This window comes from Carassius auratus, unplaced genomic scaffold (genome assembly GCF_003368295.1).
Source record: "Carassius auratus strain Wakin unplaced genomic scaffold, ASM336829v1 scaf_tig00022246, whole genome shotgun sequence".
Classification (NCBI taxonomy): domain Eukaryota; kingdom Metazoa; phylum Chordata; class Actinopteri; order Cypriniformes; family Cyprinidae; genus Carassius; species Carassius auratus.
This window is the reverse complement of record NW_020525172.1, coordinates 945-103,773: the sequence shown is the minus strand read 5'-3', so window position 1 is coordinate 103,773 and position 102,829 is coordinate 945. Positions and strand designations below refer to the sequence as shown.

At 38.9% G+C, this 102,829-nt stretch overlaps 4 protein-coding genes across 5 annotated transcripts; all 4 read right to left on the bottom strand.

Annotated features, from left to right (window-relative positions):
• Positions 1-27,710: 27,710 nt before the first annotated feature.
• LOC113077317 (carcinoembryonic antigen-related cell adhesion molecule 1-like) lies at positions 27,711-46,618 on the bottom strand. The gene is made up of 9 exons (XM_026249740.1): positions 46,489-46,618; positions 43,031-43,354; positions 42,587-42,913; positions 42,101-42,424; positions 41,653-41,982; positions 36,108-36,221; positions 35,969-36,006; positions 28,801-28,859; positions 27,711-28,593 (listed from the first exon to the last, which is right to left on the bottom strand). The coding sequence occupies exons 1-8, from the start codon at positions 46,538-46,540 to the stop codon at positions 28,824-28,826; spliced, it is 1,545 nt and encodes a 514-aa protein (XP_026105525.1). The 5' UTR covers positions 46,541-46,618; the 3' UTR covers positions 27,711-28,593; positions 28,801-28,823.
• Positions 46,619-63,291: 16,673 nt separating this feature from the next.
• On the bottom strand, positions 63,292-66,346 carry LOC113077309 (glycerol-3-phosphate dehydrogenase [NAD(+)], cytoplasmic). 2 transcript variants are annotated; one of them, XM_026249727.1, is made up of 8 exons: positions 66,200-66,346; positions 65,148-65,325; positions 64,795-64,935; positions 64,575-64,713; positions 64,347-64,459; positions 64,036-64,272; positions 63,846-63,952; positions 63,292-63,650 (listed from the first exon to the last, which is right to left on the bottom strand). In XM_026249727.1, the coding sequence occupies exons 1-8, from the start codon at positions 66,238-66,240 to the stop codon at positions 63,554-63,556; spliced, it is 1,053 nt and encodes a 350-aa protein (XP_026105512.1). In that variant the 5' UTR covers positions 66,241-66,346; the 3' UTR covers positions 63,292-63,553. The 2 variants fall into 2 exon arrangements, with proteins under 2 accessions (XP_026105512.1, XP_026105513.1); XM_026249728.1 differs by having other exon boundaries at positions 63,455-63,650; positions 63,811-63,952.
• Positions 66,347-68,211: 1,865 nt separating this feature from the next.
• Positions 68,212-76,088, bottom strand: LOC113077307 (SWI/SNF-related matrix-associated actin-dependent regulator of chromatin subfamily D member 1-like). The gene is made up of 13 exons (XM_026249726.1): positions 75,848-76,088; positions 74,234-74,406; positions 74,081-74,123; positions 73,556-73,678; positions 73,298-73,420; positions 73,087-73,203; positions 72,884-72,985; positions 72,637-72,798; positions 71,433-71,530; positions 71,213-71,348; positions 70,195-70,317; positions 69,557-69,658; positions 68,212-69,461 (listed from the first exon to the last, which is right to left on the bottom strand). Exons 1-13 carry the CDS (start codon positions 76,028-76,030, stop codon positions 69,408-69,410), a joined length of 1,539 nt encoding a protein of 512 aa, XP_026105511.1. The 5' UTR covers positions 76,031-76,088; the 3' UTR covers positions 68,212-69,407.
• A 5,403-nt stretch (positions 76,089-81,491) lies between these two features.
• Positions 81,492-97,911, bottom strand: LOC113077316 (acid-sensing ion channel 1B-like). The gene is made up of 10 exons (XM_026249739.1): positions 97,836-97,911; positions 96,037-96,222; positions 93,641-93,768; positions 90,753-90,903; positions 88,831-88,887; positions 88,458-88,611; positions 86,790-86,881; positions 86,430-86,509; positions 84,037-84,138; positions 81,492-83,574 (listed from the first exon to the last, which is right to left on the bottom strand). Exons 1-10 carry the CDS (start codon positions 97,909-97,911, stop codon positions 83,479-83,481), a joined length of 1,122 nt encoding a protein of 373 aa, XP_026105524.1. The 3' UTR covers positions 81,492-83,478.
• Positions 97,912-102,829: the final 4,918 nt, after the last annotated feature.

Sequence of the window (102,829 nt, the reverse complement as noted above, 5' to 3'; positions counted from 1 at the left end):
AAAACTCACAATGGGGTTCTTACCTGGCTGGCATAACTCAGAATTATGGTTTTGGCCTCCAAAATCACATGGTAGCACCGCAAGGAATGATAACGACACTTATTCATTTAATATTCGATTATAGCATCCTTTGTATCCATTTTATTTAGGTGTTAAAACAATGAAGGCCTTATCTTTATATACAAATAAAAAGTTTAAACGTCATTAGGACAATACCAAAATACAACCAGGCCAAATCTTCTGTGAAACTCAGCACATGAACAGATCGTACAAGTTATTTCTTTTATGGACTAAAGGTTTTTAAGCAGGTTTTTTTTTTTTTTTTTTTTTTTTTTGGTTGAGAGCAAAAGAAAACAAAAAAGGGACAAATGTATCAAAAAATATTGCACTAAGTGTGAAAAGCACATGGTTTTTGTCATCTGGGGTTTGGCATTAAAGAACTTTCTGCTTAATCTTACAACTCCGAATCTCAGCACCAAAGAGATTTCCAGGACTCCATCTTCCTTACAATGCAAGAACTTGTCAGACGGCCATAAAAATAAAAAAGTTAAAAACCTTCATAGAAGCAGAATTTTACAAGTTTGCAACACTTTTTGTTTTGTTAACAAAGGTAGCAATTTTAACAATGAAAACATTCAGCAAACATCTGAACATTATAATGCAAAGTGCATATTTTTGTCATATCTGTTAATAAACTTTGGTGAATTGTGAATAAAGGAGGTTCATACAGCCCCAAGTAACAGATACAAAATATACTGTAATATGACAAAATATGGACATTTTTATTTTAAGGATCAGAGATGATTTTTCTTGGATTATGCTTTAAAAATATCCATATTTGATACCATTTTCAATTCCATGAAACTTTACTGTAGTAAATGTATAATATGTATGTATTTATATCATATAATATGATTGTCACACCCTCAGCTCGTTCCCTCAGCCCCAGTCACCATTGCCAGTCACCATCCACTCGATCTCCCATGCACCGCCCACGTGAACCGTCACCTGAATACTAATTACCTGCACCTGCACCAGCAATCACCACACCTTTTAAATACTCACCTCACTCACTCACTCACCGGCTGGAATCAAGATTGCATGGACATTCTTTGTGGATCTTCTGCCTGCTCCTTGTGGACCGTAGTTGTGACTCTGTGGAGATTCAGACACATCGATTAAGGGAAGTGACTCTTTGTTGTACTGGCTTAGCTCTGTACTTGAACTCACCAGTTGATCAGTGCTTGAAGATTCACCGTCTGTGACCACACTTACCTGCTCTGTTATAGTGCTATGCTAATAAAGCTTCACGAAAATACTTACCCGTCTTCTCCTCTCCTTGTGTGGATGTGACAATGATATTATAGTAGGCTATGTATGTCTTCATCGACCAGTTAAACCCTCAAGCATGGCTTAATAACAATTTAGACGTTACAGAAAAAAACTTGCACATATGCACATTGACGGATCTTCTTCCGTCTGTTATGCAAAATGTAAACAACTGTATATTTCTGCAAGCGTAAATTTGATGGAAATATCAAGATTAACTGTGTCTATGTAAAAGGTATTCCTCCTGGAACTAAGCTAATGCGGGTTTAGAGGGTATTTATTTCATACTCTGAGACAGCGTAGAATGTAAAAACTATACATTGTATTAAATTTATAAGTTACACATACAACAAACTGGTAATCTCATAGTGGTATCGTGTACTGTAATCTAATGTAGACTATTTAAGTTATACCTGTTATACCGTGAAAGATGTATTTGAAATCTGAATAAAAATTTGATATTATATAATTTGGTAGAAAAACAGTGTGCAAAGATGAGTAGTGGAGATATTTATTTTTCAAAATTTTAAAACTTTTAATTTTTATCACTTGATAACAAGCACCACACATAAAACTTATGTTATAGGGAATACTGAACCAAAATTTAGAATTAAAAATGTAATTAAATTTAGAAATAAAGCTTTGCACTTGCATTTTTACTCGCAATTAGACACACACTTGTGGTCTTCATGCTCGCATGAACACTTGGGCCAAATACGGGAAATACGTCATAGATGTCAAGTAGTCAAGTGCAAAGACCACAAGTATGGGTATTTGGACAAGGCATTTGCACACTGAAGCTATGCAGGACATCCTTACCTTATCTTTGTCCAGAAAAGTCACTCACCCAGAGCTGGATGGAGTTGTACAGCTGCAGCTCACGTGATAAATGTTGATGTTGTGTGGAGGGGTGTGTCTGAACTGAATTAGCACCCTGATAAAGAGGTTGACTGGCAAAGTTTTTTAATATGAAGATGCAAAAATACTAATATTAAATGCATTTAACTACAAATTACAATTGATTGTTGCCAAAGACTTTAAATGTTATTTCAAATATGTATTTTAAATACATGTATCTGAAATACAGCCCATTTATAGGCAACATAAAACAACACAACTGATTTTACACAAATTAAACCGAATTTAATACCGTGTATGGAAAACAAGCTCCTTGTTATCTTCTGCTGAGGTTTTTGTGAGGAGTTTGGCACATTACAGTGTTTTAGTTCTGACAGTACAGTCTTTCCTGAGAACTTTACAAAAATAAGCACGATACACTTCTAACTTCTGTAGCAAAATCTTAAGATTATAATGCACATTATAATAATAAATGCATATTGTTGTTTTACCAATAAAAGTCACGTCAAAGGAAAAATTCACCCAAGAATGAAAATCGCCCTCAAGCCATCCAAGATGTAGACAAGTTTGTTTCTTCACAGGAACATATTTTGGAGGTTATTATGCATTATTATGGATTAGTAACTTATATTTTGTCCAGAAGCTAAAAGGTTTTAATAAAATAAAACAAATTGTAATGATTTTACCTGGTTCTGTCCCTGGACTTTTATATTTAAGTTGTATTCCTGTTTCCTGTCACATGTTTGTGGTCCTTTGTAGTTTTTCTTGTTCGATCAGTCCCTGATTATGTTCAGTATATACTCCCAGCATTGTTAGTTCCTGCTGTCTGTTTCCAGTGTTTATCCTTGGCTTATGTCCTTCTGGTAGTTTTATTTCTATTCACTGGTGCTCTAATGCTAGATTTTTTCCAAAGCTGTTCTGATGAAGAAACAAACTATGGAAGGATGAGTTTTAATTTTCATGTGAACTATTCCTTTAAGTGTGCTTAAACACCCTTCAGTTGCTTTATATACCAGAGAAAAGCTTATTTAGCATCCAGTAACAGTTATGAAAATATATAACAAGATAGCACATATTTGGCATTTGATAGCTGCGTCTCTCCACTGTGTCTTTCAGTGACAGTTGTTGCAGGTTCAAATCCTGATATTAAGACTTTGATCAAGGACACAATGGTGAAATGTCATGGATCAACCCTGGCAGTATTTGAACCTTTAACAACAAAGTTATGACACCACAAACAGACAAAAGCACAAAACTTAACTTGAATATAACAGGATTTCTGCTGAAAACACCTGTTTTTATTCAAGTAAAGTGAATATTGGGAACAACAGCATGCTGGTGTTTTCATCAGGGATCTTCCTGTGTAGAACTGTAAAGTTGGTAATACGAAAATTCTAAAGATAACTTTAGCACCTTTAATAAACCTGGACAAACTGAAAGAAACCTCAAGCACTCTTTGTACTATTGTAATTAATATTTTTCTCTGTTTCTTACTGAGGAACCAACATGTTGTTTGATTCTGTCTGTCTGTTTGTTTGTTTGTTTGTTTTCTGATAGACTGTATGGCCTTCAAACCTTTCAACATTATGCTTTTAAAACTTCTTGAAACTTGCTGGTCAGACTTTCTCAAACTTTAATCAATTAATTGCTAATTTACGTTTTTTCTTTCTGAAGCAATGTTACATAATAAAAAATAATGAAAAAAAAAAATCAGGCTACATTTTTTATTATTATTTGAATTTATAAAATTATAGCAAATTAGTTTGAATTTTAATTAGCAGAATTTTGCATCACTGGTTCAGTATTGAAGACTGAAATCTTGGTGTTGTGACACTATTGGTTTCCCAACTTTTCTTTATGTTCCTTTTAAATTAAAGTATCAAAATAATAAAGTTTCTGTGATGTCTCACGGGCAGCTCCAGGTTCAGTCAGATTCATTGGCAGGAGTCATCATCTTTTTCCATCTTCAAGAAAACAGATTCACTGACACACAAACACAAAATGCTTAATGAGTGCTATCAAGTGTTTCTCTTCACATTGATTAAAATAAACTATTCCAGAAGAATTTGAATATTTCTACAATATATAGCTGACAAATAATAATAATAATAATAATAATAATAATAATAATAATAATAATAAAGATTTATTATGACTTCTAATTTTGCTTTTGAAAATCTGTATGAATCTTTCCTAAACAGCCTGCACATTTAAAATGCTTAAAGCAGTGGCCGGCAACAAGCGACAGTTACTCACAATCAGAGTATGTGAGTGGAGCAGTGTGATTTTAACTGTAGCAAGGAGAGGATTTTTTTAAAGTCAGAGCGTGGTTTTCATTCGCTCGCTCCATCATGAGTACAATTCATGCCAACAGAACGTAATATAACTGCATATTTAGCAAGAATTCACGTCCTTCTAGATACTGAATATTTTCATTGGTAAACATGGTTTAAACAAGTATTACAACACTTATTTACACACTTATTTAAAATAGCCTAACTAATGGCAATGTAATAACTTTCATAAATAATTAAATAACTAAAGGATAATATAATAATTACATAAATCTATTTCATGTTAAGCATAGATTAATCCTTTTCAAGTAATTAATTTTACTCGAGACAAAATATTACCTGGGTGTTTTTGTCACAGCCACACCTTCTACACTCCCGGAATCGGACACTTACGCCACACCCACTCGTCCCCAATCACCTGAATTCTGAACACCTGTGCATCATCACCAGTGCCACATATAAAGCCATCAGTCACCATCACCCAGTGTCTGGTCTAGCACCGATCTCCTCACTTACCTGAACGCCATTCGTGTAACCTACCTGATCTACTGAACCCTCTTCATCCTCACCTGTATTCCTGTTCCCATCGTCTTCGTCTGAGTCGCCACCTGTATCACCATTCACCTGAAGGAAAGTTGTGTTATTCTCTGTGTCATCTACGTGTCAAGATTCACCAGTGTCTGAAACCTCTGATTCACATTAAACACTATATCACTGAATCCTCTGTGTCCTCGTCTGTGTCTGACAGAAGACCAGACCTCATGCAGAGCTCTTCAGATACAGGCGAGGACCGCACCGCGGATCCCTTCACTGAACTGGTTCACGCTGTACGGTCCTCACTAATGCAACAAACTCAACTTTCCTCACCGGCTGTCAACCGTTCAAACACCGCTACAACTCCGGTCACTTCTTCAGTTGCCCCTGTGAGTCCCATGGCCAAACCAGCGACATACAGCGGCACGGCGGAGGATTGCAGCGGGTTCCTGCTACAGTGTTCCCTCTACATGGAATCCAACGCTCATTTATTCACCACTGAACGCAGTCGAGTCGCATTCATCATCAACCTGCTCTCAGGTAAAGCTCTCCAATGGGCTCAATCCCTCTGGGATTCGAACTCATCTGCCCTTGGATCAGTCACTAACTTCTGTTCTCAGTTAAAATCCGTCTTTGGTCAACAAACTTCTGCATTGTCTGTCCATGAACAATTATTTACAATTCGCCAACAGAAAGATGAATCCGTGAGTGATTATGCCATACGCTTCCGTACACTCGCTTACATAAGCGGCTGGAATGAAACTGCCTTAATTACAGCATATCGCCACAGATTGTGTGACAAAATACAAGGTTTGATTGTGGTGTACGAAGACTCACTGGGACTTGAGTGTCTCATCCAGAAATCCATTAGAGTTGCCCAGAGACTCACTGCCTGTCATCTGCTCACTCCCGCTGTACTTCCTCCGCCCGCTATACCATCTGTCGCTCCTCCAGCACCTGAGCCCATGCAAGTGGATTCTAACCATCTGTCCACATCGGAACGTCAGCGGAGGATTAACACCGGGCTGTGTCTCTATTGTGGGGGAGATGGACACCTCTCACCATCCTGTCCAGTTCGGCCCCCACGCCCAGCGGTGAGTACCATCCATATACCTCCTCTAACTGCTCCTCTAACTAAAACCTGGGTTACTCTAAGACATCTCCATTCTTCTGTTTCAGTACAAGCCCTCATCGACTCCGGTTCGGTGGGGAACTTCATCAATCGGCAAACATTAACTCGTCTAAGTGCCAAGCCTCATCGAAGCCCCGTCGAACTCAAAGTAACAACGATACAGGGAAAGCCGCTGGGCAAGGGTCGTGTCCACTATTTCTCCCCTACAATCATCCTCCGCGTGGGACTCCTGCACGAGGAAGACATCACGTTTATGGTGCTGGAGGAATCCACCGCAGACATCATCCTGGGACGCCCCTGGCTTAACCAACACCAACCTCACATCCATTGTCCCACCGGTGAGATCCTGAAATGGGGAAGGTCCTGTCATCATACCTGCATCACTCCATAAAGAAGTCATCCCTACCGGTCCAGTCCACATCAGTGGAAAGCCCCGACACTAAGGTGGATCATATCATCCCTCCTGAATATCGGGCGTTCCAGGATGTGTTCAGTAAGCGGTTGGCAACGAAACTTCCACCTCATAGGCCATGGGACTGCGCCATTGACCTCCTGCCTGGAGCAACCCTTCCAAAAGGACGAGTCTATCCACTGTCCATCCCGGAGCAGAAGGCCATGGAGGAGTACATACAGGAAGCCCTCACTCAGGAGTTCATCCGACCATCGACTTCCCCTGCCGCTTCCAGCTTTTTCTTCGTGGCCAAGAAGGACGGAGGCTTGAGGCCGTGCATCGACTATCGCCATCTCAACTCTCAGACCGTCAAATTCAGTTATCCTCTTCCCCTGGTCCCAGCGGCGTTAGAACAACTACGCGGAGCCAAAATCTTCACTAAACTGGACTTGAGGAGCGCCTACAACCTGATCCGCATCCGGAAGGGGGACGAATGGAAGACTGCTTTCATCACTCCTTCCGGGCACTATGAATACAGGGTCATGCCGTATGGGTTATCCAACAGTCCATCCGTCTTCCAAAACTATATGAATGAAGTCTTCAGAGAATACCTTAACCAGTTCGTAATTGTCTACATTGACGACATCCTCATTTACTCCACATCCAAGCAGGAACACATCCAACATGTCATACTCGTACTCCGAAAACTCCGGGAACACCACCTATACCTCAAATCTGAAAAGTGTGAGTTCCACACGCCCTCAGTCCAGTTCCTGGGATACATCATCGACCCACGTGGCGTGAAGATGGACCAGGGGAAGGTGGACGCCATCACACACTGGCCTCAACCTGGTTCCATTAAAGAACTCCAACGCTTCCTGGGCTTTGCCAACTTTTATAGAAGATTCATCAAGGATTACAGTTTACTCAGTTCCCCCCTAACTTCTCTCCTCCGGAACCGGCCCAAGTCTCTGTCTCTGTCTGGAACCCCGAGGCCACTGAGGCTTTCCACCTACTTAAACAAGCCTTCAAGACCGCTCCGATCCTGGTCCACCCTGATCCCAACCAACAGTTCATTGTGGAAGTGGACGCCTCATCAACCGGGGTCGGAGCAGTACTCTCCCAGCGGCAGGGGGATCCTCCAAGACTCCATCCATGTGCCTTCTTCTCGAAGAAGCTATCCCCGGCGGAGCAGAATTATGACATTGGTAACCATGAACTACTGGCCATCAAGCTGGCTCTGGAAGAATGGCATCACTGGCTGGAGGGAGCCCAGTTCCCGTTCGAGGTAGTTACAGACCACCGGAACCTGGAATACCTCCGTTAAGCTAAGAGACTGAATCATCGCCAAGCTAGATGGGCCTTGTTCTTCACGAGATTCAACTTTAAGGTCACTTATCGCCCTGGCTCCCAGAACAATCGAGCCGATGCCCTCTCCTGTCTTTATCAAGCAGATCCTGAACCCGAATCTCCTGAACCAATCCTCCCTCCATCCAATGGAATATTGATCATCTGATTGAACAAGAAAACCTTCAACACCCTGCTCTGCCGGGAGGTCCAGAAGGGAAACTCTTCGTCCCTCCTCAACATCGGATTACCCTCCTGGACTTAGCTCATACCTCTCCGGGATCTGGACATCCAGGCAGGAGGCGGACCCTCTCGCTCCTTCAACAACGTTACTGGTGGCCATCGATGGCTCTGGATACTGTCCGCTACCTCAAAGGATGCTCCGTCTGCGCCATAGCAGACACCCCTAGAAGACTCCCGGAAGGTAAACTGGTGCCTCTGCCCATTCCTGAACGTCCATGGACCCATATAGGCATTGATTTCATGACTGACCTCCCTCTTTCTCAAGGCTACACCTGTGTGCTGGTAGTGGTCGACAGGTTTTCGAAGTCATGTAAACTCATCCCTCTCAAGGGACTTCCCACTGCGTTTGAAGCGGCAGAGGCACTATTCCACAATGTATTCCGTCACTTTGGCATTCCAGAGGACATCGTCTCCGACAGAGGTCCCCAATTCATCTCCCGAGTCTGGTCAGCTTTCTTCCGTCTTCTAGGGGTGTCCGTCAGTCTCTCTTCAGGATACCATCCACAGACCAACGGCCAGATGGAGCGTAAGATACAGGAGCTTGGAAGGTTCCTGAGGATATACTATATATACATTAAACACTATATCACTGAATCCTCTGTGTCCTCGTCTGTGTCTGACAGTTTTACAAAAACCGCAAGCATTTTCATTCACAGAAGCACAGCTCGTGAAGCGGTCACGGAAAATAACACTTAAGCATTAGAACTTCTTTATTCCTATTTAAAGCACGCTTTAAGTTTTTTCTTTTTTTTATTGTAAACTTTTTCTGAAGACTAACTAGCTCATCATAATAACTGTAACTGTAACGTGTAACTGTAGCTGGTTTCTGACAGCCGGGCACTGAAAAACGAGTCCCGCAAATTGTATTTAAACTAACGTTAGAGAGACGACGGACAGATCTTCCTCATCTCTAACCTCATCTCTGAAGCCAGGTAAAGCAAACACACATTCCCTGTTTATTTGTTATTTAATAGCTGCTTTGCCAGTTTGATCTAGAATATCCAGGTGATGCTGATCAAGTTTACTTTATCCTGTGATCCAATTAAAAAAACAGTGAACAAAGGGGCTGAGGCGCGTTTATAATGGCTGTTTTGTTAATCTTAATATTTTAGACAATTATTTGCTCATTACATTGTCTTATTTAAAATTCATACTAACAAATTGTTCTCATGCTTTTGAAATCAATCTTTTCAGTGTAAACAAGGCATCGAGGGGTGATATGTCATTTGCAACACGGGTGATGCAATATGAATATGAGCCTAAAATGAAGTAGCATTAACACTAAACACATTGATGGGCTTTAGTGTTGCATCAGATGTAATTTTTCATTGTGGTGGGGGAGGCGTGGTTCAGCGAGGTCTGCGACGTGAGAGCGAGTGAAGAGTGGTTAAGTGGTTCAAGTGAGAAAGAAGTAGCACCTGATTCTCGTTATAGTGATTGGCATGGGGAAGCGCTATTTAAGCCGCCCGAGGATCGGCAGAGAGTGAAAGACCGAGGGCCGCACCACCCTTGAGGATGGGGCCGGAGCCGGGGCCCGGGTCGCGGGGTCCAGCCAGGGGAATGGGCTTCCCGCGCTGGGAAGGGACGACCCGCAGGCTGCCCCCGATCAAGCTGGGTTGTACCAGATACCAGTGAGTATAAAGGGGGTAGCTATCGGGGTTTGGTGGATTCAAGTTGTAACCAGACCTCCATTCATCAAAGCCTGATACAGTCGGGGGCATTGGATATGGGCCGCATGGTTAAAGTGAGTTGTGTGCAAGGGGATATCGTGGAATACCCTGTAAAGGCCATAGCTATCAAATTTAGGGGTCAAAACCATTATGCAGATGTGCCCGTTAGTCCGCGCCTCTGGCACCCGCTAATTTTGGGGACCAATTGGCCAGGATTCGAACAATTACTGGGGTGTTTGACAGTGGGTGCCTCTGGGAATAAGAATCGGCAGGACAGGGGAGCGTGCGCTCAGGTGGGAGAATCTGTGCCAGGACCCAGTGGGACAGTCCCAGGGGAACTGAGCGGCTTGGCGAGGCTGAACCTTTCCAGATGCGATGATTTTTCCCTGGAACAGTCCCAGGATGAAACCCTCAAACATGCGTTTGAACAGGTCCGGGCCATCGATGGACAGGTCCTCCACCCTGACCGCGCACTCTGTTATCTGTATTTTGCCATTATTAAAGACCGGTTGTATTGAGTGACCAATGACACTCAAACAAAGGAGGTTACAACCCAGTTGTTAGTACATCGGAGCCGTAGGGAAATGCTTTTCCAGGCGGCGCATTGTAATCCTATGGCAGGGTATTTTGGGAATGACAGCGACACTTTTTTTTTTGGCCGGGCATTCACGTTGTGTCGTGAATGTCAGTTGTTAAACCCACCGGCCACCCCAAAAGCGCCGTTGCGCCTTCTTCCTCTAGTGCAGGTCCTCTTCGAACGAATTGGTATGGACCTCATCGGGCCATTAGAGCGATCGGCACACGGACATCGGTTTGTGCTAGTCATAGTCGTTATGCAACCCGATATCCCGAGGCAGTGGCGCTCTGCAACATCTCGGCAAAGAGTGTGGCGGACGCCCTGTTTCGTTTAATCTCCCGCGTGGGAATCCCAAAAGAGATTCTCACGGAACAGGGCACCGCATTTATGTCACGCAAGTTACGCAAATTGTATGAATTATTGGGCATTAAAGCGGTACATACCAGCGTCTATCGCCGACAAACTGACGGACTGGTATAATGATTTAATCGCACCTTGAAAACGATGATTCGTATATTCGTACAAGAGGACGCGAAAAATTGACAGATGGCTGAAACCTCTCTTGTCCGTTGTGCGCGAGGTCCCCCAAGCCTCCACGGGGTTTTCACCCTTCGAGCTTCTTTACGGACACCAGCCCCGGAGGGTGTTGGACATCCTGAAAGAAACTTGGGAGGACGGATGATCGGAGAGTAAAAAATGAAATTCAATATGTCATGGACCTGAGGGCAAAACTCCATACACTGGCCCAGGACAGACAGAGCCACTCGTATAACAGGGGAACTAAGCTATGAGAATTTGCACCGGGAGATAAAGTGCTCGTGTTACTGCCCACCTCTAGCTCCAAATTATTAGCAAAATGACAAGGATCCTTTGAGGTCACACAGCGGATAGGAGATCTCAATTATGAAGTAGTACGAACGGATAGCGGCAACGCACGGCAAATTTACCACCTCAACCTCCTCAAAAAATGGAGTGCGGAGGCATCAGTGCTCTTAGCGACAGCAGTGAGCGGAGAGGAAGATCTCGGGCCAGAAGCGATTATCAAAGGAAAATCCCACACCTTGGCCCCGTTGAATGTTTATGCGCATGTGGCGCAACTTTGTTTTCTGTTTCTTTTCTTTTGAAGTAATAAAATCTTCCTCGAGCCTCAGTACGCTGACCCTTGTCTCCTTCCTTCAAAAAACGTGAACCTGATTACATTCATGTTATAAACAGTTATTTAAATACTAAGTTCTTCAGTTTTTATTTTTTTGATGAATTTGGTGGTAATGCAAATTTTATGTTGAGCAGCAGCACAAATGTTATAGTCTTCTGAAGCAATACTATACTTTTTGTAAATATTACATTGAAATTTAAACCTTGATCAAATAATGAAAACAGTGCAGATGAAAATAACAAACCTCAACTAATATCCCACAAGAATGATATCATGACATTATGTGTGATATAATAGTGTGCCACCATTTTGATTCAGAATGAATTGTCAGAGTGAATAACTTCTTAAATTTCAGTTTGTCTATCATTCTTTCAAAGACTTTTTGCATTTTGTGTTGGTTCAGAAGAATACTAGTTAAGTATTTTAAGTTCTGAGTATTAACGTTAGTTATATACTTAACTAATATAGATGGAAAAAAAATTATCTTTTATATTTCTACTTGCACTTTGTCTTAAATGAATAGTCCACTAAATTTTTTTTAATTATGTCATGGTTTACTCACCCGGATATTGTTCCAAACCCATTTTGAATTAATTTTATTCTTCTTCAAACAAAAGTATATATGTTGATATTCTTTCATCGTTTTTGTCTATCCGTTGGAAGTCTTTATTTTCAAGCTTCAAAAAGTTTTTAGTTTAGGGTTTGACACATAATAAAAAAAACCTTAGCTCAAGATTATCAGTTAACGTGTCACGAATCCGGTCTGTGAACTTCCGTTAATTCACCACCAGAGGTCATCGAAGACCCACGCTTGCCCTAGGATTATTCTTTTGTCTTGCCCCCTATGTACCTGTTTGCCAGTGTTTGACCCATGCCTGTTATGACCACATCTCTGTCGAATAAAAGATTGCATATGGATCCCCATGTCTCACATCTGTCACTCCGTTACAGAATACTAGGCCTCACAAGGATCCAGCAGTTTCCAGAGGAAAAATTTTCAGGTATGGACACAACAAGAATATTGTTTGCCCTTAAGCAAGGCCAGGAATCACTGGAAAACCATATAATAGAGTTTTTAGCCATCACTGACTATTTGAGATTTTCTGTGATGGCATAAATCAACCCCTTTGGTCGAGTCGGGTCAAGTCACAGTTGATCCTCACAAGTCAGGTAAAGTCGCAGCTGGTCTTCCTGAGTTGAGTCAGGTCACGGTCAATTTTCATGAGTCAAGGCAAGCCACAGCTGCCGATCTAGAGTCTCATCACACCTCAGCTGAATGTCCAGAGCCTCGCCGTGTCACAGCTGATTTGCCAGATCCTTGCCGCCTGACATCCAATCATCCAGAGTCTTATCTCTTCCTGTCTGTTGCACCCAGATATTCAAGGTCAGTCCTTCAGTATCCCAGTCTTGTGTGTCCAGTGTGAAGGATACACCGCTGGCATCTGCATGCAGAGCTGGTATTCCCAAACCCACTTACATTAACCATCCTGTTCCTGAACTGACCCCCCTGTCTGAGGTGCTTCCCATTATAGGGGATTGCTTTTTGGTCTGTTTGGACTGCATACACCACCACAGAACCTCCTGATGTAGTGGCGCTCGCTGCTGTGTTCCCCGATAAGATGGTTCCCGCTGCAGTTTCTCAGTTTCTTGGGGATCGCTTCAGCTCCTTGCGTAGTGGTGGTGCCCAGCAATTAAGTTTTAGCTGGTTTTATAGCGGGTGAAGTAATCGTTGTTGAACTCCCCCTGCTCCCGGATGGTACTGTGAATGAACTCTCTGTGTTCCCTGCCTCAATCCCTGAGACCATGAATGTGCATTGTGCTCCTGTGTTACCTGTCTCTGCCTTTTTTAGGTACCAGTCTCTGCCATGGGTCCAGGCCCCATCTGCTCCACCCTGGTGGGTTCCTACTCTGCCGTGGAAGTCTTCTGCTCCACCCTGGTGGGCTCCAGTTCCATCTGCTCTGCCCTGGTGGAACAACACTCAATCTCCTATGTAGTGGTGGTCATCAGCTACACTCTGCTGGCCTGTTGCTTTGGCCTGGTGGTATTCTTCTCCTCTGTGGTGGTTGTCTGCTCCCCCTGGAGGGCTTCTGCTCTGTCTGTTCTGCTGTGGAGGTCTTCTGCTCTGTCTGCTCCACACTGGTGGGCTTCTGCTTTACTGTGGTGTGGTGGTCTGTTGCTGCATCTGCTCCACTGTAGTGGTCTTCTGTCCTGCTCTGGTGATCATCAGCTCTGTTCGGGGATCATTGGACTTGTCTGCTCTGCTGTGGTGGTCCTCAACTCCATCCTTTCTAATGGCTCCATCATGGTCCCCTGTTTTGCTGGTCCTGCCTCATTCCCAGGGTCTCAGAACTTTACATCGACCTGGCCCTCTGTCCCTCCCTCTGTTCCACCTCCGCTTCACTGCCCTCCTGGATTGATTAAAAGGTATTTTTCAATGCATGTAATGTGTAGAGCATCTGGAAGCTGCTCCTTGGGGAAGGGCTCTGTCACAAATCCGGTCTATAAACATCCACCACACAGACTCTCACACGTCACATTATACCCTGGACTACATTTTCCCAGCTAGCCTTTCAATAAACACACCATGAACCTGAGACCAGTCACTCACACACTCACACACACACACAGAGCTACAATCGATCCAACACGCTTCTAAGCACTGGACTTCCTCTCTCATACTGCCAAGTATTGTTCTATGTTTATCCCTTTCTAGAGATGCAGTGTTATATGTAGCTGCAATATGTAAGCTTTTCTGTGTTAGTTCTCTTGTTTCTAGTTTTCATAGTTTAGTCCTCCTTGCCCTGTTACTTGTGTTTTGACCCTTTCGCTCTGGATACTGGATTACCCCTCTTGCTTGGCCCTCTGGATATTGTTAGCTCATTGAAGACCCACACTTGCCCTAGGATTGTTCTTGTGTCTTGACCCTATATACCTGTTTGCCAGTGTTTGGCCAATGCCTGTTATGACCACATCTTTTTCCAATAAAAGCTTGCATATGGATCCGCACATCTCATGTCTCTGTCAAAGATAATGTTTGTGCCTTCTTTAGGAGACTTGATTGAAAACACTATTCATATGGGTAAAAATGTATTTAAGCTTAATATTGATTGCCTAGAATTTCAATGGACTGACAGAATGGTGAGTAGCTATATAGGTGTTAAGACTTAGTTAGAATTAGTTACCTGAATTAAACCTGATTTGAGTGAAATAAACTTTAAAAGTTTAAATTGAGTTTACTCTGATAATAATCATCTATGCCACAAAGTTTTCCCAGATTGCATGTTTGATGGCAGATGGAGTTTTCTGACAACAACTTTAATACCTTTTATGGACCTTGACAATGTTATTTACTTGGTAGTATATGGGACAATCACAGGCCTCCTTGATTTCATCCAAAATATCTGAGAATGTGTTCCAAAGATGAACGAAGCTTTTATGGATTTGGAACAACATGGGGGTAAGTGATTAATGATAAAATTTTCATTTTGGGGTGGATTATCCCTGTAAGGCAATCTGTTTCCTCAAATGGTTTATCTAAAGCCATGTTTCCACCCCTGGAATTTTACCCAGGAACTAAGGACTTTGGGCTGGTACTCAGTGTGTTTCCACCGCAGGAACCAGGAACTAAATAAAGTTCTGGGTAAAAAATATGCCCCTGCTGGCGAGGTAGTATTTTTTGGAACTTTTTTTTGAACTTTTGGGGGTGGGACTTGGGCGCTAAACGTGCTGATTGGTTGAGTTCATGCAGCATTGTGATTTCAACCACAATTTATTAGGATCATTTTCAAAATATGTCTATTATTGTGTCATGAAATGTAATTTTAAAAGTATTTAAGGTGAGAATGTATTTGTTTTAAACTCAAGTATGTGGTTTATTTATAAAGACAACGCCTATTTAAAAATGTGTTTGGCTGATTTCGGGAGCTCAGTGCTCATGAATCCGCCTAGAGCACTCTCAACTCGGCTAGTCCTTCTGAAATGTGATGCTGGCTCTGATGTCTCTTTAGTGGTTAAACATAAAATATAATTCGTTTTGGGTAAATCTAACAGGTTAAAAAGAAGCAATTTATATAATATTTAGATTAATTGTAATGGCTGTATACAGTACACATTTCCCTGAACTAAGTAAATTTCTACTGCTATTATTATTTTTAAATGAAAAATGAAAGGAGGCAGTGGTATTTGATATCCTATTTTGTTGTATTGTAAATATACAGAGCGGAAAATAGCAGTAGCCAAGGTGAGCTGACTGAAATTATCAATTACGTTGCTGTTGCCGAATTACCGGAATTGCGTCGTCGCGGACATCACACTCCAGAGTCGAATGTACAAAGTCCGAACTACCGAGGATGCACGTCCAAAATTTGCATACTTTGTATTGAGAAACGTGCGCAGACCTAAGTCACCTGACTATTTGCCTAATCTTCCCGGTACTTTAGACCGCAGTGGAAACGCAGAACGCAAAATTCCGGGTGGGGGGTAGGGGGTGGGGGGGGGGTAGGGGAGTTGGTAATCTTGGTGAAAACGCAGCATAACTTGTCGGGTTTTACAGTGTAGTATCTTACCTGATTACTGAACTGCATCACCATGTCTGTAACATTGTCTGTAAATAATAACAAACTCAATTAAACAGATACATTAATTTGGTCAATTAAGTATTTTCACTTTTCAATCTTTTCAATCTGTATGTCATACTCACTATGTTGTCCTGCATGACGTTTGCAATAGTAAATCACACCAGCAGCAACGAGCAGCAGAACAACTGCAGCTACACCAATACATAGGACTACTATTCCTGCTACAGCGGCTGAAGACAGAGCTGAATCTGAAACCGTGAAAGACTGATAGTTATAATTTTTTGAGTCACTAATCAATTTTAACACTGTGTCTACACCAAAACATTGTCACGTCAAAGCTCACACTAGACGAAACAAAACGATCATTGCAAATCCATCCAATCTTCATCTTAGAAGAAGTGCAAGTGCTTGCATCATTACAAGTGCATCAATACATCACAAATAGAATGTAACATCAGTTTATTGTCTGAGATTTAACATCGAACCGCACCATGCAATGCAAAAATCCATTGTGGACAGAATCGCTTCTGATTTAGACACCATGAGACAATTTTGTCTGATGTTTTCTCTTTTTCTTTTTTGGTCATCAGCAGTTAAAACAGCGTCAGAGAACTGTAAGCTCAGCACAGAATAATTGCAAAGCAAAGCAAAGCAAAGATGTCCATACTTTGTGCTTATAAACATACTTTGGAATTTGAATCACTCAGCAATGATTGAACAATGATCGGATTTAAAAATACAAGACTTGCTACAGTATATTAAGCAATGGCTCACCATAGACGGTAACACTGAAGATGCCGTCATTGATGTTGCTGACGCTGATGACTTGTTTATGATAAAGTCCAGAGTCTGTGTTTGTGATGTTCCTGATGGTCAGAGATCCAGTCTGATGATCCAGCTTCAGTCTGTCTCTGAATCTCTCAGTACCTTTATTACACTCAACATCTGTACAGATATAACTGAGATCTCCAGTGATTGCAGCGATGTGAATGTCATCGAAATATCATCTGATCTCTTCTTGTTTGATTGTTTCAACATCAGTGTATAGAGTGACTGAATCTCCCTCTGTCACAGACACTGACACTATTTCTGTATCAACACCGAAAAATAAAGAAATACACAAGTTATTAATAAAGCCAGCAAATTTAATTTAATTTTCACCACATTAATTTAATACATTTAGTACAAATATGTGGTCTTGTTTCATGATTACACTGTGTAAATTGGAAATAACAAGTTGGAGATTAAAAAATTCTTCCAAAGATCCAAATGCACATTATTTTCTCCATTCTTTTAATTCATGGCAGACTAGAAATTAGGCAATAAGGTGGTGGAACTAAAATAAAAAAAAAAAGGAAAAAAAGGAATGAAGTGAAATTTCAACGATGCATAGTGCTTAAAAATGTAAACGTTTACCCACCCTAACAAAGTTGAAATGTGGTACTTTATTTATTAAAAGTTTAATCCTAACATATCCAAAACTCACTCAAACTGCTATTAGATTAAATGCACTAGAATTGTATCGAATAGGCTAATTAAAATATTCATATTAATCAAGTATTTGTTGACTTTTGATGCCCCTTATTTCAAAATGTACAGAAATACGTATGTAATTCGGTTATGATTATTTCATTTATTTACTATAGGCTACTATTTATGTAAATGTATTAATGTAAATGTATCACATTATTTTTTAGTCTCATTTCAGTTTTACTTTGGCTCTAGTTTTGTATTTTTTTCCAGTTTATATGAAAAGGTTCAAGTAGCGTGGATTAAAGTTCATATACAGAGTACATCCGTTTTACTGAACACGTTAAAATAAGTTTGAAAAAGTGGGAAGCTTGGTGGTGGTGATGGGTGAAGGCGTGCGACTGTGGTGCTGTAGTTCGTAAGTTTAGCTTCCAACTTTGGGCACTTTTATAAAATTCTTCAGTTATATTATTTTGTAAAGAGTTTATTGATGGACAAAAAGTATCATGAACTATGGTTGATTACAGAGCTTTTTTTTTCTTTCTTTTTTTTGTCTTACAATGGTCGAGCAAAATACGAGCAAATTAATTTCTTCAGAATAAAGTTATTAAGGGTGAGATTAGGCAAAAGAGATTTCCTACCGTGCCCACGAACACACAGCAGCAAAAATATAAAAATAAAGACGTGCTTCATTTTCAGTTTCTGGTGACAGACGATGCAGATGCAGTGAAGCAAAAACGCTCTGATGCTGGAAATGAAAGTAATCTGAAGACTGTCCAGTTTACAATGACCTGGCAGTCTGCCAACGTTTTGGGATTCATAGATTCAGCGGCTTGACTTGACAAGGTCGGACCCCGAGGGCAAACCGACAAGTCTAAAAATACTGTCTGCGTTATCATTTCAGCGTTTGGGGGGGGGGGGGGGGGGGGATGTCAAATGGTGACAGAAAACACGTATATTAAGGTGAAAAATAGACCTTTCATATTTTTTTTTAAGTCTGAAAAGTTAATTCATGAAAACAGGAAAAGCAGTCGTTAATCAAAATGGCTGAAATATAAAAGTAACCCAGCACTGGGTAAATATTGTACAGAACACATGCTGGGTTAAAGTAACCCATCCTGCTGGTTTACACAATTTAACCCAGCAGGATGGGTTGTTGAGAAATCCCAAGTTATAGTCATGTTTACCATTTATAAGTTTCATTTTTTGTGTTTCTGTGTTGTATTCACGTTGGGTTATTCTCATAATTTTACATATGCTTAACAAGACAATCATGGATTAACAAATAAAGAATAATACAGGTTATTTAAACTGTATATATTATGTATGTATATATATATATATATATATATATATATATATATATATATATATATATATATATATATATATATATATATATATATATATATATATTCTTTTTTAATGCCATCTGACATTCACAAATGTGTTAAAATTTGTACCAATGACAAACGACATGCAATCACATAAATATTGTTGCAGTAAATAAGAAAATTAGTTCTGAAAGACAGGTGTCTGACTAACTGTTTAACTATTACATTTTGACATGTTAAACTATTTAAATAAATGACATTGACAAATTAAAATTTAAAGACAGAGATTGCAAAATCATTTAAAGATGTCCTAAAATTTATATCAAGTAAAGACTCCTAAGTAGATGTGCACTGAGCACTTGGTAGTTGAAGGTATAGTTCACCCACAAATTTAAATTCTGTCATTTATTACTCACCCTCATGTCTTTACAAACCCTGTCTATGGGTTGTCTATGGAAGGATATTCCACAAATTTTTCAAAGGGAATGGCAAATTGTGACGATCCAAACACAATTGCTAACTTTGCATTACTGTTTGCGTTTTCAAGAGTTCAAGGTGACTGCCAAATTTCAAATGGAAAAGCAAAGTCCATTTGCAGCTGTATTTTCCATGTATTACGAGTAATGAGCCTGTCATATTTAAAAAAAAAAATACAGCGTCAAAGCAGCTTTACAGTATTAAATAGGAAACTATTGTGTAATAATGCAAAAGGACAACAGCAAACACTCAATTTTCAGAGAAAGTCAGTTCATCATTGATTCAGTGATGTCATCATCCAGCTCAGTTCAGTTTAAATAGTATCTGTGTAATCAAGTCGACGAAATCGCTGGAAATGAAGTGTCCCCAAATAAAGCAAGCCAGAGGCAACAGCGGCAAGGAACCAAAACTCCATCGGTGACAGAATGGAGAAAAAACCTTGGGAGAAACCAGGCTCAGATGGAGGGCCAGTTCTCCTCTGACCAGATGAAACCGTCAGATTGTGCAGAAGAATCATCTGTTTCCTGTGGTCTTGTCCTGGTGGTCCTCTGAGACAAGGTCTTTACAGGGGATCTGTATCTGGGTCTCTAGTTGTCCTGGTCTCCGCTGTCTTTCAGGGATGTAGAGCCATGCCATGACAAATGGATGGGGTTTTGTGGACTCTGCTTGGTTAAGGAATTCCACATTTGTTCTAAACTATAAAATTAAGTAAACAAAATACAGATATGTTTGAGGATCAAACTTACCCTATTTTTTTTTTATTTTTTATACAGTTCACCAAAAATCACACTGAAAATTAGTAAAACATCATTAAACATGATTTATAATTATGGTATTATAACAAAAGTATGGCTTTACAAAAACATATTAAAATAAAACAATAAGTATAATAACACATGATAAATAAAACAACAGATACAGTATGTGTATTTAACATTTTTAACAACTGTGTATAGGCTACATACCTACTACCTATCAAACTTTTTAAAATAAAAATATGTTTCTGGAAATTGATCTTTTCTTTCCCTAATCATGGTTAATATTTTGCATTTTAGGCTCATATTGACAACAAGGTATGTGCTTTCTGTAAATGTAATTGTGCATGGGTAATTGATAAGTTTTTTTTTTTTTATATATCATTCATACCAGAGACTTCAGAGAGTTGTGACGCTGACTTTTAGGAAAGTTTAATAGGACTGTTGTGTGCAAAACAATCTTAAATGTCTTGTCATACACTGCACACAAACATTATTACTTTGTTATAATATGCATATAATGCTGTCTCTTTTGATAACTGATGATAATAGTGCTCAGCTCTCATCCACGCTTTTCATGGCTACAGTAACCGCTTGGGAGTTCCGTCGGAAGTCGATGCCATTTTTGTAAGCATAAAGCCATCAAGGTTTTCATCCACACTGAATGTCTGAAGGCATTTTGTTTATGCAGGCATAATTTAAAATTATAAATGGTTGATATTAAATGTTAAGCGTGAAATTTCTGAGCCTTAACCACCAACAAACAAAAGTAGTAACTGCAATTGGTCAGTTAAACACATCCCACATCCCATTGGTTGAGCTATCTTTGTTGTTGTTGTCAGGGTGCTTAAACGTTTAATAATGACACAAATAAACAAACCTTTACAATTTTGGGGAAATATGCCATCCTGTGATGAACTGAACTGAACAATGCTGTTTTATTATGATTTAGAAATCATAATACACTGCCATTCAAAATCTTGGGGGAAAGAAATGATACTTTTATTCATCAATGACGCATTCAATTTATTAAAAAGTGAGCAGCACCTTGTATTGTCAACTTCCTCTGTATTAATGAACTGTAATTTATAATTTCTGTAATTCCTATCAAATCAAATAAAGCCAGAAAATCTGAGAATAACAATGTGACTGTTCATCTGATTTGTCATCAGTGGCCCCTACGAAAACAGGAAGTTTGTAAAGGTCCTTTCATCACCTTTTCTCCACATGTTCAGTGAGATAGAGCTTTGTTCATCTACCCTGAAAACACTCTCATCTATTTACAACCAACAGTACACCTTCTATCCTCCATAACACATTCCCATCAAAATTACAGAGCAGCAAACCATCCTTAAAATGACCAAGTGATATCCCAAGCTGACCCTGTGGTTACAAATCATCCCTTTTTAAGACATGAGATGCAGACTCTGGATTGCAGAGAGGAGTATGATGAGGATTATTTAGTGCCTTTCACCATGGACACAGTATCCTGCTTCAGACCTAGTATGTACCAGTCACATCTGATGCCCCCAGAAAATAAACCTTTTGAGACCATAATACTGAAAAAAGTGAAGGGCATCCTGTTGATATACAGCCAATGGCAATGCATATTACCAAAGTTGACTGCATGGTAAATTTGATTATATAAATTATGAATGTTTGGAGATTAAGTTACTTTTCTCCTTACTTTTCTGCTTACTTAGAGTTGCACAATTAATAGAAACTAACCCGAAATCACAGTATGGCTTAGTGCATGCATATGCTGCATGTTTTAGAGTGAAGGAGGACTGATGAAAGCATTTCTCTTGCAATATGATGAATAGGTTTAGCAGTAAGTTTTTTTATGAACTACTACTAAAAATCTACTTTTTAGATTGCTTGCTTGAATTAGACATGGACAGTTTTACATTAGAAGTACAAAGAAAGTACTGTTCTTTATAAGAAACCCCTTAGACCCTCAATGAGGATGATGAACGGTGGAGAAGGTATTTATTCACACATTCTAATTTATTCATGTTCTGTCTGTTACACAAAGTTGCTTTAAAGATTCTGTTTGCTAACCATTTCAAATTCTCGTGACAACTTCAAACTCTCTTTCAGAGATAAGTAGATCCCCAGAGACACATTTCCCCTTTGTGCTCCCTCTGCTGTCCCTTGAGGTGACAGAGACATGGGACAGTTCAGACACTGGAGTAGCCTTGATCTTGAGCCATCCGGATGCTCCATGTATGATTGCATGCAATGGGAGGATCTTCAGTGCAAATGCTGATATCAAACTACAGGGTAATGGCTTCATAGCATAAACAGTTATATTATATATAGTATATTATGTTACTAATTACATTTATTTATTTTTTCATCTGCAGGATTTCAGGAGGAAGCAGATGCTCGGGAGGACTTTCTCACAGAGGTTCAGATGCGTTTCCTGTGGGGACGCCCTGGAGTGGAAAAAAATAACTATGAACGTTATTCAAAATTTCGTAAGTGCTAACAGCTCTATCCAACAGGCTTGAGCTTACTAACTCACCAAAATGACAGAAGGGAAGACCGCTAGTCACAGAATATCCACTATTTTTTATTAATTTATTTACAGTTACATTATTATTATTTTTCCTTTTTTCATAGGTTTATAGAGGGGATGGATGTCTGCCACTCTATATAAACTAAACAAATCCTGCAATTTTAACTTATTTGATTTTCAGTGTTATTTTTATGATATTTTTGATTTCTATAATGTGATAGGAAATAACTTTAACTCTGCTAATATTGTTAACTCTGAACTCTGAAGTAGCCTATGTGTTTAATTGCACATTGGTTGTTATTGGTTCATAAAATCAATGACCAAATAATGGGTAATATTTACACATTGGTGCACATATTATATAAGTAATAAGTAAATTTAAATAATTGCACACCTCAGAACATTCGTCAGCCAATCAGATTTAAGCATTCAATGGCTCAGTAGTATAACTATATATTTAACTCTACTATTTCCTACTTGCATCATTTATAAATAAATTCAGAGTTGGTTTATACTTTGACATTCTTCTGTAGAATTTACTGTGATTTACTGTTTCCAAGTGAAATGTTTGTTTATCTGATTTATTGCCAACTGACAAGTTATTGCCATGAGAAAAAAACATTTTTAGAGTCAGAAGTTTATCAGACGCTGATTCAGAATGCAGAATTGGGCGAGAGATAGCTCGCAAGCGTTTCTTCAACCCACGGAATCCCTGAATACCCCCGCGACTTCGCATCCACGGTAGTTGAAAAAGTCAACGTCGAGGGCACAAAGATTTGGGAAGTATACGGTTTGCTCTATGACTTCGATAGCTCATCATGGAGCTCCTCGAAAAAGGGGAGAGACTGATGTTGTGGTCGCTCTCTCCTACCACCCGACAGAAAACTATCCTCCAGCTTACTACGTTTGGGGGTCTCTTGTTCGTGTGGCCAGTCAAGCTGCAACCTGTCCACCGCGCGAGTAACCACCTCAAGCAGTTCCTCAAGTGATTTCCTCTCGCGAGAGGAACACTCAGAGGCGGGCTGCTCATGGTCTGAAGACCCAAGAGATATATCATCCTCCTCGTGAACCGAAGAAGCACCGGAGCGCGTTTCGAGATCACGAGAGAGGATGCGTGGATCCAGTGACACCGCAAGCGAAAGGGACAAGCCCGTCGCTCGCTCATCACGCAGGTCCGAACGAGAGCCCTCAGATGAAAAGGTGAGTGCAGTCTGAAAATGGTTCAGATGAGCACGAAGCATCTTCACTGAGAGCAGTACGCAATGCTCGCACTCGCCCGTCTCTAAAGCCAGAACTCTTCCCCCAAACAAACAAAACAGTAATCATGTGTATACAGCTCATACATAGGACGAGAGAATGGAGGAACACAACATTTACCATTTCGTTGACTCATCCTACGAAGATCTGTAGCTGACGAGAAGAATCTTCCTGACGCACACATGCACAGAAATATCTGGAGACAAAAGACCTGTTGATGCACCTGTGGTGGATCTATTTATAGACCTCGGTTGCGGGCGCGCCCCGATGACGTCATCAACCGAGACTATATTACCACTATTGACGTTTTACACACATTCACAGCTGGTCACAAATAAGATGTTTCCCAATGCGCTGAGCAGCGCAGCATTGACTGAAGCTTTCGAAAGGGAACTGTAAAGGGTCTACTTTTATTTTTGTTCACTCACAATATCAACAAAACTAAGTTATTTTAAAGGGGGGGTGAAATGCTCGTTTTCACTCAATATCATGTTAATCTTGAGTACCTATAGAGTAGTACTGCATCCTTCATAACTCCAAAAAGTATTTAGTTTTATTATATTCATAAGAGAAAGATAGTCTGTACCAATTTTTCCCGGAAAAACACGAGCACCTGGAGGCGTGACGTGTGGGCGGAGCTAAAGAATCACGAGCGCCAGTTGCGTTGACAGCGTTTGGAAGCTGTGACAGCTGTGAAGGCTGAAACTGAACGAGAGCAGCAGCAGCAAGGACTCGTTCGAGCGGGGCTCGAACCCGTGTCTCCGATGGGAGGCGGATGCACTAACAAGGAGGCAGAGATATTTTAAGCAGTTTTTCCAACACACAATCGTGACCCTTTTTCGTTGGGATTGCATCATCCTTAAGAAATAAACGTTACGCAAATCCGTCGTCAAACTGGGCTTTGTTTTTAAAACAAGCATTTTAGAAATGCAGGGAACAAACACAAACACTTGCACAACTCCGTTGATGCTCTGTAAAAATAAACTCCATCCACTGGTCCCTTAATGCTGTTTTTTCTTTGGTAATCTGTGCAGGGTTGTCTTGCCCTGGCAACCAAAAACACACTCCTTTTGTGACATTTCGCGATGCTCTCGCTCTGATCAGTGATTGTCTGTGCACAGCCTTTCTCTGCTCTGCTATACGGGAGCGCACGCTCTTCCGGCAAACGTGCCCTCAGGACCCATATAAGGAAATTCCGCTCCATCTAACGTCACACAGAGCCATACTCGAAAAAATCTTTCCGAAACTTGTGACAAACCGGAAGGAGTATTTTTGGAACAGAAATACTCTTTCAAACGTACAACTTAATTTTTGAAACTTTTTCCATGTTTAGCATGGGAATCCAACTCTTTAACAGTGTAAAAAACTCAGTATGCATGAAATAGCATTTCACCCCCCCTTTAAGACTCGCTCAAAGTGTTCTGCGTAATGAAAATGTGCGCATTTGATTTGATTCAGTCGTGTTCAAATGATCACTAAACATTTGTCATACTCATGACATCTCTTTGCTTGCATGATACATTTTATTTTAGAAATTAATAATTATTTTAGTTTAACATGACAAACTTGTTCAGTGATAACTACGAAAAAAAAGATAAAAAGTCATAACGGTCTTATCAAGTAACTGTACGATGTATCCGAATGCAGATAGGAAAAATTCTGTGATTGTTACAGATACAAATACTGGCTGTTACATGAAAATTTAAATATGTAATGTCATAATTATAAAGTTTTTAAAATTTACATATGTAATTGTTGCATAAGGCTATACATTAATACGCGTTTATTGATTAAAAAAACTATTTAATGTGTTTTCATTTACAATAGCATGAACCACGAGTAGTCGAGTAACTCAAACTTTTTTTATTTAAAAAACCGACTAGAAGAAATCAGTAGTCTTGCAACCCCTATACTGTACAACAATAATTAGTATTTCATTATTGTAAAGGGGACGTTTTAGGCGATCTAGGTGTAGACGTAAAACACAATCTAACAGGTAGAAATTAAATTAGAAACATCTAAACTTTTCAGGTCGCAGCAAGTCCACCGCTGGTCATGCACATCCTTTCCCGGAACAATACTGAAAGCTAAGATGGAGAAACAGATGATAATAGCTGTACAAGGATAGCCATTTTTTAAATGAATCTATTAGCAGAGCTACTGCAAGGGATGTTTAGTGCTGGAAATCCATTTATTCTTTGCTGAAACTTCTGCGTCTTCACAGAGAGCGGGTCATGGTTGCCCAGCAACAGCAGACGCCACTGGAGCGCGAGCGCAGGCCACAGACTCATTTGGAAATAAGGAGAGCGGCGCGCCTAGCATTTCCCACACGTTTTCAGTCGCGACATCATGCAAATTTGGTTTTGTTTTTAAGGATAAATTTTTTTTTTTTTTTTTTTGCCGGATTCGGTCGAGACCAACTAAAAGACTTGGCGAGTCCAATGGCCAAGTCCGAGTGCAAATGCAACGAGTCCGAGACAAGTCCGAGACGACAGAAAAATGTCTCGAGTCCGGACTCGAGTACTACAGCCCTAATCGCACAGTCCCAGGGACGGCGAGGATATAATTGAGGCTGAGTGTGTATCGCGAGTGAGCACTGAAGAAGAAACAGTGCTGTTTTTTCAAAAAGATGTTTGTGGTATAACGCCCTAAATAACACCTCAAAGGAACTTCAGTTTTTTTTTTTCATATCAACTTTACATTTGGAGCATAACTTTTTTAGACATAAGGCTTTAAGTTTATACCAATTTTAGATTAAAACCTGTTATGTACAATATTTATAATAAATAAAATCATGTAAAATTAAAGTGCATATTATTTACAGTACATTTAAACTTGAATCACTTTTTTATTTATTCTACTTTTGCAATAATCTGCTGATTTTCTTCTTTAAAAAGAGACCAACCTCTATCTAAGGCTATATTCCAAAGTGTTCATAAATTACAAAAATAAATAAATAAAGTTTGGATAGTGCTCTTTCATGCCTGTTTAAAAAAAATGGGGGGTGACAGTTAAAGAGTTAAGTTGTATTCCTGTTTCCTGTCACATGTTTGTGGTAGTTTTTCTTGTTCAGTCCCTGATTGTTATTTACTGTATCTTTTCCCAACATTGTTAGTTTCTACTATGTGTTTCCTGTGTTTATTCTTGGCTCATATCCTTCTGGCTGTTTTACTCTTATTCACTGGTGCTCTAATGCTAGATTTTCTCCAAAGTTGTTCTGATGAAGAAACAAACTGTGGATAGATGAGTTTTAATTTCCATGTGAAATATTCCTTTAAGCGTGCTTAAACACCCTTCAGTTGCTTAATTTACCAGTAAAAAGTTTATTTAGCATCCAGTAACAGTTATGAAAATATATAACAAGATAACACATATTTGGCATTTGATAGCTGCGTCTCTCCACTGTGTCTTTCAGTGACAGTTGTTGCAGGTTCAAATCCTGATATTAAGACTTTGATCAAGGACACAATGGTGAAATGTCATGGATCAACCTTGGCAGGATTTGAACCTTTAACAATAAATTTATGACACCACAAAAAGACAAAAGCACAAAGCTTAACTTTATATAAAAGGATTTTTGCTGAAAACAGCTGTTTTAATTAAAGTACAGTGAATCTTGGGAACAACAGCATGCTGGCGTTTTCATCGGGGATCTTCCTGTTTGTCAAGTTTTTTAAAGGTGCTAAAGTTATCTTTAGAATTTTCGTATTAGCAACTTTACAATTCTATCTGAACTGTAGAACTGTAAAGTTGCTAATACGAAAATTCTAAAGATAACTTTAGCACCTTTAAAAAACTTGACAAACTGAAAGAAAACTCAGGTACTCTTTGTACTATTGGAATTAATATTTTTCTCTGTTTCTTAACAAGAAACCAACATGTTGTTTGATTCTGTCTGTTTTTGTTCTTTTTCTGATAGACTGTATGGCCTTCAAACCTTTAAACATTATGCTTTTAAAACTACTTGAACTTTTCTCACATTTTAATCAATTAGTTTGTTGTGTTTTTAGTCTAGGTAAATCCTTATATTGTCTAATGTACCTTCCTCAATCCCAACAGAAGTATAATAATAATAATTGCAGGTGTGGTCAACCAAACATCTCTGTTACAAAAATCATCTATAGCATCTTGCAAGCATAGCTATTGGGCTGCCCTGTGTTAACCACACAGGCCACACCCCCATGTTAATATAGCAAAACAGCACAGCTAGTTAGATGTTCCATTTTGCAACCTTGTTGAAAAATGCATCACCTTCCTTTTTCCATCTTCTGCACAGTATAGCACATAACAACTTATAGCTATGGAGGTATACTAGGTGTGAACAAAAACATACATTTGAAACTCTTATCTTCTCTTTTGCTGGAGCTTTAATTCATAGCTGATCATTTGTAATGATTCAAGTAATCTGTTAATGATTGAAGCTCCAGACTGATCCTGTTATAGTCAGACATCTCTTTTATCAGTTTCATTATTCTTTTATTCAATGTTTCCTGTTTCCGCATCAATTTTATTACAGTTCTCAATTTGAAGTCCATATGGTGCTGATGTTCCAGTTTTCTTCTTTGTTCGGCGACACTTCTCCACTTTTGCTTGCTTTATGGTTTTTCTGATTTCTTCCACTTGTAGCCCTTGAGTGATGTGATCACCAAAGCCAACATTTAATTTACCTCCTTCACAATTTAAAAAAAAAAAAGAAAAGAAATCAGGCAATTTTTTTTTTTATAATAATGAACTGAATTATAGCAAATTAGTTTGAATTTTAATTAGCTGAATTTTGTATCACTGGTATCAGTACTGAAGACTGAAATCTTGGTGTTGTGACACTATTGGTTTCCCAATCCAAGTATCAACATAATAAAGTTTCTGTGATGTCTTACGTGCAGCTCAGGTTCAGTCAGATTCATTGGCAGGAGTCATCATTGGGGTCTTTTTCCATCTTCAAGGAAACAGATTCACAGAAATTAAAACAAATGAACAGGATTGATGTTTGAGCTGCACAAACACAAAAATGCTTGAACATTGATTAAAATGAACAATTCCAAAAGAATTAGAATATTTCTATAAAGTATAGCTGACAAATAGTAATAAAAGAATTATTTATTGTGACTTCTTATTTTGAATTTGCTAATCTGTATGAATCTTTCCTAAACAGCCTGCACATTTCACTAGTTCACGCTTACATATAATTAACTGAGGTATGGTATGTGTATTTGGCGTGCTGTCCGGGGAAGGGCTCCGAGTTCGGGAATGGCCCGAACCTAGAGTACCCCCCCTTCCCCGTCTATTTATAAAATGAACTCGAAGTGAGGAGATGGGGTGGAGGAGGGATGCTGATAAACCGTCAATGGATAGAGGTAAGTCAGCGATATTTATACTATGGGATTGATTACTTGATTATGGTCCACCTGTGTTGATTAGGCTAAGTATCTGATGCGCTCCTCCCGAATCTTATTAATAAAATTTCATTTAAAATGCTTAAAGCAGTGGCCGGCAACAGGCGACAGCAACAGTTACTCACAATCAGAGTAATGTGAGCAGAGCAGTGTGATTTTAACTGGAGCAACGAGAGGATATTTTAAAAGTCAGAGCGTGGTTTTCACTTGCTCCAAGTGCGCTCCAACACGAGTGCAATTCATGCCAACAGCCCGTAATATAACTGCATATTTATCAAGAATGCACGTCCTTCTAGAAATTCTCAGCATATTTGAAGCATCTTTATATTCACTTGGTATCATTTAAACTTTTAGCTGAGATCAGCAGAAATGACTGAATAGTTGAACATTTGAGTTGTCTTGAATGGATAGTCCACTAAAAAATGTAAATTATGTCATGGTTTACTCACCCGCATATTGTTCCAAACCCATTTTGAATGAATTTGATTCATCTTCAAACAAAAGTATATATTTTTGATATTCCTTCATCGTTTTTGTCTATCCATTGGAAGTCGAAGCAGTCTTTATTTTCAAGCTTCAAAAAGTTTTTAGTATAGACACATAATAAAACAACCTTGGTTCAAGCTTCTCAGTTAATGTGTCACAAATCCAGTCTATGAACTTTCGTTAATTCACCATCAGAGATCATCATCAACCACACAGACTCTCACACCACACAGTATACCCTGGACTACATTTCCCAGCCGCCATTTCAATAATCACACCATACACCAGAGACCAATTACACACACACACACACACAGCTACAATCAATCAGATCAGACACACTTTATAAGCATTAGACTTCCTCTCTTATACTGCCGAGTATTTTTCTGTGTACATCCCTTTTCTAATGATAGCTGCGATACATAAGCCTTTCCGAGTTCGTTCTCTCAGTCTTGTTTTTGATTCTAAATTTCCATAGTCTTATCTTAGTTTCTAGTTTTCAAAATTATATATGGATACTGAATTACCCCTCTTGCTTAGCCATCTGGATACTTGCCCTAGGATTATTCTTATGTCTTGCCCCCTATATACCTGTTTTCCAGTGTTTGACCCATGCCTGTTATGTCCAATAAAATCTTTCATATGGATCTACTCATCTCACGTCTCTGTCACTGCGTTACATGAGGTTTGTGTCTTCTTTAGAAGACTTAAACGAAACCACTTTATGGATGAACTTGTGTTTAAACTTAATATTGATTGGCTGGACTTTCAATGGATTGACAAAATGATGAGAGTTTTAAAAAACATCTGTCATGGAAACTGTCATTAATTACTTACCCTCATGTTTTTCTGAGCCCGTAACCCTTCATTCATCTTCACATCACAAATTAAGATATTTTTAAAGAAATCTAAGAGCTCTCTGACCCTCCATAGACAGCAGCACAACTGAAATGTTCCCAGACCCAGAAACATAGTAAGGACATTGTAACATTTGTCTGTGACATCAGTGGTTCAATCTAAATTTAACAAAGTTACGAGAATTCTTTTTGTACACAAAAGAAACAAAAATTACAACTTTAGTCAACCATTCTTATTCTCCAAATCACACCTTCCATCATTATCAAGAGTACCTCTGCATGTAATCAGCGTATGCGAGCTGATGTAGAACACACATGCGCTGAGCCTTGTTTACATGCAGAGGAACACACTTGCATGCATTGTTATACTCTATAATGGCAGTCTAGGGTGACGGGAAGGAGAATAATTGTTAATTAAAGTTAACCTTTTTGCTTTCTTTGCACAAAAAAAATATTCTCATAGCTTCATAAAAATCTAATTCTCATGGAGTGTTCCTCACAACGTTTCTAGACCTGGTAACATAACAGTTGCCTTGCTGTCTAGGGAGTGTCAGAGAGCTCACAGAATTCATTGAAAGTATCTTAATTCCTCTTCTGAAGATGAACGACGGTCTTACGGGTTTGGAACGACATGGGGTGAGTAATTAATGACAGAATATTAATGTTTGGGTGAACCTTCTATACAAATTAAATTCAAGCTCTAAAACATTCAGCTTATTCCTGCTGATAAACATCTCGATGCTGCACTGCTCAGCACAGTACATCTTATTCATGACCAGCAGTGAATAATGTGTGTAACACGTCGATAGAATTGACCCGGTGGTAATATAGCCTCAATTGATGACATCATCGGGGCGCGCGCCTGCAACATGGGGCTATAAAAAGTAGGGATGCACCGAATCCAGATTTTTGGGGTTCGGCCAAATACCGAATCCACTGTTTAAGATTCGGCCGAATCCGAAACCGAATCCCACTCGCATCCCTATTCCATTAACACAGTAAAACACATTAATGAAGTAAACAACATCCACAGCAATGTACTTTTCATTTTATTTTATTTTAACTGTAAAAAAGAAAAAAGAAAAAAAAACAAGCTTATGCTAACCCAAGTAAACAACCAAAAATGTTTGGTGACAACAGAAATGAATGTAATTGAACATTAACTCAATAAACATGGATAGTAGGCTGTTTAGTTTTCGTTTATAACAGTAGGATAGGCTACGGTTAGAACAGTAGCCAAATATTACGGAAAATATTACGGAAGTTCTCACACATCTCCTGCATCATAATTAAATTAACGTAAAACCTCTAATCTTTCAGATGAAATGAGAGTTTAATTTTAAAAAAATAAGAAACAAGACACACTGCATTAACAGGTGAAAGCCGGTTGCGAGTGTGGGAATTAATGTCCCCAGCAGTACTGGAAAGTCGTTCACTGGGCACAGAGGTAGATTTTTGCCATTTTTGCCAGCAGTGGAAATCGCTGCTGGTTTGTCTTTCACCACTGAAGAGGTTCCTTTCTAAGAGGAATCAAAGGCTCACCGAAAAATACGGTATAAATCGTCCCAGCCGCTCAAGATTCCTGAACAGTTTAGTTTAATTCTGGATTCGGTGCATCCCTAATAAAAAGATAAGGCACAGGTGCATCAACAGGTCTTTTGTCTGCAGATCATTCTGTGCATGTGTGCGTCAGGAAAATTCTTCTCGTCGGCTACAGATCTTCGTAGGATGAGTCAACGAAATGTAAGTGTTGTGTTCCTCCATGCTCTCGTCCTATGTATGAGCTGGATACACGTTTACTGTTTTGTGGGGGAAGAGCACGCCGTTCTGGCATTTAGAGACGGGCGAATGCGAGCATTGCGTACTGCTCTCAGTGAAGATGCTTCGTCCATGTCTGAACTATTTTCAGACTGCACCCACCCTTTCATCGGAGGGCTCTCATGCGGATTTGTCCCTTTAGCTTGCGGGGTCACCGGATCCGCGCATCCTCTCTCGTGATCTCGAAGTGCGCTCTGGTGCTTCTTCGGGTCACGAGGAGGATAATATATCTCTTGGGTCTTCAGACCATGAGCAGCCCACCTCTGAGCATTCCTCTCGCGAGAGGAAATCGGTTAAGGAACTGCTTGAGGTGGTTACTCGCGCGGTGGTCAGTTTGCAGCTTTGACTGGCCATGCGAACAAGAGACCCCCAAACGTAGTAAGCTGGAGGATAGGTTTCTGTCGGGTGGTAGGAGAGAGCGACCACAACATCAGTCTCTCCCCTTTTTCGAGGACCTCCATGATGAGCTATCGAAGTCATGGAGCAAACGGTATACTTCCCGCATCTTTGTGCCCTCGACTTTGACTTTTTTAACTGTCGTGGATTCAAAGTTATGGGGGTATTCGGAGATGCCACGGGTTGAAGAGACGCTTGCAAGCAATCTCTCGCCCGAGTCTGCATCCTCGCTTACACAACCTACTCTCCCACTAAGCCTTGTAAAATAACATCATTGCTATTGGGTAAAGCTTACCAAGCTGCAGGTGTAGGTGCTGCACTGCACACTATGGCTGTGTTACAGGCTTACCAGGCTGACCTATTGAAGGACTTGAGTGTGAGCGGTACAATCGACGAGGAAGCGTTCGCTGAGCTGATGATCGATGTCAGCTTTAGTCAGCACGGAGAGCCATCTGTGGCTTAATTTGACAGGCATTAAAGAGAGGGAACATTTGTTTCTTTTAGACTCTCCTATTTCTTCATCATGCCTGTTTGGCAATTTGGTTAATACAGTTGTCAAAAGGTTTAGGGAGGTGAAGAAACATGAAGAAATGTTCAAGAGGTTAAGAAGCAGAGCGTGGTGAACCATGCTCCCCCTTTTAGGGACTGGGGACAGGTTCGCCATGCTCAGCAACCTCCCAGGCCAGACATCAGGACTGTCCTTGATAAGAGGAGGAAGTCCTGACTCTCTGGCGCCCTTGCTGGTGGGGGTAGTCCCTCACGGGATGGTGTGCACTGGAGAGCTTTTCGCCCCACCCCGTCCCGCCCCGTTACCCTCACAAAACTCCTCCATCCCCGCCACTTTGTGTGATTCGGGGGGAGGTGGTTTCCACCAAGGTATTAGATAAAAACAGGAGATCGTTCTGCAAACCCTGTCAGTGTTTCGGGGCACAGCAATCTCCGGCGAGCGATTCTCTCAGTTACCCCCTGAAAACTAGCAGTGCTAAGAGGCTGGCTACCTCTCTACGGAGGTCTCTAGAGCAGCTAGCACAGTTTGTCACACGCTTCAGGGTACTGAGCTAGTGGCTCTGGGCACACAAGGAAGCGGTTGCTGAGCTTCACCGAGACATGAATTTGTCTCATGGGGAGGGGTCGTCCCCTGTCATTACACCGCTTCAGGGCACAGAGCGAGTGTCTCTAGACGCACAAGGGAGCGTTCGCCCCTTCCCCGTTACCCTCACAAAACCCCTCCATCCCTGCCATTTCTTGTGCATCAGGGAGTGGTGGTTTTTCATTAAGATGTTAGATGTTCCAGTGTTTCCTGCCGTTGTTCAGGACACGGAACATATAACATCCCCTTAAAAGGAAGTGTTAAAATTTTTACCACTCTCAGAGAGTCTGGCAGTGTGGAACATCTGGCGGGCATTTCTGCGGGGGTATTGAGCACAGTACGTATGTAATACAGGATCCAATTTATTCGTCAACCTCCACGTTTCAACGGCGTGGTCTCCACTTCCGTGAAACCAGAGCTGATCCAGGTACTGTCTAGAGCTACAGACTCTTCTGGGCAAAGAGGCCATAGAACATGTTCCTCATCCAAGGAAAGAGTCAGGCTATTATAGCAGATACTTCCTGGTTCCCAAAAAGGGTGGGGGAGTGCGCTCAATCTTGGGTCTTCGAGCAGATGCCTCCCTGATGGGCTGGGGAGCGGTCTTGGATGATCACCCAGCTCAAGGGGAATGGGGGGGGGGTCATCAGCTCAATTGGCACATCAATTGCCACATCAATTGCCTCGAGCTGATGGCCGTATTCCTTGCTGTGAAATAGTTCCTCCATCATTTGAGGGGCTGTCATGTCGTAGTATGGGTGAAACAGAATTGGAAAAAAAAATTACGAAGTAGAGGTGGATCTCTTCACCCTCCATTAGACCATGCTATATCCTTTACTTCTCTCTGAAGTCACCCAACCCCCCCACCTGGGTCTGGATGCAATGGCGCACACATGGCCCAAAATGTGCCTGTATGTGTTTCCTCCAGTCTCCCTGCTCCTGGGAGTCCTAGCCAGAGTTCACCAACAAAAGTCTTGCCTCTTGCTGATAGCACCACGTTGGCCGAACAGAGTATGGTTCTCAGGGATAATATCTCTCCTCGATGGCTCGTCTTGGGCGATTCCAGAGAGGAGGGACCGTCTGTCTCAGGCATTGGGCAAGATATTCCATCCCAGGCCCCACCTGTGGAATCTTCATGTTTGGTCCCTGAAGAACACAGGTCTTTCGCCGGATGTTATTAATACAATTCTTAGTTCTAGGGCTTCCTCCACCAGACATCTCGAGGGTCTGGTTGAAACCCCCTTTGAAACGTTAGAATCAGCGTATGATAAGACTTCTGACTCTTTGTGATGCGGCAGGTTGGTCCTGGCCGCACACATTCATAAGATTTTATAGTTTGGATGTCCATGCTACTCTGGGCTATCATGTCCTTGAGTCAACATCACAAGCTAATGTCTGAGGCTTTCTTGTGGTTTGATAGTACACCTGCACAACCTTAGGGGTCCAGACATTTTTCAAGCACGGTGGCATGGGTATTCTCGTTCCCAATGCGCTGAGCAGTGCAGCATCGACTGAAGCTTTCAAAAGGGAATGTTCCCGGTTACTTAACTCTAACCTTGTTCCCTAAGAAAGTGGAACGAGATGCTGTGCTGCATTGCCGTACTGAATATGTCCCAGGACTGCTCTTCAGACATAAATTCCTGTTGATGCACCTGTGGCATATCTATTTATAGCCCCGTGTTGCGGGCGCGTGCCCCGATGATGACATCAACCGACGCTATATTACCACCGGGTCAATTCTATCGACGTGTTACAAACATTATTCACAGCTGGTCATGAATAAGACATTTCCCAATGCGCTGAGCAGTGCAGCATCTCCTTCCTCTTTCTCAGGGAACAAGGTTACAGTCAAGTAACCGGGAACGTTTTCTTTGCTTACAAAAAGTGTTCTAGGTTTTAAAGGTTTGGAACGACATGGGGGTAAATGATTAATGACAAACTTTCATTTGGGTTCATTTTCCTCATACGGTTTATCTATCTTGTCGAGTTTTACAGTGTAGTATCTTACCTGACTACTGAACTGCATCACCATGTCTGTAACATTGTCTGTAAACAACAAAAAGTCAATTAAACTCATAAATTACTTTGGTAAATCAAATATTTTCACATTTTTAATCATGTTAAAACCATCTGTATGTCATACTCACTATGTTGTCCTGCCTGACGTTTGCGATAGTAAATCACACCAGCAGCAACAACTGCAGCTACACCAACACATAGGACTACTATTCCTGCTACAGCGGCTGAAGACAGACCTGAATCTGAAACCGACAGACAGTAATTATTATTTTTTGAGTCAGTAATCAATTTTAACACTGTGTCTTCACCAAACCATTGTCATGTCAAATGCATGAAAATCCAACCGACCTTCTGGTGTGTTCAAGTCATGCCAGATACATCGTATTTACGAGTTAAATGCACATGAATGCCACCACAAAGTCGTAAATACGAGTGGGAAACTTTCTGAGTAGGGAGCATGTAAATGAGAAACATGGCAGAATCGATGGATGCAGCATCTGTTGTTGATGGTAAATTTGTGTTGAAATCAATATTTTAGTTGTTTAAAAAAAATTGGTTACATTCTTGTTATGCAGCTAGTTAATTAACTTATTAAATCATTAATCAAATTATTAAATCATTTTTGAACCTACAGGTGAAAAACGTCTCAGGTTACGAATGTAACCATGGTTCCCTGAGAGGGAACGAGACACTGCGTCCTCTGAAGGGACACTATGGGGAACACCTCGTTGTGACCCGTGTCTGAAGCATACTTTGAAAAACGCCAATGTGTTGGCCGGCGACAGCCTCTGACGTCGCTACCGGCGCAACTATAAATACGTGCCCGTAGGACCCGTCACTTATCTTCTTCGTGAAGCTTGCATCCGAAGCATGGCAGGGAGCTAGAGGACGCAGTGTCTCGTTCCCTCTCAGGGAACCATGGTTACATTCGTAACCTGAGACGTTCCCTGTCAAGGGAACTTCGAACTGCGTCCTCTGAAGGGACACTATGGGGAACAGTATACCCACGCCGCCATGCTGAGGGGAGTGCAGGCCAGAATCAGGGCAAACACTAAGTACCAACTCTACCATTTCACCGGGAGTCACCACTGGGACGGTTCGACGGCTGTCCATGGCATTATCCCTTATGGCCAAAGGCCTAAGCTACATACCCAACTTACCTGAAGGGCCTCGGCCCGGGGTAGAGCTGAAGGCTTGGAATCACGAAAGATTCCTTTAAAGGGATATGGCTAAGAACTTAGCACTGTTTATTACCAAGTCTTGCATGTCACAAAGGAGGGGCTCTCGTGGCACTCTGATAGAGCAGCTCGTAGATGGAATGGCCCGGGAGCAGAGCAATTGGAGGACGGAATGTACAGATGAAGCCTCGGCCACGCATGTACCATGGCGTCCAGCCCCAATGGAGCTGGATGAGTCAGAGGAAGCCAGAGGGGATAGTGCGACGCTCTCTTGAGCCGCAAAACCGATCCACCCAGGTCTGGCCAACCTCTCTAACTCTACTTCAACACCTTGGTGCGAAGGCGCCATTCCCCGAGCCTCAGCCCCTGCCTCAGCAGGATGTCTGCTCTCACAGTGCGTCTCAAAACAGTATGTAGTACTGGAGCGCTCTGATGAAAAAACCGAGAATTCAGTCTCCCATGAGAGGAGGACTCCGAGCTCCGAGCAGCATGCTCATAGGCGACCCTTTTAGAAAAGGGGAGCACTGCTAAACTACCGCGAGAATTGCCCACACAGCCCCCCATGTTGAGGGGCGGTGCTTGAGGTGTATAAAAAATACACACTGGTTGGATGAAGCCCAAGGAACCCCGGGGCTAATCATCTTGAGAAAGGGAACAAAGCGGAGCGCGTAACCCTTACCGTACAGGATTTTAGAAAGTGCGCAGAGCCTTGCGTGCACACTTACCACTTACGTGGATTCGAGACAGTGCGCAAAGTGTTCACGTGCACACTGACCACCATGTGGTTTTGAGAGAGTACAAAGGCTTAGCGTGTGTACAGAAAAGTTACCTGACAACCACTGTATGTGGGAGCTCACCTTCAGAGAGACCTGTGAAGCCTACTATCTGATAACCACAATATGTGGGAGTTCACCTACAGAGAGGCCTAGAGAGGCCTACTACCTGTTACCAGATAACCACCTCAGTGGAAGGTAATATGGAACTCGACTCCAGGGAGGCCTGGTGAGGCCTACTACCTGACAACCACAAACCGTGGGAGCTTGTTTTTTAGTGGAAACGCACAGCATGTGGGAGCTAAATCTCCAGGGAGGCCTGGTGAGGCCTACTACCTGACAACCACAGTATGTGGGAGCTCGCCTTCAGAGAGACCTGGTGAAGCCTACTATCTGAAAACCACAATATGCTATTTAGTGGAAACGCACAGTATGTGGGAGCTAAATCTCCAGGGAGGCCTGGTGAGGCCTACTACCTGGCAACCACAATATGCGGGAGTCCACACAGCCCCTCATGTTGATGGAAGTGATGCTTGGGGTATATAACAAATACACACTGGTTGAATGAAGCCCAAGAAACCTTGGGGCAAATCATCTTAAGAAAGGGAACGAAGCGGAGCGTGTAACCCTTACCGTACAGGATTTTAGAAAGTGCGCAGTGCCTTGCATGCACACTTACCACTTACGAGGATTTGAGACAGTGCGCAAAGTGTTCACGTGCACACTGACCACCATGTGGTTTTGAGACAGTACACAGGCTTAGCGTGTGTACAGAAAGGTTCCTAAGCATCGCAGAGGTGCTGGATCGCACGGGAGAGGCGAGCTCCAAACCTCAAGCGAGGGCAGCATCACCTGAGGCAGTACATACAGAAGGACTCCGTAACTACCACCTCCCCGGATGCGCCAAGCGGCCAGGCGGCCCCTCAGGGTGACCTGGCCGGATATCCATGAAATTCCCTGCAGTGCTGTGCCAGTTCTGACGATCAGCCAGGCTCCTCGGGAGGGGTGTGGGACGAGCAACCGCAGAGCGCTTGCTTCCCGCACGTGGAACTCGCTCCGCGGTGGGTGTCGCGCCCTGGGGGGGCGGACCCACGCGGCACAGCCGCCTGCCGAAAGCGTGTGATCGTGGCCAGAGCACAAGGCTGGAACTGAGCACTGTAAAGGAAACTCACAGAGTCTGTTAGAAGACATAACCACCAGCAACATAACACCCATAAGCAGAAAGGGTTACATACTCACCCACCCTCCTGTACTGGAGTCCCGCTTTACGGGGCGCCCCCTTTTGGTCCGGACCGTCAGTAAGGTGGTCACTATGAAAATAGGACCAACCAAAAACATAACAGGTCCAGGACAGGAGACTGTTATGTGAGAAACTTTCCACCTAACCATGATCAGGTGGAGCGCTGGTGGCTACAGGGGAATTAGGCAGGGGAGAAATGAAACAGAATTTAAAAACATCCAAAAGGAAGGGACGAACTCCTAGGTATCGCTCTGATCCGGACGAGAACACTGCCCTGTCTGAATCACATCCCTCAGACCCTGCTTACCTCTCCGTGACCCGCGATTCCTCTTGCCCCTGCCCTCAGGTGGGGGAGGAGCGTGAGCCGCGACACTAGCCTTCTGCGCCCATCTTCGATCCTCAGATCGAGATGGGCCAGGACCCCTTTGTTGTTCGGGCTCTGCTGCTGCGTATGATTTACCATTTAAGCGGGATGTATCCTGGAAGGGCTTAGATGGCAAAGAGGGAGATTTTAGAGAGGATGTTCCCCCCCCTGAGAGATAGCAAGCCAGCATCTCTTCTACAGGGGGCATCCTCTCATAGCCGTCCTCGTGCATGCCATCGATATCAGCATAACTCGTATGCTGAAACCGATGGATGCGAGAGAAAAACGGCCTCTTCCATTCCTTTTCAACTTCTGCATGTAAGTCAGGCAAGAATGGGAGGCTCACCTGGGCTGGCGGGCTATGGTCAGAAAAATAACACTCATCGAGGCTACCTCGCGATGTTACCTTTCTGGCACACTTCCATGGCAACTTTATTTATTTTTATTTTTATTTTATTTTATTTTATTTATTTTTTTTATTATTTTGCCGCGGCACGATCCATAACCTCTAACAGCTCTCCATACGCAGAGCAGGAGAAATGAGCAGCTCAGCCTCAGCTTCTTGACCACTCTCAAATATCTCCTGCTCTTTCTGGGTAGAACCCAGCAGAGCACTAACTTCAGTGTCAGAAAGGGTTAATGACAACGCATCTTCCTCTCGAAGTTCGCTCTCGTTTGCCGCCGGAGAGTGTGAGAGGAAAAAACTCCTCAGCGAGATCCACCTGTGATCCCCACGAGCTCATTCTCCTCCATGCCTCGGCAACGGCGGGTCCTGAGCCGCGAGATCCAGATGACAAACGAGAGCGGAGCTTTTCCACAGAAAAACGCTCGCAGTGCGCACAGATTGCCCCCTCAAGGACATTGCGCGCATGCTCTTCGCCCAAACAAGAGACGCAAAGACTGTGCTTAAACGCCTTGCTAGTGGATTCCATGATAACGATAATAGATCGCTCTTACCATTCTGGTCGTTTCTCAGATGCATGCTTCAAACAAAACAGTCAATGAAGACAAAGAAGATAAGTGACGGGTCCTACGGGCGCGTATTTATAGTCGCGCCGGTAGCGACGTCAGAGGCTGTCACCGGCCAACACATTGGCGTTTTTCAAAGTATGCTTCAGACACGGGTCACGACGAGGTTCTCCCCATAGTGTCCCTTCAGAGGACGCAGTTCGAAGTTCCCTTGACAGGGAATCTTTAGATTTACCAAATATTTTTAAAAAATGCAGAACTCACCTGATGCAAATTCTTTGCTGTTAATTTTCTATAAGCAATATAAGTTAATAAACCCTGTTGTATCTTCTTTTGAGTTATTAAAAGAAGGTACTCCGCCCTCTTGTTCCGACCAAAGTGACTTGAACACAATGTCACAATTACAATTTGTCAACTAGTAAGTGCGAATGCCCAAGGAGGATTTTAACGCAGCATTCATGTCAGAAGTTGTGCGAGTGCTTGCATCATTACAACCACATCAATACATCAGAAATAGAATGTTACATCAGTTTACTATCTGATATTTAACATCGAGCTGCACTGCGCAATGCAAAAATACATTGTTTACAGAATCATTGATTGAGATTAGTTCTATTGTCTTTAGTAGCGTTGTGTCGATTGCTTCCGGTTTAGACACCAATTTTGTCTGATGTTTTCTCTTTTTCTATTTGGTCATCAGAAGCTAAAACAGCGTCAGAACACAGTAAGCTCAGCACCGAATAATTGTCATTTCAGCATTTGAGGGGGAAAATGTTAAATGGTGACAGAAAACATGTCTATTGAGGTGAATAAGAGACCTTTTGTACTTATTTTTAAAGTCTGGAAAAGAACTTGAAAAGTCGTTTGCAATCATAGGCCATGTCACATTCTTCCAATCATTGACACTGCAAATATGCAAATAAGGTCATTAAGCCAAGGCAAATTAAGAGCAGTGCGAAACGTGAATCAAGACAACCCAAGAATGTGTTTTCACAGGGTTTAGTTTAAACTATTTCAAGAGTGGAGGGTCCAAGTCAACTTTGTCAAACAGACTACAGTGAAAGCATTTACTATCTTGATTAAAACATTTTAAACTGTTTTCTAAAACTGCTCAGTGGGAAAGGAAATAAATGGCCAAATGATACTCACTAGGGACAGTGACACTGAAGCTCTTTATGATGCTGATTCTGCTGCTGTTGATCTGTAAATGATAAATTCCAGAGTCTGTGTTTGTGATGTTTGTGATGGTCAGAGATCCAGTCTGATGATCCAGCTTCAGTCTGTCTCTGAATCTCTCATCACACTGATCATCTGTACAGATCTTACTCTGATCTCCAGGGATTTCAGCGATGAGAATGTCATTAAAGTACCACGTCATCACATCATTTGGGCTTTTAGTTTCACCAGGATCTAAAGTGACAGATTCTCCCTCCTTTATTGACTTTCTCTTAATTTCATCTCGTTCAGCAGCAGGAACATCTGTAACAAAAACCAACTTTTATCAACTTCTTTGGAATTTGAATCACTCAACAATCATCGAACAATGATTGGATTTAAAAATACAAGACTCGCTACAGTATATTAAGCAATGGCTCACCATAGACAGCAACACTGAAGATGCCGTCATTGATGTTGCTGATGCTGATAACTTGTTTATGATAAAGTCCAGAGTCTGTGTTTGTGATGTTCCTGATGGTCAGAGATCCAGTCTGATGATCCAGCTTCAGTCTGTCTCTGAATCTCTCATCACTATATTTACACTGAACATCCGTACAGATAAAACTGAGATCTTCTGTGATTTGAGCAATGCGAATGTCATTAAAATACCATCTGATCTCTTCTTGTTTGATTGTTTCAACATCAGTGTATAGAGTGACTGAATCTCCTTCCATCACTGACACACTCACTGCATCAACATAACCTGAAGAAATGAACATAACTATGAGCAAAACAAAATTATAAAATAGGAAAATGCTTTGAAAATGTCCTTTCTTATAGATCATAAAGAGACTACACATAGCTAATCAGACACCTACGAGATCAAAGATTAATATATTTTGTATCGTCACTAAATAACACTCACCAGTGACATTAACAATAAAGCTCTTTTTGATGCTAAATCTGCTGCTGATTATCAGCAGATAATAAAGTCCAGAGTCGGTGGTTCTGGTGTTTGTGATGGTCAGAGATCCAGACATATGATTCAGTTTCAGTCTGCCTTTGAATCTGACATCCGCATATAAACACTGAACATCTGTACAGATAAAACTGAAATCACCACTGATTTCAGCGATGCGAACGTCATTAAAGACCCATTTCATCAAATAATTAGTTTTTTTTACTACACCAGGATCTAAAGTGACAGAATGTCCCTCCTTCACTGTCTTCATTTTCTGTCGTTCAGGAGCATCTGAAACACAAACCAACAGCTGCTGGAGGATCTTTTTGCTGAAAACAACAAACAAACTACACGACATGAGAGAACTGTGAATATTAAAGTGATTGTATAAGGAACATAATGACTCACAATAGACAGAAACATTGAAGAGCTGAAGAAGACTGTCGCTGCTGCGGTTGATCTGTAGTTTATATTCTCCAGAGTCTGTGTTTGTGATGTTTGTGATGGTCAGAGATCCAGTCTGATTGTCCAGCTTCAGTCTGTCTCTGAATCTCTCAGTGCCATTATTACACTGAACATCTGTACAGATATAACTGAGATCTCCACTGACTTGAGCGATGCGAATGTCATTAAAATACCATCTGATCTCTTCTTGTTGGATTGTTTCAACATCAGTGTATAGAGTGACTGAATCTCCTTCCATCACTGACAAACTCACCGCATCAACATATCCTGAAGAAATTAACATAACTATAAGCCAAACAAAATTATAAAATAGGAAAATGCTGGTAAAATGTTATTTTACTACAGATCATAAGGGTTGAGAGTAGTGACATTAGTGTAAGACAGACAGATCTCATTTCACATAGTGGATCACAAAAAGCTGCTGTAGGATCTTTTTGCTAAAAACAACAAACAAACTACACGGCATGAGAGAACTGGATCAGATAAGTAACATAACTGACTCAAAATAGACATAAACATTAAAGAGCTGAAAATGACTGCTGCTGCTGCTGATCTGTAGTTTATAAAGTCCAGAGTCTGTTTTTGTGATGTTTATGATGGTCAGAGATCCAGTCTGATGATCCAGCTTCAGTCTGTCTCTGAATCTCCCGTCACACTGATCATCTGTACAGATCTTACTGAGATCTCAATTGATTTCAGCGATGAGAATATCATTAAAATACCATCTGATCTCTTCTTGTTGGATTGTTTTAATGAGAGTTCAGAGTGACTGAATTTCCCTCTGTCACAGACACTGGCACTATTTCTGTATCAACACCGAAAATAGAAAGAAATAAATTTCATAATTTTTTTCACCACCTCAATTTCATACGTTTAGTGCAAATATTTGGTCTTGTTTGATTAATACACTTGGAGATTAATTTTTTTTACGAAAATTAACTTAAGCAAGAAATTTACTTTTGCTATGGTTAAATGCACAGTGATTTCTTCCAAAGATCCAAAGGCACATTTTTTTTTCTCCATATTGTGTTGATATGGCATCTAGTAAATACACATCATTCTACATACACACAGAGAGAAAAGAAAAGTAAAGCCTTTTTTTCTTGAGTGTAGCCCATGTGGAAACTTTTGAACCAAGGGTGTGTCTGAAATCGTCCACTATGTGGGCTCCTTATCTTTCGATGCCATCCGACTATTCTTAGTCCTTGAATGGGCCCATGGAAATAATTATGAACATGGAGCCAATTTGTCTGTTCACATATTTCTTCTAAGTTCCATACAAAGTTGCATTGCAAGGGGTGGTGTAGTGGTTTATCCAATAAGAATTGTACATCCTTGTCTAGCAAACAATGGGTTTTCCTTCCTGCTACCTCAAGAGCCCTTTAAGATGTGGATAACATTTGTATAAAATGGTAATATGGGAAGGAAGTTGGACATATTAGGTCTGTCCAAACCATAGACTGTATTAAAACATGGACGTAGTGTCCATGATGTCACCCGTAGACTTCTGAAGAGCGTTTTTGAAGCTCATAGTGGGCGGAGCGGCCGTCGCCATCTTGGCAGCATGTCAACATGCGACTCTCCCGGACATTCGAAAATGCCCACCTAGCTCAACAGCAGTGTCAGCAGCGGCATTCCACCTGTCAGTCAAGTGGCCACGCCCTTAATTATGCAGAACTTTAAGGCTTAATATAATTTAAACGGATGAGTTATACAAAAAAAAAAAAAAAAAAAAAAAACACTCCCCTCACAGTTGTCATGAAGGGCAAAATTAACTATATAGACTGAAATATATATTTTTAACCTGGCTGTAAACATATTTTTTTTTCTACTGTAAAGTTGGGCATTTTAACCATAGACAGTAAAAGAAATGGACACTGCGACCCCATTGGAATCAACGGAGACAAGTGAAGTCAATTAGAAGCAAGCACTTCCTGGGGGTCAAGCATACTGAGCTGACTCAAACTGAGCTTGATGACGTATTTGTCACGTGAGCAAACTGTAAGTCTTCTAATGAATGTGAGTCAACGGAATGCGGGCTCAACGGCTAGAGAATACCCCCCTCTCACTCTGGTTTTAATTAATGGAGGGCTATAAATTACACATAGGTCGTCTCGAATGAATTCCCGCGTCACGCCAGAAGGTGGAGCCCGCAGCTGAATTTTTCATCCATACATTTATTGGATTATTACGAAAAAAGTAACAACATTTTGATGTTACGCTTAAAATTTTCACGTATGTTCACATAAAAAAAAAATACGTTTGTGTAATAAATAGTCTACACTGTTTTTCCTAACTGATTTAATTCAGATAAATAGCTAACATTAGGTAGAGCAAACATGAGTGTAGCCTAAACTATGGTGTTAGTCTATAATACAATCAACTTTTGCTCTGTTGTCATGTTATTTTTATTTTTATTTTATTTTTTATTTTTTTATAGAGCTTGTGAGACTTTAAAATTTGGTCATTAGAATAGTTGGATGATTTTTAAATAACCTCAACAACATAAGACTCAAATCCTGCCGTGCCACAGAACCACACCCACATAGGCTAGTTTTTCATTAAATTACATTATATAGCCTAGTTTATGTCACAAATCGTTTTTAACGTGCAAGGCTGTACGATTTGATATTTTTCAGCACATCGTTTGTCTTCTGTGGATATTATTAAGTCAGTATGCTTCAATTAGCCATGATCGTCCATTTTTCTGTCCCTAGCCCTTATTGAAATATTACAATTGAAAAACACAATTTTGTTATATTTTACATTAAAACAATGTGTTACTTGAACAATTAAACCTTCTTGCGCCATAAATGTGGCAATATTTGTTTTTAATTAATTATAAAGTATTCCAAGCACCACAAAAGTGCTCGTCCCCACAGCCATGTACAAAGAGAAAGTGCTTTATTTTGCGGTCAAAAACAGGGGTTTTCTCCCATTTAAAATACAATAAAGTATTCATAACTATAAAAGATATTATATAAATGGCATAATAAAATAAACAGTGGTCCCTTGGTTTTACCGCATTTGATTTTGAAATAAAAACCACACTGATGGCATTTCAAACGTTTTTTTTTTTTCATATATCAGAAATGTTCTCATTTAACTCACGATTTAATATGAAGCATTTCTTGTATTTGCATTATTTTTCCATAACAAAAAAAAAAAAAAAATCGAGAAAAAATATTTCATAAAATCTTTTAATATTGATGAACGTTACACCAGTGACAAAAATGCTGTTTTTATTTCAAAAAATGTGTTTTTGAAATAATTGTACACACACACACACACAAATGTTTAAGAAAAATTGTAACAATTGAATGTATTACAATAGTCGAGCAAAATACAATTGAATTTCAGAATAAAGTTAATAAAGGTGATATTAGACAAATTCGTCTTACCGTGCCCACGAACACACAGCAGCAAAAAGAGAAAAATAAAGACGTGCTTCATTTTCAGTTTTTGGTGAAAGACGATACAAATGCATTGAAGTAAAAACGCTCTGATGCTGGAAATGAAAGTATTTTGGGAGGCTCCCCAAACTAAACATGACGTGAACAAATTCCCCGGTTCAAAAGGTTCTGACCAACGGGGGCAAACCGACAAGATAGGTTTGCGCTTTTTGGCACGCGGCTGATCCTCCGTCGGTACACCGCAGGGGCGCCCCCCAGAGGTGGCCACGGTCACCACGGTATAAACTCTATAGGGTGGTTTGCAGTGGGTATTACTATTAATTTAAATGCAGAATGTAAATTCACAATAGTTTAAGAAGTGAAAAAAAAAAAAGGACGCAGGATGGAGTCAACAAAAAAGATTGGCCCCTTCAGAGTATCCATCACCCGTCCAAACAAAACAGTGCACGCATACATTACGTGATGATCTAGACTTGTGAACATACGCATTTATAGTGCGTTCTTTCACTGGAAATTTAGAATTACCACATTTCCAAGATATGAGGCAGAACATTTATATCTATATAATTTATAAATAGTTACTATCACACGAAGAGTGACGTTTTTTTCTCCAAAAGTCAGCATAATTACAAATTTGTTATATTTATTTATTAGACAATAAACATAACATACAATACTTACAACAATACAATTTCATCCAAAAAGATAACAATCAACAATATTGGTTTTTACAATAAACGAATAAGAGACAGATAAAATTAAAACAGAATAAATAAAAAAGAAGCGGTATCGTGTACAATAAAATCATTTAAAATAAAATTAGAAACCAATAATTTATACTACTTAAAGAAATAAACAGCATTTATTAATTCAATTTTCAATTAGCTTCAATTCTTTAGCAAATACAATTCACTACATTATTTTTGGTGCTTGGAATACTTGGAAGACTCAATATACAATTGTAAATCAGCCAAAAAAAGCCTTCAAACAAGGTCTGGAATTATTTATTCTACTTTTGTGAATATGAAATTTACCTAATAAGATCATAAGGTTCATCATAAAACTAACAGAAGCAATTTTCTAATAAAAAAATATGATAACATCTTTGAGTGTTAATTTTGATAACCAAATTTCGGTTCTAAATGTATAGATAGATCTTCCCCATTTTTTTATTATTATTATTATTAATTTTATGATAACATTCATAGAAAAGGTGTAGAATTTTTTTCTGCCTGATGATAACAAAAATAACAATTGATAACACAGCAGTGACTTCCAGGCATGGTAAAACCTCCTCTACTACTGAGTTAATAACACACGTAAACAATCATGTTTCGCCGCCGGGATCCTGCCAACATGGCGGAGAGGGTGATATCGAGGGGAGGGGCTTTCAAAGGTCAGTTTTCAATGTTTTATGTTTAAAATATCAAAACATTATCTATTCATTTGTAACTGCATGGTTAAAGTATTCCATGTCCCTCAGAGCTGCATCAAACTGTGTAAAAACATCTAAATGGCACTTCAGATGCAGCTTCTGTTTTCTCTGCATTGCAAAGATCAGTTTAGTTGATACTGGTTGCATTTGCTTGGTAACACCCCAAATGCAAGTATTTGACCTCAAATATGGTGCACACTTAAAAAAAATGGCGTAAAAAAAAAAACAATTAGGAGTCAGCTGTCAGTACAATTAGAAATAAGATATCAGCACAATAACACTCTCAGCAAAATATTGTCTAACTATCGTTATTAATAAAATCCCAGAAATCACAGGATATAATTTTTTATAGTTTTTTTTTTTTTTTTTTTTTTTTTTTTGATGTGCCACCAGAATGCTTCTGTTTGAAAATAATGACAATAATGAACCGAAAAATAGTTCTGCTGATTATTATTTAATTTTTTTCTATATTTATAAGTTTTACTTTTGCTCTCACATTTTTTGAAACCTTTGGGAAGTCTGAATTTCAAATACTTGACTTCAGTTATAGTTTTTCTGCATTACATTACTTAGTTTGGATCATTGTAAATACTCTTTCCATGGCATGCTGATATATATATATATATTATTTTTTTTTGCATACATTTATTATGTAGATCAAACAAGTCTTTGTAAAGACTACTTAATTTTTCTGTCTGTTGAAAGAATGTTTACACATAAAGTAAACTTAATTTCATTAGTTATTTTGTGTGTGTGTGTGTGTGTGTGTGTGTGATCTACATAACTTTAAGAGTTCTAAATGTCCATTTTTTGATTGAATTCAACTTAATTTTTTTATGTTCCAAATTTCAAGTGGGTTCTTCTTTGTTTTTCCAAATTTGTTAGTTTATTTCTAAGTCACTGTACATGTACTCAGATGTTCTAATTAGCCAATGAGTATTTCTACTGAAAGTATGAATGCAGGTAATTATTTACTATTTAACCACTGGTACTTGTGAACGGAATGTTAATAGAATGTACTCATCAAATATGGAAATCTAGTTATTACATTAAATAAAGCTGAGATTTTAGTCATTTGATAGTAAAACTGACAGGGTCCGTATAAAATAAATAACACTTTTGGTAAGGACTTTTTTCAATAATAATAAAAAAAATATTTTCTATACAGTTCTGTTTTTTGTTCCTTAACAGTAAAAGTAACGTGCTCTCAAGACTTTAAAACAACAAGCTCACAAACACGATCCACTTGTGAAAATGGAGCAGATCTTCTAAGAAACCTACATTTCAGTTTCTTTGGGTTTCTACTGATATAAATTCACTCAGAAATTGCACTGTAACTTCAACAATGTCTGTATGACTTTGAGAACGTGGTTTCCATTCTCCTACACCAGGAAGATCACCTGGAAAGCCTGCATTTCAGTTTCTTTGGGTAGCTTAATCACAGTAAATTTACAATAAATTCACATTGTGCAAAATATTTTCCATGAGTCCCGTGTTTGTCACTTTTTCAGTGTCATATTTCCTTCAAATGCACATTAACAGACTCACAAACATGGGAAATGTAGTTGTTCAGCTCGAGAAAGTGCATTAGGAGAACCTGAGAAACTGAACTTTTAAACTGTAACAGAGGGACCTAACTAAAACCCTCTACCTTCAACAATGTCTGTATGGCTTTTAGGCCATACCTCAATATGAAAGTGAAAGTGACACATACTCAGAATTCATGCTCTGCATTTAACCCATCCGAAGTGCACACACACAGAGCAGTGAACACACACACACTGTGAGCACACACCCGGAGCAGTGGGCATCATTTATGCTGCGGCGCCCGGGGAGCAGTTGGGGGTTCGATGCCTTTCTCAAGGGCACCTAAGTCGTGGTATTGAAGGTGGAGAGAGAACTGTACATGCACTCCCCCCACCCACAATTCCTGCCGGCCCGAGACTAGAACTCACAACCCTTCGTTTGGGAGTCCGACTCTCTAACCATTAGGCCACAACTTATGGTTAGAGATGGACGAATATGAAAATCAAAAGGTTAAACTCTGCATATTAACCCTGCACAAGTTTACATGTCTCTCCCCCGACCATAGTGCAAGTTATTGGTCAAAATGAGAAACCAAGATATTATATAATATATGTATGTAAGGCAAAAGCAATCACAGTTAGTTAGGAAAATAATTGTATACTGTACTTCTAAATAATAAAATATGAGCAGAATGCACATGGAAGTGTTAACGTAAGAAGGATTTTGAAAGTTTCCGAACTCTCCCCCATCATAATGCAATTTAGTGGCCATTATACAAGAAACTGTTAGAAAAAGGAAAGCAAAAGCACTTGTCAATTTGAAGAAAAATGTGTACATTACTGTAAAAGAAACTGAGAAGTGAAACAACTTTTGTTGAACATGCATATTCCAAGTTTGTCATAACATTACAAACTTTAAATGTGCCTTCGAAAGGCTCAAAAGAATCAAAAGCTCCTTAAAAAAAGACCCTACTTTTATGGAAGAGCTTGCTGTGGACCCCATGAACACATCGTTAGTGGAAGCTGTGGCTTAATGGATAGCAAGTTGGTCTAGTTCCCCGAAGGTTGCAGGTTCGAGTCCCGGTGCTGGCAGGAGTTGTATGTAGGAGGGAGTGATTGAAAAGTGCTCTCTTCCACCCTCAATACTCATGACTGAAGTGTCCTTGAGCAAGGCACCGAACCCCCAGTTGCTCCCTGGGTGCTGGATCTATAGCTGTCCACTGCTCCGGGTGTGTGTGTGTGTTCACTTCTCACTGCTGTGCACTGTAAAAAGTTATTTAGTCGTTTCAATTATTATTATTATTTTTTATGTTGATACAACATGAAGTTTCTGAATTTGTTAATTCAACTTAGAATTTTACGTTTTCACTGTCTCAACTAGTTTGCAAGTTGACTGAACTAGTGTATTTTTCCTCTCAACTTAAAAAAAGGTGTTGAATCAATCCAATAGCAATATCACGTTCTCAACATCACTTATCACACGATCTAGTGAAGGCTGTTGCAGACAGAAGAAGGCCTTGGTGAGCTTCTCCACAAAGTTTGGACATTTTCTCAAAATACAACTTTGGTAAGTGTTAGTTAGATTATCCCTCCTCCCTTCTCACTCTTTTCTTCTTTCTCGCCCCAATCCTCCCTCTGTGCTCTCCCGCTCTCTACTCTTGGCAGTCTTACCTCTGTATACACAGATGTGCACACATGTATATTTCCTCATGAGTTCAGATGTTCAGACCAGGACACGGCGGGCTATACGCATGAAGGTTATTGTGTTCAGTCTGTCCAGTTGAGGTATCCTTGGCCAAGTGTACTCCTAATATGTCCAGAACTTCCTGGCCATTCTTCCATTTTATATAGCGTATATTTCTTGGCTCGTGTACCACACATATGTAATCCAAATCTCATTGGATAAACTAAAACACCACACCTTGCAATGCAAATATAATGTGTGGATGTAATTATGAACTTGGAAGAAGTTTGTGAACTGACAAAATCGATTCATTTTCATAATTCTTTCCATGAGCTCATGCAAGGACTGAGAATAGTTGAAAGGCATCGAAAGATAAAGACAAAGAAATATGTTAATTTACAATTGGGGGCTCTTCCGAGATATTTCTACAGACAGGTGAGAAATAATATTTAATTAATTATTCTTACTGTCTGTTGAGCATATTTTCGTGCACATGAATTTGGACTCTTTTGGGCTTTTGTTGACAATGCATTTTAGCTTTGATATTTGAGGCAAGTGCAACTCTCGAGTCCCCGTTGTTTGTGCTTAATGGTGTGATGACAATTTAAATAACAGATATTTAACAGATAATTTCATAACAATCCAAACATATAGCTATCCCCTCAAACTTGGCAAAATGATAATCTGTTTACCATCTTGACAGGAAAATGACGTTTTTATGGTCAGTTTTTAATTTATTATTTGCTAATGTTAGTGAATGTTTACATTAGCGTGCACGACCTACTACACTGAAATTAATAAAAGAAGCGGCTGGAAACTAGGGACCTCTCCTGGTTAGGGATAGTAATAAACTGAAAGCAATCTTTACGTGATTTACATTTCAAATATTTAAAAATGATCTAAAATGATCCAGCGGGCCTTACTTAAAGACATTGGGGGCCGTAAACAGCTGTTTCGATTTTTTATAAACAAAAATAGATTGCATTGGCGGCAAAATGATGTAGTATACATGCCAGACCAGTATGTGGCGCTGTAATTCTGCCACAGAGATACACTAAAAACAGAGAAGAAGACTTGGACTATGCTCGTAAACCTTGCGCGTGGTACACAAACGAACATGGAACAATACATTTATTAATCAGTGTTAATGCTAGTTAATAAAAAGACAATCGTTCAGTGTTTGTTCATGTTTTTGTTGCTGTTACGTGACGTAGAGGTGTCTGACTAGGGGGAGACGTGGGCTGATGACGTCATCGTTTCTGAAAATATACGGATTAGCCGTCCAGACGAAAACGCAAAGACGGAGTTTTCAAATTTATCCACTCTGGGACCCGGTTTCAAAAAATAGCGGTTTCACCTTGCGAAAACACGTGTGCGTGTGGACGAAACGCCTATCCGATAAAAAATGTTTGCGTATTCACAGAAACGCATCTCCGTGTGGACGGGGCCTTCGTTTTTGTATTAACTAAAATAACTTGTGTGCATTCTGATTATTTGGAACAAGATTGAGTGACTATTTTAAACGGCCGTATTCAGCTAATAATAAAAAATAAAAAATTATTGACTTTGGTTGTTACATTTGGTAGACTATTTACAATATTTCAGTCTGAAGTTATAATACAATGCATCATGCTGATGTATTTATAAGAATTATAGAAGTATCCTGAACACCAGTAAGACAAAGGAGCTCATTATGGACTTCAGGGAGAAGGAAGGTAGCACGCATGACCCCATCCACATTGACGGGATGATTGTTGAACGTGTCTCCAGCTTCAAGTTCCTGAGAACCACCATCTCGGAGGAACTGTCCTGGGCCACAAACACCTCCAGCCTGGTCAAGAAGGCTCACCAGCACCTCTTCTTCCTCAGGACACTGAAGAAAAAACAGCCGTCTTTAGCCATCCTGGTGAACGTTTGTGCGTGCGATCGAGAACATCCTGAACAGCTGCATTGCAGTCCGGTATGGGAACTGCTCAGTGGCTGACCGCAAGGCAAGGCAGAGGGTGGTGAAAACTGCCCAACACATCACAGGGACAACACTTCCTGCTATTGAGGACAACCAGAGAAAACACTGCCTACTGTACGCCAAGCTCACAGCATTTTGAAGGACGCCTCTCACCCTGACCACAGACTGTTTAACTTCCTGCCCCCCAGGAGGCACTTCAGGAGCCTCCGGAAAAGAACCAGCCCAACTCTGAACTCTGTACAATGAACCCCCCTACACTGCACTAGTGTAAATGATGCTTACAGTGTACATACACTTATTACATAATCCATCTATATAGTATGTTCAAAGTACACCTTTCTGTATATCATGCTGATAGTATTTAAAAAATCTTTAAATTATATCCATAGGCTTATTTGTATATTTATTGTACACATGTAACATATTGTAGACACTTTATATTCTGTACTTACATATATAAAGTATATACTTACGTATATTATTGCACTTCTGCTTAGATGCTAACTGCATTTTGTTGCCTTGTAACTTACATGTGCAATGACATTAAAGTTTTCTTTTCCATCAAAGAATAACTTGCTAATTAAAATAAAATGAAGAACTACTATAATGCTAACTGGATAAAATTCCTTCAATTTTGGAAAGTTGCATGCATAGATGACTGACCATAGCAGAGATTGCTTATACGCAGTTGTAGTCAAAGTTTACAATGTGGCTCTCTCGAGTGTTCATTTTATAGAACAAACAAATCGACATCCTGGGCAGCTGCCAATTGGCGATACAACATTATGGGTGTGGAGAACAGGAAAAGCTGATAGGAGATTGCTTACACCCCCTGTAAGAGGAATGGGATGGGCTGGAATGGAGAAAGACTGAAAGGCAGGGGAAGATAACTGCATCCCGAGTCAAAACTCTGATGCCCCATCAGATCCTCATCACCAAATGATAAACTAGAAGACGCTGCAGAAGGAAAAAGACACTAAAACAGCCAAGACATGTTCAACTGACTTTCAGAGACTTTCATCTTTTCCCTCGTGGGCAGGTACTGCATTTACAATTACCACTACAGAGACCTCCTCAAATTTTGATTTGTCACATTCATTTGCAAGTTGATAATTCAATGGTCTTATAGCAGTTCTTTGTAAGCTGTTTAACTAACAACAAACTGCTTTATTTTAATAGGCACCTGTCCAACCCTATGAAAGAAGTAAACTGTTTCCTTGATTTCTCAATCAGAAAAAACTTGGACTGGATTAAGCATAGAGAGGTCTAACTGTGAAATATAGAGAGAGTTTAGACTCTGATGTAAAGACAGAGCTTCTTGTAAAGCTGATAAACATAGATGCTCCAAGATTCCTTAAAAAAATAGGTGAGTAGAGGGACATAAAGTGTCCAAGATCAAAATATGAATGGTAAAGCAATGATACTGGGCACTTCCTCTTGGAATATAGAGATTTTATAGGGCTGAATTTAAGTTTTAAAATCCCAAACTTGTCAAATCACAAATGCTGCCACACCCAGAGACTGCGGTTACATGATGTAAGCGTTATTGGCCATGGATCCAAGATTATGTGGAGATCTCCAATCTTTTAGAGCAGCTCATGAACAATAGAAAAACTAGTAAAGACAAAAAAAAGTAATAGGAAAGTATGCTTTTAGTTTACTTTTTATGTACTTCTCAGAAATGGGCTTTATGTACTCCTCAGAAACATATTTAAAATGACATTTACAAAAACAAAAAAAATACAAAAAAGTCTAAATATATTTGAGCTATAATCCTAGAATCTGTGTTTTCATTATTATTCGGCAGAGGGCGCTAGTACACATCTTCTGTGCAGAATTTCCAAAAAAAAAAAAAAAAAAAAAAAAAAACCTCAAGTGAAGAAGAAAAAAGAAACCCCAGATACTAACACATGTAACGATCATCTGACATGAAACGGCATCAAAACTGTAACGTTATGGAATAAAATGTCGACTGATGAAGAGGTCATAATTAAAATGATATTTCTTAATTTTTTGTGAAACACATTAAAGTGTTTCAAAAATAATGCATGAAGCTAAAATAAAATGTTTGGTTTACAAGCAGATACCTGTTCTTTATTTGGAGGTATTGTATGTTCAGATATTTACTTTACTTAAGTAAAGTTCAAGTATATTTTTAAGTATACTTTATGTAGCAAGTATACACATATCAGTGTTCTAGTAGCTATACACTGTAAAACCTGACAAGTAAACTTTACTCAAACCGTTTGAGTCAACAGATTGCCTTGATTTAAACCCTGTAAGTTCTAAAACTTTGCATTCAAGTAATTAAGTGATTAACTAAGTGCTGATTGAGAATTAGTGATGAACAGCTGCTGTTAACAAACAGAATCACTGAAGAAAAGAGAAACACAAGAACTACTACAACTGACTTCAGACACAGACTTAGATGAAATCAACTGAAATAAAATACATGAAATCTCTCAAGATCTGATTAAACAAACCCACAAACAGCATCACCAGCTCCACTTATTAATAACCAGACTGACTTTATTTCTGTCAGACGTCTACAGAAGATCTGATTGAGAATGAACTAAGGTTTAGATGTTGATTTATTGTTTCATTTGAAGTAACCATGTTAGAGATCAGTGTTTGCTTTAGTTGGGCTCTTGACCCTTGATTTCTGTCTTAGTCTTTTCTCTGGCTGTTATAACTGTGTGTTTCTAAAACACATTTGTTGTAACTCAAAAGCCCAGAAGAAACGCCATCAGGTGTTAACCTGTACCTAGGTGTAGGTTGTTATACTTTATATTGGTGATGATAATCATCAATTATTGAACTGTACAGAGTCTACCCTCTGATGAAATATGTGTTGTGTAATTTGATTGATTATAGTAAAAGTGATTCTAAGAGCCAGTGGTTCTGTAACAATCAGTTAATTCAATGACTTTTCAAACAGTGTGGTCTTCTACGGTGTCAAACAGTCACACACAGACATCAATAATCAGAATATGAACCTCAACAATGGTGACCATAAAAAAAAAAAAAAAAATGCTGCAGAGCATGCTGGGAGCCATGGATGAGTTTTGTACTACAATAGTACCCAGCATGCATTGCAGCATGTTTTTTCGTCACCATTGTTGAGGTTCATATTTTGATTATTGATGTCTGTGTTTGACCAGTTACTGGCATAAAAGAAAAATGTTTGTGTACAAAATGTTTATGAAGTTATTTTTATATTAACTGATTAATACAGAATTGCTGGCTCTTAGTGTCATTTTTATTAGGTCCACTTCTACTAATTACACATTTGTTTCATCAGAGATTATATAGATCAATATCTGTGAATAACAATGAATAACTATCATCACCTATATAAAGTAAAACAACCTACACCTAGGTACAGGTTAACACCTGATGGCTTTTCTTCTGGGCTTTTGAGTTACAACAAATGTGTTTTAGAAACACACAGTTATAACAGCCAGAGAAAAGACTGAGACAGAAATCAAGGGTCAAGAGCCCAACTAAAGCAAACACTGATCTCTAACATGGTTACTTCAAATGAAACAATAAATCAACATCTAAACCTTAGTTCATTCTCAATAAGATCTTCTGTAGACGTCTGACAGAAATAAAGTCAGTCTGGTTATTAATAAGTGGAGCTGCTGATGCTGTTTGTGGGTTGTTTAATCAGATCTTGAGAGATTTCATGTATTTTATTTCAGTTGATTTCATCTAAGGCTGTGTCTGAAGTCAGTTGTAGTAGTTCTTGTGTTTCTCTTTTCTTCAGTGATTCTGTTTGTTAACAGCAGCTGTTCATCACTAATTCACAATCAGCACTTATTTAATCGCTTAATTACTTAATTGCAATGCATTTCTTCTTTCAGTGAACTCAACTGAATTAAGTTCAGAGTACTCATAACTGTTAGTTTTTTCTACTTAAATGGTTTAAGGCAATCGGTTTCCTCAAACGGTTTGAGTTAACATAACTTGTCAGGTTTGAGTGAGGCTGTGTCTGAAGTCAGCTGTTGTTCCTTTCTCTCTTTTCTTCAGTTATTCTGTTTGTTAACAGCAGGTGTTCATCACTAAAGCTCAATTAATCACTTAATCACTTAATTGCTATGTATATCTTCTTTCAGTGAACTCAACTGAATTAAGTTCATAGTACTCATAACTGTTAGTTTTTTTCAACTTAAATGGTTTAAGGCAATCGGTTTCCTCAAACGGTTTGAGTTAACATAACTTAAGGATATCTGTTTACTCAAACCGTTTGAGTAAAGTTTACTTGTCGGGTATTACAGTCAAGGCAATCGGTTTACTCAAACGGTTTGAGTTAAGTTAACTTGTCGGGTTTTACAGTGTACTTGTAAGTTTACTGTTTCAATACGCCTTGGGGACTAAATTGGCCCACTTTCTAGAATATAAAAGTAACTTTGAATACACAAATATTTTACCTCTATGTTTGTAGTTTGTACTGCAATTATACTAAAAGTGAACTTATAGGTACACTGATAGTTTACTAATTCAATACTTTGTACACTTTTAAGTATAGTCTCAGTAAACTACTAGTCTAGTAGTTTTATACTGCAAGTATACTCATAAGTTTTCTTTAAGTGAACTTTACCTCATTCTTTAAATATACTATGTCACTATTTAGGTTTTAATGTGTATATATTTTGTTACATGAATATCTGAACATACAAAACCTCCAAAAAAAGAACAGGGTATCTGCTTAAAAAAAAAAAAAAAAAAAAAAAATATATATATATATATATATATTAGCTTCATGCATTATTACTTTAAAAACATTAATGTGTGGATTGGATTCAGAATGATAATCAAAACGTAGATGGAGTCGATCAACACCCCAAAGTTTGACTGTATTATTACATCTTCATCAGTCATTTTATTCCATAACGTTACAGTTTTGATGCTGTTACATGTGTAAGTATTTGTTTCTTTTTTCTTCTTCACTTGTGTTTTTTTGGAAATTCTGTGCAGAAGATGTGTACTAGCGCCCTCTACCCTATACTAATGAAAACACAGATTCTAGGAGTATAGTTCAAATATATTTAAGTATAAGTCAAGTAAATTTTAATGTCATTTTAATTATATAAATATGACTGACTGACTAACTGACTGTCATCACTGACATATCCCATGTCCCCAAGGCATTTGGACTCCTAATGGGTCTGTATGCAGGCAACATCCACTACCTCAAGCACATAAAAATACACCATTGAGGCTCTGCCAAATCTTGCAAAGAACAGCAGCTCCCACCAATGTTCATGAAGTGAAAGTGAAAGTTGTGACATTTGCCAAGCATGGTATCCCATATTCGGAATTGCTGCTCTGCATTTAACCCATCCAAGTGCAAATAGGAGGAATTGATTGTGGGGAATTCATGTTGATGAGTGATAAGTGGTCTTATAATTGGTGTACAGCTGTGCTAAACACTGCATTTGTTAATGTAGTCTTGTTTTTGTTTTTTAGTATGCACTCAATGTTACACAACTAGTCACCCAGGAAAAAAAAAACGACCAAATCCAGATGACATGGAAGTCACTCCAACTGAGTCAGATATCATGCAGATCATCTACATCGGTGGTTCCCATCTCCTTCAAAAAATCAGTCATCGTCCCTGTACCTAAGAACAATAGACCCTCTTGTCTGAATGATTATCGTCCAGTTGCCCTCACATCAATAGTCATGAATAGTCTTTGGGGACTGGTTAAAAACTACATCTGCTCCTCCATCCCGGAAGCTAGCTTCCAAACTCATGGACCTCATCCTGAATTCCCCACTCTACAAATGGATTCTTGATTTCCTCACCGGCAGACCTCAATTGGTGAAACTAGGCCAGTACACCTCCAACTCCATCACCGTGAATGTAGGAGCCCCACAGGGCTGTGTCCTGAGTCCCCTGCTCTACTCTCTCTACACACATGACTGTGTGTCTTCGCACAGCTCCACATCTATAATCAAATTAGCTGATGATACTGTAGTTCTGGGCCTCATTCACAACAATAATGAGACACCATACCAGGATGAGGTAGAGAAATTAACATCATGGTGCCAGGACAACAGTCTCTCTCTGAATGTGAGCAAAACTAAAGAACTGTTTGTGGACTTCAGGAAGAGACAGCAGCAGCCCTATAAACCTCTTATGATCAGTGGGACCCCTGTGAAGAGGGTGAGCAGCTTCAAACAACTCCGGTCAAGACTGCAAAGCCGTCAAATGCTGCAAAAGCAGAGCAGTTAAAATCATCAAGGGCTCCACCCACCCCAGTAAACATCTTTTCACTTTGCTGCCATCTGGTAAGCGCTTCCGCAGCCTGATGGCAAAAACCGAGAGACCCAGGAGGAGTTTCTTCCCCCAGGCCATCAGGCTCCTAAACTCTAAACCAGCCTCTTAACATCTTCATGTCTCCACTAAATTTTTACTTTATCAGATAGATATTCATCATTCACTACCTCACATTTAGATTCTGACAGTGTCTGCACATTTGCCTCTTGTACATTCCTGTTTATCTTAATATTTAAGACTACAGTATAATGCACATATGCACTTTGCCTCTTGTACATCCCTGGGTATCTTAATATTTAAGAATACAGTGAACTTTCATGCACATTATTTTCCATTCTATATTTAATTCTACAGTATACATCTTTTAATTTATAATTTATAATTATATAGTTTATAATTTTTTTTATTCTTATTTTTATTGTTTAGTTTTATTTCATTCATAGCTATATTCATGTATATTTAAAAAGAATGTTGTGTTTTATTGTTTAATAATTGCACTATACACGGAGCGGTAATCGTGTATGTGACAAATAAAAATCTTGAATCACTCCAACACCAATAATATTTGTATAGAGGGAATGTTTGTTTTGATTTGATTATATATATATATATATATATATATATATATATATATATATATATATATATATATATATATATATATATACACAGATCTTGGGCTCTCCTGTAAAAAGTTATACATCAAAAATGTTATAATAATAATAATGTAATTTTATTAATGTAAATGAAACAGGGTGTTACAATACAACGTTACAATTTGGGAAAGTCGTGGCCTAATGGTTAGAGAGTTTGACTCATAACACTTAGGTTGTTGGTTTGAGTCTCAGGCTGGCAATACAATGACTGAAGTGCCCTTGAGCAAGGCATTACATTTATCTTCTCCCAAATGTTAAAGGGGTCATGACATGGGTTTTTTTATTTTATTATTATGGTCCCCTAGGTGCAATTATAGTATTACTATAGTTAAAAAAAAAAAAAACTTTTAAAATGTAGTGAATGATGACATTTTCCCACCCTGTTTCTCATCCTTTGATTCAAACAGTCTGTTTTGGGTTGTTTCCCCTTTAAGAGTTCAGTGTTAACGCCCACTGTTATGATTGGCTAACGACATTTGACGGAACATTTGCGGATTGAGCGTAACTGTTTAGTAGCGAGTGATGCATTCGAAGCAATGGCTCTTGCAATGATAAAACCTTATATGTTTGAGCCGGAATCAGATGAGGAATCAGAGGAAAATGAACCATCACCACAACGAAGACTGGATCAGCCCGTGTCCACATGGAAAGTGAAACTATTTTGAATTAATAAAAAAATTGTAACCCGAGACACTTGAAAACGGTTTATTGTTGCATAATTATTCTATAGTTTAATATGCTAACAGTTCAACATTATTTACCTTATTTCAATGAAATGATAGGGTGTACTGCGGACAAAAATGCATGCACAGGCCATATTTGAAGATGCAGCATTGATAAGGCAAAATTTTTAATCTTCTATTACATGTAGGCCTACTAGAAAGGCGACATATTTTCAAGATTCTCTTATACAAATAAACTGCATCCATTTTTCCCTGACGTCAGGATCTTTCGGCAGCGTATTCAAAGATGTTGTTTGTCCACAGCCAGGAACAGCACATCTGCGTGGCATTGTAATTTTCCTGTACACAGACCCACTCGCTGTCCGTCGACTGAACACTTGTGAGGCGCGCAGCGCGACAACGATCCGAAATGAGCGTAGTTGTCTTGTGCTGGAGGCGGTCATATGCAAATGGTTGGAACGTCACTTCGCACCGTGACGTCACTTCTTACCATGGATCCAGAACGAGCTGTATTTAGAGCTTGATTAAATAAATGGCTCGTTTATAATGGGGAGGACGTCTTAAGCTATGAAACTTGCAGGACGTTTTAATGGTACAAAGACCTCTTATATTCCAAAAGATCAAGGCAAATTTGGTTTCTCATTTCATGACCCCTTTAAAGTGGATGCCTCACTAATCTCAGAGGTCATTTCTTATCTCGTTTTTCCTCTAGTGTGGGAAGCTGCATGGTTGTAGACTACCGGTCACGTGTTTCTCTTTTTATTAAAATAGCATAATGTCTAGCCTATGACATGAAGGTTGAGTCTATCCAAAATTACAGTCAATATCCCATTGAAATTTACAAAAAATAAATAAATAGCTAGTACTGCAGAAAATGAAAAACTGCAGAGTATGTTACATAGTCATACTTTTATTTATTATCATTATTATGTATTACATGAATTAATCAGATGATTTAGCCCAGATTAGTTCACGAATAACCCATACGTTAACGGGTGGATAAAAAAATAAAAAAGCGGGGTGCTCAGATTATAACCTTTCACATTGCCTATAAGTCTGACGTAGATACAAAGTTTCAACAGTTGCTAGAAACACACTCATATGGGGTAATCAATGTTCTTCTGAAGTGTTTATGTAATCAGAAAATAGACTGACCATGCTAAAAATGAAAAAAAAAAAAAAGATGTAGGTAATCTATGCCAGCATCTCGCGCATCAAAACAAACATTTCCGTCCATTATGGTTGACCTCACACTGACATTGCCAACGTGCAAGTGTGAACTCAACCATTCATCCATGCTTCTTTTTCAACCCCATCGTTTTCCCGCTAAAAATTGCATGGATATATTTGCTTACCCCGATAGGCCTTTTTCAATGTAAATGATTTTGAAAAACTCCAGTCAGTTCAGACTTGGTTGAACTATTCACATTTTATATCATCGACACAATGTTGTCATATCACACAGCTCTAACATGCAGTGATGCTTTAAACACCGACAAGATTGTTGTTTAAAAAAAAAAAAATTAATAAATAACTATCAAAACTTTTTATAACAATATTTTTCCCATATCGGTGCTCTTTAATTCTTTTATGTTAACTGAAAGCAAATTTGAATGATGCAATATTTTAACATTAATAAACAAGTACAGTTGACCATGACATCCTATTCCAGAAAAGTCACTCACCCAATGCTGGATGGAGCTGTATAAGGCTGCAGCTCACGTGATAAATGCTGGGTTTGTGGGGAGTTCATGTCTGAAATAAATCAGCAACCTGATAAAGAGGCTTACTGGCACAAAATATAAAAATACTAATCATAAATGCATTTCAATACAAATTACATTAGATTTTTCCCAATGGCTTTAAAATAAAAGAAAACATAGTGTTCTGTATTTTAAATACATATGTATCTGAACTACTCATCCCTGATTGCATGGTAGCTCACAGTATTACGCACAATGTGCTTTTCTGGACATTTTAGCAAATGCATCACAAGCACATCATCACTCCCTAGTGTCCAAAGCGGGAAATCGCCTCTCCAAAAATAGCGCGAAACTTTTACCCGCGCGCTATTAATAGATGCTGCTGTTCTCATAGAGAAAGAGCTAAAGAACCAATAATAATCAAAACAACACACAGGTCCGAAACTAAGTCACGCAACTGATCTTTCTCATGTGGAATATGAAAATAATGTTTTGAAAACGCACCTGAGATGATTCTATCGTTGAATAAACAGTGCAATCACTGTAATGTAAACATAAGATCTGTTCTGCAGTGCAATTTAAATCAGTCCAGTTGGAAAAACGTTAATAATTGAAATACCCCATTCTGCCTTATGTAAGGAGCTACTTGCTCTCAAGAAAAGGTCAAGGGTTGAATCCCTAAAATGTTAAAGGTGAACTGTGTCAGAGAGAGTTGTGCAAAGTAAAGGTCACATTCCATGTGTAGTGAGTAATATCAATGTACAGACACACACTTGATTCAATGTGAGTTTCGTTCTAAGTCATTTCTGAAATCACTAATGATTTCACGTACAAACATGCAGACCCAAAGAGTGAACCAAATCTGTTTTTATGGCACATGGAAAAGCAACTTCCAACTTTAAGGCACTTTTTCATTGGCAGCAACATTACAGAATAAGAAATGTTACATGTAGTTTGCAAGAGTGTAAGACTTGAAAACAGGTCAAAAATCCATTAAAATTCATTTTATCCCAAATAAAATTTTATGCACTTTTAATTCACAACATTAAGACAGATATTTCAAAATGTGTTAATGAAAAAACAACTTAAACAGCCGTAATGTCCATGATGATGTTTACATGTGTTCTGGATGGTTCTGTAGACAGGAGATGAACTCTTTGACTGGGTGACCCTGGAAACAGATCTGATAAACCGCATTAAACAGGGGGAACCTGCAGAGAGACAGAAAAAAATTGACATTAATAAAAAGGAAAAAATATTTTTTCCATAATGTGAACATTTTGTGAACATGTGATAATCTTTTGATTACATTTAGATCAATTTTGACCTAACTCATTTTTCATATTGATTTACATGAGGTAATTTTACTACCCAGCACTGATTGTGAAGAGCACAAAGATAGTTACTTTTCCACCAGGTTTTTGTGTTTGAGGATCTGATGAACTTCCGCTGCGGTTGCTGGACCTTGAAGTTTCTGGCCGTTCAGCAGTTCCTTCTCGAGCTCCTCGATAGACTGACAGCAAACACATATTTAGCGATGCACAAGAACACTGAAAAAGAGTGTAACTTTTAATCCTTAAGGACCAGCAAACATACTTTCCCCGTTCTAGTGAACGCTTCTCCGACTTTGCGGTTGCGTCCTCCGTAGCAGGTGGTGATGAGGTCGGCGACGCCGCAGCTCTCCAGAAACGTGGCGGGAGAGACCGGACTGGCCGTGCAGAATAGTCGAGCAAAGGCAATCATCTCCATCAGACCCAAACGGATCACGGCGGCCTTGGTGTTGTCACCGAACTCCAGACCGTCACAGAAACCAGCGCCCACTGCCACAATGTTCTACAATAACATCAATTACTTCCTAACTTTTATTAATCTAAATGCTTCCAAAACTGAATGGATGGATTTTTTACCTTTAACGCCCCACAGATCTCCACAACGTCAGAATCCTCCACCACCGTCACACGGAAGTTTGGTGTTTGCATCAGTTCCTTCAGCAGGGGTGCGTGAGCTTTGCTTTTACACCCTAAACACAAGATTATTATTTGGAGAAATACAGTGGCTGTGTGTAGTCTACAGTGGCGTATATGGGCACATTTTCCTTCTGTCATTACCAAATATTTCCATTTTGGTGTACTTACCAATCGTAGTTTCACAGAATTTCTCATCAGCAACCTCATTGGCCAGATTGGCTCCCATAAGCACGGTCATGGTGATGCCAAGTTTTTCCCTAATGACATCAGAGATCAGTTTCAGTCCGTCGGGACCCTCATCCACACCCTTACGAAACACACAAAGTGATATAACAGTGCTGCAGGTCCAGATACAAACTGAAACATAAAAAAATGCATATGAGGAAACCTTAATGAGGGATATTCCCACAGCGTCCGTCTTGATGTGACCCTTGATGGTGTCACAGATTCGGGCAACGAATTGGTGAGGGATGACAAAAATGAGAATATCTGCACCCTTTACCGAGTCCAACAGATCTGGAACCGCCAGCTAAAGAAAAACAGCCATTTATCACGGTTTTTATTGCACTTTTCTTATATCAAACACCACTTTTCATCACACTAGTTTCAAGATTGGTAAGCAAAGATATGCTTCTTTACATCATAACGACACTACTTGATTTCTACATTACATTTACTGTTGTTAAATGGCAGTAATGGTTTAAAGGGTTCAAGGATTCTAGAGATGCTTTGTGTTCTCACCACATTGGGCGGCAGCTTGTGTCCAGGCAAATATTTAACATTCTCGTGTTCGGTGTTGATGATTTCAGTGAGTTTGCGTCCGTTGACCATCTCCTCAAACACCCACATGTTCACTGTGCTTTCAAACGTGTTGTATTTTGCTGCATTGGCGCCCACTATCTTGGCAATGGCAGAACCCCTGAGGAAATGATTGAACTTTGACATTACAGACAAACTGTACTGGATAAACAGCAGCCAATACTCTGCTGGATTAAGTAATGACATCTACTGAGAGCTTAATTAGCAGAAGAACTAGAAGAGAACTTCATGTGACACACATTCTCTAAACTACAGGTTTTTTGGCTCCTGACTTTGTTGCAACTTGGGACAGGTGCTTAAAGTGGTAAACGTTGTTGCATTTACCACTGGTTTTTGGTAAGTACTGTACTATAGTGTATTTAAAGATATTCAAACATTACGCAACTCTTAAAATAGTGTCTGCAATCATAAATTTCTAAATATAAACTTAATAATCCTCTATCACTGGAAGCATGAAACATGCAATTAAGACACTAATTATGGATGGTAATAATAATCCAGATCATTACAGCTCTGCAACACCATAAAACAGCCTGAAGTGTATGGGGCAGAAAGAAAAGACTGCAGCCTGTGAGGATCGCTGGACAACAAGGTTCAATCATTACTCAGCAAATATCTTCTCAGCACATAATCTCAGAAAGCAAAACAATGCACATTTGGACATTCCATACAATACCGTTAATACATCATATATAATAAAAATAATAATTTGTAGGCTAAAAAAAAAATACAAATATAAAATCCAACATTTTTTATGATATCTGTGATTGTAGAGGTTAGGTAGTCTATTCCTGGTTTGCACTTTATATCCATAGAGGAAATCCGTGCAACTATTTATTCAATCTCTTAAAATAGAAATACATTAAAACAAGCTGTTTCCAAATGTACTTCAGTCAGTAGCTTCGCGCTATTGCTGTAAAACATAAACCAGCAAAAACAGTGTAAAACAATCACGCAATGAAAATGTCACGCACCAGTTCCCAGAGCCGATAATGCAGACTTTCTTGGCCGCCATGCTGCGCGTCTGTCCCGGCTGGACTTGCTGTAAGACTTCAGTGTGTCCGAGAGCCGCTGACGGACCGAAGAGAATCCTGTGGGCGCGCTGTTAAATAGCCCGTGAACGCGCCTCACTCCCCTTAACACGCATTGGCTGAGCTCAACTCAAGACAGGACTGACCACTGATCCGATGATTTATAATTATTATTAGAAACTATCACTCGTACTGTCTTTAAGTTGCAAATTACGTGGGATTTAATTGTTAAGACTTGAAACAAGAAGGTGGAAATTTCTGTAGGCTATTACAAGAAGCATTTATGCTATCACAAAGCACGGTTAAATACGCGACGTCGCATTTTCACACAAAATAGACTCCTGAGGTAACGGTTCGTCGAAAAGTAAGTATCAATGATAATAATTGTTTATTTGAACAAACAAATCAGAACTTTTGTCACTCAAAACATGTTTGTGCCAATTCATCTGTCAGGAAGTTCAGTTGGCATTTAGGCGCCAAAACCTCCAAAGAATATACCGCGTTAACGACAGGCAAATCCAAAAAATGTGTCCCTTATAGCTAGGGGTGTCCATGGTTAACCGGTTAACCGATTAACCGTTAAAAATTGTGTAACCGAGTGAAACATTTTGCTCGGTTAAGTGACGTCAATGGCGTGCATTGAATTTAGTTGTAATACATTTTTGCACCACCAGAGACCGCCAGAGCGCTCCCAGACATTTGTAATGTCCACAAGAAGAAGTCATTTTTCTAATATGAAGCGGGCTAATACGAGTGACGGGGCAAAATGCAAGTATTGCAATACAGTGCTTAGATATACTTCAAGTACAACCTCGTTGTTGTAATCTCAACAGCCAACACCCGGGCATCATTAGGCCGGTCAGGACACACTGGATGCGTGGCGAAAGCATCTCAGCTGCGTGGCGTGTCTGTTTTTAATTCGGCTCCCATGTTAACAGGTTAGAGCTTGCCGACTGCCTGCGTGAGACGCGCGGCTCAGGCGCGGCTCGACGCGTGCATGCTAGAAATAGAACCGACGCCTTGTTGGAAGCGTTTCCAGGCAAAGTATAATAGGAAAATATGTTTATATGTCATTTTGTACAAAAATACATATTAATTCATGACATTTTGATATTTGAAAGTCTATAGGTTGACATAAATTCAGATATAAATGTAATTTAAATAAATAATTATCGCTTTTCAAATATTGTACGTGTCAAACATAGTCATAGTCATAGCCTTAGCGAGGCGGCCGCGGAGTCTGCTTGTTACCTTTTGCCTTATACATTTTAGGCTTATTCTCAAATTCAGATTGTGTTAATGGGCGGCATTATTAGGCAGTTTTAATAGGACAATTTGACCGGAGAGATTAAATTTTGTCGGACATTCCTTTTTTTTTTTCGGCCAATGTCCGGAAATTACTATGGTTATGGTTACTATGGCACTCTATGGTTAACCGAGTATTAACCGCTAAGGGCCTCGGTTAACGGTTAATGAAAAACTTGAGAACGTGCAGCCCTACTTATAGCACATGTACATCACGGAGACAACTAATTGACGTCTGCTTTTACATCTGCAAGACGTATTTTTTTGTGTTTTTTTATCATCAATTCGTCTTTAGGACGTTTCCTATCAGATGTCAAATAGACGTTCAGAAGATGTCTGTCACATTTACAATGTGTCTAAAACTATCACGTTTTTACACAGGTGATACTTTCCAGATTAAGTGATTTTTTACATATTTTTCAGATTATTTTTGCCGAGAATTGATTTGTGTATGGTTACATTTAGTTGCGACTCACAAATAAGGACAATGGAAGCAAACAAAGTGCTATAACAAGTCTCAGTTAGCTTAACTCCGTATATATGTACTGTAGTTTGTATATAAAAATGTTAATTGTATAATAAATTAAAAAAGACAGTTCTAATTCCACACATCAGGAAAAAAACATTAAGAGCACTGATTGCATTTTACATCGAGTTGAGCATTGATACAAGTTTATCTTTATTATAACACAAGGACTAGTAGAGAAATACAACATTTGGTCCATTAAAGCAAACAAAGAATATCAAGACTGTAAGATATAAAAATCAAAACAAATACATGACTTTAGGAAAACAACAAAATGTAGTTAAAACTTAAACTGCCCAGAATGTTAAAGTCTTTAGCACTTCACTTCTAAACGCTTTGAATCACTCGAGTGGAAGAACCCCCAGCCTCTCTGCAGCATTAAAACTCAACCGTTTTCCTAGATGTTTTGTGGGTACTCATGACCAGTTCATACTTGCACTGGCAAGTTTTTCATATTATTCACATTTAAAGTGACAAGTTGAATGACAAGAATTAATCAATTGAACCAATAAACCATGAATGCATTTCTCGAAATATATGAATACATATCACAGCGAGGTTAGAGTGGAATTACTTTAGAGTCCAGGAAAAAAGCTTGTGACCAAAAGATCTATAATCAAACAGGTCGATCAGCAGTACATCTAACCTTGTGCACCTAAACGACTAAAAACAATCTTATATTGAGCGTTGCTGAAAATGCTAACAAGTGAGCTCGCCTTTCATATCAACAGACTTGTTCAAGGGACTTCCAAATAATTCATCTTCACAGAGCTGAGGTACTACACTATGTCATTATTAGTCATCTATACTTAACTAGACTAGATCTTCATAAAGTTCATATTATGAGAACATTAAAATATCAAAGACAATATCGATAACTTCAAAAATAAACAATGACCCCCTACAAAAAGTAACTCTTGCTGACTGGTTAATATGGAAAGTTGTGAATGGGCTCAAACATTAGCATGTCTAAGAGCATTCTTGCGATCTGGAATTTAGTAACATAATATTATTTAACAAAGCCTGTCAGTTTGGTCAGAAATCGACATTTTCTGAAGTGACCGCGTCGGAAAAATCACCTTGACAAACATTCAGTCGCGTGGGAACCTTGAAATACGTAAAAATAAGAATGACAGCAGACAACAGTTTGGCGGAGTCACAACAAAAATATGGTCATTTCTGTATAAGGGTTATTCCTGGGCAGCTACAGCAGGACAGCACAAGATAAACTGTAGTGATCAGCATCTGCAGCACAGATCGGCAAGACATTTGCTACCCAGAACCCCCTCTGGTCCTGTGTCCCAATGGCCGGGAGCTTGCTTATGTGTTTCGAATGCCAAGAGCCTGTTCCAGCTCCTGTCTCCTTTGCTGAACCTGAGAAAACAAGATTGAGGAAAACGTCAATAATAAGGATAATGCCCTTTGAGATTTCAAGTTTCACAGTGGCTAAATGAGTGGAAAAGCATCACCTTTGAATAGAAATATCTGCACACAGCCTCCTGAGCCCAGGGTTGGTGGTAGAACTCTGCTCTCCTTTCCTCCTCTGGGTTTCCAACCACATCTGTCATCGTCTGCAAGGAGACCGAATTCAGTTGTCAGCAGATCAAATCTAACGGTTACTGATTAATGGCTTTTGTCTGGAGCAACACACTTTCAGAAATTCATCACATCGTCCAGTCCCAAGGAATTGCATGCAACTGCTTTGCAACATATTTTTAGACCGATAAATTAGGACTGAGCAAACAGTTGCAAGCTTTATTTTCCCAAGCTGTTTAGAAATTCAGCATCACATACAAAGGCCTGTGAAACACTTTCCCAACCCCCACAATCATTACAAATCCAGTCAGTCCACTAACTAACACTCTGTTGAGCAAACATACAGATGGTGAACGACTACAGCTCTGGGCGAAGGTTAGACAACCTCTTCTGACTAGCGAACTCAGAAATTAGCAGAAGCGTTTATGAACCCGGCAGGTTTATTAAGATAAAATGGAACTTCCAACTTCATGTGTCCATAAAAAATATGATATTACCATAAAACAAGGGCAAAAAGTGTGGTAATATAAAGCGTTTTAGATGCCACTCTCCTTGAAGCATTTGGTCTCACCTTCAAGTCTCTGCACTGGGACTGGAGCCAATCATTAATGAAGCCCTGCGGGTCTCTTGCGAAGCTCAACATGAACTCCCTTTGAGTCTTCAGCTGGTTAATGGTTTCGATGGTCTCATGGATCTGAGGGATCAAGCAAGCACACATGTGGGATCATGATTACCATTATACAACATTTTAATCATATAACAGTTAGTTCTGGTTCACAAGGTTGAATGTGTCCTCAATATAAAGTTCATTATCAAACTTTTGTATTTGAGAAATCACAAACAATCTTGGTCAACATCATGCAGGTTTTACTGTCGCCTGATATTTCATAAATACAAAGGTCAACCACTGTTTTTGACGGTTGCAAACTGACTAGAGGTTCAACTGGGTCAAAGGGGAATGGTCTCAAGTGTGTGAAAGTTCACAGCAGGTTTTAGTGAAATATGATCAAAAATGCTTCCAAGATTATAAACACTAGCGCTTGTCCAATATTTTAAAAAGGCTAGATGTTACTATGCAGATATAACATCATATGCAATATCAGCAAATCAATCATAAATCCACTTTTGGTTGAATGTGGTGCCATATAAACTTTTATAGAGGAATCCAAAAGAACTGAACTTTGACCCACAGCTGATTTCACCATTTCACAATCACTCAAGCTGAAAACAATGATTTCATCAAGCACGAAGTAACTGTGGCAACAGTGTAACCACGGTGAGTATGGGTTGCTATCCCTGAAGTGTTTACTAGGCTCCTCAAGATTCTCAGCAAACAGAGAATAATACAATTAAACATGTCCAGAGTTGACAGAAAACAGGATGCTTTATCCTTGACCACTCCCAGGCTTCTATTCACAAAAAAAGATGAAAACAATATTCAGACTGGCGTGTTGCCAAGAGTCACTTTGATATGCAGCAGGAAAGCCCAGGATATACAACAAAACAACAGTGCAAAGGCAACGCCGGCGCTCACCCCTGCAGTGGTATGCTGAGCAATGTTTATTCAGCCACATGCAAAACCTTTGTACCTTGTTGTCAAGGCCTGCGATCTCTTGCTGACTGGCCGTGGACAGCAGGAAAGAGTTCATCTGGGTCTTCAGGGTGTCGTCCACCTCCACGTCTATATCGTAGCATGCCGTCTTCTTCTGGTCATTGGGATCCACGCTGATACAAAAGGATGTTTAGATGTTGCATCACAGACGAGGCAGAAACAGCAATTCTGAGTGACATCATGTGATTGACGGTTACCTTATGACATGATTGATGATGATTGGCTCGGGGGGCATCAGTAGTGCATGCAGCCGTTGAGGAATCTCAGAAAACTTCATCCTCTGGGTTTCGAAGATCTAGAACAATGAGAGCCAACAATTACTGGATCACAAAGAGCTTGAATGAGAACAGACAAATACGGAGTTTCAAAGATCTAGAATGAGAAGAACTGAGGTGACTCTTTAACAAAGAGAACGGACCATTTTTGGCTTTTAAATATATCAAACAAGGCGAACCTGCAATTCTCAGGTTTAAAAGATCTTGATCGAGGAGAACTGACAATTACTGGGCTTTAAAGATCTTGACCAAGAACCAATAATTATAGTGTTTCAAATATCTAGAATGAAGAGAGCTGGAGTATTTGGGTAAAATTATCTTTTAAATAATGTACAGTCATTTTTGGCGATTCAAATATCTCAAATAAGGAGAACCTACAATTATCAGGCTTTGAACGAGGAAAAACAGAAACTACTGGGTTTCAACAATCTTGACCAAAGAGAACTGACAATCCTTGGGTTTCAAAGATCTTGAATGAGTTGAAACATAAGTTTTGGGGTTTCAAAGATTTAAAAGTAGGACGACCAGCAATTATTGGGTCTCAAAAATCTTGACATTTACATTTACATTTAATCATTTAGCAGACGCTTTTATCCAAAGCGACTTACAAATGAGAACAATAGAAGCAGTCAGTCAACAAGAGAACAACAACAGAATACAAGTGCCATGACAAGTCTCAGTTAGTCTAGTATAGAACGCATAGCCAGGTATATATATATATATTTTTTTTTTTATTTTTTTTTTTATTAAATGAAAGAAGAGACAAGAAAAGGAAAAGTACTGGTCTTAGAAGGTTAAGTGCAGGCGAAAAAGATGAGTTTGAATGAGGAGATTCGTCAATTATTGGGTTTGAATAGATTTAGAACAAGAACTAATAGCTCTAGAACAACATCAAAAACAACATCTGAAGACATTAGCATTGCAGCCACTACACTGGTTAAAAGATGCATTTAACCAACTTTCTCTGACAGCACAAATATGGACTACGAAAAATCCATCAGACTCATACCAAACACAAAAAAACAACTAGCTTAGATGCTACTTCCTGCAGTCAAGCCTAAGCAGGCATTTCCAGTCGGAACACCTGAGGTAAAAGGATCAAAAGACAAACTCTAATATTTGTTACCTGCTGGAGGTATTTATCACAGTTGATGAACTCTCGTTCATGAGGGTCCTGGAGTTTGTGGGTCTTCACGTACTGCCACAGAGCCTGAATGATCACGGGCCGGGTCTGAGTGTGGATCCCCAGTAACCGGGCAAGTCTGGGGTCCAACTTAAACTGAGGAGGCTAGAAAGAGAACAATTTGTCTCCGTCACAAATACTCACATTTGCTTACAGTGTGGAGTGCCACCTGCTGGTAGTTTCTGCTCACCTGGTAGTCCAGCATAAGCAGTACAGTACAGCGGACACCAACATCTCCAGGCCTCTTCACTTGAAATCCATCCGTCTCCTGAGTTGTAGCAGTTCGGTGCCACTGAAATCAAAGACAACGACTCCTGAATGACCGGAAACTGGCACAAAAGTGACAACGAAAGAGATCTAGTGGAGAGAACCACAGCTGAGAAATGCACTCACCTCCACCAAATGATTGTCAGGTCCATACAAGTCTTTGTCCAACTCGATCACTAAAGACTTGAAAAAAGAAGAAAACTTCCTCTTCTGCTTGGTGGCTTCGTACTTGGACACAGCAGTCTGATACGGAGAAACGCATTCAGAGTTTACACAAATAATCGTCTACCTCTACATAGAATCTTCAATCACTGCGAGATGATAGAATCTGGCTTACGTCTTCAAGAAGTCGTCCCTCCACACGCAGCTCCCAAGATGCAACAGTTCCTTCGCCGTCCTCTGCATCTGGTTTGGCAGGGTTGAAGGTGTTGGAGATAAATATCCGTAGTTTTCTTTTTTGCTGCACAGAACAAACAGATAAACAGTGAAGGCTTTCAATCAAATGTAGTTCCAGATTCAAGCTCAGTCAAAGTTTTGCTCCTCTAAAAGAGTCCGAAGACAGCCAGAACACTGTTGGTAAAGGATCTGCACGTACCTTGATGGGTCTCTTGAGAGCTTCCTGAATATCAAGTCTTTTGCGCATGATGGTCTGATCGAGCTTCCTCTCGAACGCCAGCAGGTCCATATATGCCTGAGACTCGGGAACGAGCTCTCGGATCTGAAAGAGATCCACAGGCAAAATCATCTCAAGATCATCTCAACAGCGTTTTGTACCACTTCTGTTTAAATTAAAAATTAATGCATTTAGCAGACGCTTTTATCCAAAGCGACTTACAGTACATTCAGGCTATCAATTTTTACCTATCATGATGTTCTCGGGGAATCGAACCCCCAACTTTGCGCTTGATATTGCAGTGCTCTACCAATTGAGCTGCAGGAACACTGTTTGCATCACAATCTGCACAACTTTAGTTTTCCGGTCTTTGAGCTCCAATTCCTTTTGGAGTAATGCACTCGGCTAATATAGTATATAAAGAATTTTCGTATTTGCATGGTAGCTTTTTCGCAAAAAAAAAAAACAAGGCTGTCTACTAGTACAGTACAAATTATGACCACTTACTCTTTGAGGTAGGATTTTATCGGCCATTTTCTTCTTCTTGGCACTAAAAAACAAAAAAAACAGCACCATTAGTGAGAGAGCTGCAGATCCAATTATGCACAATTGAGGAAACATCAGGTTTATTTCATCATGTGAGGTGTTAACTGGACTTACTGTTGGTTGCGATTCTGTTGCTGGACCTGTTGGATCTGATTTGGTGGCGGTCGCTTGCGGGACGGGTCCATGACTGGCATACCGGGGCGGGACACTGGACTGGCCCCGAAACCTGGGGGTCCCATGGAGGGTCCCTGAGGGGTCATACGACTTGCTGGAGGCATTCCTGGTCTCTGCCAAGACAGGAACGAAGGGCGGTTAACCGACCGGACAAAAACAAGTAGTTTTGATGCAATTTCTTGTTCTGGCTTTGTATTTAAACAGCAATATGAAATGTCAGCATATATCACAGTACACATCAATATTTGACTAAATAAAGACGATAATAATTAAAAGAAATTATAATTTTAATATTTACACAAGGATTTGATGAAAGAAAATGAGTAAGTTGCTGAAATTTAACAGTAATTTTACAAAACTGTAGTTATAAAAAAAGACAACCACTGTAACTATCAAAGCATTTAGTTTTTCAGTAATATGATTTTGTTAAACCAGCTGACGGTTCCCTCTCGTTGTAAGTGTCAAGATACAAATACTGGAGTCTATTCATACTGGAAAAGGGAACATAAAGGTGCAGAAAATAAAAAAAATCATATTGTTCCACTGCCAATGTATGAATAAACAACTTCAATCACAAATCAAACATTTGTAAAAATTTAAACATGAAGTTTAAAAAAAAAATAACAAAATTAAATAAGAACAATATCCTAAATAACAGAGCATGTGTTCAAGGTTTCACTGAAGTCTACACACACACACACAATGAAGAAAACCAGCAAACCTAAACCTAATTCATCCTAGAATGCAAGACGCAGCAGCACGAAATCTCCACATTTTTTCCTAAATGTTAAACTTGTGATTTTTATTGAACAAATACAATAGCTTTTAGAGGCCATAAAAGTAGCTTTTTAATGTTTAAGCCATAATAAAGTACACAAACATTATACAGTTTCTGGGTCACTGATAAAATACACATCGCTGATCATCTGACTCTTTGTACAGATGGTCACTGAAGCTCAAGATGCTCTTAAGAACATCTCAAAGAACATGATCATTCTGACTTTTCCATGTTTCTATCAACAAACAGCTTCTCCCATACACTGTGTGTTGATGGTTCAAGGAATTATAAATATGTGTTCAACCAGAAAAAGCAAAACAGAAGTATTTCCGCGGGTAGTCTCAGGCACACTGCACGCAAAATATATGATGTGTAATATCTACAATATCTGTAATAGAATGCAACAAACCCATCAGGATGATGCTCCTGTAGGCCCTAGTTTAGGCCTTAAAAATCCAAGATTTAACGTCATCAAAATTTACTGCTTGTTCATTTTTATTTATGCCAATTCTAAGATAAATACTCAAATCACTTGTTTTGGATTACAAATCAAGAAAGAGGAGTTTGATGCTTTGCAGTGACCTAGCATTACTCAAATCAATACCACAGCACGCGAGCATAGTAATGCAATATTTATTATTTTAACATTTGTAATTCGATTCAAAACAGTCTGAATGTGTGATGCATTGAATAAAGCCATAGGCCCTGCATGCAAACATTAAAACCAAAACCCTCCGTCTAGATAAGGGTGCTTCTTTGTTCTTCTCGCGCCTTACCGGGTATCCGGGCATCGGTGGTCGATACATATGGTTCTGAGGGCCGCCGGGTCCCATCCGTCCCGAGGGCGTACCGGGACCCATACCGGGCCCAGCACCGGCTACCGGAGGCCCGGGCCCCATCGGGGCTCCGCCACCTCCGGGTGTCGCAGGCTGAAAACCACTAACGTTACGAGCCGCCATCTTCTCCCCGAGTCGCAAACAGACGGAGCAACACAGCCGGTGAGATGTGAACGAGTATCGCGATAGCTGAAGAGCACCAACGGTGATGAGTGACAGAGTCTCGCGAGATGTGAAGAGAGAACCCGCTTACGCACTGACGTAATCTGATCTATAGAAATATATATATATATATATATATATATATATATATATATATATATATATATATATATATATATATATATATATATATATATATATACATGTTTTTATATAATGTTGGCTAATATTGTTTGGCTCAAATTCTCGTATTCAGTACATTTATTTTAAATACATAAACGTCCCTAACATACATTATTAGGTAAGAATCCGCTATGGTCAACTTTTCTAGTCGACTTTAATTCGTGTTTATTTAATTAATGAATTAAATGTCTATACGGAGATAAAAAAAAATCTCACTGTTCAACTTTATATAAATTTCCACCACATATATGTATATATATACACATATATAATATAATGTGTTTTATTGTATGCTTTGTATTATAATATTATCATTTACATCTCTAATAATTTTTTATTTATATTATTATTTTTATTTATATTTATTAATAATAAACATTAAGTATTGAAAGGCTTCAATGCAAATGTAATTTTATGGTACAAACATTTTGACTCCTGTTTTACAGCAAAAAAAATAAAAAAAATAATAATAATTAATTAATAAAAAAAATTAAAGAATTATCAAGTAAATCTTCACAACATACTCCAATTTCTAAATTAAGAGTTGTTCACACTTGACCCAAATTGATGTGAATAAATTCACACTATATCCAAAAGAGGGAGACAAACACCCATAAATAGTCACCAGGCTAGTATTTGAGATGGTGTAATATTTTTATGTATTATAATATCTAATATATATGAAAAAAAAAGAATAAACACCACTAACACAACAATTATTATTATTATTTTTTAATTTGTGCTTCATCACCTTTCTTAGCCATTTGAATTCGGATGGTTGTAAATAAAAACTCAAAATGAAATAGGAGAGAACTATGAGAAAGGGTCAAAGGTCATTATCTATGGCAGTTGCATGAATTAAAAACATCACTCTGAATGGTTACAAAGACTTACTCGGTCCACTGCAGTGCACATCAGAAGCACGTGATGTGTGAAGATAATTAAGAAGTCAAGCAGCTCTCTCTACGTCCTTCATTCTGACATTTGGCCGTTCATCCTAATGCACAGATTTATACACACACAAAGTAGCTCAACTGTACTCACTGTGGTTGATTAAAAGGGCTGATCAGCTTCCTGCCGACTGCGCCAGCATCCATAAGTCACACATCGGCGGTCACAAACACTCTGATGATATCATTAAACTCTTTCCCATTAGTGCACTCTAAAATCAATCCCTTAATTCACTGTGCAAATATATGAGTATGAGGTGTGATGTATTCCTGGTAAAATTTCAGTTTCAGTGGAGACTATATAGACCTTCCCAGGTCTTAAAATAAATAAACAAATAAATAAATATTCCAAGTTTCTGGGAATCTTTCAGACTGGTTACATGCTCTCAAAAACCGATAACATGCATGTTTGTCCTTATACTGTAAATATGAACATTTCCTTTTCCACAGTGTTTTAATTGCATTGCGCTGACAGGGATGAACTAGTACTAATTTTGAGCAATTAGTGGCAGCACTAGTATGAAACAAGAACAGGATCAGACCCCTTCCTGCTGCTATTCATGAGAAAATAAAGAGCTGGTTTTCATTTGTTTATGGTGCAAAAGGCATCTTTATGAGGTTTAGTCCCTTCACTTGTGATTATGTTGATGAAAGAAGGTGCTTTGTTATTGAGGCTTCATATTGTGAGAATAAGAAAAAGATATGAAAGAACAAGATGTTATAACAGGAGGTTTTGTTGGATTTCATTTGTACTATATAAATAGGCCTGCTTCCCACCCACACTTCTGATCAATACACACAAATATTAACATCAAATACACCATTTGGCCATTTAACACTCTCTTTTCTTGTCAAAGTTCACAAAAATCAAGTTAAATATGTTCTGCCAAAGCTTTATCAACACAAAATAAACATATCTTTCATGTAGCTATTTCTAAACGAAATGGTTGGAAAAAAAAGAAATAAAGTGAATAAAGTTTTTTGAACTATATCAGACATTGTCCGTCTATGGACATTGTAATATATTAATTTCTTAAATGTCTTAATTTCTTAAACAGTTGCTGTGTCCATGATATTGTCCAGGCATTTCATATCAGCTGATGTATTATGGTTATCATTTTATGTCTACTGAAAACGACCATAGAGCACATAAAAATATATATACAACAACAACAGCTATTAAAAGCGAAAAAACTTAATTTTTAATAGTAAAATACAACGTGTATGTATTATAATTTTTATTATTATAATATAAAAATCCCATATTATGTATATACTGACGTATGCGTGATGTCATTTTTTCTCAGTTCGCGCGCAAAGTAGGCTGTGGTGAGGTAAGCGTCACTTTCAGCTCCGTCAAAATTGAAACGGTTTGATTATTTATTTACATCGATAACATATCATAATTAAAAAAAAAAATATCGTGAGATTATTAATGTGAAATTCGTCCTTTGTTTCGTGTTCGTTAGATCGTGTTCGTGTCTAATCATAAACTGCTAACAGATGTTATCATTAAGAAAAGTTTGATTATATTTATGTAAAATACTTTTTTTTTTTATTCACAGCTGATGTCCCATCAGTGTTTTCCCTCAGAATCACCATATAGTCGTTATTTTCAGCAGTTAATTCTGTATTCAATAAGTGAGTAAAGTTTTATAGTTTTAATAAGATTTGTTTGGTCTTTTTGCAGGAGAAAACCAGGAGGACTCTTCACAGGGTTATTTAACTGTGAATAACTTTCATCCATTTACTGTAACCTGAATACCAACATATGCCAGTGATGATGTAAGTACTGCAAATAAGACATACAAACTAAATGGAGCTTATTTACTGTTGCACGTTTTAGTTTTCCTGTTAGCTCAGTCTGACATGTTAAGATTTTTGCTGACAAAGCCAACGAGTTCTTAGCTTTACTTGGTATTGTTGCCAATCATATCACAGTGTCCTCCTGCACAGAAAGATTTAACCTAGTGGGCAACTGATGACACATAGACACATGCCAGGATTTCTAAATATGATGAATGCATGCAAAACTGGCATGAAAGTAAATGATAGTGTCTCCAATCGACCCGGTTAAAGCCAGTCTCTGGAGTTCTTATTAATCCTCTCAAAGAGCACGATGACACTCTACTCTGTGACAAACGGCAGCTTTTAATTGTGCCACGAGATCCGACAGGATAAATTGGCACAAGGGCAGAAACTCTTGACAGTTGCATTATGGGAAATGAATAGAAACTCATTTTCAGTGAGCAAGTACCAGTGTGATGAACTCAAAGTGGCTTGTAGGGTAGTTCAATTTTCACAGTTTCAGATGATCTGAACAATTAAGTGACACTGGTAATGTGACAAGGACGTCAATGCCAGTTTTCTCAATTACAAACACGCATCGATCACAAACTATAAAACAAGTATGAGTCTTTTTCACCACGGTATTACTGTTTTCTGGACATGGTACTACAGTGTTGTTTTAGTAAAAAAATTACCATATACAACTAGCATTGGCATTTATAGCTAAAATAAGCATTTTATAATTAAAATAATATTTTTTATTATTACTAAATAAGCATGCACAACACACACTTTGTAATACTACAACATCCAGATACCTTTTGCATTGTATTTTTTAACATACTATGATTGTAGATGCACTACGTCTTTTGCATGCCATTTAGGATGGATAGTTTGAAAAATTGGAATGTGGCTTTAAAAGGATATTTATTGGAAACCCCAAACACATTGCACATTCACAACAGCAGCAGCTGTGCCAAATCAAGACTAAATGCATCTTTCCAAATACGTATATTTGATGCGTTTGGAGGACAAGGCACGTCTCAAAGGCACTAGTGTTGCACTACAAGATCCTCATCAGAATGCCCTGACGGTTGGGTTGTGCTGCCTGAAGTCATTGGCAGTTGTCCCTACATCTGCCAGAGACATTCCCACATCAGCACAAGAGACGACAGAAGGAAATTACATTCATCAGTCATTTATGATGTCCCTCAATTCAGTTAAACAAACAGAGCATGTTCTAAACCACCACAAGGCCACATAGAAAGCCTGTGGGTGACTTTGGACAAATCAGTCCAGTTATACGTGAACTGCTGTTTAGATTTAATCATGGTTCTGATGCCATTTTAATATACATTTTCCTGAGAAGAGTCGGTGTCAGATGTCATCCAACGATCTTGATGGATGCCTCATGTTTGGATTTTCTCTTATTCCTCTCGGGTTTGATCTTTCAGCTCATGCACTCATGTCCTGTATCCTGACACCGTCTGATTCTCATGAACATCCCCTTCATCTTTCATCTCCCTCTTTCTACTTTCCATAATGTAGGTTCAAAATGTATTCTACCTTCTATCTGAATTGCTGAATAGTTCTGAGGTAAGTGAACAGTAAGGCTTGAAATCGGGAGCCACTTGAAATTCAGAACCATTTTTTGTCCATTTTTATAAAGAGTACTGCAGCTGAATAATTTCAGTGAGGTCCAGTTTTCTTAAAGTAATTGAAAGTCTGCGTACATCTGTTGGTGGAAATGGAAAATTATACTAAAATACAGAAAGAAAAAAAAAATCCGCTATTGAATCTACAGCATCATGGCTAAAGAAATCTTGTACATCCTGAAGAATTATTTTAAGCTCCTTCTACTTCTTTAGTTAAACATGAACAATCTACTGACATCCACCTTAAAGCTTAATGAAGTAACAGTGAGACGTTTGTAAAATCATGAATGATGTTTATTATACCTTCATAGATAAATAGAACAGCCTATTATCTGCCGACCGCACATCAGGCAATATGTAAGTTTGTAGTAAAAAATCAAAGGAAAGAATAAGAGTACTAATGAATCTGCTGATTTCCATGATAACACTGATAAGAATATTTGATCATTCTTTAACATCACCTTTACATACTGGTGGTCGTTTGTGCTTTGATATGAAGTTTACAACATTAACATACATCCCTGCGAGTACAGAATTCAAATAAACAATAAGTTCAGTTAAATTTTCATTAACAGAATCAAAATAAAGACAGAAGAATAACAGTCTCACACGGACATACATGCACACATACGTACTGTACGCACAACTACAAAAGTTAGCATTCGTGAATGGAGTGTCGTACGAGCAATCGCTCTGATCCAGCCAGCGATACAAACTCTGGCTTGTTACATTGCAGATCCTGGAAACGCTTTCATCCAGAAACAGACCAGCAACACAACGCAAATGATAAAACATTCGTCACAAACATTCTTGTTCAGTCACACCTTCATGCACACATAAACAATCATGTATTCATAATCATGTGTCCAAATATCTGTTGGGGGCTTCCCATTAACATTTCTTGTTAGTCATATATACTAATCATTAAGGTTGGAACGATACATGTTTTCGTACCTAACCGTCACGGTATGGACATCTCGATTTGGTGCCTTACAATGAATGCAGGCAATTCACCCCAATCTTGAAGGGGGCGCCCGTAGCAATGTTTGATAACCAACTGCCAGCAGAAGAATAGCGAATGCCATGAGTTGCGCACAAATCCCAGACAGTGAGCATGTGTTGATTCTGAATGTGTCTCTCACAGACTGACAATGGTGTGTACTTTAAAGACTTGTGAACTTAATGGTTTGCGAAATGGAGCTTTGTGCTCGTGTATGCTAATTCGGCACAAATCCAAATACACCATAATATTTCCATATTTGCAATGTAATGTCTCTGTTTGCTAAACTATTATTTATTATGTAAATTATAGGCTTTGTACTTCAGTTTTGTTCCAACGGTGACACAGGGCCAGGCACGCTGATGTTTTGGTTCACTGTATTTTATTTTGATAAAGTACCAACTGCACTGTCAAGTTAGCAATGCTGGAACTGATTTTGTGTTTGTGTGTGTGTGTGTGCGCGAGCGTGTCAGCACGATCACTTAATTCCTGTTTCCTCACTCCAGCAGAATCAACTTTAAACACTTATTGTCTTATTATTACTGCATCACTGTATAAAGATCTGCTTTTATTTGTGTACACTCACAATGAAAACAAAACATTGTGCTTTTGTAAAATAAAGAAAACAGATAGGATATGGCTTTCTGCCATTTGAGATATAGGATACATTATGTGCCGCACTGTTTTTTTCCCCCTTGTTTATCCGTAAACTAAATCGAATATATATTCAATATATTTGTTCCTTGTATATTATTCCTTGTATACTGTAGATTTTTTTACATATATATCAATAATAATATTTAGTATTTTCACATCTGTCTGTTCAAAATAAATGAAAAGAAACCGAGCATAGTAGATTTTTTTTTTTTTTCTCCTGTTGTACCGAAATGTTATCGAACCATGACCCCAGAACCGAGGTACATACCGAACCGTGACATCTATGCACCGTTCCATTCCTACTAATTATGCAACAGACTAATCCTACATTTTGCCATTTTTAGATATGAATTTAAACATTGATTACTTTTGAAACATTTTATAATTGAAGAGATATTCTGACAAGTTTCATCAGCCTGCTATTACTCTGGGGTCACTGAGAAATGTTATCCTGTTAAAACCTGCACACGCACGCATATACACATGAAAACCAACTTTACACCATCTTCCAACACTTGTGTATAATTGAGGCTAACTTGGCGATGGAAATAATAAAATCTAAATAAAACGAAAAACATGCACAAGATGACCAGCATGCATTTACAAGATGAGACCTGTAACACAATGTCATATGGGATCTGAACCCTCCAGCGTCCTAAAATCCCACTTTTAATGCTTGTAATGGCCACCTTTTTCAGAAAGTTACATTCTCGTGAGATACACCGAGGCTGAATCGATCCAGCAGATCAATGGACAAATGAGGCTACATACAGTGAATAAGCGCTATATCTACTGACCTACGTAAGCCACTGGTCTTAAGACAGTTAAGAGCCAACACTATGTACACGGACGGAAGGCATCAGGGTCCAGCTGCAGAAAGCTATTCGATGTCCAAGTCCCCTAATGTGTCAATTCTTAGACTTCAAGGAGTTTCGTTTTTGAGGCAGTATTTCCTTGAAATGTTCAAAAAACATCAAAAGTTTCCCATGGAACATTTTAGTGAAAATAAACTTTGTTGATCGGCACCATTCCTCCGACATCTGGATATGTCAAGACATGGTGGTTTTCTAGTGTGTCGCAGATCCAGAAGGTTTATACTGTACTGTCCGGTTGTGAAAGGAGTCCGTACTGATGTGGTCAGCTTTGGTTGTTCTCTGTCAGGCTCTTACTTTACGCTCAACAGGTGAAGTCTTCGAAGTTGCCCTGGCCAGGATGGTGAGGTAGCATGTTGGCTGGGTATGTTGACGGGGTATGAAGGTTGTCACAGGGAGCCTGAGAGTAAAGATAGATATTCAGAAACTGCACAGTGTAAACTGAATACTTCCTTCAATTAGGCAATAAGTAGCATGTGAAACATTACACGGTATGATGCAAAAATTATTTCAGACATGTCCTGATTGTGTACATGTGAATTTCAGTTAGAGGCATCCAGTTGCCATCCCCGAAAATACAATTGTGTAAAAATGGCTGAACTTTTGTCAGTTTAATAAAAAAACTCAAGATTAAGCAAAAAACCACAATTGATATAACTACTATTTCTGGCAATGGAACAGCACCTCATGCAGTTTTCTGGCTTGTACAGGCATATAATATAGTTGTACATGTAGTAAACATACTGAATACTGTAGACATACAGTAGTATGAGTTATATAACTATACTATTCTGGACATAGTCTTTACTGTCTGTAAGTATGAGTTTATTGGCCAACAGATACTAGTGTGATAGTTACTGACGTGACGCTTCACGTCATCCAGGCTGAGAACGGCTCCTCGATCGCCGTTGCTGCTCCGCTGGTGTTTCTTCTTGGCACAGCGACACAGTTTGAACTTGATCACCTTTGAAGAGAGAAAATAAACCCACAGCTAAAGCTTTCTGTGCAGTTCACGCTATGATATCTGCTATAGATGCTCATGTGGAGAGCAATTCAATTTTAACCAATTTATAATTTTACTTGAACGTCTGATCATGGATAAATCAGAAAAGCATGAAACAAAAACCAAAAAAAAAATGCTAATTTAGATTAGAATGGCAAAAATGGATGCATGGAACTGAAAACTTGTTTTTTTTAGATGTAAGACGTGGCAAGAAAATTTCCAGGAACTCAAAATGTTCTAGTCTCTAAACTCAGCTTTACTAGGAGATTGACAGAAACGATGTGTGGTAACAGATTTGAACTCGTAACTGGGGCATTTCCCCCCACTTCCCATGAGGGCCTCCTGTCACACAGAACAACATGATGGATTGATGATGTATTGTTTGTTATTGGCTTTTGGCTGTCATGTACCAGGAGACAGTTTAAACCAGCCAGATTACACAGACACAAGTCCTGGAACTGACAGTATTTGTGTCTCATTTCCTGCAAATGATTCCAGCTTCCACCTGCCATATCTGACAGCCTGTCTTCCATCTGTGTCCTGATGTCACAGGCGTTACTCCGAGCCTGGCGTTGAGTCTGAATCTGACTCTAGGGACTTTTTGCGTGGAGTTTTAATTGATCAAAATTGGTGCATTGCTAGATTTATTTATATTTTCCACAGAATTGTTTTGGGTAAAGAACCCCCAAATGAAATCATTATTCTGGGAATATAAATCACAAAAAAATGACTTAAATGTCTCAGCCTCATGCAAAGCTCGTGAAGTCATGCTGCTTCATAAGACTGCTTGCACAGACCTTGGCCACTACTGTTAAGTACTCCTAAAAGGCCTGTACTTCACATACAAATTGAAAATCATGAATTACTATGTAATGTGTGATTTTGGTAAGAATAAAATAAAAATATTGGGTGGGGTATATATTTTTCTCTCTGTGTCTTTCTGATGAAGGCCCCCAAAACTTTCCACATATCTTTATTGGGAATGATGAGATAAATACAATTATTCTGTCAAGAATGCAGAAAATGTTTATATAAAGCAGTATGAACAGTCTGCTAAACTTCTCCTTTTGCATTTTACCGCAGAAAAGAACATCATTCATGTTTGAAACGACATTAAGGTAAGTCAGTTATGACAGATTTTGCATTCTTGGATGAAATATCCCTTCAATATTTGTCTCTTTTATCTTTCAGCAAGAACACCTTGAATGCGTGTGCCTTTGCTTTTGTTTCCCAAAGGCTCATCTGAGTCTGTTGTGCAGAGTTGCAAGTCAGCACTTTGTGTAAAAGATCATGTGATGTGTTATCAATCACTGCCATACAGAGATAACCCAAGGAGCATCTGAGAGAACAGACATGAAAAATAGCTCTCCTGGCACCGCCTCCCGGTTTTTAAAGTCATATGTCTTGATGCATTGCAGTATTGGGTGTTTGGCAAAGATCTAGCTGCCAACATAACATTAAGCAGAATCATGAGTATTGTGATGATTTATGACTCACGGTACCAGAGACATTTTTCTATATATTCAACATTTTAAAATCAACACTGCCATCTAAAAAATGGCCATAGATGGTCAAAATACCAAAAAAAACATATATTTAAAGATTTAAACTGAACATTTTCAAAAGGGGGAATACTGTTGCAATGCTTCGCCCACCCAAGTGTGCAATCCTTTTGCAGATGAGACCAATGGTTATCAGTCAAGTTTGGCGGACAATATTCTTAGCAGACGTTGAGTTGATTAAGATGCTAATGACAGAGTATCTGCATGCATGCCAAAACTATTTCTTCTTAATGCTCGAAGCACTGCATCTGACAACAACACAGAGTCCTCCACTTGCTTTGAACAAGATTCTAGTAGTCTGCTTCTGCACTGTTCTGCTTGCCTGCCATCATAGCCGATGACAATTTCCCCCAATCAAGAGATAATTCCACCCTTCGCTTTAAGGTATTGATATCTCGAAAGCAATCACATCCTGAGCTAAGGCTTGAAAGCTAATGATATTTTAACACTCTGTTCATTCAGACGCTGAGTGTGGAGAGGGATCTCAAGTGGAAGAAAGCTAAGAGAGCGCTGCTCTTGTGAAGGTCATATTCAACACAATTATGGGGGAAAGGAGAATGTGCCATTCTGAGTGACAGAAATGTCCACAGCTGTCAAGTTTCAAGGTAATTATTTCCGAAGGGTCTTTAATACATTGAGAAAAGAGGAAATAACAGGTGCAGGTTTGGATTTGAGTCATGGAGGTCTTACCTCGTACAGATAGTCAAAGAGCTCCAGGATGGTTAAGATACTGGCCCCGATGAACAGGCCCATCTGTCCGCCAATGTCACCTGAAACAGTTTAGTTCAGCATTTCGCCACAGGAACAAACAAACAAGCTTTGCAACATATATGGATTGTAAAATGACAAGCTGCTGTTTGCAATTTATTTGATGTTCAACCACTTTAAGGTCTTTATGTTCTCCGTTTACAGCCACTATAAGTTAGTTATTGGTAGTTAGACTTTCTAAAAAGTGAAAAACTGTGAAATAAAACCTGGAAATATAAAAGGATACAATCATTTCAAAGCTTCAAATCACCATCTCTTGACATATAAGAAACCGCAGCTCACCAAGAAGGCCGGCTATCTCGTAGGCTTTCTTCTGCTCGATGGTCTCGTAGTTCAGGGCCTCGAAAAAGATGTCCAGCACCAGGATGTTTTCTCTAAAGGGCAGAACAGAAGGGAAAGGTGAGGACACCCCAGCTGCATTTACTTCCACAACCCTCCCAATCTTTCAAACCATCTTCCAAGCGTTGATCCACAGTCTGTCAGTTTCACAGCATCTCATTCTCTCGAGCCAGCAGCGACCTCAGGCATTTTAGGCACAGCTGGAGCTCATTCTGAGTCTACTTGGCACTTCAGACTTTATATCATATTACTATACTTACTCGACTTCTTAAAAAAAATAATTTAGTTTTTATTAAGAACATTCACTGCAGATGGTGTTAAAGTTAAAAAATTTTGATCCCCTTTGAATACATGTTAAATGTTTAATTAAGGTACAGATGACAGCTGCAGTTATTTTATGAGTGTTTGCCCAAGCTCTTCGAAGCTACCTAGAGAAGCCCAAAACACTTAAACGGTTAGTTTTAATGGTTCTTTTGCAGCAGGTTTATCGAAGAATGGTAATAAGGTGCTACTTTAAAACCAAGTATTAAAAAAACACTACCTTCCTCCTTTCAAACCCTGACATTACATCATCTGGGTTCAAAACATCATCTCTGCATGAATTAATACATAACCCTATTACTGTCAAAGACAAGTAGATAATGGCAGATTTATGATTATGTATGATTCATTCATTCCCTAAATCGAAGTAACCATGGCAGATATCTGATTTTGAGCATTTTCACTGGATAAGTCATGAACATTTTTGGGAACAAGCAGAAAAAGACACCGAGTCATTCAGCTGATTAAATTCTCCAAAGTTTTTCAGTAACTTCTCTTTTCCTGCTCTGAATGTAAAGCACCGCAGATCATTTACAATGGTTCCACTTGACTTCTCTTTTCATTTTCTAAATGCTAAATACTGCAAATAATAGCTCTCCTCCATTTCGATCATGCAAATAGAAGAACATAGTTTCATGAGATTTTGGTCACTGTTTTGTGCATTTAGGCTGCCGTAATAATTTTGCAAATTAATGAGTCAACATGGAACGACAACCAAAATTTCACAGAATTAATATTTAACACATCAGCTGAAAATAAGTCATTATATTTTGATAATTTATGAACAACATTTTTCTCATTTAGAATAAAAGACACTATTTAATAGTTCATAACAAGCTGACATTAAAATCATTGAAATCATATCATTTTAAAGTATACCTAAACTAGTGTAACTGCCTGTAGAATACACAGCAAACTAAGAGCAGCGGCTTTCTTGACTTCTCTCAGTAAATGTACTCAGGATTCATGTTGTTCCAGATGGCTGCAGATTTGGAGACATTTCCTGACATTTTTTAGTGTGTCTGTCAAAGCAGTGATGTGTTACATGTCTGTTGTCTGGTCTTTAAGCTGTCAGATGATTGGCGCTCTGGATCTTGCACGAAGGCAGACAAAGATCATGGTTAATTACTGACGAGGCGCTAAACAGCTGGCAATTTGGACAATTAAACATTTTCTCAATTATGTAAATATTTAAAAGTTGCCCAATGTCAGCTTAGCAAAACTGCTCAGTGGTGTACCGAGTTTTCTGAGATATCGTCATGGCCAAAACTCTTGGATTTGGAGACTCACGCGATGTACTGCTCCGTCTTGTTGAACTTCTTGGCCAGGTATTTGGCCGAGGCTTTGCTGGGGATCTTGACGAAGGACAGCTCTTTGCCATAGCGCGTCATGTTGCAGGGCGTCTCGCAAACGCAGTAGTCATTGTCTCTCTCCACCAGAAAATCTAGAGCCAGAGACAAAGACAGAACGTTTCTCTTAACCTCAAAAACCCTGGCTGGAAAAACAACAGGACAGATGATGAAGTGGAAAAGGGCTTGGGGAAGTGGGTGGTGCGGTTAGAAGGGGTCATAAATCCAGCTGTCCCATCATGGCCTCAGGTTCAGACTTCAGTAATGAGGAGAGGAGAACTGGCCTCTCTTAATGGAGGCAGTGAAATTCTCACCTAGAGCGGGATCTGCACACTCCTTATACTGTTCTGGAGTGCAATATGGAGCATCTCCTGAAGACAGAGAAACACAACCTATAAGCAAAGATTCAATTCAGTAGCATTTTAGTTGCAACTGTTATTTTAATCTCATTCCAGGTCTTTAACCTCAAAATCAAGATAAATCATATTTTGCGTTAAGAAAACTTATTTTAGGATCAGTAAGTGTTTTTTTTTTTTTTTTTTTTTTACGATTTGCAATTGATAACAATAAAGCACTATTACTGTATTGACTGTGGACATTTTACTTAGTTACTTTGGTATTTTGTTTATCACATTCCCATTATTGCAATAAGGTCATGGAAATAATCTTGTCTGGACACAGTGATTAATTCATTAATTGTCATTTTTATTTATTTAAACTACCACAAATTAGGCAGTACGGCAAATCAATTGACATAAAAATTTCAGTGCAATAAATAAATACACGTCTAAAACAGGTTTTATAATAAAAAAAATAAATAAATTCCTTAGTTTTCTCAACTAAAAAATAAGAAGAAAATAAATAAATCTAAATTATGAAGTTTATACACTATAATAGTATTTGCGCTGTCTTTAATTGATTCTGATGTCAATAAAAAGCGACTGTGATTTTCGTGACTTTATTACAGTAATGAGAATCTAATGAGAAACATCAAGAATAATGAGAATTACAAACTAACCCTGAAGTAAATCATTACAGTGATGAGAAATAGGCTTAATTGTAATGCAAATAAGTTACGGTACAAAATAGACTTAATCTGCTTCATGTATAATGCATTTTCTTATTATTTGCTTTTGGGGTGAAATAAGAACCGAATGTGTTTTTGTGTGAGTCAGCCTTTAAGAGAAGCGTGAGGATAAAGAACAAAAGATGTGCCGCAGAGAGAGAAGAACACAGTGTTCTAGCTAAAGGTGAAATGAAACAGCCTCTGTCTGTCTGTTAATTAAACCGTGTCCGCTTCCGTCACGCAGCCGTTATCAGCTCTGAACGTCTCCTTAAAAAATCTGATTTCCTCTTTTGATTACTTGTGTTTATCCAAGTTTCCTCAAATATTTTAAGGACTCTTGCAGAGAGAGAGAAAGAGCACGTACAATCGATGCTGAGTGGAAAACATGTCTAGACTACATTAGCCAGAGATGTGAACAAACAGAATGTTCTTGTAATAATAAACTAGTTTGCTTATCCACAAGTCAATAAATCAGTCAATAAAGTTGGCTACAAATCTCTAGTTATAATTAAAAATGGACTACAAAGCTACTGTCTGTGAAGTTGCGGTTGATTATAACGATGTTTTCCACATGCAGTGCTGATTATATATAACCACAGCGTTCCAGTTTTGACACAGTGTAGATGAAACTGAAGATACAGCAAATCCTGCAGTTCGGATCTAGTTAATGACAAAGTCTTTAGAGATGAACAGAGAGACGTGTCTCAAACCGACGCACAGAACTCAGCGGGGAGCTGGATCCTAACAGGGCTGCATGAAATCCTGGTTTTCTGCTTGCTGAGGTTAAAATCCTCTTACTTTCAATAAGCCAAAAACTGGTAAACAGCTTCGGGAGCACAGCGAGGGTTTAAAAATCACAGGCTTTAGAAGCTACAGCTTGAAAGCATTTCATTCACCGCAAGAAGGAGCAAATAATTTAATAATTCATTAAATGACTGGTGGCCAGTCCGAACTAAAAAAGACTTTGTGGGAAATGTTTCTCAAGGTTTCTTTCGTTATAGTTACCAAGTTTAAGATTTTAGGGTGTTTGAGAAATCAGGCTACAGAATAAAACAGAAATATTTGTGCTTTACCTTTTAATGCTCACAAGAGAATCACACAGATAATTATAGATCTATGACATCGCAGATATCCTCGTATCATATATATGTGGTTCTGCTTATACATTACCAGGCATGTGCACCATGCGGCAGTTGCAGTTCTCCACCAGATAGCGTGTCTCACAGTCAATGCGGCAGGCGGTGATACTGTATGTGCTGAAAAAATCAGAGTCCATTGCTGAAGCCTTACAGTCACCCCATGGAGGAGGAAGATATGTCAGCTACAAGACAGAAAGACATGGTTATTCAATCATGTTATTCCATTACAAATACAATTTATACTACAATCAAAATGCAAAACTGCAACACAAATATCACTCCACGCATGGCATGCAGCAGAGACTCAAATCACAATGGCTTCCAAAAGAGTTTGACATTAGCATGTTGCTAACAGTTTAACAATCCTGATATAATGACCATCACTATTCACAATTGTAACCGTTTTATTGATAATTTAGAAATATTAATTTATATGGAGCGGTGTTGACATTTCTCTGAAGTTTGCAGGGGCTGATACGTTTAAAAATTGCGTGAAATAAACTAGCAATTGCGAGACAGTTGTGAGATAAAAACTCAGAATATTAAGACATAACTGCGTGATATAAACTCGCAACTGTGAGTTAAAAAGTCAGAATTGTGTGATATTAACTCAGAACATAAAGATAGAGTTGTGTGATATAAACTCGCAATTGTGAGAACGAGTCCCCCCTCCCGCTAAAAAAACGAAATAACTAAAAATAAAATATATATATAAAATTGGGATTTTAACTCGCAATTGTGAGATATAATCTCACAATAAAAAAAAATAGATAAAGTCAAAATTGCAAGGAATCTCGTAATTGCGAGTTAAAGTCCAATTTTGAAGGATATGCTCTCGCCATTCTGTGAAAAAATTCTGAATTGTGAGCTAAGTCGCAATAACCTTTTATATCTTTAATTCAGTGGCGGAAACAGACTTCTATATACATGTGATGCTGCAGTCAACCAAACAAATGATCTTAAAAGGCTGCATAATGTTTCTTCATACGTTTTGGAACAGCCTTTGCAAAAAGTCTGTTTGGCATATCACTCGGTTTAGGACAATTGTATAATCCCTGAAGACACCTCACTATCAGCTTGAGAAATGCACACACACGTACACCACAAACAAATGCTGCATATCTGCTAAAAACAAACACACACTCCAGACACTAAAGGTAAAGCACGCTAATGCTTTACATAACATAACTGCATGTAAATTCAGTATCTATAAACATTCTACTTGAAACCTTAGAGGAATGTTTCAGGTTCACAACAATGCGAGCTTCACCGACAGCATCTGACATGTTGACTTCCTATGAAAACTAGTAAAGATGGCATTATAGGCAGCATTTGAAGGCATTATAAGAGGATCCTCAAAGTGAACAATATTGTGAAAAACAGATGGCATTATAATACTGCGTCCTAAGACACCTTGTGATGTCATCTATCCTATCCCAGAATGCACTGCAACCAGCTCAGTGGAATTAAAAATAGTTAAAAATTATTACAAACTGCAATTTTACCCCAAATTTGGGAATGTAGTTAAGATATTGCCTTGTTAGCTTGGCAACATGCTAACGTCACAGTGCTAATAATGCAACATTAATTGTTTGACGCAAATGCCAGTGTCTAATGAATCTGGCATATTCTATAAAAAACCTCATTTACTCAAAGGTGTGTTTGCAATAAAAAAACAACAACAACGAAATAATTTTAAGAAAATAGCATTGTTGTGTGGACAGAGATATACAAATTCCCCATTGAGTAATGAGTGGTGGATACACAAAATAATGGAAGAAAACCACATCTTTGACCAAGCTATTGGTATGGTAACAGGCATTACCAATTGACTTCAGTAAACCACATGTATACATTACTCAGTCTTCAGCACAGTCTGAGAGTAGCATCCATTAGTAAATACAGTTGTCAGAGTGACTGACAGAGATGGATGCTTATCCTGTAAAAGCCAATGACATTGAATCTTAGTGATGTATCTAGAGACGCAGGCTTGATCTTTGTGTAAGACGAAAATAAATGAGGGGAAATGTAACTGAAATCAATCCACTGCACTTGGGCGACTTACTGACCTCCAATTACAAGAGAAGAGATCCGTCTGCATATCAACCACCTTTCTGTCAGTCTTCAGCCAGTCAGATTGTCTATCTGTCTCTTTGACTCTTTATCAATCACATCCACCTTGATTTCGACTCTTTATTTCTCTCACTGGAACAAAGTTGCTGTTTTTATTTTATGATGTGGCCTTCATGAAAATTAAACATGGATTCTGAGAATCCTATACATAAATAATATTTATCCCAGGCAGCAGGGTCGACCTCTGTATCGTCCATTCGCTCTCATTTAAAAATCAAATCATGTTTGTGCTTGTGGGAGATCAAATTTATTCTCGGGTGAATCTCACAAAGCTGTACACATCATATCTCAGTCCAAAATCAAACAAATTTATATTATGAATATTGGAAAAGCTTATTTTATTCCAGCAATTTATACATGAACAACACTGTGGTAGTGGCTGAACTTCCTTCATCAGCTGAAAAAGTTTTTATGTTTTTTATGACAGTTCTACCCCGCTGTTATTGAGTTGGTTCTGTGCTCTTCCAAAACTGTCTGATTTGGGGAAGCCAGCCAATCAGATTTAAAGAGACCAGCACATTAAGCACATTTTCACCACACATTGTGATTTGCACATATACACATATGAGAATTAAGTCTGAAAATGTGCTTCATTGGCTTTAAATAATGTCACAGTGTCAATCAGAACTTTCACCAATGGAATGTGAATCTCCACATTAAAGTATTAATAACAAACATCCATAACAAAAGCAGCCGCAAAACACCAAAACCAAGCAGTCAAACAACAGACTGACACAACTGCAGTCCAGCATTGATAAATTTACAAAAAGAGCAATGCCTCGGTACCCGCTGTTCTTGGCAGGAGACGAACGTCTGGAAGCCTGGAGCCACTCCAAATCCCAGCTGATCGATGAAAGGCGGCTCATCCTGCGTGTGGATCTGGACTTTGATTCCCGCTTCGAAAGACGTCTCATCTGTGATAGAGAGAAAGAGACGTGAAGACTGGGACATGTACTCAATGCAGGTGTCTCAGAAGAACAGATGCTATCAGGTCATATGGGATGTGCTTTCAACGTATAAATATCACAATATCAAACTGCAACGACACATTCCTTAGCAATCACTGCTTATTATACCAAATTAATCTAAACTTAGAACCCAAAAGCATGATAACAAAAACCTGTCCTTGAATACATGACACAAAAATGTGCCTATAACAATAAATCAATGCAATAATGCTACCAATACTAAAATAATAAATATTCTAGCACTCTAAATTAATCTTTGCACCATTTTGGTATAATTCAGGGTAAGCAGGGCTTTATGACCCAGGGTTAAAAGTAATGCTACACATGGATTAACTCAGGGTTAAAAAGATGTTAACCCAGGGTTAAGCGTAGTGTGTCAAACTAGTGTGCAGAGTTTCTGGATGTCAAGACTTTGAGACAGCTGCTCTGTAATCACAGAGAAATCCTGTCAGCTGTGGAAGAGATTTCAGGACAGTAACCAGAGAGCGGCTTGGAGGATGTGATTAGATATCGGAGACCTTCAAGAGCACCTGTCGTTTGGGGAAATTTGGAGGAGCACAAGCAGAACTTTCTGGGAAATCGCAGCATTATAAAAACAATCTCGGTAAATGTCAGGTGTTGACACCAGGCAGGTGTGCAGGGTTTCCCATCTACCCCCTCTATCTTTTCAATTACGGAGGCATAGAGAGGTTCAATTGGTCCTGCTGAGAGACAGACAAGGTCGAGAGTGTGGTTCACTTCCTAGTCTGCACGTATAGCATCACTTGTAATTGGCTTGCAGCTGTAATGTGTGTTTGTGTATTTGCGGTTTTCTGATCAATAGGATCCAGCCTGACGTCACTTTCTGCATTTTGAGTTCTCAAAACTGATTGAACTTTACTGGAAAGGTCACAGACATTTTCTCCTCGCAGCATTCTGACCTTCTGCTGGCAAACGTCCAACGGCTGCTTCTGTTGTTTACTGCAGTGTCACGCTTAAACTGTTCTGCTGAGTGTTCATCTGTTTTTAAGGCAGTCGACAGCTCTACTCCAAAACCTAACGAGTCCCCTACTTAGCATTTTAAGGCATTATATGATTAATTGTTGGCTTCTAAAATACCTAGTATTGGCCAAATTCATTCAATTCAATATGGTGTAAGAGTGAAGACAAACAGTTTCATCTAATAAAAGTTTACGTGTGTGCCAATATTAATAACATTCTGACATCACACTGCGAATCGCAACGAGCATTCCAAATCAGTTTAAATTTCAGTTAGAATGCTGCTATGTAGTTTCTATGTCTGATAGCATTATTTATTTGTATGGATTTGAATCGATTCTGTCCCTTGTGGTGAGCTTTGTGACATGAAGGTTCATTTAACTGCTCATTCACAGTCTGTTTGGTTTAACTTGTTTATTATTAAAAAAGACGGCATGCCAGTCTAGCAAACACAGGATAATCCTAAACTAAACCCTCATAAGCAGATTACTGACATTTAGATGGCTCAGGTCATGCTTATTATTTCAAGCAAATCTGCCTGGAGAAATATGGAAAAAAGCCAAGAGTTTCAGCCGAAATCTATAGATATAAAACAGTTCAAGCATATAACAATGTTTAAACGGTAAACTTAAAAATGTGTGCTATATCCAATATTTTGTGCAGTGAGTGTGCTAAAGTGCACTTTGCGGGACACAGAGGTGCCAGAGTGATCACTTGCATTTTTATTTCAGTGGATACACCATTATTTTTACTCATAAAGGTAAGAGTAATACTTCATTTGTAAACGTAAAGGGTCTACTTTTATTTGTGTGCACACAATATTAACAATACGTTGTGCTTCTATAAAATAAAGAAAACAAACACGATGCACTTTCTGCCGTCTCGTCTTGAAAATGAGTGCTTACGAAAATGAACTGAAACTCGCCTCACAGACATGATAAATATATCTATAGAAAGCTTTAAATGAATACTTAACGAAATAAAACAAATCAAAAACTCTTTCATTATAATCGTAATCTGTAAACATGCACTTCTCTCTTAAGTCACATCTGAGGAGGTGGCGAGTCAGGATCAGCAACTTTATCTTTGCGACACCGACACCGACTCAGAAAACACTAGTTTATTAGTAAACAATTAAAATATCGCCTTACTATTTCCCCCTGCTTTGCGGCAAGCTTTATTATTGCATGCATTTGAACACAGAAACATTAGATTACTAGAGTTCATAAAACGTACCAGTCTCTCCCCACACAGGCAGATACTCGTCCTGCTGGATATCCAGCATCAGCTCCAGCCCGTTTCCCATCCCTCCCATCATGGTGACCAGCAGTGGCCGTCCGTCCTGTCCCGAATTGAAGGTGTAGCATTTTCCGTAGCGTGTGAAGATCTGAAAAAAATAAATAAAGAGTCTTTGAACAAGTACTGCTTTCAATGATGGATCATTGTCAGCTTACTTTGAATAACTTAAATCTGTTAATATCAAACTTATACCAATGATAAATGCTGTAATAATAATAATGATATATATATATATATATATATATATATATATATATATATATATATATATATATATATATATATATATATATATATATATATATATATATATACACTAAAACATGCCTCATTCAATTACTTATTATAGAAACTGCTTTAAAATCTTAAATGAAATTAACACTACACTATTAGCACTTGCGGAAAGCAGACGATAAACAGAATTAAATTTAAAGGCATGTTTAAAGATTTCCTTCTGATGATCACAGCAATATGATTATCAAATGATGCTGAATAAAACAATCTAGATATAATTAAAATCAAACATAATATTTCTGAATGCCTTTTATGTCTTAATAGAAATACTTCTATACATGAACACAAGCATATCTTTTATTACTGTATGTTCTAAAGATGCTTCTGAACAGGAATGAACCAGTTGCACTTCCGGCTAAAACCACACTCTTTCAAGTCAATTTGTTTGATAAATGATAGAGCATCTCTAAGTTGTGAGGTGGTCTACACTGGGGCAGAGGAGGCTCATCCAGCCAGTCTTAATTGAAACTGAGCTAATGGACATCTAATTAGATCACAGACAGCAGGATATGGAGAGCACGGCTCCTCAGAAACACAACTGCTCCTCGCTGCAGAAAAACTGATTACAATCACGGACAAATGAGAAAAATTCACAGAGGAAATGAAATAGCACATCTTTAGAGAACTTAATGACACTATAAGAAATGTCAGCGGCTCTCCAGGGAATCACATCTCAGAAAGAAACGCAACATTCGTACGGATACAGACAGCTGTCTTTACCGCTTTCTCTTTGAGAAAGAAACGTCTCGATGCCAATGAAGGATGTGTCAGATATCAGTCGGCATTTGAAGACAGATTTATGGTGGATTCAGCACGTATTCACAGATGGAGCGCTCATATGAATACACATCCTGGCAAAGATCATTTTATTACAATCTTACCTAAAGTAAGGCGATAGTTTTGAACACTGGCTGGTTATGTACTTGCTCAAAAATTGAGTTGGGATCAAAAAACTTCCATTTGGATTTCATGAAGACTTTAACCAACATGAAAAGTTGACAAACAGAACTTACAAAGAAAAGTTTGCAAGGCATAAAAAATGCATGTGCATGATTAAAAAATATAAAATATATCAATGACCCAGTAAAGCAAATAATAATTCACTACTGATGAGACCTCACTATTGTCAATGCCTCAAAGCCTTGTGTGTTGCTAACCTAGACAGCATTTTAGGACATGCCCAAAAAGAACATCCACTATAACGTTTTTAAAAGCTCTTGCCTTTTCCAGGCAAACATATTTAAAAGCATCAGAATAATTGTTCCCTTTTGCCATTACTGACAATAAGTGTTCCCGAGCTGCTTCTACTTCTAAACCTCTGCTGATGAGATAACAGCGTCTAAAGCGTTGAGCTTTTAAACAGAAGCAAGGCTGTTGCCAAGACGAGAGAGTTGCTGTGGTAACTGTGGCAACACAGAGCGGTTGGTTAGGCTGGCGTTGACCTTGGGACGCAGGCGAGTCGATGCTAGTGGAGTCTTTCTGAGAAACTTCACAATAAAGTCCCCTCAACGAGGCCATCGCTCCATTGAGCACTGATAGCTGCATGTTATTCTAAAAGAAGGGGCCTTTATATGCTAACGGTGCTTTAGAAGATATTTACAATGGCCAAAAGGCTTCACATGCCGTTCTACCAGGAACATGAGTCAGAAACACATTGGAGTATCTTTCCAGTTATTTTTGAGGACAGAAACCATTTATTTGTCAGAATTGATAAAAAAGGTGTACTTGAAATACCTTGTGTTTGGCGTTTGAACATATTACTAACTCCTAAATGAGATAGAAATGACCAAAACAACACTACCTAATAACGCATTCAACCCGAGCGCTAAGGTGTGTTAAATTATTAGTGCCAAAGCTGGGCTACCTAGTGTCATCAAGCATCATGTGTGTCTCTGCTGCTTTGATACAAGAGAACTGCCTCCTCTGGAGCTGGAGACATCAATAATATATGATCATTTCTGCCCTTTGTAACTAGACTTTTTGAAAAACGGAACGACTTTAAGACTTTCTGGCCGCTGAGGGGAGTCTGAAGAAACGAGGCGCTCTGATCTCCCAGGAGGACGCTGTCAGCGGGCAGACTCTGTTCAGAATCCCAGGGGAGGAGAGGAGAACTTACAGCCGTAATCAGCGGTTTCTTTGAAAACAAAACCTGCCACAGGAACTTCAAAATGCACTGGAAAATGGTCACGTCATCTTAAGAACTGAACAAAGGTTATGCAAACTGCATTTAATTCAAAATATGCATTCAGTGCCCACAAATTACTTCTTTCCATATGTGCCAACATTGAGTCGATTTAGAATATGTATTAAATAGTATTTTATGGCAATGAAACTATATTACAACAAAAATAAAAAAATGTATGCAAATGCATAAGACATTAAAATTAACAATTAATAATCACTTCACAGTATTTACTGATAGATTAAAGTCACTATTTCACAACTTTATATTAAAATATATTAGTATTTATTAGTGCTGTCAAACGACTAATCGCGATTAATCGCATCCAAAATGAAAAGTTGTTTACTCAATATATGTGTACTGTGAATATTTATTATGTATATATAAAGACGCACAAATACAGTTAATCTTTTGAAAATATTTACATGTATATGTTTATATTTTTATAATTTATATTATATTTAATATACATATTTAATATATCAAATATAACATATTTCTCACATATTTGTATTTATATATATATATATATATATATATATATATATATATATATATATATATATATATATATATATATATACACACACACACACAGTATACACACATATATTATGTAAAAAAAAAAACTTATTTTGGATTCAATTTGGATTAACCGCGATTAATCATTTGACAGCACTAGTATTTATATAAATTAATCAAGTTTACAAATGCTGTAATAGTTTCTTCTTCTGTAATGGTACTCTGTTTGTGTTAAACTAATGTTTACATGCATAAACTTATTGTAAAAGGTTACAAGATTTATATGTTTGTAGTAGGTATACAAAACTTTTAAGTTACTTTACATATAGAACTACATATTTGGTACTTGGACACTGGACGCATCTAAAGTCAGGTGTCTTAAGTACTTGACTTTTATTACTAGAAAATATCACTCAAACACACATAGGCTTAACAAAATTCATAAGCAATTATTGTAAAAGGTGAAACATGATCTGTCCCATTACTGATGCCAATATTTTAATATCCACTCCTTAAAACCAACATATTAATCAACGTTAAAAAGGGTATAAGCAGATGTGTGAAAATGCTGACAGATGATTTTGAATTCCACATTGTTCTTTCTCATGCCACCTGAGACATAAAAAGCTATTATTTATTTATTTCATCCACATGCCTGTAACTCCACAAAGCAATTTGACAATCCACCTTACGCAGCAGGGCTAGGAAAGAAGACGATACGTCACTATTAGCTTCCACTTCACCGGGACAGGAGGAAGACTGCTGAAGACGGCGCGGCTCTGGTGTCTCGCAAGCGTGACTGATACACCCATCACTTCCGATCAAGATTAGCGCACTGACAGTTGCGCCTTCTCATATGAATAATTCACTGAGACCCAAATGGCACCATACCGCCCCGCTCGAGGGCTACCCGCGCACCAGAGCGAACTCCTAGCAAGCTGAAGCTGTTTGTCAGAGGACTTTGATTGCAAAGCTTGCGTGTCTAATGAGCTGCACCACTCACTGTCCGTTTTACCGCGGCTGGTGGCTCCAGATGTACGATAACTTGCGCTGTCATGACGGATCAGATCAATGCTGCCGAATCAGAAAACTATGAAATTATACAAGCGCACCGAAGCCAAAATCAAGCTGTTGAACATGCTTTCCAGAACCAAATATGGCTTACAAACAATTTACACAAATGCATTCTGCTTAAGTTGCATGATTGATAGTTTTGTGTGAGGAACAGATCTAAATTTAAGTGGAAAAGGAATTATATAATAATTTATTGATTTCCCATGGCACACAACTCCATCTTATTATGATTTTAGAAGACTTAGTGCAAAAGACGTATGGACTACTTGTATGGTGCATGTCATTTTGGCGGTTTGGAACCACTCGAGGGTGAGCGAACGAAAACAGAATTTTAATTTATAGATCAACGTTTCCTTAAAGCATTCAGTAAGAAAAGCCTTTGGTCTTTCAATAGCTGTGTGTGTTTGATCTCAAAGGATAAACTGAGAAATTCACTAGATCTTGTGAGTGAGTGTTTGTCAGCCTGGAGAGGTCGGTGTTCCCGGTCTGACAGCGATCAATACTGGCACAAAGATGGTCAAAGGGTGTGTCTCGACTCGACTCGGCCACGAAAATCAATACCGGTTCCTCCATGGACAGCAAGACGCACACATCGACAGCAGACTCAGTGATGTAATGGAGGGGTAATATGGCCAATTTAAGAGCACCAGGCCTGCTAAAGGGGTTACGATTTCCTGCCAGTGGACAGAAACACAGGCTCCAATCTCTCAATGTCCACACTGGACTCTAACATCTGGAGCAAGTAAAGGCTCATTGATTCGCAATAAGATCCAATCTACCTGCAGCACAGCAGTAAAGTCAGCAGACAAGCAACGTTTTCCTTGAGATGTCCAACCAACCTGTTGTTTTCATCTTAAAAATTTCCATAATTTGTCCAGTTCCTTTAGTCAGGTAAGTGTCATGATGACGTTACAAACCTACAAACCCTGTTACAAACTCAAACCACTACCCCTTTGTACTTTTCAAAAAATACATTTTTCCCTTAAAGAGAGAAGAAAAGCAGAGTGGATGAGAACTGGGTTGGGATAATTAGAGTTTACTTCAAGCTCGACTGATGCTTCAATCTCAGACTCCTGCGTGCTGATGGTACAAGATAGATGCAATTTAAATGAAAGTGTCTCTTTATAGACCCTTGAGAGTGACTTAGCTTCTTTCTATTTATGCAAAGTTGCTGTAATTGAATCAGAGAAAGTGGCTCTGCTCATGTGTGAACGGGGAATAGAAAAAGTGGAATTAAAAAGCAAAAGTTGGGTGTCTACATGGTAGGTGTTTAAAGCAGGGTGTGTGTACTGACTAAAAAGAAATGAGCCCAGAGGGAAAGTGACTTTCCACCACAGTAGCTGCATTGATGCTGAACTCCAAATCAAGTCAAAGTGCTTCAAGCCCAACAGCCAAATGATTCATGCTGAACACCAGCAATTTCCCTAAAAAAATTATGCAAGACGAAGTGTTACAATGAAACGAGTCACATAAATTTCCCCAATGCACTCCTTGATGGTGCCTTGTCATTTTTCTTCTATGGTCACATACTAGCAATGCAATTATTATGCAGAATGAAGAATAAAGACATTCACTGGGCATTGCCCTCGACAAAATGACGGATCATAATTTTAGGGCAAATGCATACATTTCGCTAAATTAGGTGAAACCTTGATACTAGGAGATTGCAGATAAGGCTCTTGGATGCTGAGCAACTTGTGATGCAATATATCAAGCACAATATCACAGGAGTCACATTGCTGAATGTGTTCAACATGACATTAAAGCGCCATTGTGTTTGTTCACTGTCATAAATATAATTACACTAAGCGTTCTTAAAGCCAAGCAGTCATCTAGATAAATGGGGTCAGGACTAAGGCCCTGTATGGAATAAAACTCTACCATGTGATTTATTGAATACAGTGCAGTAACATGATAGAAAGTGCAATGATAAATATTTAATGCATTGTCACACTACCTTCTTATTTTGCATCGATTATCCAGCAAGTGGTTTAATAAAGAAAGACAATTAATTAAAGTGAGTTAATTTATTTCACAACAGTGATTTTTTATTTTTAATCTGGCAGTCTGATCGAATCGGGGAGATGTTTAAATTGCAGTCAATAGAGCTTTCCTGTTCATTTGTCACCGGAAATTAAAAAGGTCAAGAGCATTACATTGTGGGATCTATTATTCAATGCAGCATTCATTGTTCAATCATTATTCAGAACGCTGTTGCATACTCCACAGTTTGGACAAATGAAGATTTCACCGTGTGAAATGTAAGCATGTGTTTGTGGAATAATGACAACTAGGAATGTCAATTTTCAATCATTTCCATGATCGATCGTCGTTTGAATTAACATTTAACTTGTAAAAAAAAAAAAAAAAAAGTTTTTACCAATATGCAGTGTATTCTGTACAGCATTCGAGTCAATACAGAGTAAAAAAAAACACAGTACATGTGCTTCTCTTACGTGCTTGTTTACATCAGAGCGCACAGTCTTTCAAGAGAGTTTATGAGAATAGTATTCTAAAAATGCATTGCAAATTCAGAATAATTTGTAATATAATTATTCTCATTTGAAATGATTTCAACATCAACACCATTGTGTCAGTTGATTAATATGCGCGAGGTAGAGAGAGCAAGACAGCACTTGTGTTGTTTGAAGATGGTGA

Bases quoted from the DNA above. Each gene is read 5' to 3' on its own strand.
- LOC113077307 (XM_026249726.1), bottom strand. From the start codon at position 76,030: ATGGCGGCTCGTAACGTTAGTGGTTTTCAGCCTGCGACACCCGGAGGT. The intron at 74,124-74,233 runs GTAAGTCCAGTT...TTTGTTTTTTAG, and splicing joins CAACAGAATCGCAACCAACA to TGCCAAGAAGAAGAAAATGG. The intron at 69,462-69,556 runs GTGATGCTTTTC...TTGTTTTCTCAG, and splicing joins GCAGATATTTCTATTCAAAG to GTTCAGCAAAGGAGACAGGA.
- LOC113077309 (XM_026249727.1), bottom strand. From the start codon at position 66,240: ATGGCGGCCAAGAAAGTCTGCATTATCGGCTCTGGGAACTG. The intron at 64,460-64,574 runs GTAAGTACACCA...TCTTGTGTTTAG, and splicing joins ATTCTGTGAAACTACGATTG to GGTGTAAAAGCAAAGCTCAC. The intron at 63,651-63,845 runs GTAACTATCTTT...GTCTCTCTGCAG, and splicing joins CACAAAAACCTGGTGGAAAA to GTTCCCCCTGTTTAATGCGG.
- LOC113077316 (XM_026249739.1), bottom strand. From the start codon at position 97,911: ATGGCCTCGTTGAGGGGACTTTATTGTGAAGTTTCTCAGAAAGACTCC. The intron at 93,769-96,036 runs GTACGTTTTATG...TCTCTATCACAG, and splicing joins GCCTGTGTGGGGAGAGACTG to ATGAGACGTCTTTCGAAGCG. The intron at 86,882-88,457 runs GTGAGTCTCCAA...TCTGCCCTTTAG, and splicing joins AAGACGGAGCAGTACATCGC to AGAAAACATCCTGGTGCTGG.
- LOC113077317 (XM_026249740.1), bottom strand. From the start codon at position 46,540: ATGAAGCACGTCTTTATTTTTCTCTTTTTGCTGCTGTGTGTTCGTGGG. The intron at 43,355-46,488 runs GTAAGACGAATT...TAATTTCTTCAG, and splicing joins GCTGTGTGTTCGTGGGCACG to GATATGTTGATGCGGTGAGT. The intron at 41,983-42,100 runs GTGAGCCATTGC...TTTTTGTTACAG, and splicing joins CTTCAGTGTTGCTGTCTATG to ATGTTCCTGCTGCTGAACGA.